Source organism: Schistocerca gregaria, chromosome 1 (assembly GCF_023897955.1).
Source record: "Schistocerca gregaria isolate iqSchGreg1 chromosome 1, iqSchGreg1.2, whole genome shotgun sequence".
In the NCBI taxonomy this organism is placed as follows: Eukaryota; Metazoa; Arthropoda; class Insecta; order Orthoptera; family Acrididae; genus Schistocerca; species Schistocerca gregaria.
Window position 1 is genome coordinate 230,321,540 of NC_064920.1, and position 121,889 is coordinate 230,443,428.

General features: G+C 42.5%; 1 protein-coding gene and 1 non-coding gene across 12 annotated transcripts; one reads left to right on the forward strand and one right to left on the reverse strand.

Moving 5' to 3' along the window:
• Positions 1-4,645: 4,645 nt before the first annotated feature.
• LOC126338177 (uncharacterized) lies at positions 4,646-121,536 on the forward strand. Of its 11 annotated transcripts, none has more exons than XM_050001529.1 (8): positions 4,647-4,814; positions 53,965-54,000; positions 72,637-72,825; positions 86,432-86,628; positions 94,699-94,838; positions 96,975-97,145; positions 110,143-110,219; positions 120,024-121,536. In XM_050001529.1, exons 1-8 carry the CDS (start codon positions 4,740-4,742, stop codon positions 121,029-121,031), a joined length of 1,893 nt encoding a protein of 630 aa, XP_049857486.1. In that variant the 5' UTR covers positions 4,647-4,739; the 3' UTR covers positions 121,032-121,536. The 11 variants fall into 11 exon arrangements, with proteins under 11 accessions (XP_049857490.1, XP_049857491.1, XP_049857486.1 ...); XM_050001531.1 differs by having other exon boundaries at positions 4,648-4,814; positions 86,519-86,628; XM_050001535.1 differs by lacking the exon at positions 4,647-4,814 and adding an exon at positions 65,337-65,400 and having other exon boundaries at positions 52,749-54,000; positions 86,519-86,628.
• On the reverse strand, positions 26,622-26,696 carry Trnas-cga (transfer RNA serine (anticodon CGA)). The gene has a single exon. It is a non-coding gene; the product is annotated as a tRNA-Ser (tRNA).
• Positions 121,537-121,889: the final 353 nt, after the last annotated feature.

A 121,889-nucleotide genomic window follows, 5' to 3' on the forward strand; every position in this document is an offset into this window, starting at 1 on the left:
GGTTGAAGAACATGACTCGGAAGTTCGAATTAACCGGCGATTATGGAATTACTCCTGGGACGGACCGTTGGGCAATTGCGCCACAAACTGTTGAAGTTATTATCGCCGTATGTGAGAATGCTGGGCGTTATGTGCCATCTGCAAGCGAGATGTGTCACGACAACTGAACATTGCGTGGTCAACCATACGGAAAGGGCTCCGAACAATTTCGAAATGGTGTCCCTAGTGCCGTTCCAAGCTGTGATGGGTGCAGGTGGACGTCACATTGAGCAACGTTTGTAATCTACAACGTAAATGTGGTACGCAATTATCAAATGTTACCCTCTCATGTGGAAATTCAAATGCGTTCCTTTCAATGGTTTATTCGATATTTCTCTTCTGCGTGTCCTTAAAAATGTTTCCACAGAATTTCAGTGCCCTACGGTCACTAGCTTCTCATGAGGGGCTTTCTCAAGGCGCGAAAATTTAATTGCAATAAAAATTTCGTGTGGCTGAATGGCCTGGTGTAAGTCTTTCAGTTGGACCCAAGTTGGCGACTTGCGTATTTGGTCGGGGTGGACGTTATAAGACACCTGTTCTAGTTGAATGTTTCACTAAGTTTTTTTCCATTTATTTGTGTTTTTATTTTTATTTTTATTTTTTATTTCTTATAATAGCTCTCGTCAAGTGAATGTATGAAAACTGCACATGCAAGATTCAACATCAAGGTCTGCTTTCAGATCCAGTAGCAGCGAAAACAGGAGTTAAGCAAGGCTGCATGCTCTCACCGATATTTTTAACATAGTACGTAATCCTGTAATGCCGCAAGCAATAGATAAAGTGAGAGGAATAAAATGGAGCAATGGGACACATCTAGAAGACCTAGATTTTGCAGATGACCTTTGCCTTCTATCCCACAGCCTCAACGATATGAAAAAGAAGCTAGAAGATCTGAAATCTGCAGCGAAGGGAGTTGGCTTGAAAATTAATGCCCAAAGAACTAAAGGCATGCGGGAAAATGATAACAGCACTGCAGAGCTTAGGCTTGGGAGCCAGATAATTGAAAAGTTGGATAAGGTTTGCTACCTTGGAAGCATGATTACACCAGATGGCGGTGCAACAGAGGACATTAACAGCCGCATCAACGAAGCAAGACGAGCTTTCACAACTCTACGCTCTATCTGGAGATCTAAGGCAATATCACTGAGGACCAAATTGTTCCTTTATGGATGTGAAACACGGAAAGTGACAAAACAGTTAATCCACAAGCTGCAGACATTCAACAACAGATGCCTGAGGAACATCCTGGGGATACGGTGGCCAGATGTCATCTCTAACGAAACTCTTTGGGAAAGAACAAACCAGAAGCCAATTGAGCTGCAAATCAGAAGCAAGAAGTGGAGAAGACCAAATGAACATATTGCGAGAGAAGCACTTAACGGGATTCCGCAAGGACGGCAAAGACGAGGCAGGCCCAAAATGACATGGAGACGGTCTGTTGAAGCAGAAGGCTATCAACAAGGAATAGGATGGGAAGAAATGAAGATACTAGCAGAAGACAGAACAAGATGGCGATCCTTTGTTGCAGCCTTATGCTCCACATGAGTTAAAGAAATTAATAATAATATAATTCCTCCCCTCCCCTCCCCCCCCCCCCCCCCCATGAACCATGGACCTTGGCGTTGGTGGGAAGGCTTGCGTGCCTCAGCGGTAGAGATGGCCGTACCGTAGGTGCAACCACAACGGAGGGGTATCTGTTGAGAGGCCAGACAAACGTGTGGTTCCTGAAGAGGGGCAGCAGCCTTTTCAGTAGTTGCAGGGGCAACAGTCTGGATGATTGACTGATCTGGCCTTGTAACATTAACCAAAACGGCCTTGCTGTGCTGGTACTGCGAACGGCTGAAAGCAAGGGGAAACTACAGCCGTAATTTTTCCCGAGGGCATGCAGCTTTACTGTATGGTTAAATGATGTTGGCGTCCCCTTGGGTAAAATATTCCGGTGGTAAAATAGTCCCCCATTCGGATCTCCGGGCGGGGACTACACAAGAGGACGTCGTTATCGGGAGAAAGAAAATTGGCGTTCTTCGGATCGGAGCGTGGAATGTCAGATCGCTTAATCGGGCAGATAGGGAAATGGATAGGTTAAAGTTAGATATAGTGGGAATTAGTGAAGTACGGTGGCAGGAGGAACAAGACTTCTGGTCAGATGAATACAGGGTTATAAATACAAAATCAAATAGGGGTAATGGAGGAGTAGGTTTAATAATGAATAAAAAAATAGGAGTGCGGGTAAGCTACTACAAACAGCATAGTTAATACATTATTGTGGCCAAGATAGACACGAAGCCCACGCCTACCATAGTAGTACAAGTTTATATGCCAACTAGCTCTGCAGATGATGAAATATATGATGAGATAAAAGAAATTATTCAGATAGTGAAGGGAGACGAAAATTTAATAGTCATGGGTGACTGGAATTCGAGAGTAGGAAAAGGGAGAGAAGGAAACATTGTAGGTGAATATGGATTGGGGGTATGAAATGAAAGAGGAAGCCGTCTGGTAGAATTTTGCACAGAGCATAACTTAATCATAGCTGACACTTGGTTCAAGAATTATAAAAGAAGGTTGTATACATGGAAGAATCCTGGAGATACTAATCAGAGAGATTATATAATGGCAAGGCAGAGATTTAAGAACCAGGTTTTAAATTGTAAGACATTTCTAGGGGCAGATGTGGACTCTGACGACAATGTATTGGTTATGAACTGTAGTTTAAAACTGAAGAAACTGCAAAAAGGTGGGAATTTAAGCAGATGGGACCTAGATAAACTGACTAATCCAGAGGTTGTACAGAGTTTCAGGGAGAGCATAAGGGAACAATTGACAGGAATGGGGGAAAGAAATACAGTAGAAGAAGAATGGGTAGCTCTGAGCGATGAAGTAGTGAAGGCAGCAGAGGATCAAGTAGGTAAAAAGACGAGGGCTAGTAGAAATCCTTGGGTAACAGAAGAAATACTGAATTTAATTGATGACAAAAGACAATATAAAAATGTAGTAAATGAAGCAGGCAAAAAGGAATACAAACTTATATGAATATGAAGAGCTCAGATGGAAACCCAGTTGTATGCAAACAAGGAAACCTACCTTTCTAGCATTTGTAGACTTAGAGAAAGCTTCTGACAATGTTGACTGGAATACTCTCTTTCAAATTCTAAAGGTGGCAGGGGTAAAATACAGGGAGCGAAAGGCTATTTACAATTTGTACAGAAACCAGGTGGCAGTTATAAGAGTCATGGGGCAACAAACGGAAGCAGTGGTTGGGAAGGGAGTAAGACAGGGTTGTAGCCTCTCCCCGAAGTTATTCAATCCGTATATTGAGCGAGCATTAAAGGAAACAAAAGAAAAATTCGGAGTAGGTATTAAAATCCATGGAGAAGAAATAAAAACTTTGAGTTTCGCCGATGAAATTGTAATTCTGTCAGAGACAACAAAATGAGGATATAAGATGAACATCAACAAAAGCAAAACGGGGATAATGGAATGTAGTCGAATTAAGTCGGGTGATGCTGAGGGTATTAGATTAGGAAATGAGACACTTAAAGTAGTAAAGGAGTTTTGCTGTTTGGGGAGCAAAATAACTGTTGATGCTCGAAGTAGAGAGGATATAAAATGTAGACTGGCAATGGCAAGGAAAGCGTTTTTGAAGAAGATAAATTTGTTAACATCGAGAATTGATGTAAGTGCCAGGAAGTCGTTTCTGAAAGTATTTGTATGGAGCGTAGCCATGTATGGAAGTGCAACATGGACGATAACTAGTTTGGACAAGAAGCGGATAGAAGCTTTCGAAATGTGGTGCTACAGAAGAATGCTGAAGATTAGATGGGTAGGTTACATAACTAATGAGGAGGTACTGAATAGAATTGGGAAGGAGTCTGTGGCACAACTTGACTAGAAGAAGGGATCGGTTGGTAGGGCATATTGCGAGGCATCAATGGATCACAATTTTAGCATTGGAGGGCAGCGTGGAAAGTAAAATTCGTAGAGGGGGACCAAGAGATGAATACACTAAGCAGATTCAGAAGGGTGTAGGTTGCTGTAAGTACTGGGAGATGAAGAAGCTTGCACAGGATAGAGTAGCATGGAGAGCTGCATCAAACCAGCCACTGGACTGAAGACAAAAACAACAATAAAATAACTACAGTGGGCTCTCTCACCGAACATACTGAACTACCGTACCTGCTGCCGTTAGACCACTAGTAGCGACGAGTTTTATTATAATGACCCTTTATTTAAAAACTGTAACTAATCGCTTCATTAGAACAATTTGCGCAGTCCAGTGTCTTAACCGCTGTGCCACCTCTATGCGTGGGTCACACGAGTTAGAAAGTTACACGTAGTGCCTTTCAGTCAGCTGACGAAAAGAGCTACGTCGCCCAATTTGCGAGGTAGCACTCCAGAACATTTGCGTACGTAGTAATTGATTTTGTGACAAGGGCTCGAATACTGCGGGTCCGTCGTTGTTTAAAGCTGCCCCGAAATCACTCAGAGATAGCATCGTTTGCGCGGCGGTCGGTGTCGTCACGGACCAGTTGGAAGCTGTCCGGATGCCAGGCCGTCGGCGTCGGCGTGCGCATGCGCGGCTTGCGCCCAGAGCGTCTAGGAGGAGCGGCGGCGCTTGCCCGCTGCAGTAGCGACCACAGCGGCAAGCCGAGTGGACCAGCAGACGACCAGCGAGAAGCCAGCAGCGAGCAGCCAGCAGCATGGTGTACGAGTCGGACTTCTACACGACCCGCCGGTCCTACAGCCGGCCCAGCTACTCCACATACTCCGTCACTGTGAGTCCCAGGCCGGGCTGGGCCCGCTCTGGCAAGCTGCTGGCGCGACACCGCCGGGCACCGCCCACTGGACGGTCCCTCTCGCTCTGCTACCGAGTTGGCCTTTATTGTCAGTCTGAAATCAATCAGATTTCCTATCTAGCCTCAAAAGCGACGACGTTCAGAAATGACGGGCGAAGAATTGGGGCGTAGGCGATAGTATTAGTTGTTAGCAGTCCCGAGGGCGAGGTGTAGGTATCACCAACAAGGAATTCCGTAGAGACCAAACAACCTACAGCAGTCTTAAAGTCCCTTCAGCTTGACTGGATAATCAGTTAAATACGGCATTACCGAATTGGAGCACGCGATCTATTTTGAAGTTCTTTTCTTCCCGCTTGTCTTGATCGCATTTCGCGAACGCTTTTATTCACAACTGCCTTGACTGTTGGTGGTGGTCTTATGCCAGTTTACCCGTTTCGACTGTCACGAGAACTAGTATCTAGTTTCAAAAGAAAAACGCCCAAGAGTCATCTAGCGTCCATTGTCACTAGATCAAATGGTTCAAATGGCACTAGGCACTATGGGACTTAACATCGGTGGTCATCAGTCCCCTAGACTTAGAACTACTTAAACCTAAGGACATCACACATATCCATGCCCGAGTCAGGATTCGAACCTGCGACCGCAGCAGCCGCGCGGTTCCAGACTGAAGCGCCTAGAACCGCTCGCCTACCAAGGCCGGCCACTAGATCACTACTGGATTCTAAGTGACAAATATGCGCACTTGATGACTATCTAATGTTTTACTTTTGCCACTAGCTGCTGGCACTGATGATGATTCATGGCCGGCCGGTGTGGTCGAGCAGTTCTAGGCGCTACAGTCTGGAGCCGCGCGACCGCTACGGTCGCAGGTTCGAATCCTGCCTCGGGCATGGATGTGTGTGTTGTCCTTAGGTTAGTTACGTTTAAGTAGTTCTAAGTTCTAGGGGACTGATGGCCTCAGCAGTTAAGTCCCATAGTGCTCAGAGCCATTTGAACCATTTTTTGATGATTCATGAGACTCTAAACCAGTAAACTGTCGTAAGTCCACCAAATGCAGTCAAGACAGTTGTGAATAAAAGAGCCTTTGAAAAAGTAAAGTCGCTGCTGTAGTACTCTAGGACTGACTGCCCACAGCTTAATTGGATTTGACTGTGGTGGGCACATTGTACCCTGGCCCAATGCCAGGTTTCCCTTGAAGTAGTCTGCAGTTCTGATTTCCAAGGTTGACTTGAGACATGATTGGTATAAGGTATATTTCGTAGTGCCCAACAGAACTGACATTACTGGTCTTCTGGTTGGCATCCAGAAAGCAATGACGATGAAGATAAAGAAGTAGACTCAGTCACTCGTCCTAGTATTGTGCAGTAGAAACGCTAACATTCGGAAATACAGGGTTATTCAGCTGCCCCTACCAATGGGTTCTATGCAACCTGCAACACCTCCAAAAACTATGCACGAGATTTTCATGTTCTCTCGCTCAAGGAAACTATGAGACCAAAAACAAAATTGACAGGACTTTTTGTAGGAGATATAATGTACTAAATTTTGTACTGGGATACGTCTCGATGGAGGCCATAGTTTTCGAGTTATTCAACAGAAACGTGTTTGAAGGTCACTTTTGTACGTTTTTCTTGAATAAATAGAAAAGTACAGGCTCTAGCGAAAACGTATCGCAATACATAATTAAAATACATTGAATTTCCTATAAAAGGGCCTCTTCTTTTTTATAGGACTAATAGTTTGCATGTGGCGAGCAAGAGAATAAGAAAATCTAGTGTGTGGTATTTGAATGTATTGCAGGTTGCGTAAAATCCATCGATAGGCGCAGCTGAGTCACCCTGTATATGTTCTGCAGTGTCCTGTTTTCAAGAAGTTCTTGTCCCAAAAGATATGCAGAAGAATTTACACGAACTTGGGAAGAGGTGTTGGCGAAGTAAGACTGTGACAGCAGGTCGTGGTTCATGCCTCGACAGCTCAGGCGGTAAGAGCATTACCCACGAAATGCAAGGTTCTGAGTTCGAATCCAAGCTCGGCACACAGTTTTAATCTGCCAGCAGTTTCAAAACAGCGCTCATTCCGCTGAAGAGTCACAGATTCCTTCTGGATACCATCAATTCTTCATTTGTCATCAGTGGCTTAGAGGAACCCTGTTTCAGAAGACTTGCCACGCTAAATGCTGGCCTGTCAGCAATCAAGCTCAGCTTCTCTGTATGTAGATTGACTTTCCAACGGTATGGGTACATAGACAGGCGTTTTAGATCCCTTCTAACACTGATGTTGTTTCTTCTATAAATTACTTGAGAAATCTCGCTCAATGAGCTGACAAATCAGGTTACAGTACTTCGTGTTAAACATCGATTGCTACAGATTTCACTTGCACCCTCGTGACAGCAATATTTGACGAGAATCTTCTACATATTCCGCAAACTCAGGACCCTATCGATTTTTTTTACTGATCGCTTTCTGCCGATTGTTGGTTCTGAAGCGCAATGGCTCACCTTTTATTCAATCTTTCGGAGAGATACAGAAGCCAGAAGTATAAAGAGCGAGAGAGATATCCAGTGGGCGGCGTTCAGAAGCGTCGAAAAAATAAGACGCTGTCATTCATTCAGTGCGCCCCTCCATATAAATCCATATTTTCGCATGGAAGACCTTATAAATTGTAGTTCGTCTGTTAAGGGGCGTACTACGTCTCTGGAAAGAGAAAAATTCTGAAATCATAGGATTCCCTTCACCCAAGTTCCTTGATCTGAATCGTACTGAGCGTTTATTTCTCATCTCAAGCTTGGTCCCATGCCTACCACTGACTGCCGTAAAGCTGTATCTGAATGCCAGTTCTATCTCACTCATATTTTGGATTGAAATTCTGTCGTGAAAGGCGGTGAAATTGGAAAAACTACTGTCCCCGTCCTTCAGCGAGGTCGCTGGTTGAAACTTCCCGGTAACTGATACAGTAAAATCATTTCAATAACCATGTGTTTGAACTTCAGGGTGAAGCAGGGGAACAATATCATTGCTTGTAATGGATTCGCGGGTGTCGGAGCGTTGACTTGTTCGCTCCGGGCGTTGCCGCATTTGAGATCTGTATTTTTAGGACAGCATCTTATTTTTACGCCGCTTTATCTGGCCATGCAGTACAGATCCAGGTGTGGCGACGTCGGCATTGCTTTGCAGCGACGGAGAGAGTCCAGGGTTTTTTGTGTCACGCTCTTTAGATAGAGTCGCACCTGTTTACGCTAAACACTATAGTGCATGATTTTCGGTGGGGCTATGCAAGAGATTTTGCTCTCATTGCTTGCCAAGATCACGTGATGAAAATCAGGGAAAAATTGCATTCCATCCCAGTGTGATAAAAACTTACCAGAGCAAAACACGATTTCATTTTTGCTGCCTCGTTGACAATAAATCCTTTAGAGTTTCAACTGAATACTCTAACCAATTTTAATGCCAAACGCTTTTAGCGTCTCCTATGTCAGCATGTGCGAATAAAAAATAAGTTTTTGGACTTTCTCTCCACCGCTGCAAGAAATGTCGAAATTTTGCGCACATCATCAAAAACAAGGACCATTTCTTGTTTCACTGCCTTAAACGTACGAGCAGTAGCGTTGTCGTTGTAAAAGCCTTCGCAGTTCCAACTTCATGGCGAGTGAGAGGCCAGAAATTCAGTTCCAAAAATTCACAGTAACACTTTGATTCTATTCAGGGCAAGAAGGCATAAATAGTTAGATCCAGCACTGTACTTAACGTCGAGCTGCTTTCAGCTTCTACAAAAAAATTCCGTAAAATTTCAGCATTTCTCTGCGGCAATAGATAATTGGGATGCGGTCCTGTGCAGTTGTCTAGTGTAGATAGCCCCCAATTATTCCGAAGACCCAATTCTTTCAAGGAAAAAGTCATCGTATGTTCGGTTATTGACTTTCAGGAGCCTTCTAGAATTGTTCTATTATTACGAGCAGTAGGTATACCGGAGATGGTTTCGGAAAATTAAGTTTCATTGACTGTCAGTGTTCCATGCCAGATTTTGATAGTATTTTCACCAACATCGTCATCCATAGAAAAAAATTCTAATAAAAGAAAATCACATACTATTTCGGTAGAGTTTTCGATGTTGCTGTAGTAAATCTTTTCTTGTACACTGTGCCTCGTCATTGATTTGAAGGAGAGAGGGGGCATTTTGCCGATGTATTTGAGATGCCAGATTTCTTGCAGCCCTTTTTTGGAAAATTTCATTACAGATGTGGTTTCTCGCTCGCCAGTCCCAACTAAGATTTTTATTTGTGCTTTTCCAACTAAGATTTTTATTTGTGCTTATTTCAGCTTTAAGTCACTTTTTGATAATTTTAATTTTTTTTGCCTGTTTTCAGAAAATTTGCACTCTGTAATTTTTTGTGTAAGTCAAATAATGCACTATTGTTTTGTTTTCGAGAGTTTTTCTTGTTAGAAATTTTTTGGCTTAGTTACAGAATATATTTTTAGTGGTTTAATATGCAAAAGACGAGGGCGTCTGCACGGCTTCAAGGTCTGTGTTGGTAAATATTTTGCAGAAATTTTTGAAGTGTTTTGATTTTTTTTCATTTTTATGGTTTCCGGGCCTCTCCAACATTTTGGGACAGTGTTGGACCTGCTTAATGTGTGCATCAGATTGGAACAGCAGTAGAAGTATGGTTGCGCAGTTCACCTAATCTGCAGTAAAAATCAAAACGAAATCAATTTTCGTCACAAAGTGTTGCTTGACTTGCGAATATAAAACATAATAATACAAGAGTAAAAAATTTCAGTAAGGAAAAGAAATGTAATATTAAATCACAAAATATTGAAGATAAACATCTTTAGATGGAAATCAATTTTGTCAGCCTTCATCGTGACGTCAGGGTGATGAAAAATGACAGAAAGAAGTGTTGTTGTTATCAAGTGCGCTGTAGCACAGAGCGTAACGAATATCTGCATACATTCACATAAGTTCTTTGACAGGCCATTGTTGTTGGCTATAAATGCAACGCAATTGAGACTCGAAAACCTTAGTGTGCACGTGATTTATGTAAAATCCTTTATCCAACCCATATTATCATCTGTCTCTTACTATGACTAGCGATTAGATAAATCTCGCAATAATTTACTCCGCTACTTAATCTATATATAAAGTACTGAAAGTTGATGTTTAGAGCTCTGGCATAGCTCCCCTGACTTAGAGTGCAACAGGACGAAAAGTCTCTCATCGCAGAGGATCAACATTTATCCAATTTCTCACCGCTTGTTTGATTTTACCTCTGGAATGCCTCTGCGACTAATTTATGCGTGAGACTGATACTGAATCGAGAAACAAACGAAACGGTGTAGCTGCTTCGTGACTTCACACAACTGTTTAGCTTTGGTTGGAAGCTAAGTTTGGCGTCGTGTTTAGAACGTATCCGAAGATAATTCTTGGTCAGCAACAACATTATTCAGTTTCCATTTAAAATCATGTATATCGTTATGAGAGGGAATGAAAAGAGTGTAAGAGGTCCATGATTAAAGAATTTGTTGCTAGTGAAGTCGAGCCGATGTAATTCCGATGGATTGCTCACGCGCTGCCGGCGATATGTAAGCTAGAAGAGAATCTGAGACCAAAGAGCCGTATTGATTGCAGTAGGAACTTGTGTAGCAGTAGGAGTAAGTTGTTGCTGGCGAGCAGTCTGGTGTATAGTGTTGGCTGGGCCGGTCGTGTGCAGCGATGGCGGAGCCTGAGCGTTGTAGGATAAGGTAAAAGGAGCCTCGGGCATATGTAGTATTGTTACATCAAGTCCCATGTAAATGTTTCAAAAAAATCTGTTAATAATAATCTTTCTCATAAAAAGTAACTTTTGACATTCATCTCAATTTCAAGAATTCACTAATTTCTCCAATCCTTGGCCATCCCGATTATTGAAAAGAAAAATCAGTTCTTTCCTTTTATATAAGACAAATCTATCGGCCAGCATTCCACTTAGCTGCGCCAGGAAAATTTCTTATAGGAGCAGATATATACGCGTTATCCGGTGATCTAATTAAGGTAAGATTTTTCAGTTTATTCAGAATGATTGTATCAGGGCCATGACGCACCATTGCTGACGTCCAAAATTTACCAGGTTAAATTGACTGTCAATTATTGAAAGGTTATAAGTGACCCACATTTTTTTATTGAGAGATTAGTCATATTTTATTATTGATACGTTACGCAATTTTCCTGTTGGTAGGTTATAGTGAATGTGAACGACAAAATTTTTATATTTTTTCCTGTTGAGAGGTTTAGGAATTTTTCTGTTTCGAGGTTACACTAAATGAAAATATTATTCATATTATTTTATTTTGTGGGGAGGTTACACTAGGTATTTTGTGGGGAGGTTACAAGAGGCACATGGAAGGACTGCTGCAAACGACACACTCTGTTGAAACAGAACACGTGGGATTCTCCCCACATTCTCATACGACTGACTGATCAGATACTTCTAGGTTACAACTTCCGGAGGCAAAAGAGCGACAAGTTCAAACTGAGATGGTCTCTGAGTCATTCACGGATAGCATAGCTGGCAGCACACTGGTCGCAAAAGATGAGGACGTACATTCATATTCAGGTCCGACACACTGTTGACATCAATCGAAAAGCAGTCCAGTGTTTTTAGTAGTAAGGTCCACTTCAATGACACATTGTTGCTTTCATGACCAGGAAAATAAATCGTAGCCACTGAAAGATATTATTCTCTTTCAGTTAACACGTATTTCTGCTAATGTGCTGACACGATTTGTACAGCTTTTACTGTGAATGTAGCTTGAGCGCTTGAGAAAATAGCTTCAGAAAGAAAAATAAAACTGCAGCAGATCGAAAAAGATGCCACAAAAATGCGAAACGTAAAACTCTATGTCACCAATAGGATCGAAAAAAAAATGCACATCCACACTACTACAGCAATACTGCCATGTATGAATCAGTGTTTCGTAAAATCATAAAAAAACGTTCATGCCCGTCGAGCGCGCCTCGAACCAGTTAGACACAATTCGAGAATGATGGGATGGTGTATTATATTCAAGATTCAAATAGGCAAACACCCAGATGCTCATGACCGGTCATCATGACCCTGTATCGTTAGCCGGTAAAAGTTGCTGACAGACAAATCAAGAGGCTCCATTTCCCTACTAGGCAATATCTCAACACCTCACCTGAACGGTGACCTAGCTAGCTTGCGCAGTGATTAGCACACTGGACTCGCATTCGGCAGGACGACGCTGCAGACCCGTGCCCCGCCATCCCGATTTAAGTTTTCCGTGATTTCCCTAATAGCTTCAGGCAAATGCGGGGATGGTTCCTCCGAAAGGGCACTGCCGACTTACTTCGCCATCCTCCCCTAATCCAACGGCACCGATGACCTCGCTGATTTGGTCCCCTTTCCCAAATCAACCAACCTGAGCGGTGTCCCAATAGTAGACATGATGCTTCGTCTCGTATGGTTTTCGACGAATTTTTGCCCTGTTAGCGTAGTGTACCAGCGCTTATCGGAGGTCATCAGCTCAGTTCTTTTCCCATGTATCGAGCGTCCAGTGACAGCGTTCAAGCGCTCATGCTAATTGTTGTGTATTTTGATGAGTGATAAGGTCAGATACACTTATGAGGCGATGGTTTCTGCACCCAATGTCGAGGAGGCGGTTCTAAATGGTCTCTATCGTCGTTAATTGGTAACTCATGTACTGTTGCCACTTCGCATGCTGTAAAGAAAGAAAGCTGTTATGGTACTGTCGGTTGGGAAACTTCGAAGGATTGGTCATCCGCCTAATGGGAAAGGCCTTTTACCTTCCTCTACGCTTAATCGCCACGTCTCCCTCGCTATGTGACAGCCTTGTCTTAAGTGTATCTGTTGAGTGTAGGTGCTGTAATGGGCGTGTGTACACAGTGGTGTCATGTTTCCAAAGAGGGGGTGGAACTCCAGTACCGGCATATAGCTTACTCTTCTCGTATAGCACCAAGGGGACCGCCGGTGTTAACGCCCCATCCGACAGTGTGACTTGTCCTTACTGCTTGAGACACTGCGGAGATGTCTGTAATTTAATCCATGACAGCGGCTCAAAGTCCGGCGATGAATAACTGTTATACGCTGTAACAGTCCGCGATAGTCGACGATGACCTCAATCATCAACACGTTATCGTCTACGGCACATGGCTCTTATAATCTGAAAGAATCTTTGGTCGCCAATATGTGCGCTTAATTTAATTACAGTTTCGATCATTACTATCATCATCAGATTTATCTATAAAAGAAAAAAATGTACAAACACGAGTAAAAGCGTTGTGGTGGGTTTTAGCACTATAAGTGGTAGCGTTAAGAACATGACCTGAGAAGTATCGAAGCATCTGATAAATAACATACGCCTTTCTCCTTAAGCTAAGTAAATAAGGAAATAAAAATTTTAGCCTTGATTGGCATCGTCACGAGATAAATAACATGATAATACCGTGATGAACACTCACGATACGTAATATAGGTGCGCTGCTAGCACACTGTTTTTACAGCTGCAACGGAAGCAATTGAGGGGACTTCGCCGCTAGGTGCCGCTGACTACACATTTTGCAATGGTAGTCACAAAGCCAAAGATAGTAAGTTAAAGATTATGCATAAACCAATATGGGATAAGTTATTGCGATTAAAACTGAGATGGAGCGTATAATTACACTCCTGAAAATTGAAATAAGAACACCGTGAATTCATTGTCCTAGGAAGGGAAAACTTTATTGACACATTCCTGGGGTCAGATACATCACATGATGACACTGACAGAACCACAGGCACATAGACACAGGCAACAGAGCATGCACAATGTCGGCACTAGTACAGTGTATATCCACCTTTCGCAGCAATGCAGGCTGCTATTCTCCCATGGAGACGATCGTAGAGATGCTGGATGTAGTCCTGTTGAACGGCTTGCCATGCCACCCCCACCTGGCGCCTCAGTTGGACCAGCGTTCGTGCTGGACGTACAGACCGCGTGAGACGACGCTTCATCCAGTCCCAAACATGCTCAATGGGGGACAGATCCGGAGATCTTGCTGGCCAGGGTAGTTGACTTACACCTTCTAGAGCACGTTGGGTGGCACGGGATACATGCGGACGTACTTGGAACAGCAAGTTCCCTTGCCGGTCTAGGAATGGTAGAACGATGGGTTCGATGACGGTTTGGATGTACCGTGCACTATTCAGTGTCCCCTCGACGATCGCCAGAGGTGTACGGCCAGTGTAGGAGATCGCTCCCCACACCATGATGCCGGGTGTTGGCCCTGTGTGCCTCGGTCGTATGCAGTCCTGATTGTGGCGCTCACCTGCACGGCGCCAAACACGCATACGACCATCATTGACACCAAGGCAGAAGCGACTCTCATCGCTGAAGACGACACGTCTCCATTCGTCCCTCCATTCACGCCTGTCGCGACACCACTGGAGGCGGGCTGCACGATGTTGGGGCGTGAGCGGAAGACGGCCTAACGGTGTGCGGGACCGTAGCCCAGCTTCATGGAGACGGTTGCGAATGGTCCTCGCCGATACCCCAGGAGCAACAGTGTCCCTAATTTGCTGGGAAGTGGCGGTGCGGTCCCCTACGGCACCGCGTAGGATCCTACGGTCTTGGCGTGCATCCGTGCGTCGCTGCGGTCCGGTCCCAGGTTGACGGGCACGTGCACCTTCCGCCGACCACTGGCGACAACATCGATGTACTGTGGAGACCTCACGCCCCACGTGTTGAGCAATTCGGCGGTACGTCCACCCGGCCTCCCGCGTGCCCACTATACGCCCTCGCTCAAAGTCCGTCAACTGCACATACGGTTCACGTCCACGCTGTCGCGGCATGCTACCAGTGTTAAAGACTGCGATGGAGCTCCGTATGCCACGGCAAACTGGCTGACACTGACGGCGGCGGTGCACAAATGCTGCGCAGCTAGCGCCATTCGACGGCCAACACCGCTGTTCCTGGTGTGTCCGCTGTGCCGTGCGTGTGATCATTGCTTGTACAGCCTTCTCGCAGTGTCCGGAGCAAGTATGGTGGGTCTGACACACCGGTGTCAATGTGTTCTTTTTTCCATTTCCAGGAGTGTAGATCCATTGTAAGATGCTACCTAAAATTTCCTTTCATAAATGTAGCTCTCGTATACGGATCTACGATGTAAAAAGTATATCAGAAAGACAATCGTATTAAGAAGATCTATACAGTGGAGTGGACGCCCTCCGTGACACGGTCGCTGGACTGCAAACCATCAGCACCACAGTTCTACGGCGCTGGCACCTACACCCCGTTCCGCTCACCATCCTGGGGGACTCGGATTCGGGCTATGACTGACGATTCCCAATAGGACCACGTTTTTCTGTCTGTTTCGTACACTCACTAGCAGTGGCCTGTGACCGGGTCTGAACCGGCGACTCTGTGTAATAGTAAACTGCCACAAGAAAAGGAGATAATTTGCTTCGGTTACTAAGTTTAAGGAGACAGGTGTGTTATTTTACCAGATGCTTCCCAGGTGATGTTAATGAACACTACTAATTCCACTATTAAAACTCATTGGAATACTCTCACTTTGTTTAGGTACCTAGATCTGATGATGATCACAATGATTTAAACCGGGAATTAATTTTAAAAAATATTCGCGATTAGAGACTGCTTTTGTTTTTTATAATTCTTAAGCATTGGCTCGCTGTAGTCTTCAAGATGATCATGTCAGTCTTCATCAAGCAAATGACTGTCGGTAGCGCATTTCTCGAAATCGAACTGTTCACGATACACACGTAACAATCAACCACGTCAGAAGAACAGTGTCCAATTGTGTCGTAGCACCCACGATCTATATCTACATCTACGTACGATTACATACTCCGCAAGCCATCTTATGGTGGGTGGCGGAGGGCAGCCTGCACCACTATTAGTAATTTCTTTTCCTGCTCCACTCGGAAACAGAGCTACGGAAAAACGACGAGCCATAATTTCTCTTATGAAATCTTCGTGATCTTTACGCGAGATGTATGTTGGCGGCAGTAGAATCTTTCTGAGGTCAGCTTCAAATGTCGGTTCTCTAAATTTTTCTCAATAGCGTTCTTGAAAAGAAAGTTGCCGCCCCCCCCCCCCCCCACCCAAGCGATTCCCATTTGAGTTCCCCAAGCATCTCAGTAATACTTGCGTGTTGTTCGAACGTACCGGTAACCTCTGAATTGCATCGATGTCTTCCTTTAATCCGACCTGGTGCTGATCGCAAACACTCGAGCAGTACTGAAGAACAGGTCGCACTGGCCTCTGTACGCATGAACCACAATTTTCCAAAATTCTCCTATTAACCCAAACCGACCACTCGCTTTCCGTACCACAATCCTCACATACTTGTTCTATGTCTTATCGCTTTTCAGCGTACGCCTAGGTACTTCAACAATGTCACTGTATTCTATAGGATTCAGGTCAGGACTCTGTGCAGGCCAGTCCATTACAGGGATGTTATTGTCGTGTAACCACTCCGCCACAGTCCGTGCATTATCAACAGGTGCTCGATCGTGTTGAAAGATGCAATCGCCATCCCCAAATTGATCTTCAACAGTGGGAAGCAAGAAGGTGCTTAAAACATCAATGTAGGCCTGTTATGTGATAGTGCCTCGCAAAACAGCAAGGGGTATAAGCCCTCTCCATGAAAAACACTGCCACACCATAACACCACCGCCTCCAAATTTTACTGTTGGCACTACACACGCTGGCAGATGACGTTCACAGAGCATTCGCCATACCCACACCCTGTCATGGGATCGCCACATTTTGTACCGTGATTCGTCACTCCACACAAAGGTTTTCCACTGTTCAGTCGTCCAATGTTTACGCTCTTTACACCAAGCGAGGTGTCGTTTGGCATTTACCGGCATGATGTCTGGTTTATGAGCAGCCGCTCGACCATGAAATACAAGTTTTTTCACCGCCCGCCTAACTGTCTTAGTACTTGCAGTGGATCCTAATGCAGGTTTGAATTCCTCTGCGATGGTCTGAATAGATGTCTGCCTTACACATTGCGACCCTCTTCAACTGTCGGTGGTCTCTGTCAGTCAACAAACGACGTCGGCCTGTACACTTCTGTGCTGTACGTGTCCCTTCAAGTTTCCGCGTCACTATCACATCAGAAACAGTGGACCCAGTGATGTTTTAGAATGTGGAAACCTCGTGTACAGCCGTATGACACAAGTGGCACCCAATCACCTGACCACGTTCGAAGTCAGTGAGTTCCGCGGAGTGTCTCACTCTGCTCTCTCGCGATGTCTAATGACTACTGACGTCGCTGATGTGGAGTATCTCGCAGTAGCACACACACACACACACACACACACACACACACACACACACACATATATATATATATATATATATATATATATATATATATATATATAAGGGGATTGAAAACAGTCAGTACCCGTCACATGAGACATCCATAAAGATTTTCAGCAGTGCCTCAGAACATTCGCAGATGACCAACGTAGACAGGAAAACGTAATTTGGATCTTTAAGTTTAGTCATTCTCGTCCTTTCCTGGCACGGAACAATACGTGTGCTAATTTTTCTTATTTAATCACTTTAGCAGACCCACACAGAAATAGTATATTTACCACACATACTAACGTTAGAATCGAGAATAGAACCTACTGCCTCCGAAAGGCAACGAATTTTCAGTGGATGTATCAGCGTTCATGTTTATTTATGTTTTTATTATTCCAGGTTACCGTCGGAATAGGTCTAATGGGACCCCGTCCTGCCTATATTTGAAATATTGTTAAATAACTGGCGAAATAAAGTTCAGATACGATTCTGTCGGAAATTTCCAGGCACAGAACTGATTTAAGTTAACTGCAAGACAAGGAAACTAGAACAACTTTTGTGAACATTGTTCGTTGCAGAATGTCAGTAGCAAAAATAGTAGTCATCTTCTCGTTCGATGCCGCAGTTGCTGCTATTGTCGCTCGTTGTCCTAAAAAAGATTTCCTGGATCTTTTAAGTGTTTAATGACAATGTGTTAATCTTCTTCTTACAGTCAGTATTGTGACGTAATTCGTTCATTCAATAAATTCATCAGTAATGACGATAACTGAGTTCTCAAAATGACGTATTTCAGGTACAAAATTAACTTCTTTAAAATGATACATCAGATAAAGTTTGTCTGTTATATATTCTTCACTTTTAAAAAACCACTCGACACTTTCTTTACACTTCATGAAACATATTCCACAATGGTATACGACAGGTGAGTTACATTGTGACTTTCCTCCATCACATCTCACCACCAACCCTCCTCAACTATTACAACTCGCAGCAGTGTAAACATAAGCCAAAGATACATTTCTATCAAGTGTTCACAGAGTATGATTCTGATCGATTCTTAATTATAGATTACATTCATGTAGAAAAGATATGTTCTGATATAAAAACATTTTCTTAAGTTTGAATAATCAGATGATGTTTTGAAAGGATTTCAGAATAAAAGATAGTAAATAACCAGGTATGAAAATACGTGTCACCAGAGATGGATATTAATCCATAATCTCACATAGAAGAAATATATATTGCTAAAGTTACGAAATGTAACAGGAGTAGATGATGTACCGTGATGTACGGGTGATTGCAGCGGTATCGCCATCTACAGTACTCCAGGATTACATAGATATGGGCTAGTTACAATGAGAGATATACGAACACCGCTAAATCTCTTTGAAAAAAGCATTGGTTCTTCGATTTTAATTTTCTAACCAAGGAAAAATCATTTGAAACACATGGAATCGAGTTATGGTTCCGTACAAGGCAGAGGCTGTGGCCGCTGAGCTTACGGTGGCATAATCGAGGGTCGATTCCTCCGCCGGATCTATGCAAGTCGAACATCTAAGTCCTGGTGCTGCAATGAATGGCGCGAGCAGCTTTGCTCTACGTCGACGGCAATGACGCAAGACTGCCTGTTGCTGTTGGCCGGTGCGGACATTGTCACACACGCCTGCACGCGCCGCTCTATTCTTGCGCAGCATTCTCTCTCCGTGAATCCGCCGTCTGACACGGTCGCCAGAACACACACACACACGCTAATAACGATGTTTAATTGTGACGCCGCGGTTGTGCCAAGTGCGCAGCTGTGAGAGCAAAGCGCTCCTGCCTGTGGCCGCACCGACAGCCGCCACGTGTTGACCGTACTAGAATTCAATTGCGTCAACTCACACTCTGCCTTATACGCGCACCCTTGCCTAGGAAACTAATGGGAGTTGCAGAATCGAATGAAGTCAAATGAGATCGAATAGTAGTGACTCCCGAATGAGGCGGGGAAGTGGTTAGCACGTTGGATTCGCATTCGGGAAGAGACGATACAAATCCGCATGCGGCCATCCAGATTTAGGTTTTCCGTGGTTTCCCTAAATACCAGGATGGTTACTTTGAAAGGGTACCGTCGATTTCCTTTCCCATCGTTGATACAATCCGAGCTTGTGCTCAGTCTCTAATGACCTCGCCGCGCGGGTTTAGCCGAGCGGTCTGAGGCGCTGCAGTCATTGACTGTTCGCCTGGTTCGAGTCCTCCCTCGGGCATGGGTGTTTGTGTTTGTCCTTAGGATAATTTAGGCTAAGTTGTGTGTAAGCTAAGGGACTGATGACCTTAACAGTTAAGTCCCATAAGATTTCACACACATTTGAACATTTTTTTTCTTTAATGACCTCGATGTCGGCGGGACATTAAACCCCAATATTCCCCCTATCTTCCTTCTTTCCGTGAGTAATGACATCAGCTAGGAGAGGATTTTTCGTTTCATCCATATACACCACAACCAGAAGTGACACGTGGAATTAACGTTCTCTGAAGTGCGATGTGTTATTAATTTAGAAACTGTTTTATTTATTGATATTTTCGACCCGGGTTTCCCGGCTCTTTGGTGTTCGTAGTCGTCAATACCGGTTAACACCAATCTATATCGATTTAGCTGCTTTCATCAGTCACCTCGTAGAGAGTCGAAGACAGGACATACACAGGGTGAGTCAGGGAGAAAGCTACTTGCTTTGAAGAGTGATAGTGTTAGCGATACTGAAAAAAAGACTTCATATGGACATATGCCCTATTCCAAATGGCTTCCGAGACAGCGCACATATAAGTATTTTCTCATATATTTTCTGTATTATTTAAAAACACCATCACTGTTTACAGCGTACCACAGTAGTAGGGGAAGGTGAGACAAACAATTTGATACAAGACACTTTTGGGCTACAAAGTCGGGAATGTACGTCGGTATCCAACAAAAATTACCTAAGGCACAGAGCATGCACGGGATTTTAAACATTCTCGTGCTCTCTTCGGACAAACTATTAATCCAAGAGAAAAAATGAATAGAACCTATAGGAAATTTAATATAGTCTAATTCTGAACTGCTTTACGTTTTTGCCGGAGGACGCAGTTTTTGCGTTATTCTAGAAAATCATACGGTAGTGATATTAAATGTGTTGTATGTCGGAAACCGCCCGGTATAGACCTTATGTCCATATGATGTTTATTGTTCAGAGTCACTAATACGATCATCCCTCAAAGCATATACCTTTCCTGCTGCCTCACCCTGAGGTATCTGAAAGGGCTCTTAACTGCTCTTGCCCACTTTTTGCTAAAATAAGTATGGTTTTGCAAAATATTTTCATGAGTTACTTCCGCAGTCCTGTTATGAACCTTCCTAATTTTACGCCGTCTTTTGAGTGGGACCTACCGCGTCTATTCACGGTACATGTGAATGATTATTCCGCGACAGTTGATCATCAGTACAAACGTGCGATTGTTGTTTAAATTTGTGGTAAGGTCTTATGAGATCAAACTGCTGAGGTCATCGGTCCCTAAGCTTACGCACTATTGACTTAAGCTAACTTACACTAAGGACAACACACACCCATGCCCGAGGGAGGACTCGAAATTCTGACGTGGGAGGTGGGGGGGAGGGAGGAGGGGGGGGGGGGGGAGCCGCGGGGACAGTGACAAAGCCCCTCAGACAGCGCGGCTACGATTGTCTCTCGGAGACCTAGCAATTTCATGTAGTCTCTCTTGGTCTGATACTAGGGAATCATATAACAGTAGAAACCATCACCAGCAGTATGTTACGCAACACGTGCTGTCACATACACGACAGTGATGAATAATTCCGAAATCTACCATCGACCTTTCAGAATAACGCGAGGAAACGGTTTTTGACGACAGTCGCAGATATTGACGTAGCACCATCACTTTTCGTTAGTCGCATCATTCTGACCCTATTGTGCGCAATTACGGGTTATTCTACTCTGTCACACGTAATTAAAGATAGAAACAGCTTACCTGAAGACGGTGAATATATTACCTTCGTTCGGTTCTTTTCCCAGCTGAGCAAGTCATGATCAAATGGGAAGACTGTTCAACTGTTATTGCAAGCAATAACTGGATCCCTCTTTACAGAAGAATATACATTATAAAATGAAAGAACAGGAAGAAATGTAAACTGACTTCTTCACTGTAGCAGACTTGCAAGTAAACACACAGAAGCAAAAAGTATTCTGGTCACATAAACTTGTATACGATGTAGGTATTTTGGAAGTGCCGAAAGAAGCGAAGGTTGCTCACTCTTTCTTTTTTTTTTAATTTTGCTGGCACTGTTGGGTTAACACAGAGACGCACGTGGTCTTTTGCTCTCTTTTGATAGAAACAAAAAAATCATTATATTTAAATCTCTAGTGCTTCGTATTGTACTTTTGCAAGCTTGTTCGAGTGACTCCTAAACACAGTTTGCATTGTGCCAAGTTTAACGTGTAGCAAATGATGTGTTGAATTTAAAGTTCTCAAGTAATATGGGAATTTGTTACTGTTATAGAAACTGTTCACGGTACCGCAAGGATGTTTTCAATAAATAATTTTCACGAAATGGAGAGCATTTTGCTTTGTAGTCAATAGGTGTTCGCCTTTTATCTGCCTACATACAGAAGAAACTCGTCTTTTTTTTTTTTTTTAATGGGACGATGTAATTATTTAAATGGCATTCGACGGCTGGTCAAAGAACAATCAAATTGATACAGACTAAGTCAGTGCTAGCACATGTCAATATTAAGGGAAAAATAACCGAATAATATACAAAAATTTTTTACAGGCATAAATATAAAACACAATACTCGTTCGTCTACGTACAATCATTTATCGGAATGTCTTATCGGTATCTTGTTCGTAAAATACACTGACGGAAAAAAACCACACCAAGAAACGAGTAATGAAATTTCGAGAAGACATACTTAAGTGATTAACACTGCAAGATGACAAGTTAGTGAAAGTGCGAGATAAGCCAATGAGCGTGTCGAATTATGGTACATTAATCACCGTGTAACCGCCAGAACGTTGACTGCAAGCATGCAATAGTGCATGCATTGTGTTGTACAGGTGCTGCATCTGAGTTTTCAGAATGAAGTTCTATGTCTGTTGCACTTGGTCAGTCAATACAGTGACAGTTAGTGCAGTTTGTGGATAAACGCTGGAGTTGTCTTCCATGCTCTCCCATATGTGCTCGATTGGACACAGATCCTGTGATCGAGCAGGCCAAGGCAACATGTCGACACCCTGTAGAGCATGTTGGGTCACAACAGCAATATGTGGGTGGGCGTTATCCTGTTGGAAAATAGTCCCTGGAACGCTGCTCATGAATGACAGCACACCAGGTCGAATCACTAGATTAGCGTACAAATTTGCCATCAGGGCTCGTGGGATAACCGTGGGAGTGCTCCTGCTGTCATACGAAATCGCACCCCAGACCTTAACTCCAGGTGTAGGTCGAATGTGCCTAACACGCAGACAGGTTGGTTGTAGGCCCTCAACTGCCATCCTTTTAGCCAACACACAGCATCACTGCCACCGAAGTGGAACCAGCTGTCATCAGTAAACACAACAGAGCTCCTCCCTGGTCTCCAATGAGCTCTCGTTTGACTTCACTGAAGTCGCAGACAGCGCAGGTTTGGGGTCAGTGTAATTTGCCCTGCAGGGCGCCTGACTGGAGCTGTCCTAGAAGTAACCTAATTGCAACAGTTCATTGTGCCACTGTGGTGCCAACGGTTGCGCAGATTGTTGCTGCATTTGATTTGCAGTACGATGCGCCAGAACCATACGCCGAACACAACGGTCTTCCCTCTAGATGGTACCACGTGACTGTCTGGAGCCCGGTCTTCTTCCAGGCGTACATTCTTGTGATCCCCTATGCCAGCAGTCATGTACAGTGGCTACATTCCTGCCAAGTCTTTCTGCATTACTGCAGAAGGAACTTCCAGCCTCTCGTAGCTCTATTAAACGACCTCATTCAAACTCAGTGACGTGTTGCCTTAATGGCATTCTCGATTAACATCAACTCACCACGTCCAATCTCAAAGGTAGTTCACGCTCACGACCTTACAGCGCGTATTGAAAGCAAACCTGATTTGCATTCTCTTAGTGGCGCTACTAATACAATTCTTCTGCGACTGACGCGAAGTAGATGTGTCGCATGTTACAATAAATGCCTCATATCAAAGTGGGATGAGAGAGATTTTATTTTCCGAGTTCTGAGATAACGTCTTTATCTTGTGTTGCTTCATGTACACAGCGTCGGATTAGATGGATGACAGACTCACCAGTAGCAGTCCTTGAGGGGTGTACTTCATTGCTGATATCAGTGCAGGTGCCAATTGCAATTCCTCGTGCTATGCCACATGTATTTGTTTTCAAAAGTTTCTGTGGTCCCAAGTTGAAGCTTGTGCACGGTGGATATGGCAACTTTGGACAGTTTATGCTAGATGTCACGAATCATTCGGAAGTCCAGTAAATAATAAATAAATGAACAACTGCTATTACTGACACTATACATGTAGTGATCTTAAGGCACGGAGATAAAGCGTGTCCACAACCCCCCCCCCCCCCCCCCATCCAGGTATGAGCTTGTCTCCTTACTGCCACGAAGAACCAAACCTCCATGTGTTGACACCACTTTCGGCCCTGTTTGGAGTTATAAATGTATGCGAAAGGAGTACTATAGGAATGTGAGAAACGAACATGGATTAGATTTAGGGATAAAAACGTAAGGAAACTTGAAATCGACCAGGATTTGAACCAGTTTCTGCCTGGATTTCAATTTTCCTTTTTTTCTGGTGTCTGCAAATTGGCCAAGTCGTATACGGCAGTATTCGCATTACGTTAATCAATTCTTCTATTGTCTGTTGGTGCAATCCGAGGTCTTAGAAATATCAACTAGATTTGAAGACTGTCTTGCAACTACGTATTTTCATATACGCCTCAAGCCAATAATTTACAGCGCATACTATAATCGGAACTTACTTTTAAAACGCTCGAATCATACAGTCAGCACTCAAAATTGTTGCAGTGAAGACTAATGAATGTTAATAATCGTGGGAACTTAATCAGAAAGAAAGAATCGAATATGCGTAAAACTAATGAACGAAATCTATATAACGACAGTTCAGTTAGTGCGTTTCTTCTCGCAAGAATATTTTTTGACAACATCAGGAAATTTGGTATACACCCATTTCGATTCCTCCGCGGACAATGAGACATTCGCCGCATCCCGATACCAGTTCAAGCTTACCATGCTCACACTAGGCGGCCATCCTGGGTATCAGACAGGTCATGATAACATCCTGCAGGCCCTCATAACGCGCATAATATTCATAAAAGATATGATCATTATCATAGAAAGAAGCGCAACAGTGAATGTGCCATATGTTATGGTATGGCTACTAATAGGACTCGCCATGATCCTCTACTGAAGCATTTTCAAACATTAAGCGCCACTGCCGGAGACCAGCCTCATTCGTAACATTTTCGGTATAGGCTGCAATAACTGAAATGGTAGTCTGACATTTGGTAAGATCTAAAAACAAAATTCATAAACGCCTGGACTTAACGATAACTGCAATTTCGTCACATCCCACACTCTCTACGTAAATGGGACCGCTGTACTAACCGCAGCTATGCAACCCGTTGCACTGAACACGAAAAATGAATGATTGGCTGACATGAGACAATTACGTAGGATTTATAGTCAAATGTTGGTTACTTGCTTGAATCTCCTTTTTATATTCACCTAAAAACTCTAGTACATCGAATAAAAAGGCCAAAGGGAGGCACGTTGCTCTTCGAACCTAAGAATTGTCAGAAAATGTGTACGTGGTACCTATAAAGAAAAACTAATGGCCCAATAACATTGTCCAGAAATTTCCGTCGATAAAGACAAGTATAATTATATTCCGCTACAGAAAGATTGAATACCGTTTGTGATGGTCTGCGTATGATCTTCATGTCCATCATGTGAAACGGTACAATATGTAGGAAACTGGACTCGCAATCTGGATAAGCAAATTTCAAATCCCTCTGGTCAAACACATTCTAGTTTTCCGTCGTTTCGGTAAACTGTTTGAGGTAATCGGGTGGTTCCTTCGAGAAGGGCAAGACCAATTTCCTGTCAGTTTTGTTCAGTTCCAGCATGTGCTCCGTCTTCAATGACCCGTCTTTGAAGGGACATTAAATCCGTTTTTTTTTAACGTATCCTGAATGGTCTCGCGTGGAAGATAAATATACAAGGTGGCCAGAAATAGTCTGAAAAGCTTGTAAGTGTTTGCTGGGGAGACTATGCTGAGAAAATATTGTCAAGAAAAAATATCGATATGTTGCGCCGTTACCGAGTTATTTATCACTGAAATTAGTCAGTTAGGTCGTCACGCACCCAAATAAAAGAGGTACAGTCGATGACTATAATTCCTGTGATATAAATAAAATTTTAATTTTAATATTTTTTTCTTTCAACTTGTCCGGACCAGAAATGAGTGTATGTTCAAATCAAATGGCTCCAAACTTAACACCCGACGTCATCAGTCCCCTAGACTTAGAACTACTTAAACCTAACTAACCTAAGGACGTCACACTCATCCATGCCCGAGGCAGGATTTGAACCTGTGACCGTAGCTGTCGCGCGGTTCCAGACTGAAGCGCCTAGAACCGCTCGGCCTCTCCGGCAGGCTGAGTGTTTGTGCAATGTTGTGAGCAACTGATGGAAGTTGGAAGCACGGAAGACTGTGTAGACACGACTCCACCTCTCTCTCTCTCTCTCTCTCTCTCTCTCTCTCTCTCTCTCTCTCCCTCTCTCTCTGTCTCCCTCCGCCTCCCTCCCTCCCTCTCCCTTCCTTATAGGGTATCATCATGTAGTCAACAAATCGCTCTCCCAGCCGTCAGTATCATCTTGCGAAACCAGAGCACCTACGTCACCTTCAGGTAATTTCCAAATTGTCCTTACGAGACTGAGGAACCAACTCAGAGTCCTCTCTGCAAACGAAGTTGCATGGCGGTACTGGAGATGAACCAAATCCTCTGCGCGACAGTCTCAAACACGGGTTGCTGCAAACGGTCACAGATGATAGTACTGTACTTCCATTCTAATGTGTCCTCACAGAAAAACAAGCTGACTTCTGCAATTGTAACGTATCATATTTGCCAGATACATTCGCGAATCACATTTCGAGAAGACACTGTAATCATGTATTTGCCTGTTTGCAATTAATCATCCGTATAGTACAGACTATCATTTCACTTTTAGTTGACTGTCGAGTTGTAAAATCACAGACTAGCATATTAATTACCGACGTTGGATGTTTTTTTCGTAGATAGTGGCCTACGCGTAAGTAGTTTTGAGAGAACGAGGTATTGGGATCATTTGGTACGGGCGTTAGCCAACAAACTCTTTAGAATCTGAAACTTTCTGGCAGATTAAAACTGTGTGCCGGACCGAGACTCGAACTCGGGACCTTTGCCTTTCGCGGGCAAGTGCTCTACCAACTGAGCTACCCAGGCACGACTCACGCGCCGCCCTCACAACTTTACTTCCGCCAGTACCTCGTCTCCTACCTTACAAACTTTACAGAAGCTCTCCTGCGAACCCTGCAGAACTAGCACTCCTGAAAGAAAGGCTATTGCACAGACATGTCTTAGCCACAGCCTGGGGGATGTTTCCAGAATGAGATTTTCACTCTGCAGCGGAGTGTGCGCTGATATGATACTTCCTGGCAGATTAAAGCTGTGTGCCCGACCGAGACTCGAACTCGGGACCTTTGCCTTTCGCGGGAAAGTGCTCTACCATCTGAGCTACCGAAGCACGACTCACGCCCCGTCCTCACAGCTTTACTTCTGTCAGTATCTCGTCTCCTACCTTCCAAACTTTACAGAAGCTCTCCTGCGAACCCTGCAGAACTAGCACTCCCGAAAGAAAGGATATTGCGCAGACATGGCCTAGCCACAGCCTGGGCAGCGTCTTCAGCAGCTTCAGTGCTTGGGTAGCTCAGTTGGTAGAGCACTTGCCCGCGAAAGGCAAAGGTCCCGAGTTCGAGTCTCGGTCCGGCACACAGTTCTAATCTGCCAGGAAGTTTCATATCAGCGCGCACTCCGCTGCAGAGTGAAAATCTCATTCTTTAGAATCTGTTGTGCCACGATAGTTTGGATTCTTTGTCATAGTCGCAAGGGAGTAGAGCTTAGGGGGACAATTACTGCTTCGCGAAGATATTACTGCTTCGGACTGCGGGAATCGTTGCGCACGCGCGCGTCCGCCCGCCCTGGTTAGGGTTTCCACCGCCAAATTTAGCCAGGGCGGCGGCCGCGTGACGTCACACTCCCACGCCGATTCCCACCTCCCCCTCCCTCCCTTCACCCCTCCCCTCTCTCCGTGGTCGCCATGCCCCGCCTGGCCGTTTCTATTTTACCACCGACGCTTCTTTGCTATCTGTTACTGGTTTCCCCAGGCGTAGGAATCGTGGCTGATCCGTCGATCGAGGCGAGGTTGTCCAGCAGAGTCTGGCTTTCCTCCTTGACACACAAGAATCATTGGCAAAAGCTATCGAAATGTCAACCACACTGTGAAATAGCCTCAGGTTTCCCCAAAATTCCAGAATACATCAAAAAAGAAGAATCCTCAGTAACGGCCGGTCGGAGTGGCCGTGCGGTTATAGGCGGTACAGGCGGTACAGTCTGGAGCCGCGAGACCGCTACGGTCGCAGGTTCGAATCCTGCCTCGGGCATGAATGTGTGTGATGTCCGTAGGTTAGTTAGGTTTAAGTAGTTCTAAGTTATAGGGGGGTGATGACCTCAGAAGTTGAGTCCCATGGTGCTCAGAGCCATTTGAACCTCAGTAACGTGATGTCCAAAACATACGCCTCATGCAGTGTTCGACTTCGACTTTTCATTGATTTTGCTGGGTAAAGGATGCTGGAATATATGGTGGGTAAAGGATGGAGGAAATTTATGCGAAGCTCTTTTTTTTGTTGGAGGGGGCTCCCTCGTTCATGACCTGTCGGAAATCCTAAGAATCGATAGCAGCTTTTATGCATGCGTCCACAGCCGCTATAAATTCCTTAAACGAAGATGTTTTTCTTTGTGAGGCTGCCTTTTTATTTGAAACAAACAAACTGGTTCATGATTATCGATTAGCTAACTTCGCCCCTTTCGGTATTATCGAAATAGATCACTCGCTGTTCTTTCGTAACTGCTATACGGACCGAGATGCGCTGTAACAATAACGTAATTTTTGGTGTGGTTTTATCGTGTTCTAAGAATCGACTTCGGTAACATTAAAGAAGTGAATTTCTTCTACAGCCATCTATCTTTCAAATGATTCTTTGCTATTATTCAACTCATCGTATATTGTGCTGATTTACTCATCTCTATAGGTCTATATCTACTGCATGCAACATAGACTTCTTTCCGCATCTATTCTTCCTAGTACTTCATTACACCGAGGTTTACCCATCACTTAATAGACAGGTACGGATTTATGGGTGATTTTATCATCACATCGTAAAACTTGGAGCGATTTCAACCAAACTTGGTACACATGTTATGTACTTTTTGGTAAAAGAATGTGTGGAGAGGGAAGGTTGGAGAGGGAGAGAGATACGGATACAGCTTACACCCCTAAGGGTGGGATCAAAGACCGATCTGCAGCTGGGAGTGCGACAGCTCAATTCCCCGACCCGTCACCCACACTTAGTTTTTCGGTGGTTTTCCCAAATGATTTAACGCAAACGCTGGGACGGTTCTCTTGAAAAGAACAGTTTTCTCTTGAGCTCCGTCTTTAACGATCTCGTCGTCGGCTGGAATTTATACTCTAATCTTGTTTTCTCCCATAAGAGAGTGGTGATGAGATGGGGAGGGGGGGGGGGGGGGCGGCTGAGAGGGGTGGGAACATATGGAACATTTCCAACCAAACATGACGCGCTATTGACTTACTGCGTGCCGCTGTAGGGATGTGTGGTGATAGCAAAGGAGTGCCATGTAAAACCTGTCGTAGTGTTGAAAGTATTCGTGGTAGCCAAACTGATTGTTGAAGATCTTGATAAACTTTATATCTGAGTTTAGTCGTATAGAAGGAGAAGAATTCTCTGCAAATTTCTAGATATTTTTAAAGAACCTGTTAGGAAAAAGAACCCCATAAGATATCCTTATCCCACGCCTTAACGGTGGAGAATATATAATTAAGTAACCAGGTGATCAGCTAGTTTTTCTCTACTACTCGTCCCCATGTACCCTCATCCTGTTCGGTACTGGCCATGAACGTCTACCTCTGCTATATCATGAAACTGCATTTTCTGGACCAGATGCCTTTTGTACAGAATACAATCCAATCTCTTCCGTGCGACCTTCCTCATTAGTGATTATGCCAGTTGTTAAAACTGATTCCAAGACGATCCGTAGAAAACATTCACGCACTCTCTGACTTGACATCCCATGACAGTTAGATTCTGTCCAGCAAAACAGAGACCTTTTCATGTGATGCATTTAATCCCTGCGACATTCGCAGGAACCTTTTCTTGAAATTTTTATTGGCTTTCGCTTGTGGGCCAATAAAGCAATCTCCACACTGAAAATATGGTCCTACAATTAGTTTTGAGAATGCAGAGTATATATTAGTTTAAGTTGAACCGCCGGCCGCGGTGGTCTCGCGGTTCTAGGCGCACAGTCCGGAACCGCGCGACTGCTACGGTCGCAGGGTCGAATCCTGCCTCGGGCATGGATGTGTGTGATGTCCTTAGGTTAGTTAGGTTTAAGTAGTTCTAAGTTCTAGGGGACTGATGACCTAAGATGTTAGGTCCCATAGTGCTCAGAGCCATTTGAACCATTTTTTTAAAGTTGAACCCTGGTATGAAGTTACATAGGCTTAACAAAGGCAAATTCTGATATAAAACAAATTTTACATCCATAGAATACTGAAAAGTGCAAACACGACGAAAATGTAACACAAGATACACGGAGGTAGTGTGCTATAAAACCATACTGGTAACGCAATAAAAAAGATAAAACATTTGGGACATGCCCAGTTCTTTTCTTGAAGTTTGACTTCGGGACTGTAGTTACGGGTTAGTGTAGTACGAGCCTCTTCGCAATGAAATCTCGTCGCCTCCTATTCAGAGCTTGTTTTCTGTGCGAAAACTAGTAAGGGCTATCCCTGCAAGCTAATGCGGCCTGTCAATTGATGTAGCTATCGTGCAAACTTTCTGGCAGATTAAAACTGTGTGCCGGGCCGGGACTCGAACCCGGAATCCTCGCCTTTCTACGGACTGAGCAATCTAGGGACGACTCCCGACGCGTACTGACAACTCTACCTCAACCTACACCTCTCTCCTACTTTCCACGCTTCGTAGTACATCTTCTCTTGCGGGTTGGCTAGTCCGACAAGATATTCACGAGAACTTCTGTGAAGTTTAGTAGGCACGAGATTGGTACTGAGGGAAGTCAAACTGTGACTCGCGCCACGATAGAGCAGCTGATAAAAGCATTGTCCGTGAAAGTAAAGATTCCGGGTTCGAGACCCAGTGTGGCGCACAGTTTTAACCAGCCAGGATGTTTCAAAGCAGCGTGCACGTCGCTGCAAAGTGAACGTCCATACTGTACGGCTTTAATCCTGGTAATAACCTACAAGTCTCATGGAGGGCTGTGTCCAGTTGTGTCCTATGAGATGATGGGTACTAACTTTAGCTTCCATAGTCTGCGACAGATTGTTGGAGCGCCGTTGCTGATGTACGAATACTGTACTTGACACCCCATTACGATCTAGTCAGTTGGTACAACCAGGTGCTCCAAACTGTAAATTGAAATTCTTAATTGCACCGTTATTTGTACTAACTAGTGTAATGGAGTACGAGTCATGGAAATAAGTATTCCACTGACTGCCACGAAAACGTGTGGTTTCCAGACGATGAAAGAGGGCGCGCTTTTGAGATTCAGTGGTGCTCGTTAGTGGCGGATACGACGGACATGACGTAGTTCGGCGGGAAACCAAACAAGTGTTGTGGGCGGCAGCTGCTAACACAGGTCTTTTCTTAGCCCGTTGCTGGTACATCCTGCGTCCGTGAATAGCCGTTCCGTGCCAGCTCTCCGTCGGAAACGGTAGCCCAGGTCCCTGTCTGCCGGCTATTTGCTGTCCAGAGCTGTTTCAGAAGGGAAAGGTGCAGCATGGCCGACTCTCAGTACTGCACTCTAGAAAGACGCCAGCTCGTCGTGCTAGGCTACTCAATTCGTATTTTCATTTCATCTTCCACAAGAGCGTACTAAAAACTAATGTCTCCGAAAACTCTTAAGGCTTTTTAAACGAAGCAGGCTTTATGAACGTTCTGCATCTCTGTTCTTCATGTCTACGTCATTGTCGCCCTCTGTCACTAGGGGGCTCGGAATTGTGGTATCTAGCACGTTACTACATTACTACACTACTGGCCATTAAAATTGCTACACCAAGAAGAAATGCAGATGATAAACAGGTATTCATTGCACAAATATATTATACTAGAACTGACATGTGATTACATTTTCACGCAATTTGGGTGCATAGATCCTGAGAAATCAGTACCCAGAACAACCACCTCTGGCCGTAACAACGGCCTTGATACACCTGGGCATTGACTCAAACAAAGCTTGGATGGCGTGTACAGGTACAGCTGACCATGCAGCTTCAACACGATGTCACAGTTCATCAACTGCTAACACAGGTCTTTTCTTAGCCCGTTGCTGGTACATCCTGCGTCCGTGTTACATTTTCACGCAATTTGTTGGGCCACCATTGACCAGGCGATTTCAACTGGTGAGAGGTATGGAGAATGTGCGGCTAGGGCAGCAGACGAACATTTTCTGTATCCAGAAAGGCCCGCACAGGACCTGCAACATGCGGTCGTGCATTATCCTGCTGAAATGTATGGTTTCTCAGGGATCGAATGAAGGGTAGAGTCACGGGTCGTAACACATCTGAAATGTAACGTCCCCTGTTCAAAGTGCCGTCAATGCGAACAAGAGGTGACCGAGACGTGTAATTAATGGCACCCCATACCATCACGCCGGGTGATAACGCCAGTATGGCGATGACGAATACACGCTTCCAATGTGCGTTCACCGCGATGTCGCCGAACACGGATGCGACCATCATGATGCTGTAAAGAGAACCTGGATTCATCCGAAAAAATGACGTTTTTCCATTCGTCCACCCAGGGTCGTCGTTGAGTGCACCACCGCAAGCGCTCCTGTCTGTGACGCAGCGTCAAGGGTAACTGCAGCCATGGTCTCCGATCTGATAGTCCAAGCTGCTGCAAACGTCATCGAACTGTTCGAGCCGATGGTTGTTGTCTTGCAAACGTCCCCATCCGTTGACTCAGGGATCGAGACGTGGCTGCACGATTCGTTACAGTCATGCGGATAAGATGCCTGTCATCTCGACTGCTAGTGATGCGAGGCCTTTGGGATCCAGCACGGAGTTCCGTATTACCCTCCTGAACCCACCGATTCCATATTGTGCTCACAGTCATTGGATCTCGACCAACGCGAGCAGTAATGTCGCGATACGATAAACCGCAATCGCGGTAGGCCACATTCCGACCTTTTTCGAAGTCGGAAACGTGATGGTACGCATTTCTCCTCCGTATACGAGGCATCACAACAACGTTTCACCAGGCAACGCCCTTCAACTGCTGTTTGTGTATGAGAAATCGGTTGGAAAGTTTCCTCATATCAGTACGTTGTAGGTGTCGCCACCGGCGCCAACCTTGTGTGAATGCTCTGAAAAGCTAATCATTTGCATATAACAACTTCGTCTTCCTGTCGCTTAAATTTCGCGTCTGTAGCACGTCATCTTCGTGGTGTAGCAATTTTAATGGCCAGTAGTGTATATCGGTGCTTGAGAAACGGCGTAGTGTTATCGGGTTTCGAATTTGAAGAATTGGTCCACGCATGGACCACCGTCTCCTTCACTATGACAATGCCAGAACACACACGAGCGCTGCAACAGTCCGACGCATTGGGTTCACTAGCATCGGTCATCCTACATACTGACCCGATCTGGCCCACTCGATTTTCATCTGTTACACCTTCTAAAGCTTCACTTTGACAATGATGAAGCGGTGCAAACACAGGTGAGTCTGCGTTCCTTCAATAAAGTCACATTCCACAGTGGCGGTGCCAAAAAACTGGCCTCTCGTTAGCAGGATGGCGCTCGTCGCCACCGTGACGCTGTTGAGAAATAAACATGTAGACGTGAAGACTAAATATGTAGAATGTTAGTAACATTCGTTTTATTTTAAAAGCTTCAACAATTTTCACAAAAATATCGAAGTCATTACTTTCCATCACGCCCTCGTACACAAATGTTGAGAAATGGCTCACAGGTCTAGAACTTTTACGAAAACTTTCCCCTACAGAAGGACTAGTTAGGAAGCGAACGTCACCATAGTATGCAAATAGTTCAAATGGCTCTGAGCACTATGGGACGTAACATCTGAGGTTATCAGTCCCCTAGAACTTAGAACTACTTAAACCTAACGAACCTAAGGACATCACACACATCCATGCCCGAGGCAGGAGTCGAACCTGCGACCGTAGCGGTCGCGCGGCTCCAGACTGAAGCACCTAGAACGACTCGGCCACAACGGCCGGCATAGTATGCAAATATGCCGTGCTTCTAACGTGAGTAATGTTCTTACTTGGAGGCTGCGCTCATGGCAGGCTATCGATAACAAGGTTTAGAAATTCTTTTACTGCATTTTTCTGCCTCGGATACACAGACGGTATCATAACCGGTTTTGACTTCTTAACAAGTCGTCATCAGATGATTTCAGTACTTACATAGTAACTCGTCACGGCACAGCTGAACAAGCTCCTCTCATGTCCTGTCCAGTTATACTTTGATGAATTACTATGTAAATTATAAGGTATTACGTCATCTGAAGACGAATTGAAAATGGTTATACCATCTGTGAGATGCGAGGCTGAAAAGTATAATGAAAGAATTTCCTTTACAAGGCCTTCCTTGATGTTCACGTAAGATAGAATCCCAAGTCTGTGAAAATAAGTTTAGGATTCGAGCCTCGGCGGGTTCTAGCATATTTTCTCCCACTTACGGCTTCGCCTCTGAAAATGCATTCCGCGTGTGTAAAACTTCTGGTTGCTCTTTGATTTCTAAACTATATTAAACTATTGACGGTCCTGGGTAAGTTATTTCACAGATAGAGGAAACAAACGGTGGTATCACCACTAATGGGACATTGCATGGGTCAACAATGCGGTGTCCAAATCAACCTTCGGATTGGTCATTTTTCAAACAAAAACCAGGGTTTCTTTTCGATGGCCATTCGGCTTCTTTTTCACGTTCCGATTGATATTTGCGTATGGAATCGACACGCGAGATGTTTCTCTCAGTTATTATAAAATTATGAGCAAATATCATGTTCCTCGTGATGGAAGTAATGGTGCTCTCTGTAGTAACGCTCTAATTAGAATATCATGCGTATATTTTGGACTTATGTGTGGTATTGGAGTAGTAACATGCAGCTTGGAATATGGTGTTATCCGACAACTGTGCACGTTTTATCTGTGAGCATTTGACGTGTTGTGAAACCCAGCGCACCGTTCATCGCTGAAGAAGTGTCCGCATCGGCACAGATTTCAGCCGAACGAAGACCACCAGCTCACAGATGGCGAACTACTCCGCCAACTGCCTACGGCCTTCTCTGCTCGAGGCGAGGATTTATCACAGTGGAATAGCTGCGCTAACGTCCGCAGGTAAGTCAGTAAGTTTTTAGTGAAACTCTGGCTCGTTTCCATTTCAACCTTCCTCTCTTCTGTGATATAAGCCTGCTTACGAAGTTGACTGGTAACATATAGGACTTCTGTCGTAGTAGAACTGAATAATTGGAAACACTGATTTGTTACGAAAGACGAAGTAATGAATCTGTTCTAAATAGCAGTGCTTGTTATGCGTTCTGTTTCATTCTCGCTGATTTTACGGCTCAGTCGATAAATATCCGTGTCATTCTTCGCTGCTTCTAGCACTTAAACAATTTTCCGTCTCCTCCTTCGCTTCTGGCGAACAACTGCACCTATGTTATGAATTTAGCATAAGTTCAAACCATCGGTATCAAGTGGCAGTGCCGAATTGAAACGTATGTTGCAAAGCTATTAAACAAACATTTGATCCATTCTGCGCTCCGTATAGGAAGAGCGGAGATGAATAATTAAAAGAGTAAAGGCGATATTAAGGTACAAGTATATATAGAGATGGAACATCGTCTCAGGTTCGAAAGGAGGGACTAAAGAAACAGCCGAGACCTTTTTGAGGAACCTCTGAGTATTCTCTTCATGTGATATTGAGAAACCACGACATCATCATGGTAGGACACGGATCCCAATACCATTACGTGCCTTAATCAGTGCGGTACATCGCTCCGTTCATTATAATCAGCCGGTATTTGATACTAATTTTCTAATTTCTTGCATATCGGTAATAAAACGCCTTTCTGTCTCTGGTTAACGACCGTCCAAAGCAGTCCTACTGTCTCCATGTATTCCTGCCTTTTCCCTGCTACTGTAGTACATGTTTCCAACATCCTGTAGATTCCAGATTTCTTTCACCTGAATTTCTAATTTCTCGTCATTCAGAGCTTTTTAGTTTTTGTTTACTTTATACGGTGTATTATAGGAACCAATACCAATAATTTTGCCAGTCTTATAGATTCTCTAGATGATAATTATGCCCAGTCTGCTGCGCTCACTTGTCTACTTGTCAACATTAGCCGACCTTAATAAACAGTTGTTGACGCTCTTCCACATCAATTAAATCATACGAAGCCACTTGCCTTTGTATTGGTCTACAGGATATTTAGATGTCATTTGTTGTTCATACGCGCTCACGTAAGGGGCCTGAGTGTTGCCTTAATTTTTTTATGACTGTCGATGAAACATAACAGCGACCTGGCGTATGCACATTATTTGCACAACCTCAAATGAACAGCTGTTTGTACTAAAAATGAAGCTACAAGGCTTCGAAACCGGTCTGAAAAATAAATATCAGTATAACGTTACTGCGTGCGAATCTAAACGAGTTAATGTGGGTCTGGATCCACTAGATTTCCCTGAATAAAAAGTTAAAATATCTCATATCACGAAAGAAAAAAGTTACAAGTAAAATAATTTATGATATATTATTTTAATCATCGCAAAAGGCTATTGGCTTCGTGTCTCGCTTCTCCTTTCAGTGATGCAGACTTTAACCTCACTCACACACTAAAGTACCATAAGTAAATGCCTGTCAGTTCGAGAATAACACTGAGAGGAAATTTTACTTCCAAAGGCCAAAAAGTTGGCCAAAAAGTGGTTCTTTAATTCTATAAATTTGACTGTATCGTGATTCAGTATCAGTAAAATGAATTATTTACTAGCTTATGTCACGACAAATTAAATCTCTACCCGAATCGCAAAATGATTATGAGCCACTGCCCCTGAAAGGAAAAGTTCTAGCTTTGGGTGTCGGTCAGGTACGCAGGTTTAATCTACAATACATTACGTTCACTGCTGAACTCTATCTCATTGTCAGTCCACATTCGGAAATTTTGAGCTGCGTGAATTAAAAAAAGAAGATATCAGTGAGAAGGGGTTCGCAAACAGGTTTGTGGCCAAAAGTCTCGGAAAATCCGTTGCCGTTCGTTCCAAAGAACAACTCCGTAGATAATAAGAGGTTCTTTTGCTACTTTAGAGTCTTTAATCTTCAAGAGAGTCATTCCACTAAGTAGTTACGAATCGAAGCCGAAATGTGCTGCCATTCTTTCAGAATAGCCCTAATGGATGTCTTTGTGAATAGATTTGCCTTACTACGTAGTTCTAATTGGTTCCAGAGATGTTTCATGGTGCATTCTGTCAGGAACCCCAGTTAATGGTCCTTCTTTTATCAACAGGAACATTTTCATTCTGATACATCAAAAGATTCCCAAGTTTTGTCGCAATGTTAAAACATACTGTTATTTTTATAAACACCTGGGTTTATTCTATTATCAATCAAAACAAATAATCCGAATTGGAACTAATAAAAGTAGTCGGAGGCCATCACACCATCTTAACCGACTTCAGTACCATCATAAAACGCTCAATTAAGTAACAAAAAAAATGGTGCAAATGGCTCTGAGCACTATGGGACTTAACAGCTGTGGTCATCAGTCCCCTAGAACTTAGAACTACTTAAACCTAACTAACCTAAGGACATCACACACATACATGCCCGAGGCAGGATTCGAACCTGCGACCGTAGCAGTCACACGGTTCCGGACTGAGCGCCTTAACCGCGAGACCACCGCTGCCGGCATTAAGTAACAATCAACACATTTTTGTAAAAAGCTTTTCCTTGTTTTGGCGCGATAAACCCATCTTACATGACACTAACGGTGTTTCTGATACATCCTCTACTACACTGTGTGACCAAAAGTCATGGGAAGACACTGGATGTGGTGTCGGTCACTGGCTGTCATGAAACTTCACAAAATACGATACACTCACTTCTGAGAGGGAGCGCACTTTTGTTTACATAACATCGGATATTACAGAAAATATTTCCATTAATTTATTAACAAAGCCCCACAACGTTTAAAGAACTGCAAAGCTGAAAAAAAAAAGAACGGGTGAAGCAATATGCGAACACAGTTCACATTGCTGCGTTAACTCAGACCCTCCACCAGCTACACTGCACTTACCTTCAAGAACAAACGACCTTGTATTTTATTTAACGATCTTCTAAAGGCTTTAGTTACAAATATTTTATTAATTGACATTAATTATAACAAATCTTACCATGAACGTTTCGTTTTTTATGAATCTTCCATGCGCTGATGCCTTGAAACGGTGTACTTTCATAATATGTGACTTATAACACGAAAATAAGCAAATACTGAATTTCTTTAACCACCAAAGTGAAGTTTGCCGTTCTTTTGTGACAACAAATAGTACCAACAACGACGTGTTTTCGAGAGATCCTCAATCTACTGAGCTCAGAAACAGTGTATATTCATCGGGCCCAACAAATATGCCCGGACCTTCAACTGAAGACGACAAACACAATATGGGGTCTCGGATGTTTTGCTTGTGACGTAGTAAGCTTTCCTGCCTCTTATTGGTCCAGTATTTCGCAGCACGTTGCCTGAAGTATCGAACTTATTTTGCATTTTGCGCGAGGTAACTGCTCCTCAGCGTGAAGTAGAGGCAGTGACGTCACAAAACTCTTGCAGTTCCACGTTATCGTTAACTAACTCGTCCCATGTGAGGACAACTTATTAGCGACATGCGACGCACGAGACGAAATACGCGACGTGTTCCTCCACAAATTTACTTGGAGACTTGTGAGAGACCGGAGTAATTGTGCTACACGATTAAATGCCTAAATTATGACCGCCAGTCATACTTTGACACGCGAAACAGGGTTAAAACTATCACTGCCGTCATACCATTAATAAACGCCTTGTAATCACTCAAATTCATTCAGAACACACTATAAATACCATCACTAGATTGGAAAACATACATCGCAAATAATAGCTACAGCGCCTCCAATTAGTTTCTGCATCTACATCTACTTACCTATTGCGCAAGCCACCGCATGGTGCTTAGCGGGGGGGAGGGGGGGAGGGGAGGGGAGGGGTGCAGTATACCACTTCTAGTCTTTTCCTTTCTCATTCCACTCGCAAATAAACCGACAGGGAAGGACTGTCCATATGCCTCAGTACGAGCCCGAATTTCTCTTATCTCCGTGGTCCTTACAGAAAATGTACGTTGGAACCACGAGAATCGTTCTGCAGTCAGCTTCAAATGCCAGTTCTAAGTTTTCTCGATAATGTTCCACGAAAAGAACGTCGTCTTCCCTCCAGGCATTCCCGTTCGAGTTCACGAAGTATCTCTGTAATACTCACGTGTTGAACAAACCTACCGGCAACAAATCGAGCAACCCGTCTCTGAATTGCTTCGATGTGTTCTTACAATCCGACTTAGTGCGGATCCCGAACACTCGAGCAGTAATCAAGAACGGGCGGCATTAGTGTTCCGTCTGCTGTTATCCTTTGTACAAAAGCTACACTTTGCTACAGTTCTCGCAGCAAACCGAGGTCGATGATTCGCCTTCCCTACTATTGATCACTTTTGATCTTATTAACCTCACAAGCAAAATGCTGGCTGTTTCCTTATACATTTCCTTCACCATTACTAGGTTATTGTCAACTATGTAATGCTTGCTGCCATGGCTTTGAAAAGTTTATTTCCACAGGCTGTAAGCGGTCAGGCTGAAAGATATGCGGTACTGCTTGAGGAAGAGAGTTTATGTTTTACGACTTCCCACCTACCTACCGCCACAGACAGCTACTTCCTCGTGGCACCGTGACGGCAACTAAGCTGAAATGTTTATTCAACATACGGTTCAATACGAAGAGTATCAGTGGATGCTATGTTACAAATCAATGTGATACAGTTGTAATGAAACTTCCAGTACCTTCTCAAGTACTTCTTTTTCAGGGTTGCGCTGTTCACACACATCTTTTGCACATGAATAGGCGTTTTTTACAACCAACCACTCAAATCTACTGATAATATTATTGTTATCTTACTGGTTCCTTCACGTGGCGCGCCCGACGTACACGGATCTGAGATTACATCACGCACGATTCGGATTAACTTTTGCATTGTACGAACCATCGGCGCTATTAAGGGACACGAATGCGTGCACGTGTCATCAGTAAGTGCTTTTTAACACAAAACTTAACACTTTTTGGCGTCAAGTCTCCGATGAGCGATCGACTCGCCTGCACACACTTACGCGCCAATCGTCACAGCTTGCGTGCCAAAATAAATGTAGCAATACCAACGGTAATAAATGTAGTTATAAGGGTCTGGAAAATATCTTCCGTCATATGACCATCTCTCACAACTAAGCCAACACGTCCACCTCAGTTGCTCAGGACTCAATCACGCTACTAACAACGGATGACACGGCGAACGGTCGGTTGCGGTGGACCAATCAGGACTAAAGCGCGGTGCTTTGCTTTGCTGAAGCCAGAATAGTATTCTCCGACCGCAACCCATTGAAAAGCACAGGGTGGTCATAATTGAAGTTTCGCTACTTGAGCTAGCGCAGGAAAACGATTTACCGTGTGGGTACCCAACATTATTGCAACAACATTCAGACGGTGCGCTGCAGGATTTACACTTTTAGTACTTTAATGACTTGCTGTGCTACTTGAGCCAGCGTAGGCAGAAAACGATTTACCGATTGGGTACCCATCTTCATAGCACGACGTTGAACGGAGCGCTGCAGGATTTGCATTGTTAGTACTGGTAGTTTCATGACTTGCCGTTAGGAGCCGGTACTAGTACGACGACGTAGGGTTGAAATACAAGGATCAGTTTTCATTGCAGTTGCAGACGGGCAGCATGGCGCTATATGAGCTGAGCAGGTCTTTACTCGTAAAGCTACACTCCTGGAAATGGAAAAAAGAACACATAGACACCGGTGTGTCAGACCCACCATACTTGCTCCGGACACTGCGAGAGGGCTGTACAAGCAATGATCACACGCACGGCACAGCGGACACACCAGGAACCGCGGTGTTGGCCGTCGAATGGCGCTAGCTGCGCAGCACTTGTACACCGCCAACATCAGTGTCAGCCAGTTTGCCGTGGCATATGGTGCTCCACCGCAGTCTTTAACACTGGTAGCATGCCGCGACAGCGTGGACGTGAACCGTATGTGCAGTTGACGGACTTTGAGCGAGGGCGTATAGTGGGCATGCGGGAGGCCGGGTGGACGTACCGCCGAATTGCTCAACACGTGGGGCGTGAGGTCTCCACAGTACATCGATGTTGTCGCCAGTGGTCGGCGGAAGGTGCACGTGCCCGTCGACCTGGGACCGGACCGCAGCGACGCACGGATGCACGCCAAGACCGTAGGATCCTACGCAGTGCCGTAGGGGACCGCACCGCCACTTCCCAGCAAATTAGGGACACTGTTGCTCCTGGGGTATCGGCGAGGACCATTCGCAACCGTCTCCATGAAGCTGGGCTACGGTCCCGCACACCGTTAGGCCGTCTTCCGCTCACGCCCCAACATCGTGCAGCCCGCCTCCAGTGGTGTCGCGACAGGCGTGAATGGAGGGACGAATGGAGACGTGTCGTCTTCAGCGATGAGAGTCGCTTCTGCCTTGGTGTCAATGATGGTCGTATGCGTGTTTGGCGCCGTGCAGGTGAGCGCCACAATCAGGACTGCATACGACGGAGGCACACAGGGCCAACACCTGGCATCATGGTGTGGGGAGGGATTTCCTACACTGGCCGTACACCTCTGGTGATCGTCGAGGGGACACTGAATAGTGCACGGTACATCCAAACCGTCATCGAACCCATCGTTCTACCATTCCTAGACCGGCAAGGGAACTTGCTGTTCCAACAGGACAATGCACATCCGCATGTATCCCGTGCCACCCAACGTGCTCTAGAAGGTGTAAGTCAACTACCCTGGCCAGCAAGATCTCCGGATCTGTCCCCCATTGAGCATGTTTGGGACTGGATGAAGCGTCGTCTCACGCGGTCTGCACGTCCAGCACGAACGCTGGTCCAACTGAGGCGCCAGGTGGAAATGGCATGGCAAGCCGTTCCACAGGACTACATCCAGCATCTCTACGATCGTCTCCATGGGAGAATAGCAGCCTGCATTGCTGCGAAAGGTGGATATACACTGTACTAGTGCCGACATTGTGCATGCTCTGTTGCCTGTGTCTATGTGCCTGTGGTTCTGTCAGTGTGATCATGTGATGTATCTGACCCCAGGAATGTGTCAAAGTTTCCCCTTCCTGGGACAATGAATTCACGGTGTTCTTATTTCAATTTCGAGGAGTGTATTTTATCAAAACAACAGCAATAGTGCTGCTGCTCTTCGTGCGTATCGACGCATTAAAGGATTACGGAGAGGTCCTCATTTCGTAACAGGGTTGAAGAATACAACTCGAAAGTTGGAATTAAATGACGATTTGGGAATTGGTCCTGGAAGTGGTAGGCAAACAGATGAGGATTCCTGGATGCAGTATGCGAACATCCGCGGTCCACCACAGTTTCTGGCAGCAATAGAGCAGTCTATAGTGCAGCCCCAAGTTATCGTGGATGCAGATGGTCGTCACATTGAGTAACGTTTGCAATATACAACGTAAACCTGGTACGCAATTAACAAACGATACGCTCATGTGGATATTAAAATGTATTTCTGCCAATGGTATATTCGTTAATTCTCTTACGCATGACCGTACGAATGTTTCTACGAAGTTTTATTGACCTACAATCACTAGTTTGACGTGGGGATCCTTTGAAGAAGTCAAAGTTTACTTATGAAAAAAGCGCCGCATCATCTCCAGTATGGACAAAGCCCTCTTCCTCTTGATACAGGAAACTGGCTTGAGCGGAGCGATCATGGTAGCAAAGCAGATAAGTCCTATCCACCCCCCCTCCCCCTCTCCTCACTTTCCTCTTCCCCATACACTCTGTCCTGTGGTTTACGAATACGGAAACGTTGTCTCTGTGATATGACACATTCACTCTGGTCACAGTTGACACCAGCACCGCTAGTTCTTGTACTCTACTGGTGTTTAAAATTGCTACACCAAGTAGAAATGCTGATGATAAACGGGTATTCGTTCGACAAATATTTTATACTAGAACTGACATGTGATTACATTTTCACGCAATTTAGGTGCATAGAGCCTGAGAAATCAGTACCCAGAACAACCACCTCTGGTCGTAAGAACGGCCTTGATACGCCTGGGCATTGAGTCAAACAGAGCTTCGATGGCGTGTACAGGTACAGTTGCCCATGTAGCTTCAACACGATACTGGTATATTGTGACGAGCCAGTTGCTCGGCCACCATTGACCAGACATTTTCAATTGGTGAGAGATCTGGATAATGCGCTGGTCAGGGAAGCAGTCGAACATTTTCTGTATCCAGAAAGGCCCGTACAGGACTTGCAACATGCGGTCGTGCATTATCCTGCTGAAATGTAGGGTTTCGCAGGGATCGAATGAAGGGTTGAGCCACGGGTCGCAACACATCTGAAATTTAACGTCCACTGTTCAAAGTGCTGTCAGCGCGAACAAGAGGTGACCGAGACGTGTAACCAATGGCACCACATACCATCACGCCGACTGATGAGCTAGTATGGCGATGTCGAATACATGCTCCCAATGTACGTTCACCGCGATGTCGCCAAACACGGATGCGACAATCATGATGCTGTAAACAGAACCTGGATTCATCCGAAAAAATGACGTTTTTCCATTCGTGTACCCAAGTTCGTCGTTGAGTACACCATCGCAGGCGCTCCTGTCTGTGATGCAGCATCAAGGGTAACCGCAGCCATGGTCTCCGAGCTGATAGTCCATGCTGCTGCAAACGTCGACGAACTGTTCGTACGCCGGCCGCGGTAGCCGTGCGGTTCTGGCGCTGCAGTCCGGAACCGCGGGACTGCTACGGTCGCAGGTCCGAATTCTGCCTCGGGCATGGGTGTGTGTGATGTCCTTAGGTTAGTTAGGTTTAAGTAGTTCTAAGTTCTAGGGGACTTATGACCTGAGATGTTGAGTCCCATAGTGCTCAGAGCCAGCCAACTGTTCGTACAGATGGTTGTTGTTTTGCAAACGTCCCCATCTGTTGACTCAGGGATCGAGACGTGGCTGCACGATCCGTACAGCCATGCGGATAAGATGCCTGTCGTCTCAACTGCTAGTGATACGAAGCCGTTGGGCTCCAGCACGGCGTTCCGTATTACCGTCCTGAACCCTCCGATTCCATATTCTGCTAACAGTCATTGGATCTCGACCAGCGCGAGCAGCAACGTCTCGATTCGATAAACCACAATCGCGATAGGCTACAATCCGACCTTTATCAAAGTCGGAAACGTGATGGTAGCATTTCTCCTCTTTACACGAGGCATCACAACAACGTTTCACCAGGCAACGCCGGTCAACTGCTGTTTGTGTATGGGAAATCGGTTGGAAACTTTCCTCATGTCAGCACATTGTAGGTGTCGCCACCGGCTCCAACCTTGTGTGAATGGTTTGAAAAACTAATCATTTGCATATCACTGCATCTTCTTCCTGTCGGTTAAATTTCACGTGTATAACACGTCGTCCTCGTTGTGTAGCAATTTTAATGGCCAGTAGTGTATAATCTCTGACTTGCTATGGCGCAAGAGCCTTATATTATCATTTCACCGCGTTCAGCGTCGTTTAACTCACGATATGCTACCATGGCATGCACCTGTATGTCCCCTTCCATCCTCTTTCTTCCCCGCCTCCCCTCTCTTTGCCCCCTTCTCTCCCCCGAGTCCTTTTTCATATCCCTCCTCTGCCTCCTCTCATTCCCTCTCGCGTCTGCCCTTCTCCCCCTTTTTTAGTGCTCTCCCTCCTTGGTCCCCCCCCCTTTTTAGTTTTTTTTCCCATCTGCCTCTGGCTCGGGAGTGTCATCTTTGTTCCGCCACTTTCGTGCAGTGTTCTACAGTGAGTGCATTACAGTGAGTGTTGCGAACGGCCATCATACTGTCGCTGGGTGTGCTTTTTATCTCTTGCGAACAGAAACCAGACTGTCGCCGTGTTTTGTAATTGTGTGTGTACTATGTTACTTGTCTGATTCCTGTGTCTTTTATTAACGTTGCCAACCCCTTTTGCTTTCTGTTTTAACTTACCGCATTTTTCCGCCATTTTACACTTGACGTCACCGTTTTATCGCCTGTTTTTCTTGTTTCTTTTCTTCTTCCGTTTTTTAAAATAAAAGTCTGCAGGCTGTAGAGCAGCATACTAAGCTGCTTCCAGCCCGCCCCCTTCGGGGGAGATTGAAAATCAATAAAGGAAAAAAAAAGCACCTGTCTGTAACAGGCTGCGCCGACTGGTCTATATTCGCGGCACACACTGCGTCTAGACGCAACATTTGGACGTCATAGGCAAAAAAAAGTTCCTATGGGACCAAACGGCTGAGGTCATAATTCCCCAGGCTTATACACTACTTAAACTAACGTATGCCAAGGACAACACATACACCCATTTCCGAGGGAGGACTCGAGCCTCCGGCGGAGGGGAGGGGGGGGGGGGGGGGGCCGCGCGAACCGTGGCAAGGCGGTTCATAGGCGGCACATCTTCAAATTGGGTAACAGTCACGTGACTCTTGGCATCACTGTTAGGCTTATTACTGTTCAGAGGAAACTTCCGGCTGCGTGGTGTAGCTTTCCAGTGCAACATTCTGATGTGGCGTGTTGAGGCACAAATATTTTACAGGAAGTGTGCGTGCACGAAACGTGTGTATAAGCTGGTGTGATTGTGTTTACGTGTTGTTTCGCAGAGACGGCGCATCGACTGGAGCAAGCACCCCACTGTGCCGCGACCCAGCCTCATCCCAGAGCCGGTGACGGCTTTCGCGGCGCGCCGGCCGGCACCCCACACCCCGTCCGTGAGCTCAGCAGCAACCGTGGTGCGGGTACCTCTGCCCGTGCCTGTGCACCGCAGGGTGAACTTCCAGGGGCTGCCCGGCTCCTCCATCATCCGCCGATACTGAACTGCACCACCCGCCGACACTCAATATCTCCACCTCCTAATGTCTACTCTGCTCTTCACTCTTCTGCATCCCTCTTAACTGTATGGCCAATCAACACAACACGTCTTACCTGAACTTCTCTCTTCCAGTTATAAACAAGCATGCTCTGCTCTGTGATAAAGTGTTTCTATGAAAAGTAAATCTTGATAAATTCACATGGGATGGTGCAAAGTAGCTAACGCTACGAGAAGCTCCGTGCAGTACTGAAATATCACTGTGCTACATCAAACTTAAAATTAGACAAATTAGCGTAACTCCATACAGCCAAAGAACGAACTTTCCTTTGTTCCTCAACACGGTAAACACTTTGCCACTGTTAATGTTTTCTTTAGGAAAACGGCTTCCCGATATACTGTCAAATGATGTACTACCATTTATTACTCAATATCGTGAAGCCTTCTGGCATCGTACATATTTTTCATGTCTTTATAAACGCTTCCTCACACTTCTAACATTTTTCCACCAAAAGAACAACATACTCCACGGAAAAAAAATATCTCAGGGTATTGCATTGTTTGTTTAGCTGCCCGCGTAATTCTTGCAATATTGCACTCCAGTTTTTAATCCGTTAACATCGTTCGTTAGTATGTCTAGTAATCACAAATGTATAACATTGTTATCGACACAAACTCGCATTTAATTCCCAGTAATTACAGGCCAACAAACTTAACTAACAGGTATTTAGACTATAAGGAAATCATGTATTTGTACATCCTTGAGCAATGAACTAATCCGTTTCTATCTCAATATGCTGTTGCACAATGCTTGGTTATGCAGTGTTTCTAACGTACGATTTCTTGTTCGACTTCGTTTGTAATAGTCCAATGTAAAGGACAAAATAAATGAGTTAATAAATCGAATACTTGTGTCTGATTAATTTTATCACTGACAATACGTCCTTACCTTAAATCCTGCATAGCGCTACTTCCTTTTGAATTGGATTAAAATGGTAGAAGTTAGTTTTCTAGAAGAAAATGGTCCACACGACAGTAAACATTTGTATAATACGGTGAAAGAAGTTTTACAACCAAGTCGCGTAAATATTTTTTATCGACAACCGATTTCGACAGGCTTTGCTGTTATCTTCTGGTCTTCAAAATTTTTTCCTACAAAACGCGTTCATTGTGAGTTGGAAGCTCATGCCAAGTAGTCATATTAGTGGATGAAATGCACCCCTTTATGTAAAGGTTTGCCAGAAGGAAAAAGTTTACGATCAAAAAGCATCTTGGGCCTGTCCGTACATGTAGCACTGACAAATTGTTAAGTCTTAAAAAACACAATATATAGTAAAATGTGCAATAGCACCTGAGATGGCGTGAATGTCGCATCTTATACACCGTCTAAGGTGGTTCATCAATGAATGGAGCATGTTAAGCTAACGTAAACAGATGTGCTATTGTACTGTATATTGTGTTTTTTTAAAGACCATTAAGTAGTGTGTAAGCTAAGGGACTGATGATCTTAGCAGTTAAGTACAATAACATTTCACACACATTTTGAACAAAGACCTAAGAAATAATTTGTGAGCGCTACATATACCAACATGCCCATGTGCACAAAGTGCTATTGACCGTAAATTTTGTATTTCTAAAAAACTTTTGCATAATGTGCTACATTTTATCCTTTAATATGATAATTTGACACAATGAAAATGCCTGTCGAAACTGGTTATCGAAAATGAACAAGTATGTATGCCGCCTTGGCTATAAAAAGTTCTTTACAAAGTGAAAGATACCCTGCTCCTCATTTCTCAGTATGAATGATTTCGAGTAGTTTGTATAACAGAGTGAGGAAAATCACTAGGAATCAAGCAAGCAAGCAACACTTTGTGATCGACGTAACTTCTAATTCTAAATTCAAACTTGCCGACGTAGAGATTGTTCCACAAAATTTCGGGAGAACTGTTGGGTGTTGGTAATTTGCTGTCTGTCACATTTTTTCGGTGCATAGCCTTCTGGCCATTTTTCGCCAGTATACATCTAAAGATAGCCAGAAGACTTTGCTGTGACCGACCGCCAGCAATGATGGGTGAGTCTTTGACGATGCTAGCAAGTCAGAAAACCACAAAATGAGCTTCGCCCCAAGATCTCGAGACGAGTGCCAATAGGACACACGTCAAAAACTGGCCGCTAAAGTCTCAACAGTTTTATAGTTCTCCCAAAATTTCATGGAATTCTAGCCGTAAGTTGAGAGACTGGATATTTTTCTTTTTTTCTTTTTTGCGGCTTTCAAGCAGGAAGGTGAACGGCGCATCCAGAACGCGTCATGACATCTTGGCAAGCTGCCAGGAAAGCCAGCATGCAACGCGTGGCTGCACGGCGCCTCGGTTGTTAGCAACACACAGTAGTGCTTAAAGCGAAATGTGGATCGCTGCCGCAGTACTGTCCAGTGCTATGCCTCTCTCAGACCTCTGTGGAGTTGTTGCAGTGGGAGGTGACGGCTCAACGCAACAGCGGCGCCACAGACGGCGTAGCAGCTTGACGCGCATCTTCACCCGGGGCAGACCCCCTCTACAACACCTCAACAATCCCTCCAGCTTTGCTTCTATCCTTTCCGTTTATTCTAATCGCCTGACGACCCAATGCTCGTTTTGGTGCAAGGCATCTACGCTACCGCTCACAGTTCACATAATTCACTAGAGTTTATTTGTACGAGTCAAGCGATCCCTTAGGGTACTAAATCAGGGATACTAATGAAACAAGTGTTTCTATCCCCAGTTGTACAAATTCAAGAAGATATGGGGGATATCTAAAACACCGTTTGGGAAAATATCGGCATATACTGGGTATAGAGAACAACAGGTCAACACGACACAAGCCGGACGCAGTGGCCAAGCGGTTCTAGGCGCTTCAGTCTGGAACCGCGCGACCGCTACGGTCGCAGGTTCGAATCCTGCCTTGGGCATGGATGTGTGTGATGTCCTTAGGTTAGTTAGGTTTAAGTAGTTCTAAGTTCTACGGGACTGGTGACCTCAGCTTTAAAGTCCCATAGTGCTCAGAGCTATTTGAACCATTTTTAAACACGACACAACCATCTAAAAAAGAACGACAATTAAGTTCAAATGGATCTGAGCACTATGGGACTTAACGTCTTAGGTCATCAGTCCCCTAGACTTAGAACTACTAAAACCTAACTAACCTAAGGACAACACACACATCCATGCCAGAGTCAGCATTCAAACTTGCAATCTTAGCAGCAGCGCGGTTCCGGACTGAAGCGCCGAGAACCGCTCGGCCACAACGGCCGGCACGACAAGTAATATCTACAGATCTTTCTGCTCTTCTAAAGCTAGTTGTCCTCAAAAGTAAACAACACGTGTTTTACTTGTAAATAGAAACACTAGCTCAATCTATTTCCAGTCATGTCATCTACTAAGCAGATCGCCGGGGCCGAAAAGGAAACGTTAGAAGGAGCTGTAGATAAAAGAGCAGAACACACGCACTTGTTCTTAACACATTCCATAAGGTTATCTGCGGCTATTAGTTTAATTACACGGATTATTGTTAAAAGTTTACACTGTCCAGTCACATTAATGTGGCCACCTGCCGAAAGCACGAATAGCCACTTTTAGCAGAGCGGACGGCTGTGAGACGAAGAGGAAGAGAGTCAATGAGGTTCTGGAAGGACCGACAGGGATGTGGTGCCACGCCGAGTCCACTGTCGTGGTGCCTCGGTGGACGCTCCATCGAATAGTCCGATCGAGGTGGTCCCGAGTACTTTCAATTGGGTATAAATCTGGGGAGGTTGATGACCAGGGAAGTACGACAAACACATATTGGTGCTCTTCAAAACACGCAAGTATACTGCGAGCTGTGTGAGACGTTGCGTTGTCCTGCTGGTAGATGCCATCATGCCAAGGAAAAAGAAACTGCATGTGGAGTTGCGGACATGGTCCCCAAGGATAGATGCATACTTTGTTGATCGACTGTGCCTTCCAGAATGACAAGGTCACCAAGGGAATGCCACGAAAACGTTCCCCAGACTATAATCATCCTTCCTCTGGCCTGGATCCTTCCGATGATTGTTGCAGGGTACATGTCAAAGGCCGACTGTCCTGTGGAGCATGAAACGCGATTCACGTGAAAAGGTCACCTGTCGCCACTAAGCAGGTGTCCAATTGTGGTACTGTAGTGCAGATTCCAGATTTCGTTGCCGAACATCAGTCAGCACAAATGCATGAACCGGGCGCGTTCTCCAGAGACGCATACACGGCAACGTTCGATGAACGGTCGTTGAGGAGACACTGTTGGTATCTTCTTTGTTTATGTGGGTGGTCAGTTGCTCAATATTCGTACGTCTATTCACCCGTACACATCTCTGCAGCTGTCATTCACCCCTGTCATTTTTGGCCTGTGGTGCACGATTCTCGGCGGCAGTTCTGATTAGCGCCATTTTGCCATGCCCAGTATACGTTAACTATGGTGGCACACTAGCAGTTTACAAATTCAGCCGTTTCGGAAAATTTTGCACCCTTGGACCGAAAGCCAATGATCACACTCGTCTGGACGTTAGATAAACTGCTTCCTTTCGCATTATGACAAGGCTACATTGTTTTCCGGGTCTCTTTGACAGGCTTTATACAGCCTCCACCTGCGCCCTGTGAGTGGTTATTGCCAACTGATTCAAACATAGTGGGTGGTGATATTAATGTGAGTGGACTGTATAGGAAGAATGGCCCTAAGGAGGTTAACCCATCAGGTTCATGCAGCCTTGAAAAAGAAGATTACTAGAAGCAATTGGTTCCAAAAAGTCTTAAGTAATTATTATCATAAAATTTACAGGAGCTAGAAGCCGTCAGTAAAGTCAGACGAAGAAGGGGTTCAAGGAAGAAGACAGAATAACCAAACAACAAACATGCATGACACAATGAAAACACAAGGTGGGGGAGTTTTCTACATGGGTCGTCATACCACCAAGTCTCCCTTTCAAACATTTCCACGTTCCCTTCTCCTGAAATGGCCTGACCAACCAAAGTGAGTGCTTGGGATGACAACAGAGTGTTTTGTAACCGACACCAACGCTTCTGTCAACTCTGTACATCATCCATAAATAGTGGACATGTTCAGCACACTTCTCAACTCTCTTCATCAATCTCCAACACTGAACGTCTACAGCACACGCCTCAACTCTCAAAATCAGCCGCCGACATTGAACTTCATCAGTGCACTTCTTAGTTCCTCGCGCCATCTGCCAATACTGAAACTCTCCAGCATTTTTCTCAACACTCTACACCATCTGCCATCACTGAACCTCTTCAGCACACTTCTCAAATCCCTACTCATCTGCCACTACTGAACCTCTCGAATACACTTCTCGACTCCCTACATCATACTGAATCTCTTCAGCACACTTCTCATCTCTGTACACCATTTGCAAATATTGAACCTGTTTAGCACACTTCTCAACTCCTTACTCATCCGCCAATACTGAACCTCCCCTGTACACTTCTTAACTGTCTGCTTCATACTTAACCTCTTCAGAACACTTTTCAACTCTCTAAACTATCTGCCAGTACAACCTCTTCAGTACACTTCTCAACCCTCTACATCAGCTACTGACACTGAACGTCTTCAGCACAGTTCTCATCTCTGTACCCCATCTGCCAATACTGAACCTCTTTAGCACACTTCTCAACTCCTTACTCATCTGCCAATACTGAACCTCTCCAGTACATTTCTTAACTCTCTGCTTCATACTGAACCACTTTGAGAACACTTTTCAACTCTCCACTATCAGCCAATACCGAACCTCTTCAGCACACTTCTTAACTCCATACTCATCCGAAAATACCGAACCTCTTCAGCATACTTCTCAATCCTCCACACCAGCTACTGATACTGAACCTCTTCAGCACAGTTCTCAGCTGCCTACTGATCCGCCAATACTGAACCTCTTCACCACACTTGTCAACCACCTACGTCATCCGCCAGTACTGAACCTCAACAGTACATTTCTTAACTCTCTAGAGCGTTCGATGATTCTGAACCTCTTGAGCAAACTTTCATTTACACCATTCGCCAATACCGAATCTCTTCAGCACATTTTTCAACTCTCTAAACCATCCACCGGAACTAAACGTCTCCACTACATCTCTCAACTTACTGCATCATCCGCCGATACTGAGCAAACGTACAATTTGCTCAGGTTGTCCTCAGCTGGTGGTCTTGCGGTAGCGTTCTGGCTTCCCGCGCACGGGGTCCCGGGTGCGATTCCCGGCGGCGTCAGGGACTGGGTGTTGTGTGTCTTTCATCATCATTGACGCGCAAGTCGCCGAAGTGGCGTCAGCTCTGCATGGGGTCTCCCGGCCAACGATGCCGTACGACCATTTCATTGCACGGTACTTTTCTTCTGAAGAGGAGAGTGACAGAGGCGCAAAAGTTGGTGTTTTTTGTATTTTTTAATTACTCTGCATACACGGGTATCGCCCAGCACAAGCTCGAGTTGGTCGCGCTCCGGCTGCCCGCACGGCCCCCCGCTCAAAGCCCCGACGCGCTTGCGCGGCTGCTGCGGCGCGCTGGCAGCGAGGTGACGGCGAGCGAGCGTGATGTGTTGCTGTTGTCGGTGCGGCAGACGCCCACGTACACGTCGACGGTGCCGCGCCATTACGTGGTGCTGGACGCCCCCGACCGGCCGCGGCGAGCCGAGGAGCAGTACTCGTACTCGTACACGCAGACGAGCGAGCAGCGCCGCCTCGACGACGACGGCCGGCCCAAGCGCTCGTACAGCTCGGCCGTGGAGCGCGTGGAGCGCTCCACCGGCTCGGGCCCCGGCTCCTACAGCTACAGCACCGAGAGGTCGTCGCGCAGCAGCGACTACCCGGGCTCCTACCACTCCTCCTACTCCTCCACCACCTCGGGCCGGCTGCCCGGCGGCACCACCTACCGCCACTTCTCCTACCGCGTCTAGGCTCCAGGTCGCCACGCCGACGACCGGCGCCTCACACCCACACCCCTGTCCCCACACCTCTCCTCTTCGTTACGTCTTGCAAGCCCCCCCCCCCCCCCCCAAATGCCTACCTGCTACTCAATTAACTAAAAAGTCACCTTTGTCCAGCCTCGCCTTGTGCTACGTCATAATCTCCGAGCTACGAGATCGCATTATTGTGCAATTAACACCTTGACATCTTCTGGAGATTTTAGCCAGTCCCCTATCGAATTGGGTTTGCCATAACATCGAAACGCTTATATTGTACCTGCAAAAGGAGACTAGTCAAACCTACATTTACTAATTACACCCTTACAAAAAATCCCCCTACAGGGTTGAAACTTGATCTTTTGAAAAACTCTCCCCGTTTCCTGAATCTCAGAAAACAATTTTTCGCAGTCTCCATAAAATGTCCGCCGCATGCGTGAACGCGTCACGGTGTAAAATGTTCCAACGTTTCGGCCACTATTGCAGGTGGTCACCATCAGGGTGTAAAATGTTCCAACGTTTCGGCCACGATGCGCCCGGTCATCACCAGGAAAGTAAAATTTTCCAACGTTTCAGCAGGTGGCCGAAACGTTGGAACATTTTACATCCTGATGATGGCCATCGGCGATAGTGGCCGAAACGCTGGAACATTTTACACCATGGCGCGCTTGCACAATCGGAAGACTTTAACTGAAATTTGCACCACTGCAGATGTGTATAATGCTGTTAGCAATCGGCGAGACAGAAGCAACTCGGTGCTTTGTAACAAACACACCTTTCCCCTCTCTTCACTTGCGCCTCTCGACGTGTCCTGATTGCCTCTGCCTCTCTCTCCCGCTTCTTTTACCCCATTCCCTCCAGTGACGCGCCGGTCATCGCGATTTACGAACGAATGGCACAAACCTCTAGATTCGTACCTTTTTTTTTATTACTCCGCGAGATTGCAAATTAACCGTTCTAATACAGCAGTTGTGCCAAAGAGATTAGTTACTAGCAGTGTTTAGACTGATTAACGTTTTGTACTCCCTCTAACCCGCGTGACGGATAGGAAACTAAGTTAGGAGAGAAGTAGCGAAGTGTCGAGTGGCGAGAAGAGGAGGCTAGATGGAGCTGCGGCCGGTCGGGCGCTCGTCGTCACCCGCTGCAGCGCGTGCCTGCTGCCGCCCCCGCCTGTGTGTGTGCTGTGTCTTTTTCCTCTGTTCTTCTCGCTCACCTCTGTTTTATCCTTGCCCGGCCCGGGACCTGCGCCCTGCAGTACGAACCTGCCCATCTGTATCCGGGATACGGAAAGGTGAGTGCCGGCGCGCGCCTGTTGCTGCTGCCGCTATGGAAGGCGGATCTGCTGTGAGGAAGTCACGACATTCTACACTGACGTCACCATGCGCTACACTTCCGCCTGGATCTCACAAGGTCTTGGGGTCTTACAAGAGGTAATGCCCAAAAGGCTTCTAGACTGAACTTAAATAAGTGACGCTCCCATAAAATTCTACTCTTTTCTCCTTCATCACCAGCTGCTTTTCACGCGGCTGGACCAGAAGTTCCACACTCGCCTTTATGTGGACGAGCATTCGCCGAGCGTGGGCCGACAAGCACGTCGTCCTCCCATCCAGCTATGGAAACCTACAGGGAGTGGACAAAAATATGGAAACACCAGAAACACAACACAATACGATGCCTGATACGGTGTAGGAGATCAGCTGGCATTCGAAACACCTTCTAGTCTCCACGTGGATAAATAAACGTCCTCTATGGTTTTCAAGGGAACCTTACACAGCTTTTCGTGCAAATTAGTGGCAAGTTTAGGTAACGATGATGGGGGTGGATAGCGATCATGAACCCTCCTCTCCAAAGTGTACCATATCTGGTGACTGTGGTCACTAGGAAGAATGGAAATTCATCCTCGTGCTCTCAAAAGCAGTGTTTGACGATGTGAGCAGTGTAAACGGTGACCCTGTTTTCTTGGGACATAGCATAATCACTGCGCAACAAACACTGTACAATGGGCTGGACTTGTCAGCCAAAATGGACACACAATCCTTGAATGCAACGTGATTTGTGGCCCACGGAATACCACGATATGACCACCCAAATCATCACGGAACCTCTGACATGTTTCACTCTTGGGACGTAAACTCGGCCAGAAGCTGGAAACAGTGTAAGACAAGATGCATCAGGCCAAATTACATGTTTGCTTTGCTCCATAGACCATGTTTTACGGCTTCGGCATTACGTTTTCCTGTTACGGGGATCTGCATCACTGATACGGGATTCCCAACTTATGGAGCCCCCTCCGCGTTCTTTTGCTGCTGTTAGGGTTCGCGAGTGTGACATTCATTTCCGCAGTGGCATATGCAGCTGTCGTCCTTTTGTTTTTCATCATAATTCTCTTCGATGACCGCCGCGCGGGATTAGCCAAGCGGTCTTAGGCGCTGCAGTCATGGACTGTGCGGCTGGTCCCGTCGGACGTTCTATTCCTCCCTCGGCCATGGGTATATGTTTGTCCGTAGGATAATTTAGGTTAAGTAGTGTGTAAGCTTAGGGGCTGATGACCTTAGCAGTTAAGCCCCATAAGATTTCATACACATTTGAACATTTTGAACTCTTCGTCCGTCACAGACACTCATCACCTACTTTCGTCCGCATTGTGACTTAGAGGATGTTTTTCCGCTTTTCCTGTATGCAGAATAAATCTCCGATACAGTGCCTCTTGAAACACTAAACTCTTCTGCTACCTTGGTTACGGAGGCACCCACCATACGCCACGTTTGAACGCAATGAGACCCGATATAACGCAAAAAAATATGTGTATGAAATCTTATTGGACTTTGGACTTAACTGCTAAGGTCATCAGTCCCTAAGCTTACACACTACTTAACCTAAATTATCCTAGGGACAAACACATACACCCATGCCCGAGGGAGGACTCGAACCTCCGCCGGGATCAGCCGCACAGTCCATGACTGCAGCGCCTTAGACTGCTCGGCTAATCCCGCGCGGCCGATATAATGCACTGAAAACTACACAGAACGCTGTTACAATTACGACTGACACTTGCAACGTATTGGAGACACTGAAGAGGTGCCGTTCGTGGTCAAATACAACAGCGCAACGAGAGGGCTTGGCTAGCTTCTGGATTTATGCCCAAGCACGCATTTATCGCGGTGTTCCCATATTGTTGTTCACCCTCTGTACGTCACAATGAAGTGTGAAATATAGTAGTTAGTAAAGAAAGTTCATCGCGCCTGTATACAATGCAACTTTACAAACTTTGCGCAAGGGGCATTTGAGTGAATGTTACCTACCAGTACACACCGAGTACAAGTGCAAGGCAGTCATAAGGCGAGATGGTATTACTCAACTTCGGCAAATTCCGCCAAGCTAAACGAAGTTTAGTCACCTTCCCTCTCGCACATCGCAGACCACATAGACTGGCCAATTGGCTACAGTTCTCTATTCCATACTTCACCCAGTACCATTATAATAGGGAGACATGGTGGTCGGTTAGCATCACGTGGCCTTCAGGGTCTGTTAGCAGAGTTAGTTTCAGATCCGTTTCATTACACGTTACACCTCAAACACTCCTCTTTCTGTCCCTTATGGGACAATCGGGACAGACCGAGCGCCATGTCATCCTTTGCCAATGGCGTCACTGGATGCGGTGGAAGTGGCATGAGGTCAACACACGGCTCTCCCGGCCGTTGTCGGCTGTTTTTACCTTGGAGCCGCTATTTGGCTGTGTGCACTCATGCCAGACAAACGGGGACATGTAATGCTACGAAGTACGAGTATATCGAAAGCAGTGATCGGATTCCTCATGTAACATTAAAAAAGGAAATATACAGTGTGTTTCTTTATAATACAGTAAATGGCCATAAGCAGGTTCCTTCGGACCAATAAATTAAGAAATATACCAGGTGTATAGGATGTGTCTCACCTAAGAGCCGCCAGGAGCATTTTCTGTCGTGTTTCGGCAGATATTTGCAATTTCGTTTTTGCACTGTAGAGCTGGTGTCTTCCCAAACAATTAATGGTGACCACGTCCTTCATATGATGCCTAGTGTCTACAGAAAGCATCGGTTTGCTTCGAATTACAAACAAAATTATTTTTAATCGGTGTTTTACGTTCCCATCCAACAGAGTGCTCCCAATTTAGTCTAGTGCGATATTTGTTTTATCCATATATAGTAACAGATACAGCAAAACACGAAGAATAAACAGCAATCCAGCAACAACTCAGTAGCGCTGTATGCTTGACGATAGCAGTCAGCGTGGTCCACATCGTTTTCAGAGTCCTTGTTATTGTTCGATTTTACTGTCCCTGTTAACACAAAAAAAAACACGTTCAAATGGCTCTGAGCACTATGGGACTTAACAGCTGTGGTCATCAGTCCCCTAGACCTTAGAACTACTTACACCAAACTAACCTAAGGACATCACACACATCCATGCCCGAGGCAGGATTCGAACCTGCGACCGTAGCAGTCGCGCGGTTCCGGAATGCGCGCCTAGAACTGCGAGACCACCGCGGCCGGCCCCTGTTAACACATATCGATAAAACAAACATCGCACTAATCTGGGCCGCTCTATCGAATGGGGCTGTAAACTTCCACTTTAAAAATCACGTTGTTTGTAATGGGAAACAAACCGACGCTTTTCGTCGACTCTGGTATCGCTTGAAAGACGTGATGTGCGCTATTTGTTTGGGCTTACTGCAGCTACATATTACAAAAACGAAGCCGCAAATATCTGCTGAAACACCAGAGGAAATGTGCCTGACGATCTTGGGGGGAGACACCCTTTATATGAGTGCCACATTGTCTCAGATGTGAGAAAAATCCCGTCAGCCCTCTAAGGCTACCAACAATTGGAAGTATCCCAGATTTCTTGCGGTTCCGAGAGTTTTCCTAAAATCTCAGCCAATGCTTGCCTTCGTCTTAATGGCAATGGCAGTCTCTAGCTTTGCACTTAAAGTCTAAGTAAAGTCTGTGGCGCTGGCGCATCTTACAACCCATACCCATGAGTTATACGACAATCGTGTGGTTGTCTTCGTTCATGATGACGCCCCTTAGCATTGTAAATGCACATTTTCCTAGTCAGTGTACACGAGAAGGCGGTCGATTGTTAGACCTCTAGCTTCAGTTTATTTAAAATCATGAACGGCTTTCTGTGGCATTATCTCAAGTCGATGGCTTACATAACGCCTGTCACTTACGGAGCATCTGTTTCCTGACTTGTGGTACCCAGTGAAACAACATGCATGTTAAATAGTTCTTTCAATTTATACTATGCATACACTCTCAAACTTGAAATCTATGAACAACGATGACACGAGCTTTTTCCTTATTTTTACATGAAGAATCCGATACCGAAGTATTGCCCACTGTCACCGATGCACACAGCATCTCACATAAGGCAGACGCCATTAAATATTACGTATTTAATCCAGGATTTCGGAAATATTATTTTTCACTACAGACACAGCTCATAAGATTTTCCGTCTAAGATTGTAAAAGTGAAACTGTTATCTTCTTACAGAGAATTCTAGGGTCAAAAGAATATGATGTTGCCGAGGTTAGAAGTGAAACGTTTTCATAAAAAGGAGGAAATATGATGAATTTAAAGCCAAAGATGACACTGTGAATTTTCCACCCTTTTGTCCTATGTTTACGCGGCAAAGTACGTGAAACTACCATGTGTTCAGCAGCGCTGAAAATGATATTCAGTTCCTATCCTGACTCTTTTGACAAATGTTTCATTGCACACATCAACATGTGGTATATCACTAGACACCTCTTATTTGGGAGTCTCGAGTATTGTCAGAGAAAGTACCTTGACCCACTTAGGAAAGCCATGCTTCCTTCAGAATTTCTTAAGATATAAAGGTTACGAGCATTGGCTATATAATACAAACACTGGCGTCTTTGTGTACCATTAATTTAAAAAAGATTGTTTCGATTTACTGACCGACCGGTAGGACAAATTAGGGGTGCCCATTTACTCATACGTAGGGCCCAAGGCAAATTTAAAAGTCTTCAGGCAGATGTATTTATATAAAAGCAGTACTTAAAGTTTATAAAGTAATGGCGTTATCAGATTCGCTATCTAAGAGTGAAAACTGAATTTCAGGGATAAAAAAGACGACAAAGGAATAATAACTAGTGACATGAGATCGAGATATGTAACTGTATGCGGTTTAATGAATAGCAAAGGAAACGAATATTTCTGACAGAATTAAAAATTCAGTGTATTTCTGAAATAATATATGAAACAATATTAGGTACTATAGAAAGAACATACAGATCAAATCGCAAATATGAGTATAATGAACTCCGTAAACAAAATAAAAATGGCTAGAAGAATGGCAAACATATCATCCAGATAAAGCGCACCATCAGCGACAATCAAATCTTTTCTGCAGTATGAAGCATTTCTGTAAAAAAGTACTAGGTAGTTCCACCTTTTCTGCCTCCTAATAATATAGAGAAAACTCGTCTGCGTCCTTCCACCATGACCTTAACGATTCCGGAATTAATACGCTCAATCTAACTCAATTGGAATACCGATTCTATTTCGCAGAACGGTTTTAAATATCACACACGATTCTCAGGAATCGATGGTGTAAAATGTTCCGGCCACTATCGCCGATGACCATCAACATGATGTAAAATGTCCCAACGTTTCGGCCGACCACTGAAGTCTCCATGCAATAGCACAACTAAATTACTTTAGCAAATACGCGCATGCATTGATGCATGCATGGTATCGAGCAGAACGTCAGTCAGGGTACTCGCAGCCCTAACAAACAACGTGTGTTTAATCCTATGGCAGATCCGCCTTTCAGATACTGTGCATAATAAAGTAAATGCGTTTACCTAATAATTCTTTGCTTCTTTAGTATCAAATTATGTTTAATTTCACTTTACAAAATTGATAGTTTGCTGGAAATGTGCATAACTAATTACGAGCTACATAACCTGCAGAGTAATTGGATAGTTTAAAGATTTAGTTATAGTTCATCGATCTACATAATTAATTTAAGAATTATGCGAAACAGTATTCATGTACTGTCCATGTGATGTATAAAAACTAGTAGGCCCCGTCTTACTAGATCTTGTATTTCAAACAGGCAGTGTTACTGCCGTGGTACTGTAACCAATATATATGTTACTTCAACATGAAATGTCTTCCAGCCTACCCAGAAGAACATACAGTAAAACTTATTTTAATTCGCAAAAATTTCATTATATGACAGAGCCTACTAGTTATAACATAATGGAAGCAATTAACATTTGATCTTTAATTCAGTAATACGCACTAACTGTGAATCTATCCCTGCAATATTCCCTTCGGATAATTTCTTTCCTCCTCTACCCGACCTGCACTCAAGGTTCTCCCCGTAATGTATCACAGGCAAAAAAAAATCAGGACAGATTTGATAGTGGTACGTTTCTTCCGTGTTCTATGCGACAAATTCACTTTGGACTGATCATGCAAGATTCTAATTACTACAACACTTCTCTGTGATTATCAGTGGCACTGTCAAAGGATCCAATTCGAGGTGGTATTGCGTCTCTTGTCTATTACGTGCAAAGTGACTCATTCAGAGAGTTGCAGAAGAGACCCGCAGTTTGGAAAAATAACTTTCAGTCGATGACAAGGTCTTTAGAGATGGAGCGTCGACTGGGAATGGCAATCGGTCGTATTCTCTCCAAAGAAACCATTCAAGACTTACATTTTAGCTTGGAATCTGACCTCACAACACGAAAGGACATGTTTCCATACACGAAGATTGAGTTATGTGACAGAAAAGTGTCAGTATCTGAACGTGGATCGAGTTCCTACCACACAGATATAAAATATGACGTTTCCCTATGGTGCGACCAAGCCGTTTACTAAGAAATGAAAAGTGACGAGGAATAATGATACATACGTATAACAGAATCATTAAGAATATCTGATACAGATTTTTCAGTGAAATATTAAACATCCCCTGTAACTTAGCTCCATTTTTTAAAATTGTATTGCTTATAAGAAAAGGATAAGATTATAAAGATTGACAAAAAGACGTTCAATGACGGCTACTGAACACCATATTAGCTGTTCACCTTTTACCGTCATTAACATGAAGTTTATTTACAGAGATATACATTTTCTGCTCTTTCAACCGCGCATCGTTCTATGTTACGACAAAACTTAACCTGTTATCGACATACTTGCAATTTAGCGTAAATTTACAACATGGCGTCACATTTTTCATATTCTCAAACAGCTCCCAAAGATATTCATTATGTGCAGTGGCCCAGATAAGCCTACAACCTACTGGACATCGAACCTTCAACTTGCCAAACAAGAAAAGATATTTATTTACTAGTCTCGACTTAGAAGTACATGTGGAGTTAAAGCCGATGATCTGAGTAAACTGTCAGAGATAACTGCTACGAGTAACAAGTATTTAACATCCGTCAGATTATTGTTGAAACAAATGATTAATTCTATCGGTTAATGCAACAGCAAGTCTCTGCTGTATAGAACGATCCAGGAATACTTTTAAAGGTGGAAGTAATCGGTTGTAAGGTGTTACTGCTGCGTCAATTGATTACACGTTCTGGGAATCATTAATGAAGCGGGTCATCGTGTGTAACAACCATTCTGAGCTCAATGGGGACAGGAAAAAGAGCTATTTCATGAATAAGTACAGCTGCTGTCACCAGGTGAATAGTTGCAAGTGTGCTTCGTGGAGATTGTAGAGGCGTACAAAGGACCAAAAGCGTCACTTCGTAGTCAACTCCTGGAGTAGCATGTGAAATATTGCGATTGAGAGCGACGAATCATGATCTATGTGGGTGTCATGATCCAAACAAGAAACCACATAGTATCTTGAAAACAGGCTCGAAGGTAGAGGAATATTATTATATCATGAAAGTGGAGACATACGTTCAATATTAATGTGGCGATCTGGATATTTATTTCATTCTCGTGGATGAATATGTTCACTCTCATTCGACCTCAGGTCAAAGTAACACCCTTCGCACGCCAAGAAAGGTTAGTAATATCGCTGTTTATCAAGACAGATAAAGGATTCATCACAGTCAGCACTATTAATTGAATGGTCGCTGACGAAGCTGTTATCTGTGGTAAAACACTGTAAGGAAATGTCGAAATGACTCACACAGTATTTCCATTTGGCGTAGGGCTTAATTATTTGCAGCACTCTTTAGCTCCAAGTTTGTAACTCATATACGGCCACCGTGTGTGACGCGGCAAACCTCAATATGTGCGTGCAATCCATCAAGACCAAGTGTCCGGAAAGGCGCACCATCAGCCCGTTATACTAATCTGTTTATTTGGTTGCCTACTTGCAGGCGCGAACAAATTTGATTTGGGAATACGGAGCGGAGGGGAATAGTATATTGACGAAGACAGCACAACTCTCAGAGATGCAAAGTGCAACTATAATAATTCTGCAAAGCATTAGAATGCTTCTCATTACTAGTGGGGCTTTGATACACAGCAACAAAGAGCAGCAAAACCAGCTGGTTCTCTGATAACTTATCTTGTGACGCAAACGTGCAGCAAATTCCCATTGGGTCTGTGATAACGTATCGTGGAGCACATAGGGGTAATGTTAATATGATATGTAATAGGACCAGCACTTAATACAACAGTGTAGAAGACGAATGGAAGACTAAGAACTGTACGGGAGGAATCCAGTGGGAAAAAAAACAACATGCAGTACAGCAGTGTGACAAATCCTGGAGAACTGAACCACTGTTCAGAGTCATCATGAGGTAGACGTGTTAGCAGACATCGGACTAATTCAGTGATGCGCTGCTATGACCGTAACAGTTTAGTATAACTTACGTAACTGTGTAACGGAGTTGCTAGGAAAACATAAAGAGGAGTCTGCGGGAAAATGCTGACCCCGTTTTCGTATAATTTTGTTGACTACATTTAGAGAATTAGCACACGAGAACGCCTCTAGCCCTGTGTAAATGAAAAGAAGCTGTCTAGGTGTTCGAATGATCTGATTCTCTAGTGCCATTTTTTTTAATTGACAGCCAGGCATTGTAGTAATGAAGCTGTCAGCCAGGTCTCTTAAGTACTCCACTGCAGACCACCCTGGCAGAATGGTCTAGATGGTTTTGTATTGGGTATGGTATTTAAAATTCTGGAGACGGAAAAGGGCCTGGAAGATCAGAAGGATGTTAAGCATAGAGAGATTATGATTCAAATGGCTCTGAGCACTATGGGACTTAACATCTGAGGTCATCAGTCCCCTAGAACTTAGAACTACTTAAACCTAACTAACCTAAGGGCGTCACACACATCCATGCTCCAGGCAGGATTCGAACCTGCGACCGTAGCGGTCACGCAGTTCCAGACTGAAGCGCCTAGAACCACACGGCCACACCGGCCGGCCAGAGAGATTATAAAATGAACACCAACAAAAGCAAACTTAGGGCAATTGAGTTAGTCGAATTAAATCAGATGATGCAGATGGAATTACATTACGAATTGTGGAACAAAAGGGTAGTGGACAAGTCTAGACTGGTCACAGCAAGAAAAGCGTCACTGAAAAAGAGAAATTTACTAACAGCTAATATAAGTTTAAGTGTTAGAAAGTCTTATGTGAATGTGAGTATGGTGTTTTGTGGAAGTGAAACGTGGACGATGAATAGTGCCTATAGGCAAAGAATAGAAGCTTTCGAAACGAGGTATAACAGAATTCTGAAGATTAGATGGGTAGATCGTATAACTAATGAAGAGGCACTGCGCCAAACAGAGGAGGATAGAGCTTACTTTCACAGCTTGATTACCGCATCCTGACGCCTCAAGAAATATTTAATTTGGTTATGGAGGGAAGTGTGCGGATTAGAAGTCCTTTAGTAGAATGGAATGATCGCATAGGCTCAGCACCAGTTAAATCAAGTGGCAGACAACGGTCTATTGGTAGGACGCACTCACCCTACAAAGGAAGCGGCTTACACAACACTCATACAGGACATTCTAGAATGCTGCTCAAGTGTGTGGGACCTATATGAAATGGGACTAACACGAGATATTGAATGTATACAAAGAATGACAATACGAATTATCACGGGTTCGTTTCGTTCCCGGAGAGCGTCAGCAAAACGCTGAAAACCTGAACTGGCAGATGCTTGAAGATGGATGCTAACATGCTTCCATTATATGATACTCTGCGAAAGCCTACACACCAAATTTAAAGAACTAGTATTAAGTGTCCTCAAGTGTCGTTACCGCAGGGAATGTGAAGACAACATTAGACTAACCACTGCACACAGGGAGGCGTTATTTCTGGGATCCATACCTGAGTGGAACTGGAAGTAACTCTAATATTTTCTACAATGAGAAGTACTCTCAGCCACGAACTTCACAGTGATTTACAGAGTTGGCTTAAGACGTAAAAAAATCAAAGGTGGAGACACGGATGTAGTTTTCAATAGTTGTGCAGAGATGAAGAGGACTGAATCAAAGCAGTCTTCAGAGTGGAGACCATCACATAACGTCTTGGAGTTTGGGCCTGTAGATTTGTAGATGGCGGGGGTTGACGGAGTAACAAATGAAATCCAGTCGATAAACTCGCTTGGCACAGTTTGAAAGAATACATCACCGTATGGAATGCCGACAGAAAACTTCATCTGAAACTTCAGGGGGAAATGGCCGTGGGCAATATATAAAACTTTCTCCTAACGTTTCATCCTCGACTGTAGCAAACATCTTCAGAGATAAAGCGGCGAACTGCAACCAGAACCTGGTAGCGCGGAATGTATGGGCAGTGCAGAAGACACAACAGTCCATCATATGACGTTGGCTACGAGATTATCTCTGGTAATGCCAACATCCTTGACTGAAACTAATCGATTGTCATTCTTACGGTGCAACGCCTTTCTCTGTTCTGTTAAAATTATTACGGTGCTTATAAACCTCAAAAGTCTCTCTATACATGCGAGCATGATAATGCGATGTTTTCGATATGAAGTACGTCTCACTGAACATTATTTCATGATCACCCACTTAGTAAACATGTTCCGCTACTACCGAATTACGCCTACGTCCTAGGCTGTAATTCATCTTGTACGGATAAATCGACGGCGGTGGAGTGACAGAAAAGAGGAAAGTGTTAAATGAGATTAAAATTTTGATGTCAACGTTGCACCGTAACAATGACGAGCGATTACTTCCAATGGACAGTGTTGGCATTACCAGAGATAATCTCGTCGCCGACGTCGCGTGTTGGTATGTGGTGCCCTCTACACTGCCCATATATTCGGTGTTCTCTTAAGTCCTGGTTGCAGTTCGTCGCCTTACCTCTGAAGACATTCCCGCAGTCGCAGATGAAACGTTAGGAGACAGCTTTATACATCGAACACGGCCTTTCAGGCCGGAAGTTTCGTGAAAAGTCTATGCCGGCCGTGGAAGCTTAATTTGTACGAGTCGACACAAAAGTTCTTCGTCGCTTGTAGTTTAGACCATTTCGTAATACAGTACCTCCCAATGTGTAATCAAATCCACTTTTCCTTTCATCCTAATTTTGTCCGTGGTTCCCTCCTAAGAGCTTCACACAGCGGCGTTCTGATAAACAACGATTGTCTTGTGTGTTAACAGAGGCACCCCGTGGAGTGTTCCGCTGCTGGGGACTAGCTCGCTTGTGAATGCTGAGAATAACACGGTATGGAGCTAACCATTAACTCGGCTGCAATCTTCCGGAGCGTTTATTGGGGCAAATCGCCAGACATGCGGCCGCCCTGAGCGGCAAACAGTCCTGCCCGATTTAAACGCTCGGGAATATTTAGACTGCCAGATGGTGCCAAGAGACTAGAGCAGAATTTCCCGTCTCACATGATAAATGACTCATCCAAAATTACCACTCTATTAATAATATGCAACAAAATCAAACAGCTTCTCACAATTACTCAAAAAATTATCGTATTAGGTAATATTTAAAATTACGCTGTTTTGCTTTAATTAGTACATACAGACCCTAATGGTTCAGTTTCTCATTAATGAAGCTTCTAATATTTAATAACTTTCTTCTGATCTGTGCATCTTTTCAACTAACTTTGCATTTACACATATACAAGTAAAGGCTTCTTCTGTTGTAGGAGGATGTAATAGATAAGTCAAAGTCTCACAGATATTCGGCTGTACATACTCATGAAACATGGCAGCCTTCATAATATTACAGAACGATAAAGAAGGCTGTCGCTAAATTTTGAAAAATTACCAAATGCCAAAATTTTCACATCTTTCAGTTCAGTGTTTTTGTCTGTAATTATAATGCTGTGTCGCTAAAAAATTGAATTCATATGTTTGAAAATTCTATTAAAATAAACAAACAGGCGAATATCTGTACAAACATTACTGATTAAAATTAGAATCGCGCCCTGCGGCCTCTGTCATTCCTCGCGGCTGAACGTTTGGTTCCTTAGAATTTCAACAAAGAGTTTATTCGAAGCTGTCTTCAAGGCATATAAGGACAGGAATTAAATCTGCCTCTCAAATAAGGCATGTGTAACGCAGGATTACTATTTTATATTTAAGAGAAGAACGGAAATTCATCAATTCGCTGAAAAACTGAAATGGCCATAGTTATCGAACAACAGTAAACAGTAAAATTTGAATCTTTGGCAGTGGTAAGTTACTGCGGCACTGCATTGAAAAGTTTTCAGTACGTCCATAAATACACCGTTACTATTTTACGAATAAACTGGAAAATGAATGACAACAAAGGAACATTCTCTAGGCATGGTGTTTGTATATTATTAAATTTGGAAAAACCGGCTGATTCTGTGCACTGTTGGTTAAGAAACTGGAGACTCGTTTTATCTGAAATCAGTATTCAGTGGACTGTGATAGAAACATAAGAAGAAATAAAGTTCTGTTTTTTTTACATAGTTCTCTTCTACTGCAATAGAAAGACCCAAAATAAATGAAAAGACTGAAACCATAAAGTAACTGACAAATTTCATTCCTTTTCGTTTCTCGCATTGTGCATTCCTATCTTCCTTCAATATTGCACAACTCATAGCTTTGGACTATCACCTTTCGAGATTTCTTTTCAGCTAATGTTCACTGTCAGCCATAAGAAGTGATGTATCAACAGCTGAATACCGTTTTTTATTCGTCAGTGGGAGTGCTAATATAGTTCGAAACAACAAAATATTTTTCTTTGATGAGACGAAAGACCAAATATTGTCTGAGGCTCGAAAATAGTGTTAGGTCTTTTTCTGCAACTCTGGTACTACGTAGCTACCTGTTATTGCTTCATACTTCTGTAGGTGATGCTGAATCCAACTATGTCTTTTGTTTTATTTGGTTGGCTCTAGTATTTGAAACACTGTAAATTTTATAAAAAAAAGTAAAGGAGACCGATAAATCCTACAAGAAAGAAAATGCTACTAAAAATAGCGTGCATGTAGTAACATACCTCTATAAACTCAATATATAGAACCACACAATAAAACTTGAGCCTACATATATCATTAGGTTCACAATTTTTGCATTAGAAATCTCTGTCTGTTTGGGTTTCTCTTATGTGGATTACAAAGGGAGTTGTGTTGCAGGCTTAAACAGTAGTCCACTTTCGTATGCCTGTCCCATCTAGCCGGATGTCTTTCCTTCATCACTTTGATATCCCCGTGGGACCTCTTTCACTGTTCCTCGCCGGAATCACGAAACTTTTACTCAAAGTCTTTGTAAGTGGCTGTGGAGAAAGTGGAGGTAGTTTGTAAATATGTTGTGGATCAATTCCTCATAGTTGTGCGCTTTACGGTTGCCCAAGAAATTCCTTACAACAGAGACAAAACTGTTCCAGGCACATGCTTCATGTCTTTCATAACCGTCGTAAAATCTCAATTATCGATGAACATGAAAATTTGAAGACCCTCGAAGTTCCCATTTTGAGTTTTTCATTACTGAGGCCAAGAAACGATCTGCAGATATACATGATAGAATTTCCATTTCTATCGAACTGCTTCACAAATTTCTCCATTAGAAACAGTTTAATGTGCAATTGCGGAAGTTTTTATTTCCTCTCAACCAGAGGTTCATTTCTGATGTTTGCTGCATCAACTGCCAAGTTTTTGCTTTCAGGCCATGTTACTTTTCTCCAAGCTCTACTAAAACCGCATGCATATGAGACATGGGTTCTCTGTATAGCCACATAGCTGCACAAGCACGAAATTGACCGTCTTCATATCAACACAAACACTACTTGTGCTGACGGCAACAAAGTATCTGCAGGACCATCCTGACAGTTTCATATTCCTCATGTAGCTTGTTGAAAGAGCAATTGGAATACATGCGTAGCAGTTGCCATTATGTAATAGCTCACAATGCAAGCTTCTCGAGGATCTATATACAAAAGCCTCGAATCCTATCGATATTCCGGCAAACCAATTTTGATAAGTACTTAAGGGATATTTTCGCAGTACACAACTTCACTTAAGTGTGGAAGAAACTAATTTTCTCAACTCCGGTAAACTGTAATCTTAGCTTCTATCTTCGAATACCTCTTTTCTTTTAACCTAGATGCCAACAGTTACGGTACTTTCTTAGACAGACTGAGGCCTCACATCTGACTGCTGAGTTCTCCCTGGAAGAATTTCTTGGGGTGTTACAGCATTTCTTTCTAATTCAAATCCACTGCTACTGACACCGCCCAATTCTTCAATATTTGACGATGGAATTTTTGGCACTTACAGGAACATCTAAGCTTATGGCACAGGTCACATTTCTGACTTTCCACTTCTTTGTATATGCTGAAGCCATTTAAATTCAGTACCAAAAATAACAATCATCGCGTTGGTTTCTTGCCCCTGTTCCCATCAAAAGTGAAACTGTTTCTTTCCCTATTTGTCTAGTATCTTAGGCACTCCACAAAACTTTTAAAAGGCAGCTTGCGAGAGTTGCAAGATATAATCGCTTAACGACTCAGCTTAGAAGCCAACAGGATAGTTTAAACAACCTGTTAGTGACTAATTTATGCTTCAGCACAGATTAAGCTACTCACGGTAGTTAAAGTAACTTCTTAGCGAAGAACTGTTGTCCCCGCGAAAACAGAAACCTAGGAAATAAAAACATGATTAAAAGTCTAAGCAAAATGTAATATTGACTATCATGATATTACAGAGAAAATACACAAAAAACTAACATTAGAAATTTAAAATAACTCCGTATTTTGTGGGACAGCTGTATACAGACATGGACAACATCAAACCGCAACGATTTTCTGCGGAAAACCTTATATCTGAAAAACTAGAGCCAATTTGAAAAACCAGAAAATAGATGTGGGTTCAGGCTCACCGTATCATTGGAGTCAGTCCTTTAGACATGCCCAAATGGTTTAATTAGTACACGGGACTGCTACCTGTCTGGCACAAATTTTCATTTGCTACGTGATATTGATATCAATAGAGTAAAAGAAATACGATATCGAGGAAGCATGATATGAGTAGATGGGTGAAACAAGTTTGACATCAAAATCAGAGTGAAAAGGTGAACGAAACAGCTATACTCGTGTCAACTGTTTCCTCGTAAATGAAGAAAACGTTTCTGTAACTGTTCATCTGGTATAATAGATTGAATACAAGTGAAATAGGGTAGAGGTAACAAGGAAAAATGGATGCATTTGAAATGTCTTATTATAGAAAGATTTTCAAAATTATGTGTTTATGTTACACAAAAAGTAGACATGTACGAGATGGAATAGATATGGAGAGAAAACTCTATGGAAAACCACTTACCAGGATATGGACAAGTTAGTGGAACAAGTATTTAGGCAATGAGGAATCATTGGAAAGAAAAGCAGAAGGGTCAGACACAAATTAGAAATATGGGTAATAAATTACTCATAAGGGGAGGCCGCAACGTTCGGATCACGTGTTTATTTTAAACTTTGTGCGCGTTTACTAGCCCATTAGGACAACATAATCTGCAAGTAGTAATCGCGAGAGAAGTTTTACGCTTCACTGGTGGGCGTTCAAACGCTGTAACTGGTGGATCGCTGGATCGAATCCCGTTCATGTTCTTCATTTAATTTATATGTTACTCAATACTAGTTATGTTATTTCGTACTTATTACTTTGAAAGGTAATATGATGAAACGACAGGTGTATTTCCATTAACTTTTATTGAATATCCAGTGTTATCTCGCTGTTTATTAATTTTTGTTATTACAAGTATTATGCGACTTTCATTTATGTAGCTAGTTTAAAAGCTTTATCAAGCGCCTTCAGACTTGTTCATGTTTTATTGATAACGAACGAGAAATTGTTTATCGTGAAGATGCTATTAAAATATATTCAATAGTACATCGCCAATTTTCGGCACCGATATTTACGAAAATGTTGCGTTTCTCATGGTTGCATCCAAATTGCTTTGTTTCTCCGTGGAAACTCTGAATACTTCGTGTGCATTTGGGAAAACTACATTCATTCGCTGTAGTAAACGCCGTTTTAATTTATTTCTCCATGTCTGTATTAAAAAAAAAAAAAGGATTCTGCAACTTTTAGTATAGAAAGCGCATCCGACGATTAATCGTACATTATCCTCACATTTTGCCATTTGTTATTTTTTGTAGTATCGAATAAAGTTATTTACACCTTTATTCATTGATGTTTGAATTGGGCTTTCCAAGCCTGTCCAGATGATTCAAACGGCTCTAAGCACTATGGGCCTTAACATCTGACGTCATCAGTCCCCTAGACTTAGAACTACTTAAACCTAACTAACCTAAGGACATCACACACATCCATGCCCTAGGCACGATTCGAACCTGCGACCGTAGCAGCAGTGCCGTTCCGGACTTAAGCGCCTCGAACCGCTCGGTCACATTGGCCGGATCCAAACCTGTCTGTCGTCCTTGAAACCTGTGCCTCGCAGATCGAAGAGTCCAGGTGCAAAGCAGCCCTCGGTACCTCACACAATTACAGATAGAAGGAATTTCTGAAATCACGACAGGAGCACATTTTCAGGAAAACTTTGTGCCTTTGGTCGTTTACTTGTCAATGGTTACTAATATAATATTTGTTGTGATAATAAAAAATTAGCAGACAAACAGACAACACTGGAAATTCAATCAAATTTCACGCAACAACATGTGTCTTTTCATCATATTACCTTCCAAATGTGATATGTGTAACATAATATGACTAGTGTTGAAAAAAATATAAATTAAAAGCAAGTAATGAACGGGATTCGCTCCAGCGGTGCATCGATTGCGGGGCTTCAAAGAGAAAGACATGAACGCTACCATCTCGTGCTCAGGGTCGCTACGTACTGGCACATCAATCACTCGTAAAATTTCTGTTGTGATTTTCTCGACGTCGCCTAAGTAATTCGCCGTACTGCTTGGACGTTCTAGCGCGAATTCTTTACAGACGAATGGCAAAACTGGTAGAAGCCGACCTCGGGGAAGATCCGTTTGGATTCCGTAGAAACATTGGAGCACGTGTGGCAATACTGACCTTACGTCTTATCTTAGAAAAAAGATTAACGAAAGGCAAACCTACGTTCCTAGCATTTGTATACTTAGAGAAAGCTTTTGACAATGTTGACTGGAATACTGTCTTTCAAATTCTAAAGTAGGCACGGGTAAAATACAGGGAGCGAAAGACTATCTACAATTCGTACAGAAACCAGATGGCATTATAAGAGTCGAGGGGCACGAAAGGGAAGCAGTGGTTGGGAGGGGAGTGAGACACGGTTGTAGCCTCTGCTCGATGGTATTCAATCTCTATAGTGTGCAAGCAGTAAAGGAAACGAAAGAAAAATTCGGAGTAGGTATTAAAAACCATGGAGAAGGAATAAAAACTTTGAGGTTCGCCGATAACATTGTAATCCTGTCAGAGACAGCAAAGGACTTGGAAGAGAAGTTGAACGGAATGGACAGTGTCTTGAAAGAAGGATATAAGATGAACATCAACAAAAGCAAAACGAGGATAATGGAATGTAGTCGAATTAACTCGGGTGATGCTGAGGGAATTAGATTAGGAAATGAGACACTTAAAGTAGTAAAGGAGTTTTGCTATTTGGGGAGCAAAATAACTGATGATGGTCGAAGTAGAGAGGATATAAAATGTAGACTGGCAATGGCAAGGAAAGCGTTTCGGAAGAAGAGATATTTGTTAACATCGAGTATAGATTTAAGTGTCAGGAAGTCGTTTCTGAAAGTATTTGTATGGAGTGTAGCCATGTATGGAAGTGAAACATGGACGCAAGAAGAGAATAGAAGCTTTCGAAATGTGATGCTACAGAAGAATGCTGAAGATTAGATGGGTAAATCACATAACTAATGAGGAGGTATTGAATAGAATTGGGGAGAAGAGGAGTTTGTGGCACTTGACAAGGAGAAGGGATCGGTTGGTAGGACATGCTCTGAGGCATCAAGGAATCACCAATTTAGTATTGGAGGGCAGCGTGGAGGGTAAAAATCGTAGAGGGGAACCAAGAGATGAATACACTAAGCAGATTCAGAAGGATGTAGGCTGCAGTAGGTACTGCGAGATAAAGAAGCTTGCACAGGATAGAGTAGCATGGAGAGCTGCATCAAATCAGTCTCAGGACTGAAGACCTCAAGAACAACAACTTCGACGTTATGTTGTCCTGATAGATTGCTAAAAGTGTACAAAGTTTGCACCTTAGGTATACGCAGTGATGAAAAGTATATCACAAGATAAGATGCAGAGCAGTGTCAAACCACCTGAAAGACTGGTTACTTAATAGTTGGGAGATCAGGGGAATTCCGAAGACGTGCGGTATAATAATTTATACATATTGTACCGGAGGAGGCGTTGGTGTTTTGGTCCCTCCGGTTAAGGACGAAGCGAGCTGCTGGGTGACGTAGGCCGCAGGTCGCAGGGTGCGGTGTTGGCTGCGGCTAGCGTACAGCGGTGTGGTGGCGCAGGGCCAGACGTACCACCACATCATCCCGTACGCGGGGCACATGCGGCTGACGGCGGTGTCGGCGCCCACCTTCTCGACGCGCACCAGGCCATCCGTCATCATGGCCGAGATCGACCGCATCAACCACCGCATGCGCCCGTCTCTCGCCTACCAGCCCGCCGAGGACTTCCTCAACTCCAGATCCATCGTGGTAAGCCGACCTCCTCTTCACTGTCACGCCTCTAACCGATCTGACGCTTTTCCACCAATCTCTCTTGTTAGCTGACGTCCTGCCACCCTAGTGTTAGGTGAATGGTGGAGTGATGCACAGTAGCATCCAAAAGTGTACCGTGGTTACACGTGCCTTGCATGTTTTGGGGTGACTTGAAAACTGAGTAGGCCTAAGGTCGCTAACTCTGGTTAAATCTGTTGGTGAAACATTTTCACCCCAATACTTGGCCAGCGGGAGGAGGGGAGGTAGCGGCGTACGTTTCCTGTACATTGGATTTTACACCTAAGTCCGGGATCAAATGGTAAACCTATCTGCCCTGTCTCATGGAGGCAGGACTTGTGATGCTGACCTGTCCTTCAGATGGAAACGAACTAGGTGCTACGCAGATGGCGATGCATTTATCGAGACTAGTGGCCCACGTACTGGCAACTTCATCAAAATCATTAACAACTCTAACATACCATTACACTACACACAAACTCATTACAATCATCCAATCTCCTAGACGAGACAGCCAAACTTACTACACCAGCAAGACACCAAAATGGCAATAATTATGGGTATAAAAAGGTTTGTGCCATGCCGTAAGCTACACTCCACATTAAAAGCAAAGGCCCCTAATTCGAGTATCGGTCCAGCATATAGTATTAATCTGCCAGGAAGTTTCATACGCTATTATAGTTCATCATCGTGCACTCTTTTCTAAAATACCAGTAAAACACATTAACAGACAGAACTAAAAAACTAAACTTAACTCCTCTCGAACAGGCCATGAAGGCCCAACTGTACCGACCGGCCGCCGTGTCAGCCTCAGCCCACAGGCGTCACTGGATGCGGATATTGAGGGGCATGTGGTCAGCACACCACTCTCCCGGCCGTATGTCAGTTTCTGGGACTTCTCTATCAAGTAGCTCCTCAGTTTGCCTCACAAGGGCTGAGTGCACCCCGCTCGCCAACAGCGCTGGCAGACCGGATGGTCACCCATCCCAGTGCTAGCTCAGCCTGACAGCGCTTAACTTCGTTAATCTGACGGGAACCGGTGTTACCACTGCGGCAAGACCGTTGGCCTCACAGACAGAACACCAGCTAAAAATTCTCGCTCTTTCCTAGCGTTCGGGCCATCGTAATGTCCATTATCATCACGATTTGTCCAATTTTATTTTATTTTTATTTTTTGGCCGGATGGCCTCCCTTTCGCCACAGTCGTCAGTTAACCTAACGAAAGGAGTTGGTGTACAACATTTATCTGTGTGTCATGAAAACTTTGTGTTATTCTACTCTATAATTGGCAGTCAAGTGAAACCCAAACACCCCCCACAATGGGACCATGGAATGGTTCCATTCAAAAGTAATCACCACACGCGTTAAGACATTTATCCCACTGGGAAACGAGACAATCAGTTCCTGTTGCAGAGAACAAGTTTGGCCGCTGACGGATCCACAATCGCGCCCAATCTTGCACTTCCTCGTCCGACTGAAACCGACATCCACGCAGTTCGTTCTTCACGTCGCCAAAAACGTGAAAATCGCCCGCTGAAGGGGTAAGGCTGTACAGAGCATGCTGCAGTGTTTCCCAACCAAATCACTGAAGCATAGCCTTCGTCCGATTGTCGTTCCACGTCCGGGGTACTTGTTTCCGTGTCATCGTAAAGCGTCCGTGTAGCGAGCGGGCGAGGCATGTACGCCTCGTGTGCTACACAGCTGTCTGAAGGGTAATCGGATCCTAGGCACTAGATCTTCGATATTTAACAGCTAAACGAAAACACTAGACCAGTCTGCCGATAACGAAGGTCATAAACCGACACCTGCGTGCACCTGTGATGTGGCATTATGCCGTTCAACTACCACAGTGGTGACAGTATCTAACGTAACAATAGATGAACTGCCTATCAGGTCGACTATATGCTATGGCAGGTTTGCATTTGACTACCTCTTGCAGTTGATTGTGTGTCTCATTCTCTAAGGCGGAGAAAGGGACTGGTTCAGCATTTGCCTGAACAGACAGGGAAATGTACCTAAAAACGATACTAAGGGTAGCTGGTGGGTCAGAGCTGACGTCGTTAATCTGACGCGCAGTTTCTATCGACAGCTGGCTGCCTCACTGTCCCACTGGGCGCACTGCGCTTTTAGACTATACCAGCAGGTCGAACTCAGTGGCAGTATAAGTCTAGAGTAGAACAGAAGCACTGTAAACCAGAGCCTTCCCCCTCCCTCGAAAACCAGACCGTGAATAATACGAAGTTCATTGTGGTCAGAAAATGCAGTATCCAAGACCGAACTGATCGATGTAGCGATGTGATGATTTGTATGTATGTAGTGAGCGCAGGCTTTACGAAAAAGATCAGGGGGGCCTCAAGTTGCCCTGCATGTATGCCTCACTCAGCTAGAAATGTTGTGCCCAGAACACGTAACGTTACTAGGGGCATAACACGTGGCATGTGGTAGAATCATCAATACTGACCTTGTATCGATCGTTGATAGCCAGAATTGCGGGGGTGTGTATGTCCGTTGGACGGCGCCTTCGTTATTGTCGAAGCTTGCCAAAAATTGCTGTATGATAATTTCTTCCGCCTCCGATGCCAGAGAAGAGCCTTTGTCATTGCCGTTGGCGGATGTGGAAACCAATTCTGGTTCAGTTCCCAGTGAAGGTGCAGAACATTCGTTAATAATTTCATGCTAGTGTACGTTTGTTGACTGTTAACTAGTTGTCGTAGTGTTTCTTATGCATGACACAAAGAATCATTGCTCTTGTTTTTGTTTCTATGTATTTTCCAAGAAACATAGACTGAGTTCTCACTTAGAGTATGTACTAGCGTTGCCAGTTGTCAGGACTGGGTAGCTGAGGAGAGAAAGACAGAGAGGACAAGCTGGCGACGTCGGAAGGTATTCTCTGTATTGCTCTGCAGAGAACGCATCTCTCTGTTCATTATATACATACTCCATGGAACATATGACGTCTTTGTTGCTGTCAAGTTAAGTTATATTTGTCTGTTGTGCTGAGCAGTTTTTTATTTGTAGAATTTCTACGTTCGTGACGTGCTAGCTGTTTTTTTGGCGTTTTTAAGGCGTAAGTCTCCCTGGTCATCTTTTCGTTATAACAGAATCCCTCATTTGCACATTTACAAGCAGCATTCGATAAGTAATGCAACACATTTTTTCTGAAAACATGTTGGTTCTATTCAGGATTCCAACATACCATATTATTCCGTACTTTTTTGGTTACAAAACCCTATGGTACCACTGTACTGGTCGACGTCGGAGCCAACGTGTTGCTGGATCAATAACATCCCCATCATCAACATACTACTTCCCGCAGTGTGCATCCTTCAGTGGGACAAATAGATGGAAGTCGGAAGATGCGCAGACTTGAGTGACGCCTTGCATTGTCACGGAAAAGAGAAATTCGTTTGCATCACCTCGAATGAGAGTGTCCGCACGTTCCAGTACTGTAGGAGTCACAGCTGTGTACGGCTGGACGGAGCATGGGAGATCGGACAGGAGCTTGTTGTGATGATGACAGAGGCTGATGATTTTGAAAACTACGCATAGCGCCGCCATCTATCGGAACATCAAGAAACTATACGGGCGGTAGTGGAAATATTCCAAGATGTCTCACAAGAAATTCAGGTTCGAATCCTGCCTCGCCTAACGACTCGCCGTGCGTTTGTTCACTGCCATGTCACAGTAGACATTCTGCAAGCGCCTATGACTATCTGCGATGCTTCGGCTCGGCCAAAAGAAACTCAATGACAGCACTCCACTTGGAATGCACCTCCGTTACAGACGCCATTTTGAAAACTACGCATAGCGCCGCCATCTATCGGAACATCAAGAAACTACGGGCGGTAGTGGAAATATTCCAAGATGTCTCACAAGAAATTCTGCAGTTTTTTCATCCGAAGTTGGACGAAAAAAAAGATGTGTTGCATTACTTATTGAACGCCCCTCATATTTTTACAATCTTCTCAAAGCTGGATTTACCGAATAATGAATTATAAGCGGAGTCCCTGTTTGTGCATTTGACACTTAACCCAATTGGTTTTTACTGTCGGGTGGGGATACCTACAACCATCTCAGTAGAGGTGCACAAGGAATCTATGAAAGTATTATCATCAGCTGTTGTGACTATCGAAACACGCAAGGGGTATTTAGAAGGACACTACAGTATCGGGAGACATGTTTAATCTCAGATCTCCTATGCCGGCCGAGGTGGTCTAGCGGTTCTAGGCGCTCAGTCCGGACCGCGCGACTGCTACGGTAGTAGTTCTAAGTTCTAGGGGACTGATGACCACAGATGTTAAGTCCCATAGTGCTCAGAGCCATTTGAACCAATCAGATCTCCTATGATCTCCATTCCCACCTTTCTTCTTGTCCCGTTTTCATGGTTATCTTTGTCGCTGTGTACCAGCCGAGATCTCAGTTCGCTTATGTCCTGTCGTGTCTGTTTCACGTATATTTATTGTAATGCGTATTTGAAATAAAGTCTGGGAATCTAAGGGGGCACCGTCTCAATGGCAGCGGATCACTAAACGGAAAACGGCAAGTAATGTGGCCATTGAGTTAGGCGAGTGGTTGTTAACGCCATTAACTAATTAGAGCAGGACCCAGTTCACCACTGTATCGTTCTATTGATGAAAATTCCTGCAATTGTACATTACTGCCTGGCAGCTGTAGAAATAATGAATGATATGTGATCTTTGGTAGGTGTACAAGGGAAGGTAGTCTTACTTTAGTTTTGTCATTCCTGTCACATGGCGTACCCTTAAATCAGAAGTCATACAACTGATGTATATTTATTATTTCGTGTGGCATTGTATTATATCTGAGACGAAGCCTTTTCGTATTTAACTTGCCAGCATATGTGTTTTCCGTTTCCAAAATTAGATTTAGTCTCTGTGACAACAACGAAAGAATATTGCGTACAATGACGACAACGTCAATAAATATTTTGATAATTGTTGCAAACCCTTTTTCGTAACAGAATCATGCACCTTCATTCGCGCCCGCGACTGACGTATTCAAACCTGACGTTAATGTAAGAGGATATTTTGAAAATGGTACAAAATGACTTTTGCTATATACTTCACCGGTGGTCAGCATAAACACGTCATACACGTCTGTGTACAGCTTTCATTTACTAACCCAACAGTTCTGAACGGATTGTATCAATTAGAAGATGTGTTGAGTAGAATTTATAGCACTATTTTGAACAAAGTTTGTTAGCCATTTGAAATCTTAAAGCCATGTTCCCTCGAAGTTTCATCGGATAAAGCGTCTCAACACTTACACACTTTTCTTGAACGTACAAGTGTAAATAGTGATGCTATTTGGGGACCGCCTCCGTAGTTGAGTGTTTGTTAGTTTTAAGTGTGGAAGTCGCCACTGTGCTACGTATTCCTCTGCTCAGCTCTCCCCCACTCCCGTCCCCTGACTCCAACACCAACCCCATACGACACTGCGATTCGTGGCCATGCTCGGTATTTATTGAGCAGCAATATTGAGTCACATATTGCGCGCAAGTGCAACAACGGCACAATATTACTGCGCATTATGCTCGGGGCGCGCTGTAGCGACTGGAGTTATCTCTCGTTTAGAAGGGAATGTTTCAGTGTCGCTGCTGTCGTCGCGTCAGTGGGACAGAAAAACCAAAGCATGACTCCAACACCTTTTTCCTATCAGACGGCGAGAGCTTCCCTCACCTGCTGGTCTTCTGTCCCTCGGACGTGGACATCAGTCTAGTTCACCAACTTTCTGAGCTTTGTTGCCAAGTCAGTGACATAATTAATAAAAAATGGTCAGGGGAAATCTACAGTAAGTGAGAGGCCTTCAGTGAAGTTAAAAGTGAAAGTATATTTTAAATCGAAAGAAACATAACTCAAGGTAGCCCTGTCACACAATTACATTTGTCCACTCTCAATTACAAACGATTTATCGAGCTGCATTCCTGCAGCAGACCAGATATTACACTTGACAAATACTTCCAGAAGTTCAATGGAGACAATGAAATCGAAAATCAGTACCGAGAGAGAGAGAGAGAGAGAGAGAGAGAGAGAGAGAGAGAGAGAGAGAGAGAGAGAGAGCCTTAAGAAAACTCGCCATAAGGAGCGATTTTAATATTAACTGAATGATGAACTGGGAAAATGAAACTTCCTGGCAGATTAAAACTGTGTGACGGACCGATACTCGAACTCGGGACCTTTCCCTTACGCAGGCAAGTGCTCTACCATCTGAACTACCCTAGCACGACTCACGCCCTGTCCTCACAGCTTTACTTTTGCCAGTACCTCGTCTCCTTCCTTCCAAACTTTACTACAGAAGATCTCCTGCGAACCTTGCAGACCTAGCACTCCTGAAAGAAAGGAGTTCGAGTCTCGGTCCGGCACACAGTTTTAATCTGCCAGGAAGTTTCATATCAGGGCACACTCTGGTGCAGAGTGAAAATCTCATTCTGGAACTGGGAAAATGTTTAACCCGTCCATCCGATTTTCCGCCATGCAGGCATGACAACGATGCTGTTTTTTGGGTGTAGAAAATTAGTTCTGATTCTCGAGTCGATTTATCTCATAGGGAGCTTTTTAATTACGTAATTGATAGATGTCCGATTGGTACAAATAACTTCGTCATCTAGATTTTATTCATGCCTGGTCTCCAGCCGGAACATATTGTCACCTGGACACAACATTTCGGCCCACTTGATCGGCATCTTCAGGTGAGTCAATGCGACAGCCTACTCACCTGAAGAAAGCGGCCAGGTGGGCGGCCGAGGTGGCCGAGCGGTTCTAGACGCTGCAGTCTGGAACCGCGCGACCGCTACGGTCGCAGGTTCGAATCCTGCCTCGGGCATGGATGTGTGTGATGTCCTTAGGTTACTTAGGTTTAAGTAGTTCTAAGTTCTAGGGGACTGATGACCTCAGAAGTTAAGTCCCATAGTGCTCAGAGCAATTCGAACCATTTGAAAGTGGCCAGGTGAACCGCCGAAACGTCGTGTCCAGATGACAACATGTTCCGGCTGGAGACCAGACACGAATAAAACCTAGATGACGGAAATGAGCAGGCTGTCGCACTAACTCAGCAGAAGATGGCGGCTAGTTGGACCGCCGAAATATTGTTCTAGCTGCCATTACGTTTCGGCTGGAGACCCGACATGAATTCAACCAATTATTACGCTGGGAAAGTTTACGGAGCCACAATTTCGTAATCTCGTCAGCATCATGAACCTGTAACCGGGATTTCTAGATTAATTTTATTACAGTATTTACTATAAGAGGAGTCACGGAGGCTTCGCCACATGCTCTACCTATCCACGAAAAGTCTATGGGTTACAGTGTTAGCCACATCTCTTCTTTCAGAGCGAACATGTCAGCATTCGACGATATGGAAATCGATGCAAAATCCTAGATGTAACACTTCGTAGCGATATGAAATGTAATGATCATATTGGCTCAGTCGTTGGTTAAGCAGGTGGTAGGCCTCAGTTTATTGGTAGGACACTGGGGAAGTGCAATCAGTCTACAAAGGAGATAGCTTACAAATCACTCGTGCGACCGGTTCTAAAATATTGCTCAAATGTGTGGGACCCGTGTCATATAGGACTAACACGGGATGTTGCAGGTACATAGGGAAGGGCACAACGAACGGTCACAGGTTCGTTTGATCTGTGGAAGAGTGTCACAAAGATGCTGAAGAAATTGAACTGGCAAACTCTTGAAGATAGACGTAAACCATCCTGAGAACGTCTACTAACAAAGTTTCAACAACCGGCCTTAAATGATGACTTTAGGAATATACTACAACCCTTATGTATCGCTCTCAAAGGGATTGTGAGGATAAGATTAAAATAATTACAGCATGCACAGAGGTATTCGAACAATAATTCTTCCCGCACTCCATGCTTGAATGGAATGGAAAGAAACTCTAATAACTAGCACAATGGGACGTCCCCTTTGCCATGCACTTCTTGGTGGTTTGAGAGTATAGAGGTAGATGCAGATTACCTTGCAACTGGAAAAACTTTTGAAGACCTCGAACTTCAACATTCACTGCACCAACTACCATCAGTTGTATCTTGATGGAAAACTGCGAAGCTATTTGCACCTGCTTGGAAAATACACCAAGGTTTAAAGCCGCAAAAGTGGTTTTTGGGGGAACAGTAAAATAACGAATGTATTTGTACTTATATACATTACATTGAAGTTTGCTGTTATTTACTGGCTAGATGATCAGAAACGATAAAATTATAAACGAATAATATACAAACCTGCAAAACATAGAGTAGCACCTTGTTGTGTAACTGCTTCAAACATTGGGAATACTTAAGTAATTTGTTATTTGTAGAATTTCAGGAGGACATTCTATGCTTCATATTTCAAGTCTCAGTCCATATATTCAGCAGATTTCTTTTTCTACACTGTGACCTGTAGTAATATATTTTTTTTCAAATTTTTAAAGCTAATTATTGGATGAGTGTTAAATATGTAACCCAGCTATTCACTTGAATACACTTTATTCCTTTCCTCTGTCTTCCCTGGTGTATTCATACTCATATTGCGTCACTGGATAAGTTGTTCACATCCGTAAATTACGAACTCTCAATAGAACTGGCGTTTCTTGAGCAACGCTACCCTTACACAGTACAATATGTTGCGCATGATTATGTTTAAAGCTCTGCAGTGTCCTTCAATATACTGCGGAAACCGGCAGTATCCCTCTGAGACGGTTGATATCATTTACCAGTACTCAGTAACGCGCAATAAAAATTGATCGCGTGAGCGCCCCTTAAGGGTTGTATTGCGCGATACATAGCTCTTTCTGCGGAGACCTAGCGAAATTCAGTTCGGTGCGAAGAGTTGAAAAATCTAAATGACAAATGATAAGGAAGTGGATTGAAAGATGTATGTGGAAGCACCATTTGGTACTTCGAGAAATGAAATTCCTAACTGATCTGGAAACGCCAGAATAGCAGAGGAGGAAACTGAAGATCATGGTATTATGACACAAAGCAGAAATGTTTATTTGCTTGACGCAGTTCTCAGAACTGAAAAATCAGATCAGGTCAGCTGTCCGTTGAGTACATATATTTATTTTTCTTTCAACAGCATGCTGTGTGTCTCAGCACAGACATAAGACCATGTAAGCTTTCAATCAGTAGTCAGTAAATATTTTTAATTAGTTTGTAACAGTTGTTGCAGTAGAGACATACTTAGAAAACACCACATGTACACGAAAAACTACGCAGTTCAGATTTTTAATTTGTGATTAGTTGTTGTTGTTGTTGTTTACGAATGATCTCCTAGTCGAGAGTTTCTGCGAAGTTTGGATGGTAGGAGACGAGGTACTGGCAGAAGTAAAGCTGTGAGGAAGGGAGGGGGGAGTGAGTAGCTCAGATGGTAGAGCACTTGCCCGCAAAAGGCAAAGGCCCCGAGTTCGAGTCTCGGTCCGGCACACAGTTTTAATCTGCCAGGAAGTTTCACATCAGCACACACTCCGCTGCAGAGTGGAAATCTCATTCTGGACCTCCTAGTCCATTCAAATATTCACTGGAAACTTCCAGACTTCTTTCGCCTGTCCTGTATAATATCTGCTTTTGTTTTCAAGACAAGCAGCTCAATCGCAGTACACGCCATTTGGACGTAGTCGAGTGCCGACATGTTCGATATGAAGGCTGAGTTCTAACTGACATTTCTCGGAAGTCTGGATCGTATTTTTAATTAATATTCAACAGTTTTGAAGCTGCATTTGATGACATGCGCTTTTACCGAATAACTCTTGCCCCACCATAGAGTTCCCGAGAAATATGATTTTGTTTCCCAGAGGGGATTGGTTTCAGGTATACTCACTTCCCTCTGCACGTAAAAATGATAAAAGGTCTTCAGCTAGCCATTTTTTTCTATGCGTCATTGCAAAAGAAGGCACTGTCGACACTCCTGAGACAAAGCCAAAGGTTGGCTGCAACAGCGGAGGCAGTCAAGAGTAGGTGTCTGCTATTTAGACCGGCAGATGGTATCTGGAGCAATTGGAAGACGCCCAAGCCGACTGTCCTGGCAACATGCCTCTCTGAGGCAATAGGCGTTGCGCAAGGTAAACTTGAACCCCGTTTATCCTCAATGACTTAACGTCTTACAAGCACACTAGCGGTAATTTACACGGCTCTGCAGTTTATTTGGAATGGGTTAAGTTGCCTCAGAGCATCTCCGTTTGTTACGACGCAATTAGCCGTGGACAGCCTGGCAGCGGCAGGTTTTGGAAGGGAATGGTTTGCAAATGAATCTTCGAACATTGAACTGCGCGGTTTTATTTCAGGGACTGTGTACGAATGTTGCTCAACAGCCCCTTTGCAAGCTCTTATACACATCTGTTATTGCTACCTATTTATGGAGAGCAAGAGCATCATAATAAAACTGAGACGAACTTCGTCTCGTCGTCGAAGATACCGTGATGTCGTGCGAAGCCTTATTGCGGCTACAGCCGGAACACACCACAGTGGAGTCCCATTTGACGGCGGCTCAGCTGTCATCTCAGCCTCTGTAATCAAAGAGCGAGACAAACTTATAAACACCACAACAACTGATTAGAATTTCACACTAGCGTATGGGAATACATTTGTGTATTTTTCTAGGTATCCTGTACACAAGAATAAGTCAACTACTGACGACTAAGTTCCAACATCGAAACCATAAACCGTATAAACACCAACTCTCTCCCAGATCGCCCACAACTTCCCTCCTACATCCCAGAGGATTGCTGGCTGACACCTGGGTTTTGTCTCTCATAAAAACTGCACAAATTATATAAACATAGAGGCTTTACAGCCAGATAAGTGTTGAGAGGAATGGTTGGCAATCTCCTTGTTCATCATACGGTGAACATGTATTATTAATGTTACTTATCCAAAAGATGCTAGCAACGTTAAATACTCAGCTTTTGAGTGTGATGGTGACATATACTAGGTGAATCCAAACTCAAGCGACATTTTGTTCACGGATATTTTCTGAGTATTTTTGTGTAATGCATCCATGGCTTTCAATAGCTCATGACAGAGTAATAATGCAATTACGATTTATTGTTTTTGTCCCCGTTTGCTTTTGTTTTTACGAAAAGACATGTACATGTACAACAGTCAAAAAGCCTGTAATGAGTAATTACCACAAAACACAGAATAGTACAACAGCTTTTAGACTGATGTAAAACAGTTGTGATGTGGTTGGTGTTACAGATGGATATAAATCAGCATAGCATCAGTGTGCTACTCTCCCACTGCATTCAGTACACCCTCACACGACGTACTTATCACCCAATTCTTCATCAGTACACCTATAAGTCCTGCTGCATATCACTGTTAATGAGCAGCTAACGCTGCTGAAAAGACAAACCCAAAACGGAACTGAATAGCGCTGAAATCAAGTTCGAAGATGAAGAGCACAGTGGAAAAGTGTTGGTCAACACAAATACCATGAGTGAATGGAACAATTTTGTTGCCACACCAGACAAACAGTGCATATCATCGACATTTGCGCTATTGTGTAACACAGATACAAAGATAAATGAATGTAAGAAATCAAATAAAATGCAGTTGTTCTGTAACGATTCGCTGGAGACCATAGGTCCCTCATTCCAAAATACTCAGATAATATTCCTGAATAACCCCAGAAATTTTATCAGTGGAGTTCAGTTTCACCCTGCACACATTTAAATATTTTTTTAAAATAATGGCATGTGCTCGCAATAGTGGATTTTATGAATAAATGGTTTTAACATTCAAAGATGACAATGATGTTTTTCAAAAAGTGTTCTATCTCATTTACGTACAATGTTGGTAGAAGATACCTATCGTAAAGTGGTAATATTAGTAATGGGTATATCACTAAGGACTCGACAACTTTGAAAGCTCATACTGATTTATCCATTTAACTTACAGGCGTGGTTTCGATGTCATTTCATACACAAATACATCACGTTTTTTACCTTATACCTAAACAGGCTCAATGTGACTTTCATGGGATATGCGGCACACATCCCATCTGAATTTGATTTCTTGGCAAACTCGCTGCAGCATGTCAGGTATGACTTAATGAATTGTGAGGTGGGTTCTAGTTCTGAACTCTGGTAGAGAAGCTGGTAAAGGCGGAACAAAGACAGTACCCTTGATGAAACCAAAAAAAAAAAAAAAAAAAAAAAATCAAGAGATGTCAAGTTGGGTGCAAATGGGGGCCATGAAATTGGAGCACCTCAGTCCATCCATTTACATGGAAGGAGACATTTAAGAAATCCAGGACGTCTGAGGTGTAGTGTGGCAGACTGCCATCCTGCATAAACTGTACGCTGCATTCTGGGGAATCTGTACGATTAGAAAGTTTTCCAGTATATCAGATTACACTATTCTGTTGAGTTTTCTCTTGGAAAAAGAAAGGTCCGTAAACTTTGCTCTTGCTCAATGCACAGAACACATTCAACTTTGGACAATGACGTTCATGTTCCAGACTTTTCGTGGATTTTCAATGCCCCAAACCCTAGAGTTGTTTATTAATTTTATCACTTAGCACTTTGAAGACTGGGCACTTAGAGGAATACTATTCTGTGAAGACTGGCTATTATTTAAAGCGTTACTTGCACATGTATGATTGACATATCTTCAAGAGTAATTTCTTGCTTACTCAGCAAAAAAAAAAAAAAAAAAGGAATTACAGACGTTGAATCTTAATTCATAGAGGATGCTGGATCAAAATGGTGCCTGTGTTTTTAAGACATGTCAGAAAGGACAGGCACAACATATCCGTCACTCAACAAACGTGATGTATTTGTGGCAGAATTACAGCAAACTGCAAAACCTAACGAGTACATGCACGAAATTACATGAGTGTGACCACAATTTGGTTCAGCCATCCGCGACATCGGCTGTTACATTCGCTAATATTTCTTTCGAAATAAGTCTAGCAGTTGACAACAGAAGGCAGCACTTATCAAGGGACAGTCAGCGAGACGTCCATACATTGTTTTCATACTAAATGAGTCCAAGTCCAGTTTTCGAGTACCACGTGGCTCATGCATCGAGAAAATCGCGGCCCTAGCTATACTTGGGTACAGTCTTTTGAACCCAGTGATTGGCCGGACATGCAGTTTCAATAAAACAGTTACGCCACTCATAAACAGAAGACCTACTGGGAGGTTCTTTACTATACTGTGTTCGAAAATTACGTTGCAAAGTTGTCGCAGAATCCCACTCAGCAAACCAAAACACACATAGTGGGCGCACTCGAGACTTGTTAAGGCAGCCGTCTTTGCTGCAACTGCCGCTAGCGCTTGCGGTGGCGTGATTCTGCACTAGTGAACCATGTGATTCAAACACTTCATCTACTTTCCTTCAAGATGACACCAAGACTAAGTCTGTAAGTCGTATAAATAAGTTTGTACGAATTTTCAAAGTTGTAAAGTTATTTTTGTGACACCCTGTACATCTAGAGAATTGTTTTGTAATAAACTGTCTTCGTTTTGTTCGTCCCTGCACCTTAGACAAAACTAACATAAGTTTTCACAGATCTTGGGTACGCTGTTAGTGTGTATTGAGTGTGGTATCTTGTTTGACTGTCAGGTCGCTGCCCTGTTTGCAGACGGCCGTCGCTTGTGGCCCGCTCTCTTGCTGAGCCGCTGTAGGCAGGACAGTTTCCGTTTGTTGCAGTCGTTCGACGACGAGGCGCGCGCCATCCGTGGCCAAGCGGCGCACCTGCTCAAGCGCATCCACACGCCGGTGCCCAGGGCCCTGAGGCCGCTGCCCGTCATCACCACGGGGTGAGTCTCTCTCTCTGCCTCCGTCTCTCTCCTTGCGTCCCGCCCTCCCCGCTAAGGCCGGTAGTTTTTATATTTCTTTGACAGAGATATGATCAAATATTCGTCAGGTGCTGACAGATGTGAAAATTACCGAACTATCAGTTTAATAAGCCACGGCTGCAAAATACTAACGCGAATTCTTTACAGACGAAGGGAAAAACTGGTAGATGCAGACCTCGGGGAGGATCAGTTTGGATTCCGTCGAAATGTTGGAACACGTGAGGCAATACTGACCTTACGACTTATCTTAGAAGAAAGATTAAGAAAAGGCAAACCTACGTTTCTAGCATTTGTAGACTTAGAGAAAGCTTTTGACAATGTTGACTGGAATACTCTTTTTCAAATTCTAAAGGTGGCAGGGGTAAAATACAGGGAGCGAAAGGCTATTTATAATTTGTACAGAAACCAGATGGCAGTAATAAGAGTCGAGGGGCATGAAAGGGAAGCAGTGGTTGGGAAAGGAGTGAGACAGGGTTGTAGCCTCTCCCCGATGTTATTTAATCTGTATATTGAGCAAGCAGTAAAGGAAACAAAAGAAAAAATTGGAGTAGGTATTAAAATTCATGGAGACGAAGTAAAAACTTTGAGGTTCGCCGATGACATTGTAATTCTGTCAGAGACGGCAAAGGACTTGGAAGAGCAGTTGAACGGAATGGACAGTGTCTTGAAAGGAGGATATAAGATGAACATTAACAAAAGCAAAACGAGGATAATGGAATGTAGTCAAATTAAATCGGGTGATGCTGAGGGAATTAGATTAGGAAATGAGACACTTAAAGTAGTAAAGGAGTTTTGCTATTTAGGAAGTAAAATAACTGATGATGGTCGAAATAGAGAGGATATAAAATGTAGACTGGCAATGGCAAGGAAAGCGTTTCTGAAGAAGAGAAATTTGTTAACATCGAATATAGATTTATGTATCAGGAAGTCGTTTCTGAAAGTATTTGTTTGGAGTGTAGCCATGTATGGAAGTGAAACATGGACGATAACTAGTTTGGACAAGAAGAGAATAGAAGCTTTCGAAATGTGGTGCTACAGAAGAATACTGAAGATAAGGTGGATAGATCACGTAACTAATGAGGAGGTACTGAATAGGATTGGGGAGAAGAGAAGTTTGTGGCACAACTTGACTAGAAGAAGGGATCGGTTGGTAGGACATGTTTTGAGGCATCAAGGGATCACAAATTTAGCATTGGAGGGCAGCGTGGAGGGTAAAAATCGTAGAGGGAGGCCAAGAGATGAATACACTAAGCAGATTCAGAAGGATGTAGGTTGCAGTAGGTACTGGGAGATGAAGCAGCTTGCGCAGGATAGAGTAGCATGGAGAGCTGCATCAAACCAGTCTCAGGACTGAAGACAACAACAACAACAATGTTTAACACAGATATTTGACGTCGTGCTAAAAAGAGGTATTGCACTGTCGTCATATTTTTCATCAAATTTCAAGATGGCGGGCAACAACCTCTTATTATGCGCTGCAGTTGCTAGTACGACAATTACACTATGTGTGTATTTGGAAGAAAAGCGTCGGAAAAAAGGGAACATATTTGGATGAAGCCATAGGTATTACGTCGGGACAGTTAAAGCATTCAGAAAAATGTGTTACGAGAGCTGCTAATGGAGGACGTATATTACTTAGGAATGGGTGAGAGTGTATTTCAATATTTGCTCAGTAAAGTGGCTTGTCATATTACAAAAGAAAATACTCTTTTTGAGAAATGCTTTAAATGCAGAATACGGGCAAACTATGACACTGTGTTTTCTTGAGACAGGAGGGAGCTACTCTAGTTTACAACACAGCATTCGAATATCTCATTTCACATTGACCAAAATAATTATAGAAAGGTGTGAAGCGATTTATAAAGCACTGAAGAGGCAATATGTGAATGTAAATAAATGTTTAGTACAATATATGGGCAATAAGAACTATTTTTATTTTTGAATAATGGAATTAGTGTTCCAACAGCTACAAAACTAATAAAAAGTACGAAACAGATGAAGCGCTTTTTAACTTCTAGCATCTAGAGTGCAAGGATAAACAAAGTAGAATGCTAAGCTAAGAAAGGCTGTTTTAATTTCTATTCTCTATTCCGGCTAGCTGAAAAGCTGCCTGGATGTTTCCAGATGTAGAGGTGGATGGCTGTAGCTGTAATTGTGGACATGAAGTCGCCTGCAGCATATTCTACTTTCCCATCAACACACACTTAATAGCATACACTGTGCCCCTTGCTCACCCCCAACCTTGACGAGGCAAGTTTATTAAAAATCTTAAAAAAAAGAATCGAAGGAACACACCAACTTTTAAGCCATATTTACAAACACACTACTGAGACGTCAAATAGCTGTAGTTACACCAGCGCTCCAAGCGGTTACATTTCACATTGCAGTGAACAGAAGACAAACGACTTTTATGATCAAATCTACGGCGAGGCCCTAGCTTTGATCATATTATTTGACGACAGTTGACATTTGACAAAGTTCCCTATTACACGATCAAATTTCTTTGACATAAATATTCGACATATCAACTTTGACAAAGAAATTTGATAGTGTAATACCGGCCTAAGAGCCGTAACAGTTGAGGTTGACTCAGCGCGGAAGCTCCACGCTACTACCGCGACGAGTCACGTAACCTAGTATTGTTTACGTTTCTACGGTAACGCCTCACTATAGCTCGCGACTATGATTTCCAAGATGTATTGACGGCAGCCATTTCCACTTTCTGCTTGTAAGTTGGGACCAGTGCTGCCACCTTTTAAAAGGGCTTTTCTTTTGGTGTTACGGTGCGTTTACTCGTTTGCAACTTTCCACAGGCTAAAGGTGTGCGTAGCCGTTGCTAAAGCAGGCTTTTGAGAAGAATGGGTACTCTAATAAGGAAATAACGACCGAATAACAGGAGGCCTAAGGACAACGATAGGACACATAGATGGGCGAACACGGTTCCTCTACCCTTCATCAAAAAAAGTAACAGATCAAATCGGAAAGATTTTAAGAAAACATGTTCGACCGATTTTCACACCAACTAAGAAAATAGGCCAAGCACCCCGTTCCCTTAAGGATAAACGTCCCCCTCTGTGTGCAAGTGGTGTATACAAGTTTCCGTGTAGCTGTGGTAGGGTCTACATTAGAACTACAAAGAGAAATGTGAATACACGGTTGAAGAAGCATAGAAGTCTTTGCCGACTAGGGAAAAGAGACAAGTCAGCCGTGGCAGAACATGCTCGTCAGTCGGGGGATCACGTAGTGAAATGTTCGGAAACTGAAGTTTTATGTACTATGACGAACTATTATCCACAGCTGTATAGAGAAGCCATCGAAATTTATAAACATGGGGATAATTTTAACAGAAAAGAAGAAGCTATGAAACTCCGCGATATATGGACAGTGGGCGCTACAGAATCGATGATAAGTTTTTATCTTTGACGTACTATGATCAATAATTATATTTATCCTTGACAAAGATTATCTCTGCTATCACGTGAAATCCAGACCAAACCCACTTTCCACGGTATTTAGGTCGTTCTTCGACGTCCGATTCGTCAGTCGGCAAGACTGAGCACAACCAGGAGCATTTCTGAAGATGTCCAACATAGTTTTGGACGAAACGTCAGGGATACAAGAGTTCCATGGACCACGGCCATACAACCCGGAAGAATTCTCGGCAGCTGAAACATCCGGTCGTGAAAGCCTTCGTTATGAAGACTGTTGCACAGCCACACACACCAACAGTTGTCTGTCCATTTTTAGCATAAAACTTGAGTCATCTGAAAAGGTCACATGTCGCCACTCAGTGTACATCCAGTTCAGGGCATGCAAATTCCAGCCTTCGTCGACGATGAACCACAGTCAACGTGGGTGCATGAACCAGACGCCTGCTGCAGAGGCTCATACGCGGCAATGTTCGCTGAATGGTCACTGAGGAGACAGTGTTGGTAGCCCCTTGGTTCATGTGAGTGGTCAACTGCTCAACAGTTGCATGTCTTCGTCCATACACATCTCTGCAGCTATCGTTCACCCCAGTCATCTATGGCTCGAGTTGCACTACAGTTGCCTCGGCGCATTCTACCATGCACAGAATACTACCACCAGTGTGTCATGCGAAAAGTTTATCAACTCAGCCGTTTTGGAAATGATTCCATCCTTAGCCAGGGAACGTGGTGTTTTGGACGTCAGATAAATCGCTCCGTTTCCGTGTTAAAACAATGACTGCACTGTTTTCGCGCCCCCCCCCCCCTCCCTCCCCCCCGCGGACACGTTTTATATATTCTCCACTTCCACTGCTTGTGCTGTCGCCTGCCACTTGTTAGTGGTTATTGCACTTGGCGTCACGTTACTGTGACAAGTGTGTGTGTAATGAGTGAATAAGTCAATGCTGTTGTCCGAACTCACGAACTAAGGGGTAAAATGCACAAAAAGGAAAAAAAAACACAAATCTGCCATCCGAGAACTATGGCCTCCTTTTGACAACAGAAACGATAACACATCCAAGAACTGAAAAGCGAGAACTCAATACTAAAAAGCAAGAACTGAGACACCGAAACCAAAAACCGCAATCTGAGAACCGAGGTCGGTTGTTGTAAAAATCGAGAACTCGTTGGAATCGAGAACTACACAGTCCGAGATGGTAACAGTTACAGAAAGAAGGAATTCCATCTTGGAAAGAAATTGGTGCGTATGTGTTGAGACAAGTGAGCCACGGCGCCTTGCATACAAGCGACGGATCACAACGATCCGTTGCATGCGGTCGCACCACTATCAGTTGCTTGCCTTGAATCTGCCAAGCTCATCTATACCTACATCTGCACCTCGCAAACCACTCCGAAGTGTGTGGCTGAGGATACTTCCCACTGTACCAGTTACAAAGGCCTTTTCCCCTTCCATTCACGTATGGAGCGTGCGAAGAATGACCGTTTACGTGTCTCTGTGCGTGCTGTAATTAATCTAATTTTTTGCTCACGATCCCCATGGGAGAGATATGTCGGGGGTTATAGTATCACAGTAACGAAGGGAAATGTGCAGCACAATAAAAGTACATCCGCTTGGAATGGCTATAGGAGTAATTTCAACCAGTACTAACGCCACCATATCAATAAGTTTTGCTATGGAAAATGAATTACTATATTTAGCAGGGTAATACAATTAGTTTTTCGCTTTTTAGCTCTCATTTCCATTTTCATTCACTTTTCTTATAGTTTCATCATCATCATCAACGTTCTATCATCCCGGCTGTCATTCTTAAGTCTCTGTCCCATCTGTTCGGTGGTCTTCACTGTGGTCTCTAGTGGTAAACTGGACTCCAGTCTAGTACTTTTTTGACCACCTGCCATTTTTTCTTTGGGTGGCGTGACCAGCCCACTGCCATTTCAAGGTATTCTACATCTAAATCTACATCTACAGACATACTCCGAAAGCTGGTGGACGGTACCCTGTACCATTACTTGTCATTTCCTTTCCTGTTCCATTCGCAAACAGAGCGAGGGAGAAAGACAGTCTATATGCCTCCCTATGTGCCCTAATTTCTCATGTCTCTTTTAGCAGTCAGCTTCAAATTCTGGTTCTCTAAATTCTGTCAATAGTGTTTCTTGAAAAGAACATCACATTCTCTCCAGGAATTCCCATTTGAGTTCCTGAAGCATCCCTGTAACATTTATTTGTTGTTCGAACCTACCGTTAACAAATCTAGCAGCCCACCTCTGAATTGCTTTGATGTCATCTTTCAGTCCAAGCTCGTACGGAACCAAAACACTGGTGCAGTTTATAAGAATAGGTCTCACCAGCGTCCTATATGCAGTCTCCTTTACAGGTGAACAACTCTTTCCTAAAATCCTCCCAATAAACCGACCATTCGCCTTCCCCACCACAGCTCTCACATCTGTGGAATTACAGTTTCCTGCCTAATATTTACTGGCAACCTGTTAGAGGCTTTTGCACCAGACTATAAAACTTCAGTCTGAACCCTAGAATGGAATGCATAGTCTATTTGAAAATAATTTTTACTTATCGTACTGAACTTAATTGACGAACAGAGAAAATATAAAAATGCAGTAAATGAAGCAGGCAAAAAGGAATACAGACGTCTCAAAAATGATATCAACAGTAAGTGCAAAATGGCTAAGCAGGGGTGGCTAGAGGACAAATGTAAGGATGTAGAGGCTTATCTCACTAGGGGTAAGGTAGATACTGCCTACAGAAAAATTAAAGAGACCTTTGGAGAAAAGATAACCATTTGTGGGAATATCAAGAGCTCAAATGGAAACCCAGTTCTTAGTAAAGAAGGGAAAGCAGAAAGGTGGAAGGAGTATATAGAGGGTCAATACAAGGGCGATGTACTTGAGGACAATTTTATGGAAATGGAAGAGGATGTAGATGAAGATGAATTGGGAGATACGATAGTGCGTGAAGAGTTTGACAGAGCACTAAAAGACCTGAGTCGAAACAAGGCCCCGGGAGTAGACAACGTTTCATTGGAACTACTGACGGCCTTGGGAGAGCCAGTCCTGACAAAACCTGGTGAGCAAGATGTATGAGACAGGCGAAATACCCTCAGACTTCAAGAAGAATATAATAATTCCAATCCCAAAGAAAGCAGGTGTTGACAGATGTGAAAATTACCGAACTATCAGTTTAATAAGTCACAGCTGCAAAATACTAACGCGAATTCTTTACAGACGAATGGAAAAACGAGTAGAAGCCGACCTCGGGGAAGATCAGTTTGGATTCCGTAGAAATATTGGATAAGGAAAGGCAAACCTACGTTTCTAACATTTGTAGACTTAGAGAAAAAAAGGTGGCAGGGGTAAAATACAGGGAGCGACAGGCTATTTACAATTTGTACAGAAACCAGATGACAGTAGTAAGAGTCGAGGGACATGAAGGATAAGCAGTGGTTGGGAAGGGAGTGAGACACAGTTGTAGCCTCTCCCCGATGTTATTCCATCTCTATAGTGTGCAAGCAGTAAAGGAAACGAAAGAAAAATTTGGAGTAGGTGATAAAATCCATGGAGAAGAAATAAAAACTTTGAGGTTCGCCGATGACATTGTAATTCTGTCAGCGACAGCAAAGGACTTGTAAGAGCAGTTGAACGGAATGGACAGTGTCTTGTAAGGAGGATATAAGATGAACATCAACAAAAGCAAAACGAGGATAATGGAATGTAGTCGAATTAAGTCGGGTGATGCTAAGGGAATTAGATTAGGAAATGAGACACTGAAAGTGGTAAAGGAGTTTTGCTATTTGGGGAGCAAAATAACTGATGATGGTCGAAGTGGAGAGGATATAAAATGTAGACTGGCAATGGCAAGGAAAGCGTTTCTGAAGAAGAGAAATTTGTTAACATCGAGTATATATTTAAGTGTCAGGAAGTCGTTTCTTAAAGTATTTGTATGGAGTGTAGCCATGTATGGAAGTGAAACATGGACCATAAATAGTTTGGACAAGAAGAGAATAGAAGCTTTCGAAATATGGTGCTACAGAAGAATGCTGAAGATTAGATGGGTAGATCACATAACTAATGATGAAGTATTGAATAGAATTTGGGGGGAAGAGGAGTATGTAGCACAACTTGACAAAAAGAAGGGACCGGTTAGTAGCACATGTTCTGAGGCATCAAGGATCACCAATTTAGCATTGGAGGGCAGCGTGGAGGGTAAAAATCGTAGAGGGAGGCCAAGAGATGAATACACTAAGCAGATTCAGAAGGATGTGGGTTGCAGTAAGTACTGGGAGATGAAGAAGCTTGCAAAGGATAGGGTAGCATGGAAAGCTGCATCAAACCAGTCTCAGGACTGAAGACCATAACAACTGTCGTTGTGAATTGTAGAGTTCATTTTAAATTCATTCTTGTTATAAACCACAGATGCCACGAGGAGTGGGGTCTATACATATTGGCCTGTACGTGTAAAATCTCTAGCTAAGAGGCTTCTACACGGTGTTTGGTTGACAGCTTTACACAATGTTCTTACTGCACGCTTCTGTAGACTTGCGCAGATAGCATTGCACATTTGAGGATTTTCGTGTTGTCTGGTGGACAGGTACGAGTACGAGGAGCTGCCTCTGCCGCCACGCATCACGTCTGACATGTACATCCAACGGCTGCTGGGTCTGCGTGACGTGCAGCACGAAGTGCTCAGCCGGTCCTACTACAACGAGCCAGGCTCTCGCGCCAACATCGGTACGTATCGTATCACGCGTGATTCTCGCAACAGCATGCTGCAGCGCTGAGGGACGCGCGCTCTTCGTCTTTGCTAAACTCTCTTCTGTCTGCTGTCACTCTCTTCTCTCAGTTTCTCTGTCTCCAACAGCTAATGTCACTGGTGCGCAGTCGTAAATCAAACGCCTGCGAGAAAAAACATATCTTGCCAACGGAAATGGTTTAAAGACGAAACTCGATAAGTGTTTTAATTTATTGCGTGTTACAATAAAAATACTGCATACGACATCGTTTCTCAACTGGTGCGAATGCTTATGGCGTCGCTTGTTCATCATTACACGCTGTAATAACCTGTGACAATTTAAAATACATTCGTATCACACGTACAGCAATGTTGGAAGACCTGGGGTTCGTAACAGGAAACGTTATGGTATCGTCTAAACGCTAGAATACTGTGGTCCGTTGAAACAAGGGAGTTGCCCCCACCAAATTCACACTCTTGATGTTCCGTAGGTTCCCTCTCTTTAGGAGAACCCTCAAGAACTTGGAACGAGTCATTCGTAATTTTTTATGGTTTCCACTCATTCCCGATACACATAAACACAATTACGTTTTTTCAGGAAGAGGGAGGGAGCGGGCTTATCGTCATTTCTGATCGAAATTTTGTTTATTTAATTTTTTACTTTCCGGTACCGCTACATGAGAATTGTTCTGCAGTTTTCTCTTTATGGGTTACGCTTCTTTGAAAACAAAACGTAATTTGGCCATGGCTGCACGTTTGGCATTCCTTTCGCATGCAGCTTCTATATTGGAGCTATTGCAAAAGCAACTTAAGTCATAGACAAATGAAAGCGTGATAATTGGTACGGTGAAACGAAAAGAAACCTACATTTTGTAGATCAGCGTGTGTATTTTTATTCATGATGGGGAAGGCTACTGAGTGAGGTGAGAGGTTAGCACTGTGCTGCTGTAGAGTAGTGAAAGCTTAGATATAGGGCAAATCATTACAGTTAGCGACGCCTTGTGTAAAATATTAACATTGCAAATCAGTTATTTTCTTACCATTCTTCAATTTTCTCCTGCAGTCCGAAATAATCAGCATTTTGTATTTTCATCAATTTACTAACATCAGGGCTGAAATCTAGGGTGATTCGCCTAAAACTTGCACACCTTATATTTTCTGAACGATTTCAGGTATGGAAACGATGTTTTTGGCAAATGTTACTGTATTCACACCTTCTAAGCTGACACACTGCGCAGTGGAAGATTGGCAGCAACAAAAGTCGCAAGACGGTGTATGACCAGGAGCCGATATTCAATTGTTTCGCATGGTCACCAACCTTCCCCAGACATACATACAATACTGTGTACACAGGCATTGTTCATAATATTCTGTGTTGTTTTATTTCGCGTATCGTGATCAAGTAATCTTTTTGAAGTAATCTTAAATTGAGTGATGCTGGTCCTCTGAGGGAGTTATCAACTGCAATCTGTAGGTACAATGAGATCAATTTTAGCTATCCAGCCGCGTAAAATGATGATTAACCCCATCAAGTATTGACAGTGAGATGTGGAAAGAAATAGAGAGCTCCACTGCAGAGTTTATACAGCGACAGCCTATTCCAGACATTAGATTTCATTGTAGCACATTTATCGGATATTTTTGCTGAAAGTTTTAACACCAACATTGGCAGACATTATATCAACGTACTTGTGTTTTCAAGAGGTTACGAATGCCATTAAAAACTTACATCGCTCAAAAAGCAAGGGAAAAACTTGCTTCAGTAATTTGGGTAATCCAAGAGTTACAAGTGTTACTCGTACAACAAAATTACGTATCCCTCTTTTACTACCGTTTATCGAAAATCTCGTTTCAATACCTAGAGCTGTTCATGCCTTAATAGGATGCAAGGTTGAGGTGATTGACCCTGTATGTCAGTGTAGTTCTTGACTGGGCAACCATATAAAGACAGCAATGAATAGCACTGGCAGTTACACTGATGAAGTTGAAAATCAGAATCGAGCCCATGTGTTTAGCGGAAAAAACAAAAAGTTGTCACAGTCACAAATCGGCGGGGGCAGGGATGGAGCATCAGTGAAGCATGTTGAGGGCAGCAAGGCCGTGGGCCTATGCTGATCGGCGATGGCTTCTTGCAGGCAAAGGCCACCTGGCGTGCGTCACGTACGCTGGCGGGAAGGCCTTCTCCAGGCGGCGACCACTAGCTTCCCATGAGAACAACGGGGACTACATCAGGAACAACGTCAAGATGCTGTCGCACTACGAGAGAATGCGCGAGGCCGCCAAGAGCCCGGTAGTCGAGGAAAAAGGTACATGAGGTCTCCGCTCTTCAGGTGCAGGCTTGCCGAGGTGCCCATGATGCGAGTTCAGTGAGAGCTGCAGTACTGTTATTGTTTCCCCATAATTCCTCTGTATGGATTATAACAAAAGGTGTTTAGGCATCTGATTCACGTTGCATGAAATTAATACCCATCAGATCTTCTTGAGTTATGTAGTAGGTCTATCCTAAAAACAGGACCATTTTCTTTCATTATTAATATGAAATTTTTTGTTGTACCATGAACAGCAGACTATACTACATTAACTGTGAACAGTGGAAGGTGCTGTACATATCACGTTTTATTTCCATGAGTGTAAGACGTAAGCATGTTCTCGCTATGAAATACCTTGCTTCTTGCAGAAATACTGTTGCAAAATCCCTTTTCGGCAATACCGGGGTAAAGCTGTCATCAACCCAACATTTGGTTGAACATAGTGCTTTACTAGGCATGATCATATTAGAGGTGACATACTGTTGCCTTCAGCAATTATATTGTCCAGTCTCCTCTCAAAAGCTTGAATAACCACCTTTCCAGATTGACTGCTGCAAGATATGCAGGATGAGAGTCGGTGAGGTTCTGGAAGGTACCAAATGGGATGTGTAGCTGTGCCGACTCTAGTGCCATGGCCAGCTGCATTAAGTTTCTCGGCTGAAGATCAGTGGTATGAACAGCCTGATAAAGGTGGTCCCATAGATTCTCAACTGGGTTTAAATCTGAAAAGTTTGATGGCCAGGGAAGTGTGGTAACTCATCATAGTGCTCTCCAAACCACACACATACACTGTGAGCTTTATGAAACATTTGCATTGTCCTGCTGGTAGCTGCCACCATGCCATAGAAAACCAGCTGCATATAGGTGGGAACATGGTCTCCAAAGATAGATGTGTACTTGCGTTGATCCATTGTGCCTTCCAGAATGACGAGATCATGCAGGGAATGCCAACAAAACATCCCCCAGACCATAATGCCACCTGCTTTGGTGTGCACCTTCTCAATGATTGTTGCAGGGTGTTTGCATTCAGACATTCCATGCTGTATATGCCTGATTGGCTGTAAAATGTGATTCATCTGGAAAGGGCACCTGCGGCCACTAAATGGACCTCCAGCTGCAACACTGGTGTGCAAATTCCAGCCTTTGTTGGCAACAAACAGTAGTTAGCATGGGTGCATGAAACAAGTGCCAACTGTGGAGGCCCATACTCAACAACGTTCACTGAATGGCCATTGAGAAGACACTGTTGGTAGCCCCTAGATTTATCTCGGTGGTCAGTTGCTCAACAGCTGCACATTTGTTCGCCTGTACACATCTCTGCAACCATCTTTCACCCCTGTTATCTATGATCTGTGGTCCACCACAATTGCCTCTGCATCAGTTTTGGACAGTGCCATTTTGCCACGCATCGCATACTTTAACCACAGTGACACACACAGATGGTTTAAAAACTTAACCATTTCACAAATGCTTCCACCCTTGGCCCAAAAGCCAATGATCATACCCTTTTGGATATCAGTAAATCAATCCGTTTCTGCATTATGATGACTGTATTGTTTACCGTGTCCCCTCAATATGCTATACATACCCTCCACTGCTAGGGCTGCCATCTGCTGTAGTAAGTGTTTATTGCACGTTGACGTCAAACATAGACAGCAGTGGCCACATTAACATGACTCACTTTACGTGTATTTATTGAGTATTGTATGTCAATTTACACCGTCTCCAATTCACAACTTTAGAAAGGGCAGCAACAGCAAAACTTAGACTTCCAAAAAGATGTAAGATCTTCCCTCAAGATATGAAGACATTATCTCATAATTTATCTTCTTGGAGCTCTATAAACAAAGAAGTGGTAGAAACATGAATATGCACAAGTAAATTTAAAAGAGATAGAGGATTTTATCTTATTGACATCTGGGACTGGGTACTAGAAACAGAGCACACACAGAAAATCAAAGTTAAATATATAATTTCAAAGGGATAGGACACTGCTGTGTGCAGCCTCCATATTTCTTTCACCCTGTGATTCTGTCCTGGGAGATAGCAGTTCACTCTCTCCACTGTCTGTTGGCCACACTTTTGCATCCAGATCTCATCCCAGCTGATATCACTCTACCAGTAGTAAGCCAGATACTTCATAAGAGGCAAAACACATTGATCCTGGCAAGGAGTTAGCTCCTGATTATGAACATTGTGATTATCTTTTAAAGTGCAAGCTCTTACTCAAATGTGATGTGTCTCAGATTTGAAAAAATGTTAAACATTATCAGTAATATCTTGGTGAGGAAGCAATATACAGTACATCTCATGAACAATGAAATGGTCTGTTGAGGACATCTCTGATACCTGTAATAGAAGAAAAAAGAAGTAAATTGGGGTTTAAAGTCCTGTGATATTATTGGAAGTGGCTTATATCTACAGAACACACAGGTATTTTGTGTACCAAACTGTAATCTATTATCACTGTGTTAGCTGATGTGAGGCTGGTTATAATTAACAGCCTCTCATATATACATTTTATTGCATTCTGATTTTGAGATCGCACATATGTTAACAGATTAACATAATTTATTTTGATCTTACATTATGATGATTTTTTTGTGAGGGCTATGGGAAGCTGCCTGCCATTTCCACATTGTATTTAACAATTCGTCTAAGACAGACGATAATTCCAGTGATCCATTATTGGTGTAATACTCAGAATGGCCTCAGATTTTTCTGTTACAGTGTTCTTATTTCTTGTAGACTAAAGTTATTATGGAATCATCACAGATGTATGCATAGATTGTTATGAAGAATTAAATTTGAATTTATGACTCTGTAAGGCCACTGATCTAGCTGATGACAGTTACTGCAGCTCTCATATGAATATTCTTTTCGGTTATGTTATATATTATGCATGTTCCACCTATTGAAATTTACAGGTACAATGGCTGTGTTAAGTAATCATTTATCGGTAAACAAGAACTCTGTTTGGAAAGTTCTGTTAGGAGTGAACATTTGGAAAGCTTCTAAATTAATATAAGACTTAAGAATAAACAATAAACTAGTTATCAATGAAATCCTTAAGAAAAATTGTTAAAGCATTTCAATTTATCTCATTTGTTACTAAAACAGTACACTTTATTTCCTAATTATCTTCTATTGTTTAAATTAAAGACATAATACTAAGAAAAAATAAAAAACTAATTTTGTTGTGATGTTTGTGTCGTGTGCCGTGCTCTGTGCTTTGTTAGATGTGTGTGTTTTGAACTAGTTTGTAGAACTTGAGTTAAGATACTGCCTAAGTTCGTGCATTCCCTAATGCCCAGAGAACCTTTATACTTTGCTCCTGTAATATGTTGTACTGAATATAGAACAGTCTCAACGCAGTTTCTTAAAAACCATTGCCTTGCAATGTTTGTTTCATGCAACTGTCTCGAAAATAATAAATTATTAGACTAAGTACAATTTTTAGGTTTTATTTCCTTATTTTTATGCAACACTGTAAAATTAATATTTTAGACTCCCAACACATCCTTTGCATGAATAACGGACTCACTTTGTCAGTGCCTGAACAATGTAGTTCATGCTTTATGGCATTATTCAGGATCCAAATCACTTCTATTGTTCTGCCCAAAATTTGTTCATTGCTTTCATATCAGGGTCATTCTCATATTGCTTAAGTTGCTCTGTGGGTTTCCTCTTGAGAAGATTCACAACTTTTTGCACACATAACATGGAATCCCGTCTTGCATAAAATACTTTCATTTTTACCATACCACAATTCTCAGGTGGCACTAACTTTGTATGCTTTGTAAGTTTAATTCTTAATTGAACAATGTATATTTTCTCACAGCCTTGCCAAGACATCAGACTCTACAGTTTGTTCACATCTTCATGGATGACAGCTTCTAAACACTGGATCAGATGAAGCCAATAGGAGTTGGTTGGTTGAATTTGGGCCACAAGTGTTTTGTGTCTGGCTTTAGCCAACATTAGCAGTCTCATAATTCAGTACCTCTGTGTGCAATAGCCATTACGAACTGATTTTTGTGCTGTGCTGTGCCATAACAAAGTAATGAAGCACATTAATAGTGCCAGAACTTCATTGCAATACTGCAGCTTGTTCCTCCCAAACCACTACTGGCACTGTGGCTGTAAATACATTGAGCTGCAGTTGATGGAGCCTGATTATCTCACTCCCTACACCCCTGGAAATTTTGGTTGAGACATCATAAATAAACAATAGATACTATACAATACTACATGATATGTAACTGAACCCCCCCCATGAACCATGGACCTTGCCGTTGGTGGGGAGGCTTGCGTGCCTCAGCGATACAGATGGCCGTACCGTAGGTGCAACCACAACGGAGGGGTATCTGTTGAGAGGCCAGACAAACGTGTGGTTCCTGAAGAGGGGCAGCAGCATTTTCAGTAGTTGCAGGGGCAACAGTCTGGATGATTGACTGATCTGGCCTTGCAACATTAACCAAAACGGCCTTGCTGTGCTGGTACTGCGAACGGCTGAAAGCAAGGGGAAACTACAGCCGTAATTTTTCCCGAGGACATGCAGCTTTACTGTATGATTAAATGATGATGGCATCCTCTTGGGTAAAATATTCCGGAGGTAAAATAGTCCCCCATTCGGATCTCCAGTCGGGGACTACTCAGGAGGATGTCGTTATCAGGAGAAAAAAAAACTGGCGTTCTACGGATCGGAGCGTGGAATGTCAGATCCCTTAATCGGGCAGGTAGGTTAGAAAATTTAAAAAGGGAAATGGATAGGTTAAAGTTAGATATAGTGGGAATTAGTGAAGTTCGGTGGCAGGAGGAACAAGACTTCTGGTCAGGTGACTACAGGGTTATAAACACAAAATCAAATAGGGGTAATGCAGGAGTATGTTTAATAATGAATAGGAAAATAGGAATGCGGGTAAGCTACTACAAACAGCATAGTGAACGCATTATTGTGGCCAAGATAGATACGAAGCCCACAGCTACTACAGTAGTACAAGTTTATATGCCAACTAACTCTGCAGATGACGAAGAAATTGAAGAAATGTACGATGAAATAAAAGAAATTATTCAGATAGTGAAGGGAGACGAAAATTTAATAGTAATGGGTGACTGGAATTCGAGTGTAGGAAAAGGGAGAGAAGGAAACATAGGTGAATATGGATTGGGGATAAGAAATGAAAGAGGAAGCCGCCGAGTAGAATTTTGTACAGAGCACAACTTAATCATAGGTAACACTTGGTTTAAGAATCATAAAAGATGGTTGTATACGTGGAAGAACCCTGGAGATAATAAAAGGTATCAGATAGATTATATAATGGTAAGACAGAGATTTAGGAACCAGGTTTTAAGTTGTAAGACATTTCCAGGGGCAGATGTGGACTCTGACCACAATCTATTGGTTATGACCCGTAGATTAAAACTGAAGAAACTGCAAAAATGTGGGAAATTAAGGAGATGGGACCTGGATAAACTGAAAGAACCAGAGGTTGTACAGAGTTTCAGGGAGAGCATAAGGGAACAATTGACAGGAATAGGGGAAAGAAATACAGTAGAAGAAGAATGGGTAGCTCTGAGGGATGAAGTAGTGAAGGCAGCAGAGGATAAAGTAGGTAAAAAGACGAGTGCTGCTAGAAATCCTTGGGTAACAGAAGAAATATTGAATTTAATTGATGAAAGGAGAAAATATAAAAATGCAGTAAATGAAGCAGGCAAAAAGGAATACAAACGTCTCAAAAATGAGATCGACAGGAAGTGCAAAATGGCTAAACAGGGATGGCTAGTGGACAAATGTAAGGATGTAGAAGCTTATCTCACTAGGGGTAAGATAGATACTGCCTACAGGAAAATTAAAGAGACCTTTGGAGAGAAGAGAACCACGTGTATAAATATCAAGAGCTCAGATGGCAACCCAGTTCTAAGCAAAGAAGGGAAGGCAGAAAGGTGGAAGGAGTATATAGAAGGTTTATACAAGGGTGATGTACTTGAGGACAATATTATGGAAATGGAAGAGGATGTAGATGAAGACGAAATGGGAGATACGATACCGCGTGAAGAGTTTGACAGAGCACTCAAAGAGCTGAGTCGAAACATGGCCCCCGGAGTAGACAACATTCCATTAGAACTACTGACGGCCTTGGGAGAGCCAGTCCTGACAAAACTCTACCAGCTGGTGAGCAAGATATATGAGACAGGCGAAATACCCTCAGACTTCAAGAAGAATATAGTAATTCCAATCCCAAAGAAAGCACCTGCTGACAGATGTGAAAATTACTGAACTATCAGTTTAATAAGTCACAGCTGCAAAATACTAACGCGAATTCTTTACAGACGAATGGAAAAACTGGTAGATGCGGACCTCGTGGAGGATCAGTTTGGATTCCGTCGAAATGTTGGAACACGTGAGGCAATACTGACCTTATGACTTATCTTAGAAGAAAGATTAAGAAAAGGCAAACCTACGTTTCTAGCATTTGTAGACTTAGAGAAAGCTTTTGACAATGTTGGCTGGAATACTCTTTTTCAAATTCTAAAGGTGGCAGGGGTAAAATACAGGGAGCGAAAGGCTATTTACAATTTGTACAGAAACCAGATGGCAGTCATAAGAGTCGAGGGGCATGAAAGGGAAGCAGTGGTTGGGAAAGGAGTGAGACAGGGTTGTAGCCTCTCCCCGATGTTATTCAATCTGTATATTGAGCAAGCAGTAAAGGAAACAAAAGAAAAATTTGGAGTAGGTATTAAAATTCATGGAGACGAAGTAAAAACTTTGAGGTTCGCCGATGACATTGTAATTCTGTCAGAGACGGCAAAGGACTTGGAAGAGCAGTTGAACGGAATGGACAGTGTCTTGAAAGGAGGATATAAGATGAACATCAACAAAAGCAAAACGAGGATAATGGAATGTAGTCCAATTAAATCGGGTGATGCTGAGGGAATTAGATTAGGAAATGAGACACTTAAAGTAGTAAAGGAGTTTTGCTATTTAGGAAGTAAAATAACTGATGATGGTCGAAGTAGAGAGGATATAAAATGTAGACTGGCAATGGCAAGGAAAGCGTTTCTGAAGAAGAGAAATTTGTTAACATCGAATATAGATTTAAGTGTCAGGAAGTCATTTCTGAAAATATTTGTTTGGAGTGTAGCCATGTATGGAAGTGAAACATGGACGATAACTAGTTTGGACAAGAAGAGAATAGAAGCTTTCGAAATGTGGTGCTACAGAAGAATACTGAAGATAAGGTGGATAGATCACGTAACTAATGAGGAGGTATTGAATAGGATTGGGGAGAAGAGAAGTTTGTGGCACAACTTGACTAGAAGAAGGGATCGGTTGGTAGGACATGTTTTGAGGCATCAAGGGATCACAAATTTAGCATTGGAGGGCAGTGTGGAGGGTAAAAATCGTAGAGGGAGACCGAGAGATGAGTACACTAAGCAGATTCAGAAGGATGTAGGTTGCAGTAGGTACTGGGAGATGAAGAAGCTTGCACAGGATAGAGTAGCATGGAGAGCTGCATCAAACCAGTCTCAGGACTGAAGACCACAACAACAACAACAACAACAACATGTAACTGAACTAGGTTCTTTTATGAGTTGAGTCTCTTAACTGGCATTAAAAGCTTACTGCCCCATCAAAATCTCACTTACTACTTGTTCTCAAAAACAGATGTACCATTATTATATAAAAGATAGCACAATTTTCCGTTTCTCATATAAAGTAAAATGATACAATATTATTTCATAAATTTTGTTTTTATAAAGTATTTGAGCATTTAACTTTCAAAAAGCACATACTAGAAATCAACAGATCAGTATTCCTGCTGGTTTGTAACATAAACGTTAGGGCACTACGCATCAAAGTTAGTGTTACAAAGACCTCTTCTGTCCATAACAACTCATTTTGTGTGTCAATTCATTGCTTTTCTGCTGTGATTGCTCAGCACAAGAGGTTTTAGCTCTCTGGTTATTTTAATGCTGTATGTTTTCAATATTTTGGGTTTGTTCAAATCATGTGTGCAGATGTTTATGAAATTTCTACAATAATTATGAAGCAAACCTTTGTTGCATGTAGTATTTTCTCATCATCTTTTGTGGTGAATTCATATGTCAGACCCATCACCTTGGAGTGTCACAGCAGTACAATATTTGGGAAATCATTTCCATCAAAAAGATACATACATGTGATTTTACATAATGCTATTGAACTTAACTTCATTAGCCCAAAATATCGACAGCATTTTTTAAAAATTTTCACTGTATGCTCACAGCAGCCACAGCATTCAGTTTCTGGCTAAAACTACCAGAAACGCATATGAAGTTGGGGATGCCATAGTGTTATCCACTTTAACGAGTAAAAGTTTGTTGCATTCCTCATACTACTAAAAATAGTGTTCTCTAAATGCCTATTTGTGAAATCTAGGTATAAGTTTTTTCACATTCTGGAACTGTAGAGTCAAACACTGTGCTTCAGATAGACTTGGAGTAATCTTATTCATCTGTCTATGACTTTCCTTGTCTGACTTTCAAATAGCCAGCAATTTCATTATTTCCGAATATTTGTTTGATAATAAAATACACTGCCATAAGTGCAGTAGTTCCATTTACATTATTTGGTAAGTGATTCTTTTTCTCTTTACTTTATTGCTTTAGGCTATAATGAAATCCAGGAGCGGCACCACTTCTTTGTATGTTTCAGCTCAGTACAATGATAATTTGGATACAATATTATTAGGAAGTGAAGTCTGGCAGATATCACAGACAGCTGTTATTTTTATTATAAGAAAAATGAGAGACAGAGATAATTGATTATTGTATTTGGTGCGACATGATCTTAGATGCCAAAAGAAACAGACTATTTAATGTGGCATAGAATAGGTTTTGTGGAAGAAAAATTATATTGTTTCTTCCCACAACTTTTTTGACATACTGTCACTGTGAGTTAAGATAATTAAGGAAAACATAAAACAATCTGCATGTAAATGACAAAAAATAAATAATTACCAATTACCTGAGTAATTTATGCAATGAAAAATTACTTCTTGAAAAAAGGAGGAAGTATGTCCCTAAAAAGTTGGAATGGTACAGGAGCAGAGTGACAGGTTACCAGGGCAAGTAGAGAATCACACTTAGGTTCCACTTTGCTAGCCTCTGTTCACTGTGTGACTTCTCCTTGCAGGCCCTGAGGCTGAGCAGGTTGCATCGGCCTGAGCTCAGTTGGTGTGTGCGCCGCTAAAATTTTCTTCTCTCTATCTTTTACACATAACACACTGTTAAACCTATCTGTCCACCTACAGATCTGTCAATAAAATCTTCGGTTGCTTCAGTCTCACACTGTTGTGTTTTTTTTATCCCTGATACATTCTTTAGCGCATGCCCCCTTTCATCCTACCGGTGGTTACTGCCGTACATCTTTTCAGTCATTAGAATGACTGATGTAAAATGTACTTTTTGGAGCATGACATAATTTACTGTTTTTGTGCATTAACTTTTTGAATTTTTGAAAACTGTGATTTTTTATAAACTTTTTTAATTTAAGAAAAGATACTCTATGTGTATTGATGAAAATGGTATCCAGATCAAGACCCCTACATCATCTGCCTCATTACAACTATGGTGAGTACTTAACTTTTATTTACAGCATCTTGGGCAAGTAATAAATGCAGCATGTGTTTAATGTCAATTAGTGGTTTAGTTAATACCATTACAGAACTTTTATGTAACTAAACTTAATTAGCCAATTCCCCACAAAACAAAAAAGATGGTAGTACTGTACTAGACTGCCATATCTGCAGTTCTTTTAAGATATTTGTGCATGGAAAAAACCGAGCCTTACATATGCAGAGTACCATAGTTAATGAGAGCATTGTCAATATTTAGTGAATGGCACCAGACACCGAGTATAGTTCTGATGTAAGATAGTATGCAAAGGGCAAATTGTATGATGTGTCATTAATACCTGTATTTGTATGGTTAAAAAAAATGTTAAATAACTTATCGGCAGCTTTTGCTGAGTTGAAATGGGGAGTGCAAACTACAAAATGTGTTAACAGTTGACATAAAATATGCTTTTGCAAAATAAAAGCCACATTCATTGCATGTAATGCAAAGATTATCACTACAAGCAAAGTTTTACCTTGACAGCCAAATATACATAAAGTAAAATGGCTCTTGTTGCATGTACTCTACAGAGGGATGCAGCTCACAGGTGCCCATAATTTTTTCCCCTCTAATTTAATGCATTTCATGGCTTCGGTGGTGAAAAATTTGATTACATATATTAACAAGTGTACGTCTCTTCTCCTCATTCACCACATTTGAAACATATATCATTCATTTATTTTAAGTTCCTTGCTCCAATACCTTCAAAAATGAAAATATTTATATAACAAAACACATAAAAATTACTTTCCTCTGTCTGTAATCTTCCTTACTGATACATCATTTTAAATTGTTGAACAGTCTAGATCAGTGAAGAAATCTATGGAAAAAAATAGAGACTAAATGGAATGCACTTTTTCTTTTTGACTGTACAGAATTTGGTTTTGGACTAACATATAAATATCTTCTTGCTATGCACTTTGCCTTCAGCTTCAAAAGTGACTGCCGCTTTTTCCAATTGAGCTTAATTGGCCCTGGAAACTCATTTATACAAATTTCACAATTCCCAAGCAAGCTCTCAAATTTTCACACAACCAGCAAAATATCTCAGTGATTACATGATATTCTTCCATGTGGAGCAAACATGGTGGTTTCTAATCAATATCAGACCTCAATAATTTTTAATTTTTTTGTGATGCTGACCAAAGCTTTTTTTTAACATAAAGGTTCTAGAAGACTGAATGATAAGTACAAAGTAATCTCTATAATTGTTCATGCTGAAATCATGCAACACAAAATCTGCAAAGACTCTACAGATCCTGCTCTCTACTTCTGCAGTTCAGTTGTTCAGATCATTAGCTGATTATTTTTGCAGTACAAAAGCACCAGGAAATTAAACTTTTGTTTAGTTAACTTCAACAGGCATTAAGAAGAAGCAGATCATTGGATGTGTTTTGTGGTATTAAGAATAGGCAAGACCACTGTGTTTGAAGCACTACTGTAATCTGGGTAATGATGACACTCACAGCTACTGACATGACACCATCAGTTAAGGTTACTTCTCAGTCACCACATTCAAACAGAAACCAGTTCTCAGGAATCAAAGAGGAACATCGTTGGCTAGGTGGCAATGTCAAACCCTCAGATTATCACCAAGGATGTTTAGCACGATAGTGACTGTATTGAAACTATGTGATATGACCCAGTGACAGGTTTGTTAGATAATTCATTATCCTTTACTGAACAATAAATCAGGTCTATGTATGAAGTATGCCAAAAGCAGCTTATATGTTGGGCTGCATACTTCAAGCTGTTAAATCTGAAATGGTGCTAGTAGGGCAAGCCTACTAGTAACAGTTACATTATTTAATACTACTCCGGGATATATTACAAAAATTCCTCTGTAAATAATTTAAAGGATTTAAGCATCTATTGTGAAATTATCTACATCTCTACAACAAATTCAAGAAGGACCAGTATTATATGAGTAATGTCCTTTCAGGTATTTCCATCATTTTGGTAAGTTCGTGTACCTGCATTTTCTGAGCATATAAGAGAATGAAATTGCATGTAGAAGGGCAATAGATGAGATAGTAACTCCAAAACTACAGTTAGGGACTAATGTTAAAGAAAGATCTAGGTAACAAACCAGGCAAATGTTTGTTAAGTCTGATGTACATAAGTGAAGATTGACAAAAGAGTAGTGTCATGTAAGTATGCTGGCATGGAAACTTAATGTATTCTGAAAGAACAGATACTTAATGTAATAAATGAATAAATTAAAATAAGACATAAGTAGAAAAGTATAGGTCCATAGAAAATGAGGACAGTATAAAAGATTGACATAGTCAAAGGGTACAACACAGGACAAGAATTATCAACTGGGTGAAACATGAGAATATGGAATGAGTAGTCAACTGTTGCAAATAAGGAAGACTATTTCTTATGTTGATAGACAAGCTGAATGGCAACAAGTACCATGTCTTGTGTAAATAATATTCTGCCAATATAGACTGTAAAAACACATACTTCAAAAAATGGCAGGAAAAGTGTAAGTGAAATATTACTTGAAATCTTCAGGGGGAATAGTAGTAGCACCATCTTTTACCTATATTTTATTGCAAGGTATCTACTTTTCAAGCTACTGGAAAGGGTACAAGTGTAATCTGCACAACTGAAGAGCTACATCTTGTCTTTACAAGGATTCTCTCATAATTCCACATTAGATGTAGATGTAAATGTACCAGTATTTTGGCTTAGTAAAAAACCTTCCTTCAGCCCCGGATTTTTTATGTGTTTCTGTTTGTGATCTTCTTGTGCTATCTTTCTAATATTTTACCTATAGTATGTAACAATATTCACAGAAAAAAAACATTAAATCTCTCATAATGGCATTATTGTATAAAGAATTTAAAATAAGCATATGAAATTCAACCATAACAAATAATACCATTTCTAAAGCTGTAAATATAATTTCTGCATTTACCGAGTTTGCCTTAGTAGCAGAAAATATAAAATTCTAATCCATATTGAAATAAAACTGGATTTTCAGTTGCCTAGGTAAATTTTAAATTTAATGTCCTTGTTTAGGCAGAGGAAACCATACTACAAATTAAGATCAAAGCTAATGTTCTAACACTATGTAATTCAGAATGTCAAATAACATATCTTACATGTATGTTTTCTAAAATAATAACAACAAAGGACTACAACAATAAGGGTGAAATTTGGAAATATTCGAAGTTTTCAAATGAGTCTTATGTTTTTTCTAAAATTTTATGGCTTAAAATTATTGCACTTTGTGTAATTCTTCATATATTAAAAAAATTCTCTTATTAATGTTGCACATAAATGTTTGAAGAAAAATTGCTGATGAATTTTTTATTTCCTACAGTGCTTCCTGGGGAATCTCGTATTGCCAGAGGTCCAAGACCTGTGAATAGTGGTTACTACAGACCAACAAATGACCCTGTAAGTAAGACATTTGAAAAGCTTTAGAAAATGATTTTAAAGAAAAGTGTATTGGCAGCTGCACAAAATAATGTAAAAATTATGTGGTAAATGTCATGAGGGATAAATAATCTGAACATGCTTGTAGATGTTTGATGAATTTGATTATGTATACTAACACATATTGCAGAAAAAATGTATTGATATGACATCATTTTGCCAGTAAATAAACAATGGACTGGTTTACATGTGAAGTTCCATAAAATCATTGTTTGGAGTATTAGATAAGAGCAGTACCTGAATAGTGGAAGAAAGGAGCAGTGGATGTTTTCACAGTTGCTGTTTGTCTTGTAACATATGAAAACATCTATTAGACTTGTGTATAAGTTCGTAATGTTTTTGCACAAGTCCAATAAACCCAACAGATACACATAAGACAAGCTTTAGTCATCAATAATGTATTCTCCTTCACTATTTACAGCAATCTGCCAACACTTGGGTAACTTTTTCATTCACAGCTGTAGAAATCACATGGTTTTGAGGCAAAAAAAAAAAGAAAAAAAGAAAAAAAAAACATCGAGCCATGTTTGCAGTGCATTTTCATCAAGAAAGGAAGTTTCTTGAAGGTTATTAAACAGAGTGTGGAAAAATTGAAAATATGGAGGCACAAGATCAAGCGAATAAGGTGTGTGTGGAATGACTTCCCAACCCAACTCCTGTAAATAATTTTTTGTCAGTCTGGCAGAATGTGTGCATTAATGTGGAGTAGCATCACTTCACACAGTCTTCTTGGTCATTGTTCATGGATTGCATCTGCAAGACATCTCAGTTATTGGCAATAAATGTCAGCAGCAATGGTTGCACACTTGGGAAGCAATTCAAAGTGCACCACACCATCGCTCTTCTATCAGATGCATAACATTATCTTTTGTGAATGCATGCATGTCTTTGTACAGGGAGTTGCTGCTATGTTTGGTCTCAGCCATTCCTTTCTTTCCCTTATATTAGCATAAAGACCACTGCTCATCACTAGTAGTGATACAGTGTAGAAATGGTCAGTGTTGCTCATGAGTCAACTGATGATGACCAGCAGATAAGAGTATATGGCCACCTGCGGATTTCTGTGATTTGGCATAGAGCATGTGGTACCCACATACCTGATTTTTGAACCTCCCCATTGCAGGCAAATGTCACGTGATAGTGAAATGATCACAATTCACCACATTTGCCAGTCCTTGAGTACACTAATGTGGATCCTGGATTAATGCATTTAAACAATCTCCATCAAACACCAAAGTTTACCTGAATTTGGAGAGTCACTAATGTCCAAATGATCCTCCTTAAAACGGTAAAACCATTTCCTTGCTGTGTTTTGTCCAGTGACATTATTCCCATAAAAGGCACAAATGTTCTGGCATCCTTCACTGCTCTCATCCCTCTATTGAACCCAAAAAGAAGAATATGTCAGAAATGTTCAGATTTTTCTCCACTTGAACTACCAATAAAAAATTAACAATTGATAATTAAACCCATAACAACAGGAACAGCAACATGCAAAACAAAAATGCTATGAATTTATGCACCAACCTAATATATAAGGTAATTTACAACTAATTCCCATATTGCCAGTATGAGTGGATTAGGCCTAGTCATAATTTTCTGTTATCACACTTTGGAGAAGTAAATTGCATGTGGAGTACTACAAAGATTGATACTGGGCCCACTCTTGTTTGTAACCTACATATTTGATCTTCCAGTTACTTTAAAAGACAATTCAAAAACTGTGATGTTGACTCAAGCATACTAATAAAGTGTCCTGCAAGTCAACGTTACCAGACACATCTTGGATGTCAGCTGATTGCTTCTATAAGGGGTTCACAGCTAACATTTTCTCTTAATATCACAACGAATCATATTAGGCAATTTCAAATCAGTTATAAAGAACTGTTAGCACCAGAAGTAGATATTATTGATAATACACTAAATGAAACACATTGTGTAAAATTCCTTGGAGTCCAGTTAAAATGCAGTCAAAACAAAGATAGAATAATCAAGAAGCTGAATTATAAGTGTTTTGCCCCTACAAGCATCTTTCATTGTGTTGATCCAAAGACAAGAGTGTTGGCTTATGAGGTTTGATAAAAAAATGTGGCAAATGAATTTCTTTTAGCAGCAGCTGCTGATGCTACAACCATTTGATGTAATCTGTCTGATAGCTTAATCCATTGAGACAGGCAGCATCAAGTTGGAACATGTTCTGCACCCAGGGGCACTAGAGTGGGGTTGTGTTTACTGCGTCTGTGGTGCGCCGTGGATTTCAAACAATGTGTGAAAGTTAAGCTCTGTTTCACATTGCAAAAAAGTACCAAATAAAATCACGAAATGTTGAAATTGGTGGATGGTAATAATACTGTGACTCTGAAGACTGTTTACAAATGGTATGAGTGATTTAAAAGCAGAAATAAGTCAGTAGAAGACAAGCAATGTTTGGGATGTCTGTTAACCTCAAAAACAGAAGAAAATGTGCAAAAAGTGGCAAAAATCGTTTGTTCAGACAGGCAGATAACTATTCAAGAACTTACCAAAGAACTTGGCATCTCATATACGTCTGTGCAAAATATTTTAACTGATAATTTGCAAATGAGACAAATCAGTGCATAATTTGTTCACTTTTGAGTGATGAACAGAGGAAAAATTGTGTGTCAGCTTGCATGGAGTTGAATGTTTGTCTTTGTTCCGATTTGGGTTTCATGTTAAAACTGTAACTTGAGATAAAACTTGGGCCTATGGGTATGACCATGAGATGAAAATTCAGAAATCTCAATGGAAAACTAGTGAATGTCCTCACCCTAAAAAGTGCATGTCAGTCAAAATCAAAGATCAAACTCATGCTTATTGTTTCTTTTTTTAAATATTGAGAGCTTGGTGTGATCAAGTTCATTCCAATGGGAGCAACACAAGGGTGTACTGCAACATTTGAAAAATGGTGTACAAAGAAAGAGGCCAGAAAAATGGGCCAATGAGTTCCTTGTTTATCATGACAATGTGCTGTGCCACACCCTGCTTTCAATTTGCAACTTTTTAGCAGGAAAAATTGTTCTGTTCTGTCCACATTCACCTTACTCAAGAGATTTAGCACCATGTGACTTCTCACTCCTACTAAAAAATTAAAACAGTGCTTAAAGGAAAATATTTTGACACCATTCTGGATATTGAGATTGCCACAAAAGAGCAACTGAACATCCTTTTAAAAGAAGCCTGCTATAAATGCTTCCAGTCATGGATACAACATTGGGATAAATGCATCACTAGCCAAGGACAGTACTTTAAAGGAGATTAAATCAAACTCCATATAGGCTTATTACTTAGTTTCTAATAAAATTACTAACTACATTTTTATCACGCCTTGTATTTTGCATATTCGCTGTCTTATGAAATTACATTCTGAGCAGTGCACCTATGATTAAATTTAATCCTTGTACCACTAAAAAGATGAGTGAAATAACTAATAGTGTTGGTGATGTTGAGAAACAGCAGAAATCGTTAAAATTAAACAAAGCTTCAGGGCCTGATGGAATTCCTGACAGATCCTATGCTGAATTTGTGGCTGAGTTAGCTCTTATTCTAACTATAATCTATTGTAGATCCCTTGAACAAAAAACCATGCCCAGTTCTTGAAAAAGAGCACAGATCACATCACTCTACAAGAAGAGTGGTTGAAGTGATCCACAAAACTACTGTCCAATATCTTGGCATTGATTTGTTATTGAATCTTAGAATGTATTCTGATCTCAAACACAGTGAGGTATCTTGAACAGAATGACCTCCTCAATGCCAACCAGCATGGATCCTGGAAACACTGACCTTTGTGATTGCACTTTTCTCATGTGACATACTGAAAGCTTTGTATCAAGGCAGTCAGGTAGATGCAGTATTTCTTGATTTCCAGAAAGTATTTGACTCAGCACCACACCTATGCTTATTGTCAAAAGTATGATCATATGGGATGTCAAGTGAAATTTGCGACTGGATTTAGGACTTTCTGGTATGGAGGGTGCAGCATGTTATCTTGGATGTAGAGTCATCGTCAGATGTAGAATCTGCTTCATGTGTGTCCCAGGGAAGTGTGTTGGGACCCTTGCTGTTCATGTTGTATATTAATGACTTTGCAGAAAATATTAATAGTAAGCTGAGACTTTTTACAGATGATGCAGTTATATACAATGAAGTATTGTCTGAAAGAAGGTGCATAATTATCCAGTCAGATCTTGATAAGGTCTCTAAGTAGTGCAAATATTGGCAGCTTGCTTTAAACATTCTGAAATGTAAAACTGTGCACTGCACAAAATAAAAAAAAATAAAAAAACGTAGTATCTATGACTATAATATCAATGAGTGACTGTTGGAATGGGCCAACTCATACAAATATCTGGATGTACAAGAGTGAGTCAAATGAAAACCTTAAATTTGTAATAACAAATCAAAATTTCGTGCCGTTTTCCTGTAAGTTGGTAAGTGTGCTACAAACAGTGTACAGAATGGCCTGTATGTGGCAGCATAGTGCAGATGCACACATACCATTGCAGTATCAGTATAAAGATGGCTGCCCCACTTGCGACTTGCACCAGGGAAGAGCAGCGTTCTGCTATTCAGTTTTTGCGTAGTGAAGGTTTGAAACCAATTGAAATTCATCGATGAATGAAGGTTCAGTAGGGTGATGCATGTTTGTCACAGCAGCAAGTCTATGAATGGAGTAGGAAGTTCGCAAATGGTGTGACTTCAGTGGAAGATGCTCCTCATCCAGGTCAGGCACAATGAGTTGTGACTCCACAGAACATCACAGTAGTTGAAGCCATAGTGAAGGAACACCGCCGAGCTGACACTGAATGACATTGCAGCATGTTTACAGATTAGTCATGGGTCAGCGCACCACATTGTGCATGATATGCTCCAGTTTCACAAAGTGTCTGCAAGATGGGTGCCCCGGCAGCTTATTCCTGAAATGAGAGAACGACGTGTTGATGCTTTTGAAGAACTTCTTTAGCACTTTGAACAAGAAGGTGATGGCTTCCTTGCAAGAATTGTTAGTAGGGACGAAACCTGGGTTCACTTCCACGAACTGCAAATGAAGAGTGCAAGCAAGGAATAGCGCCATTCCTCATCACCAAAACCAAAGAAGTTTCGAAAAGAACCTTCAGCAGGGAAGGTTATGCTGACTCTCTTTTGGGACACAAAAGATGTCATTTTGGAGCATTACATGCCTAGAGGGACCACTGTCACCAGTGCATGATACACAGATCTCCTAAAAAATCATCTGTGGGCTGCAATCAAATCAAAGCAATGTGGACTGCTGTCAGCAGGGGTCTTTTTGCAACATGATAATGCAAGGCCCCACACTGCCTGTGCAACAGTGGCAATCATCACAGACCTGCATTTTGAGTGTCTTCCTCATTGACCATACTCACCAGACCTTGTTCCAAGTGATTTCCATACCTTTAGACCACTCACAGACACTATGGGAGGAAAGAAGTTCAATTCTGATGAAGAGCTACGCCACGTGGTGCATGAAGTGGTTGCACGGACTACCAAAAGAATTTTTTTCTAAAGGAATTTATGCACTTTGTAAACACTGGAGGACTTGCATTGAGCATTGGGGAGATTATGTTGAAAAGTGATACAGCTTTGTACCACTTCTACACAATAAATAATATTTAAAAAAAATATTCAAAGTTTTCATTTGACTCACACTCCCAACACCCTGTAGGGATATGAAATGGAATGATCACATAGTTCAGTTGTGGGTAAGGTAAGGAGTAGATTTCAGTTTATTAGTAGAGTACTGAGCAAGTGCAATCAGTCTACAAAGGAGATTGCTTACAAATAACTCAAGTGACTGGTTCTAGAATACTGGTCAAGTGTGCGGGACTCATACCAAATAGCACTAATAAGGGATATTGAATGTATTTGGAGAAGGGCAGCATGAATGGTCACAGGTTTGTCTGATCTGTGGGAGAGTGTCACTGGAGGAACTGAACTAGAAGACTATTGAAGATAGGCGTAAACTATCTGATAACAAATTTTCAAGAACCAGCTTTAAATGACGAGTCTAGGAATATACAACAACCCCAAATGTATCACTCACATACAGATTGTGAGGGTAAGATTAGAATAATGATTGTAGACACAGAGGCTTTCAGGCTATCATTCTTCCTGTGTTCTATATGTGCACTGAATGGGAACAACCCTAGTAACTGGTACAATGGGACATACCCTCTGCTAGCACTTCGTGGTCGTTTGCAGAGTATAGATGTAGATGTAGACGTAGATGTAGCTGAGGGGTCAGTGTGTCTGACTGCAATGCAGGGGACCCAGGTTCGATTCTCAGTACTAATGGGGATTTTTCATTTGTGTGAGGAATGTGATGGAGTCCATTCAGCCTCATGTTGGCAATTGAGGAGCTACTTTATTGAGAAATAGTGGCAGCAGGTCTGCCAACTCAACAGCAGTCAGGAGAGCAGCATGCTGATCCCACACCCCTCTGTACCACATCCAGATGATGTCACTGGCTGAGGATGGCTTGCCAGTCAGTCAGGTGTGGCTGACAGATCTGTCGCCAGACCAGTGATGCTTTCCTTTCTCCTTACCGGTTCACCTAAAATAAATAAACCAGCAGAAGTGAACAGTAAGAATATCGTGTAAAGTAGATGAGTGTACATCTCACAGACGCATTTTTAAGGATCTTCGAATTCATATGCTCACTTCTTGATACATTTACTCCTTAATGGCTTTTGTCATCAGTTGATCCAGTCCTGTATCCGAGGCTCTTTGTGGGTTAGCCAGTAATTTTACAATGAAGAACAAAATGAATTTAGATAAGATCATTCATCTACAGACAATGTGTTTGTAATTAAAACCATTATAGAAAAACACAGAGAAATTAATATAGAAACCCATATGGCCTTTATCAACCTTGAGAAGGATTTTGCCCTGTGAGCCATGATAACCTATGGAAAATTAAGTCTGAATGTGGATATCCTTATCACATAATAGTGGTAGTGCAAAATCTTTACAACACTATGTGCTTTGTAATAGACACGGACAGAGTCAGTTAGAAGAAACAGTTTTTAACCAAGGTGTTAGAGAAGCGTGTGAACTATCACCTACCCTTTCTAATATTTACATGGAAATATAAAGTAGACAAAGGGATAAAGGTAATGAATGAGGAATATTTGAATGTCATTTTGTTTGCTGATGACATTGTTATTATTTAAAAGAATGAAGATGAACTCCGAACAGCAGTATACCAGCTGAACAATATTTGCAAGAAGTACAACTCCAAAATTTCTAGTAATAAAACAAAAATAATGGCATTTCCAGGAATATATCCAGTCAAATCAAAACTGTTTTGTATAATTCAGTTTTAGAAAAAGTGTCTCAAATCTCTTATTTAGGGTATGCTATAAGTTTTGATTTTGATTCTGATACTGAAAATAAAATATACAAATTCCAAGCTGTCTGTGGTACCATTAGTAGAACATTGAGCCGTAAGGTCCAAAAAGAGACCATCATGAAAGTTTATAAAGTAGTGGCTGTCCCTGTGTTATCCTATGGAAGTGACAGCTAGGTTAAAAAATTCAAGAAAACAAAATTCAAACAGCAGAGATGAGGTTTGTAAGAAAGATAAAGGGCTGCACAAGAAGAGACATGATTAGAAATGAAGATGTTAGAACAGAATTAAATATTTTCAACATGAATGAAAAAATTAAAAATATTGTGAATATTGGAGACAATACCTTATGAGAATGCCAGGTCACAGAATTCCTTAGATCCTGGACTACAAGCCAAATGAGAAAGGAGATGATGGGAGACATAAAAAAGATGGGAATAATTTTGTTTGTGAGTTCGGAACAGGCAACAGCTCCTTGAAGGGAAGAAGAAGAAGACCATGATGATGATGATCATGATGGTTTTTGTTACTGATTAATAAAAACCAGTGTCAGCTATTGTGATCAGTCACAATACGTGACGGAAAAATAATGTTGGTTTAGGTGTTGCCTCCTTATCAAGAGTTCAGAATGGAATCTGGTGGTGAGATATTCAACAAGCTTCTGTCTTAACATAAAACAAGAAATTGGATATTTCTACCAGTTCAAAATAACATTGAAAATGTACATCATTAATGACTTTTTACCAATTATCTGAATCCCTAGATTCAGTGATTAGTTATGTGGCAAGCAGTAGCATTCATTGTAAAGGTGCATGACAGGCAGTAACGTACTGGACACAGGACTCAAGAGTTTAGTGATGTTGGTGCAAATTTTCATTGAAAAATGCTATTTTAATCAAATAAATATGAAGCTATTAATAGCAGAAATATACACAGTATAACTGAGGAGGCAGCAACTTTCTTAAAAGTAAAAGGTTTCTTTCTAGTTTATTTGCTTAATTTTAGATTGTATTAAGGAATAGTGTAATAATTTATTTTTAATAGAGTACACAGATTAAGTTCTATGATTTACTGTCTTTTGTTAATGTAAAGGCTCTCTTGATTCATTCCTCATCCCTGGAAATTCTCTTGATGGCTAGTACCTATGAAACACGATGAATGATTGATACTAACATTTAGTAGTCAGACAGGCTGTGTGTGAAACATTCTAACCAAGATGATTGCAGATATTGACTATGCTCTCTTCGGTGTGGATAAGTGAGCAGCACCTCCATATCTGTGTCCCACAAACCTCTCTATAAATAAGGTTATTTGACAAACGCTGACAACTGTTAGTGTCTGAATGTTGGAATTGGACACTTGAATTTATCCAAGTTGATTCTCCTCACTGGACTGAATAATTTGATTCTGAAATTATTTAATAAGCAGTATTGCTTATTGCTACAAAAATGGAGATGAAACTAGTTCATGATCACTCTTTGTTTTTGAGCCATCAGTCTTCTAAATTGTTTGATGTGGCCTGCTAAGAATTCCTCTCTTCTGCCAACCTCTTCATCTCAGAATAACACTTGCAACCTATGTCCTCAGTTATTTGCTGGATGAATTCCAGTCTCTGTTTTCCTCCACAGTTTTTACCCTCTACCATCTAATCACTATACAAGCTCAAAATGCAGTCATAACAATGTAAAGGATGAGCTATATTTTGAATATAATTTTATGGATATTGAAACAGCACAATATTAGTAAATGCACAATTGTGTAAATAGACATAAAAATTAGCTTTATTGAGCTGCATTATTCACCAATATTTAAAACATTTCTAGGTAACTGTACAAATATGCTAATAGTACTGCAGCTAGAAAATAACTAAAATTCAGTTTTTAAAATTGGTTGAATTTCTGAGGATTAATGAAAATGTTTTTTGATAAAGTTAGATACTAATATCTAATGGACAGTTACAGCAAGAAATCATTAATATAATTGAGAGAGTAGCAGCTTTTTTAAAAGTAATGGCCCTCCTGCTAATTTAATACATTACATTTAGCTAGTGTAAGTACAAGTACTATTAAGCAGTTTAGCAATTTTTATTGTTAATAGAGTGTATTGTTTAAGTTTCCGTCACTTGTTCCACATCCCTGACAGTTCTCCATCTTGATGGGATGTTTGGAACATGAATGAATGAATGTATAAATGATTGAATGGTAGTAAAGCTGAAATATCTGAAACATCATACGAAAATAGAAAAGATTGTAAAATAATGTTCTGAAGCAGGGCAGAGATCATAGTTTTGGATTTAAGGATTAAAAGATATTAGAGTTTTACTGTGAGTAACATCTTACATGGTACACCTTGTGTCACAGAAACTGTTATTGTTGCAGGGTAAGGAATATGCAGAGGCACTGGCCTCTGCAGCGATAGCCACAGCAAATTTCAACATGCACACAGCTGCCCTAGAGGAGAATCGCAAAAACAAGCAAAAGAGAGAAGATGCACGACTTGCATCTGCTGCTGAAGAACGAGATAAGGAAGGTGAATCAGCTACCGATGGTGAATCACAATCTGAGCAAGTACAAAAGAAGCTGGAGGAAGAAGTAAAGAAGAAGGCAGAAGAGGAGGCCAAGAGGAAAGCAGAAGAGGAGGCCAAGAGGAAAGCAGAAGAAGAAGCCAAGAAGAAGGCAGAAGAAGAAGCCAAGAAGAAGGCAGAAGAGGAAGCCAAGAAGAAGGCAGAAGAGGAAGCCAAGAAGAAGGCAGAAGAGGAAGCCAAGAAGAAGGCTGAGGAAGAAGCTAAAAAGAAGGCAGAAGAAGAAGCAAAGAAAAAGGCAGAAGAGGAAGCCAAGAGAAAAGCAGAAGAAGAAGCTAAAAAGAAGGCAGAAGAGGAAGCCAAGAGAAAAGCAGAAGAGGAGGAAGCAAAGAGAAAAGCAGAGGAGGAGGAAGCTAAAAGAAAGGCAGAAGAAGAAGAAGAAGAAGCCAGGAGAAAAGCAGAAGAAGAGGAAGCCAGAAAGAAGGCAGAAGAAGAAGCCAAGAAAAAAGAGGAAGAGGAAGCAAGGATAAAGGCAGAGGAAGAAGAAGCCAGAAGAAAGCAAGAAGAAGAAGAGGCAAAAAAGAAAGCAGAGGAGAGTGAACCTGCAAAGGAAGAGGATATAGAAGATATATGGGCTGGTGTAGACGAGGACATGCCTCGAAAAAAGGTAGTACCTGACGTAGTAGCAGATACTGCAGAAGAGGAGGCACAGCCTGCTGGTGATCAGACAGAGAGCAAGCCAGCAGAAGAGGAGCAAGTAGACCAGGGTCCTGAACCCGTCGTGGAGGAGCCTACCTCGCCCGAGACCCCAGCTCCCTCTGAGAAGCCAGAAATAGAAGAAGTGCCAGCTTCAGAAGAAGAATAGCAGAATTGTTTCAAGAACTGAAAATACATCCCATTTAAGACACTGACAGAGATGTGTTACTTTTCTAAGTGTGTTTGGTTGTTGTTCTCTTTATTGTAAGTTAAGATTCTTCTCAGTGGTTTGCTGGAACTGGATGTAGAGTGTACTCTTTCAGAGGTTTTTTGGGTGTCATTCTGTCGAAGTGGCTGTTGCATTTGTGTTGAAAGTGCCCAAAGCACAAATATTTTTTAAGTGTTGTGAGTTATGGCTTTTTCCTACATACATATCATTCATTCAGGTTCAACCTTTGTTGAGAAATGCTAGCATTTCCCTGTCTATCACAATGTCACATAATTTATTTGTAATTTTGCATTTAATTTTATCACTGCTAATTTGTTACTGCTGTAAGCTATTCTCTAAAAATCATTGAGGTGAAATGCAATTTTCAGTATGGTTGCTCTATGTAGACAATAAAATGTGTATTTATGCATTTTGGTAATAAATACATTATTTTGTCAGTATAAAAGATAGTTTAGTACACAACAATATTTACTTTCATTCCATCTCATAACATTGCTGACCTTATTAAACTTCTGGTTACTATTAGAAATGAGCAGAAATAAAATGTATAGATGCATTAGCAATGCAAAGCTAGTTTATTAATAAACACAAAGAAGTTTGGAGATTAAAACTATAACATATAATTTGAAATTAAGATATAATGCCCAGTCCTGAAACATCACCCTTCATGAGCTCCTCAGATGAAACGTAGAGTAACAATTAATTTTGAGTCTCTTGAAGGAGACATTCTGCTATGAAACAAACTGTACTATGAATTAACATCTAGCAGAAAATACTCAGCATTCAAACAACAAACCT

What these genes read in the sequence shown, in the direction of transcription:
- LOC126338177 (XM_050001529.1), top strand. Translation starts at nt 4,740, where the DNA reads ATGGTGTACGAGTCGGACTTCTACACGACCCGCCGGTCCTACAGCCGG. An exon ending in ACTCCACATACTCCGTCACT is followed by an intron (nt 4,815 to 53,964) that starts GTGAGTCCCAGG and finishes TGCGCCCTGCAG; the next exon opens with TACGAACCTGCCCATCTGTA. An exon ending in TGTATCCGGGATACGGAAAG is followed by an intron (nt 54,001 to 72,636) that starts GTGAGTGCCGGC and finishes GTGGTGGCGCAG; the next exon opens with GGCCAGACGTACCACCACAT.